This window comes from Miscanthus floridulus, chromosome 1 (assembly GCF_019320115.1).
Source record: "Miscanthus floridulus cultivar M001 chromosome 1, ASM1932011v1, whole genome shotgun sequence".
Classification (NCBI taxonomy): Eukaryota; Viridiplantae; Streptophyta; class Magnoliopsida; order Poales; family Poaceae; genus Miscanthus; species Miscanthus floridulus.
The window spans coordinates 172,096,161-172,237,373 of NC_089580.1; the positions used below are offsets into that span (position 1 = coordinate 172,096,161).

General features: G+C 50.1%; 8 protein-coding genes across 11 annotated transcripts; 6 read left to right on the forward strand and 2 right to left on the reverse strand.

Moving 5' to 3' along the window:
• The first annotated feature begins 45,398 nt into the window (after positions 1 to 45,398).
• LOC136502305 (disease resistance protein RPS2-like) lies at positions 45,399 to 50,218 on the forward strand. The gene is made up of 2 exons (XM_066497758.1): positions 45,399 to 46,535; positions 48,149 to 50,218. Exons 1-2 carry the CDS (start codon positions 45,516 to 45,518, stop codon positions 49,868 to 49,870), a joined length of 2,742 nt encoding a protein of 913 aa, XP_066353855.1. The 5' UTR covers positions 45,399 to 45,515; the 3' UTR covers positions 49,871 to 50,218.
• Positions 50,219 to 53,236: 3,018 nt separating this feature from the next.
• On the forward strand, positions 53,237 to 65,803 carry LOC136502315 (probable mitochondrial import inner membrane translocase subunit TIM21). The gene is made up of 8 exons (XM_066497767.1): positions 53,237 to 53,418; positions 53,897 to 53,915; positions 54,829 to 54,980; positions 62,087 to 62,265; positions 63,133 to 63,181; positions 63,257 to 63,376; positions 63,873 to 64,083; positions 65,415 to 65,803. Exons 1-7 carry the CDS (start codon positions 53,308 to 53,310, stop codon positions 64,035 to 64,037), a joined length of 795 nt encoding a protein of 264 aa, XP_066353864.1. The 5' UTR covers positions 53,237 to 53,307; the 3' UTR covers positions 64,038 to 64,083; positions 65,415 to 65,803.
• A 5,126-nt stretch (positions 65,804 to 70,929) lies between these two features.
• LOC136548262 (uncharacterized) lies at positions 70,930 to 74,743 on the forward strand. Its single transcript, XM_066539861.1, has 2 exons — positions 70,930 to 72,324; positions 74,618 to 74,743. Exon 1 carries the CDS (start codon positions 71,190 to 71,192, stop codon positions 72,198 to 72,200), a length of 1,011 nt encoding a protein of 336 aa, XP_066395958.1. The 5' UTR covers positions 70,930 to 71,189; the 3' UTR covers positions 72,201 to 72,324; positions 74,618 to 74,743.
• An 87-nt stretch (positions 74,744 to 74,830) lies between these two features.
• On the forward strand, positions 74,831 to 75,751 carry LOC136548272 (ubiquitin-fold modifier-conjugating enzyme 1). The gene is made up of 2 exons (XM_066539869.1): positions 74,831 to 75,163; positions 75,280 to 75,751. The coding sequence occupies exons 1-2, from the start codon at positions 74,831 to 74,833 to the stop codon at positions 75,493 to 75,495; spliced, it is 549 nt and encodes a 182-aa protein (XP_066395966.1). The 3' UTR covers positions 75,496 to 75,751.
• A 3,240-nt stretch (positions 75,752 to 78,991) lies between these two features.
• LOC136467168 (uncharacterized) lies at positions 78,992 to 99,809 on the reverse strand. Its single transcript, XM_066465759.1, has 2 exons — positions 99,375 to 99,809; positions 78,992 to 79,687 (listed from the first exon to the last, which is right to left on the reverse strand). The coding sequence occupies exons 1-2, from the start codon at positions 99,807 to 99,809 to the stop codon at positions 78,992 to 78,994; spliced, it is 1,131 nt and encodes a 376-aa protein (XP_066321856.1).
• Positions 99,810 to 99,992: 183 nt separating this feature from the next.
• On the forward strand, positions 99,993 to 105,695 carry LOC136548282 (protein MOS2-like). Of its 4 annotated transcripts, XR_010781797.1 has the most exons (4): positions 100,062 to 101,514; positions 103,405 to 103,899; positions 104,880 to 105,041; positions 105,431 to 105,691. XR_010781797.1 is itself a non-coding variant. In XM_066539878.1 (1 exon), the coding sequence occupies exon 1, from the start codon at positions 100,149 to 100,151 to the stop codon at positions 101,460 to 101,462; it is 1,314 nt and encodes a 437-aa protein (XP_066395975.1). In that variant the 5' UTR covers positions 99,993 to 100,148; the 3' UTR covers positions 101,463 to 101,765. The 4 variants fall into 4 exon arrangements, 1 of the variants encoding a protein (XP_066395975.1); XR_010781796.1 differs by having other exon boundaries at positions 104,880 to 105,695; XR_010781798.1 differs by lacking the exon at positions 103,405 to 103,899 and having other exon boundaries at positions 104,880 to 105,693.
• A 4,318-nt stretch (positions 105,696 to 110,013) lies between these two features.
• Positions 110,014 to 111,919, reverse strand: LOC136502325 (serine/threonine-protein kinase WAG1-like). The gene has a single exon (XM_066497776.1). It carries the CDS (start codon positions 111,876 to 111,878, stop codon positions 110,289 to 110,291), a length of 1,590 nt encoding a protein of 529 aa, XP_066353873.1. The 5' UTR covers positions 111,879 to 111,919; the 3' UTR covers positions 110,014 to 110,288.
• Positions 111,920 to 134,222: 22,303 nt separating this feature from the next.
• LOC136502338 (phosphomevalonate kinase, peroxisomal-like) lies at positions 134,223 to 139,334 on the forward strand. The gene is made up of 10 exons (XM_066497777.1): positions 134,223 to 134,454; positions 134,552 to 134,702; positions 134,794 to 134,891; positions 135,022 to 135,134; positions 135,259 to 135,311; positions 136,436 to 136,831; positions 136,932 to 137,033; positions 137,739 to 137,966; positions 138,215 to 138,337; positions 138,517 to 139,334. Exons 1-10 carry the CDS (start codon positions 134,447 to 134,449, stop codon positions 138,781 to 138,783), a joined length of 1,539 nt encoding a protein of 512 aa, XP_066353874.1. The 5' UTR covers positions 134,223 to 134,446; the 3' UTR covers positions 138,784 to 139,334.
• The last annotated feature ends 1,879 nt before the right edge of the window (positions 139,335 to 141,213 follow it).

The following is a 141,213-nucleotide window of genomic DNA, read 5'->3' on the forward strand; positions in this document are numbered from 1 at the left end:
TTATCCTAGTTCGGGCCCTCGATCTTCGATCAAGTAATAGCCCTACGTCTAGTCAGCGTTAGTCTTTGTGTTGGATTGATTATAAAGTGTTGTGTTGTACAATTGTTCTCTTCACTCCTGATCTAAGGAGCCCTGCCCTCCTTTATATAGTCAGGAGGCCAGAGTCCTAATCGGTTCACAATGAGAGTTCCTAGTAGGATTATAGGGTAATACTGCTACTAAGATTACAGGGGAAGAATCGTAATTAGACTAGGTCTTCTCCCTTCCTTGTGGGGTATCCCGTGGGTCCCGCACCGACAAGTACCTTTTTGGTAAAGTCTCCACCGTCAAAGTCCCAAACCCTCCAACTTGATCTCGCTGCATGCTTATGCCCCGTGGCCGACGAAGTACGCAACCTTGATATAGATATTTTACACTCTCTAAAAAAAGACATATTATACAGTAGAGACACTATTTGGCATGGTTTTTATTAGAAAATTAATAACTATAGTAGATAGCCCCTTTGGAATGGAGGAAAAACATAGGAATTTTGAAAGATCCAAATCCTTCGAAAAATTCCTATGAAGCCCTTTGGAACAAAGGAATGGTTCCCAACATTTTCTTTGAAATTCCTATGGATTGGGTCATTCTTGGAACAAAAGAAAACATAGGAATTGTAACACCCAAAATTTTTACCACAAATTAGCAATTAATTCTTAGCCTTTATTATATTTTCTAAGTATTTTTAACTTAGGCCAAATAATAAATATTGGTTAAATAAAATAAACTATAAGGTTTAGAAACATGTTTGTTGCATTCATGCCGAAGCATATTGTTTTTTTTTGTTGAGTGTAGGGCTAGTTGATTTGAAGTTTGCATTCAAAACTTATTTGAAATTGGCTTAAAAATGAAAATGGAGAAAATAGAATTTGATAAACATTTGATTTGAAAAAAAAATAAGAAAGCCACCTTCTGGCCCAACCCAGCCAGCCCAGCCTTCTTCCCCCTCCTCCTCCCACAGCCTGCTTTGCCTGGCGCGGCCCACCCGGTGGCTGCCCCGCGCTGACGCGCTGACGCACCCCGCGCGGCCCAGTTTGCCACCCGCGCGCACGCTGTCAACACGGCCGGCCTTCACCGCTGAGCCAGCCCACCAGCGCAGCCAGCTCGGCAGCGGCCCGCCTTGGCTTCATCCGTGAGCGCCTTGCCCTTCTCTCTCTCTCTTGCTGCGCATCTGGACCCACTCGTCAGCCGCGTCGTCCACCTTCCTTCCCCGGCGCTCCCCTTCTTTCTATTGCCCGGCCATGGCGCGTCACCGATGGAAAGCCACCGGCGCCGTTTGGAAGGTGCCGAGCCCCTCCCTGCTTCCCTTCCTTTCTTGCCGCAGCTGCCCGCCTATAAAGGCCGAGCCTCCCCTCAGCCCTTCTCCATCTTTGCTCGCTACCGAGAGCTACCGCCGCCGGTGAGAACCCCCCCCCCTTCCGAGCGCGAACGCCGACGCCAAGGCCACCCGAAGCACCGCCGGATCTTCTCGCGCTCGTAGGTACTCCCCATTTCGCGTTTTGGCATTGTTTTGCCCGGCTGCACCCTCACCTGCGCGCCTCTTCTCTATCTAGCTGGTGGCCGCCGTCGACGACCAGCCTCGGAGCCTTCCCGGACGCCGCGTTCCCCTCCAGGCGACTCACGGTGAGCCCCTCCACCTTCCCGTGCCCTCAGATCTCGCTTTGGCGCCCTAGGAAGCCGTAGCCTAAGGTCCGGGCGCACCGGCCATGGCGCCGCCGGCCTCTCTTTCTTCCCCGGCGAGCCACCGCCCGGATTTCGCCCTGCGTCGTTGGATCTAGCGTGGATGGCCAGGATTAGGTACCGGTTGGGTTTAAGTGGTTGGTCCACCGTAGACTCGTGGACCCAGCGCACCGTGCCGCGTCAGCGCGCCCACGCCCGCATGGTGCACCGCGCCCAATGAACAGCCGCCGCGTGTCGATGAGTCAGCAGCCGGGTCAGCCATCGGGTCAAACCCCAGTCAACCGAGCGCGTTTTGCAGAAAAGCCCCCGCTTTTAAGTAATCAACCCGCGGTCCAGTCCAGTTCAAACTAATTTTTATTTAGTCCTGTTTTTATTCATTCAAGTCCCTAAAGTTTCTAGAAATAGTAAGCCCGGTCCAGATTTCATTTAAATTCAGATTTTTAATTATTTTAATTCGAAAATAGGTTAGTTTATTTACAGAATTGCCATTACATCTTATTTCATGCATAACTTTCATGTTTTAAGTCTGATTTGAGTGATTCTTTCGCTCATGTGTTCGTAGAAATGCGTAGAACAGATCTGTAGGCTTTTCAACATATGTTTTCACTATTTGGTGTACTGTTCTAATAGAGTTCTATCTTGTATGCATGTAATGATTGGAATGATGCTTGATTGATGATTGGATCACGGTTAGAGGGTGAGCCATTCGAGGTGACTGAGGACCCCCAGCAGGATCAGCAGTATTCCTAGGACAACTTTGAGGAAGGCAAGTGTACCAAAGGCCCCTTGTTACCTATGAACTACTACCACTTACATTCATGCATGAGTTTAATTTGAATTGCCTTTAAGGACTTTACCTAGATGATTCATTGTACCACATATCCTTGATACCTAGGTTTATTGGGTAGGCATTTTGGATAGATGCTGCAGCACTTAACATGGAGTAATTGTTAAACATATTTAAAGACTATATGCAATGTGATAAAATGGAACTTTTTAGCAATAGATAGGGGGCTAGAGTACAGGGTTGAGTACTCTAGTGCCTCTCCATAAGGACTTTATCCTGAAGCGGCAACCCAGGAGGGACCGTACAACCCCGAGTGTCAAATGGCTCTGACTTTAACTTATTATCTAGTTTGTACTAGCTCATCTGTAGCTCCAGTAAGGGGTAAGAGGGTATCTTTCCTTTTTTTGTTAGGGTGTGCACCGTGCTGCGATGCCCACGTGTGCCATTCCTTTGTAGCTACGATTTGTTAGTGCAACTAGCTAAGGGTTTCATAGTGAAACTCTGCCACACTTCCTAGGAAGAGGTGTAGTGGGTCTCGCAAACCCCGGCATTGGGAATCATGGCTCGGTGGGTAAAGATGTATAATTTCTACAGAAATAATTGACCTGTTATAACAGCCGTGCTCACGGATACGAGCGGTCTAGATCCTTTGAGATTAGTGGTTACTATGGATGATGGATGGTTGGGAATTGAGACAAAGCTGGATGATACTTTAATACCACTTGGGAATTGGGACTGTTCATTAAAGTAGTAATTCAGGTTGCTAAAAAAATTGATCAACTAAAATTGCGAATCATAGTCAAACAGTGTCAAGCCTATTTGAGCCTCATAGATCCCTTTGTTATACTTGCTAAGCATGGTGAGCTTACACTTGCTTTACATCCAATGAAAATCCTAGATGGGTAACAGATAATGGATATGAAGAGTTTCCGGAGGATGTCCAGGACTACTAGGAAGATGTTCACCAGTTGGAGTCCCTGTGGCAGTTGGGCTAGTTTTTCCGCTGTGTTTGTAATAATATTGCCTTCGAGCAAACTTTGTATTTAACTTTATGATGAGATATGCGATGTAATAAGCATTTTACTTTGATACTACTGCAATTTGTGATATATGTGTGTGTTTGAACATCCTAGGCGCACATATATGAGTACTTGGTTTTGCTTTGCAAAATTGGGTGCGATAAATTGGTATCAGAGCTATAACTAACTATAGGACAAACAACCTAGATAGAAATGGACGTTTTTAGGATTTCATTATCTTTATTTTACTACTTTTACTTTGCTATAAAATTTTTGCTTATATCCTGTTCTTTATCTGTTGCCAAAATTATTTTGTTCTAATACTCAACCTTTTCATTCTTGTAGATGGCCCGCACCAAGCAGACCCCGCGCAAGAGGACCATTCTGATGCCCACTAGGAGGACTAGGTTCACTTTGGGCAAGCATGTCCTGGCACACCTTGTGGAGGCTGTAAGGAACCAAGAGGAGGAACCGCCTGTGGAGGTACCCATGGGGGAACCTCTAGAGGACTTGTTGGAGGATCCGATGGATGAAGAAACAGAGGAGGGACCCATGTTCGAGGGACCCATTGAGATAGAGGAGTCTGAGGAAGATCCCGAGGAAGTACAGGAATAAGGTGGCCAGGAGGGAGTAGGTGACCCCGATGATGGAGATGGTTCTGACGATTCTGATGCTGATGGAGGTGATGATGGTAATGGTGGAGACGGTGGAGATGGTGGAGACGATGGAGACGGTGGAGACGATGGGGATGATGACAATGATGATGATCACAATGCACCGTTGGCTCAGGGATGGACTGCGGAGATCCACTACGACTTGGAGGGTGATGGCTACTACCACCCTAGGCTTCTCGCACTTGTGCATCGCTACCACCTTGGAGGCATTGTTCAGTACAGGACGGAGCATTGGACCCACCCCGACTACACCGGCTTCTGGGAGACAGAAGTGTACATCCGAGAGGGGACTCGGGTGCGCTACATCCACCGCGCCACCACTGCACGGCTCACACGTGCGTCCGTCATCAGGGATGCAGCTCGACAGGCATTGATGGTCAACCGTGACCGTCACTTCGACGACATCGCCTGGGAGGATGACCGCTATCTTCCCCGCCGTCGAAGCGGATAGTCTACGTGCAACATCGCTACACCACTTGGAGAGGCGAACCTAAGGCTGAGGCCTACCCTGTTGTGCTTGGCTAAGACCCACACTGACTTGGATCAGGCCCTGGATGAGCTCGATGTCATGGGGAGGGCCTACATGTAGCTGGCTCGTGAGAACGCTACACTGAAGCAGCAGCTAGGAGGTACAGATGTGGAAGATTCAGGAGTACCCGCTCAGTCACCCCCGAGGACCAGAGGAGAGTCTGGAGACCCCAGCACCAGCACCACAATCGACCCATACCCATAGGAGAGTCTTAAAAATATGTAATAAGCACGCGTAGCTACGCGAGAGAGTATTTAGTTTCTTTCTTTTAATGGTTGGACAAGTGTTAGTTGCATGGTTGGATGTTTATCATTATGAATAATGTTTGATTTGGATCTTTGATATGATTGTGATGACTTGTGGGCATGTCCACGGTCATTTAGTTAAGGTTAAGGTTTAGGGATATTATGAATAAATAGTTGGGTTTCGTTTTATCATGCTGTCCATTCTGTATCTTTCGGAATAGTCTGTCTTTATCGGTTCATATCTCGTAATCTAGATACTCAAAGGTCATGAAATTTTTATGGAGATAAGTAGACTTCAACATCTTTCTTTTGGCTCTGGAATCACCTCAATAGCTATTATAAATTGTGAGATACAACTGTTGTAAGTCGAGGTTTCTGTGCTGTCAGGATTCTGGAACAGTACTTCTTATCATCTGAATTTGACTAAGTAAACGTTGGAATCTGAAAAAGTGTTCTAAACGAAAGTTGTAGAGAATTTCATAAGCTTTCCAGAAAGGTATGCTACGCAATCATATGATAAACAGAGACTGAGATATGCTCGTTTTACAGCACTACTGCTATCCAATTCGCTGGAAAAATTCAGAACAAATATCTTCTTGCATACCCTACATATATCTCTTGTCTACACCTACTCTTGTTACACCAATATCTTGTAAGAGTTATATGCTTGGACATATGAGACTTATATGATGCCTCTACAGATGGTGAACACCAGGAGGAACAACCAGGGAGGCGAGGAACCGCCACCACCACCCCCAGTCTCCATGGAGCAGCTGATAATGATGCAGACCCAGTTGCTTCAGCAGATGGCCCAGAACATGCAGAACATGGGGCAAGGGAATGGAAATGCACCCCCTTATGTCAGGGATAAGAGGAGAGAGTTTCTGAAAGGACACCCACCTGTATTCAAGCACTCTGCCGATCCACTCCAAGCTGATGATTGGCTACGTGCCATTGAGAGGCAACTGGAGATTGCCCAATGTGATGATAGGGAGAAAGTTTTATATGCTTCTGGACAGTTGCAGGGAGCTGCACAGGATTGGTCGGACTCATTCTGCTTCGGCCGCACCGAAGCTAATCCCATCACTTGGGCTAAGTTTCGCAGTGCCTTTCGCACTCATCACGTGCCTGCAGGACTGATGAAGCTGAAGAAGGAGTTCTTGGCTCTCAAGCAGGGGGGCATGACTATTGCTGAATATCGTGACAAGTTTATACAATTGTCACGGTATGCACCTACTGAGGTAGACGAGGATGGAAAGAGGCAGGAGCTATTTATGGAGGGCTTGAATGATGGTCTCCAGTACCAGCTATTGTCCCATACCTTTGCTAACTTCCAGCAGCTGGTGGACAAAGCTTTAGTGATTGAGAACAAGCGCCGCCAGATGGAGGACAAGAAGAGAAAATTTCAAGGACAGCAATCTAGGAGCAACTCTCGCTTCCGTACCAACCCTCAACAAACTCAACCTCAGCAGCGCTATCAAGGTCAGACAGGTCTCAACCGCAACCAGCAGCAGCAGCGTGCACAGCAGCAGCAACAACAGTACAAGGCACCAGCTCAGCGCCAGCAGTAACCCAACAATGTACCAGTGAGGAATAATGCCCCAATGCTCCGCAGAGGAATGGCGCACCAAAAGCGCCAAATGCAGTTAATGACAACAAGTGCTTCAATTGTGGAGAGCCGGGACATTACTCTAATAGATGCCCCAAGAAGACTAACTCACAGCAGAGCTACGTTCGGGGAAAGGTGAACCATGTTACTGCTGAAACAGCTCAGGAGGCACCGGATGTGGTGATCGGTACGTTTCCGGTCAACTCAAACTCAGCTACAGTACTTTTTGATTCTGGTGCTTCGCATTCCTTCATAACATATACATTCATAAAGAAACATGGTATTCCAATAAGTGTTATGAAGAAACACATGTTAGTAAGCTCACCTGGTGGGGTAATGAAAGCAGAGTGGATATGCTTAGCTGCTAGTCTCAGCATAAGGGGGGTAGAATTTCAAGCAAATCTTGTAGTCATAAATTCCACCGGTATCGATGTCATCTTGGGTATGGATTGGCTAAGGTTGCAGAAAGCAGTTATTAATTGTGGTAATAGCTCGGTGAATCTTATCACTTCAACTGGAGAAGAAGTGGTGTTTGTGACAACTCAGTCTGCTATAGAAATCTGTCGGGTTAATCAGTTGGAGGGCACAACCTTAGAAGATATAAGGATAGCAAATGAGTACCTAGATGTCTTTCCCGAGGAATTGCCAGGTATGCCACCTGACCGAGACATCGAGTTTATAATTGAACTTTTACCTGGAACTGCACCCATAGCTAAGAGACCCTATAGAATGGGAGTGAATGAATTAGCAGAACTTAAGAAACAACTAAGGGAATTGCTAGATAAGGGTTATGTTCAACCTAGTTCATCACCATGGGGTGCACCAGTACTGTTTGTAGAAAAGAAGGATGGTACACAAAGGATGTGCATAGACTACAGGTCACTTAATGAGGTCACAATTAAGAATAAGTACCCATTGCCTAGAATTGATGACCTATTTGACCAATTGAAAGGGGCTTGTGTGTTTTCCAAGATTGATCTTCGATCTGGATACCATCAGTTGAGGATAAGGCATACTGACATCCCCAAGACTGCCTTTGTGACCCACTATGGACTGTATGAGTTCACAGTCATGTCTTTTGGTCTAACTAATGCACCTACCTACTTCATGTATTTGATGAAGTATTCATGGAGTACCTTGATAAGTTTGTCGTCGTGTTCATTGATGACATACTAGTGTATTCTAAGAATGAAGAAGAACATGAAGGACATTTGAGATTGGTGTTGCAAAAGCTTAGAGAACATCAACTTTATGCCAAGTTCAGCAAATGTGAAATCTGGTTAAAAGAAGTATCTTTCCTTAGTCACATAATCTCTAATGGAGGAGTAGTAGTAGATCCCAAGAAGGTTAGAGATGTGTTGAGTTGGAAGCCACCTAAAGATGTTAGTGAGATTCGGAGTTTTCTAAGTATGGCTGGGTATTATAGGAGGTTCATCGAGGGATTCTCTAAGTTAGCCAAGCCCATGACTGCATTGTTGGAGAAGAATGCCAAATTTGTATGGACTAAACAATGCCAGGACAGTTTTGAGGAGTTGAAGAAGAGACTGACTTCTGCTCCAGTGCTCATCTTACCTGATCTCACCAAAAGTTTCTCTATCTATTGTGATGCCTCATGGCAAGGTCTAGGAGGTGTTCTTATGCAAGAAGGCAGAGTTGTTGCCTACGCATCTAGACAGCTGAGAAAACATGAGCTAAATTATCCAACTCATGATCTAGAATTGGCAGTTGTGGTGCATGCTCTTAAGATTTGGAGGCACTACTTGATTGGTCATAAGTGCGAGATTTACACGAACCATAAGAGTCTGAAGTATATATTCACGTAGTTAGATCTGAATCTGAGGCAGCGTAGATGGCTCGAGTTAATCAAGGATTATGATTTGGATATCCACTATCACCCGGGAAAGGCTAATGTTGTAGCAGATGCCTTGAGTAGAAGGAGTTATGTGAACATGGCCTATACAACTCAACTACCTGAAGAGTTGTGTGAGGAGTTCAAATACTTGAATTTGGGTATTGTGGCCAACACCATGGAGTTAGAGGTAGAATCTACTCTGGAACAAGAGATTCGTAAAGGATAGTTGGGTGATGAGAGGATCAAGGATATTGCAGAGCGTATAGTGATTGGTAAAGCCCCAGGATTCCATATGGATGATCAAGGGATAGTATGGTTCGGTAAAAGGATTTGTGTGCCAGAAGTAAAATCTATTAGGGAGTCTATCTTGAGGGAAGCTCATGACTCAGCCTATTCCATACACCCAGGAAGTACTAAAATGTATCATGATCTCAAAGAGAGGTACTGGTGGTATGTGACATGTGCCAAAGAGTGAAAGCAGAACATCAGAGGCTAGCAGGTTTACTACAGCCTATGAAGATACCCAAGTGGAAATGGGAAGAAGTTGGAATAGACTTTATAGTTGGATTACCCCATACACAGAGAGGATTTGACTCTATCTGGGTGATTGTTGACCGATTGACAAAAGTGGCCCATTTCATTCTGGTAAAGGTAACTTATTCGAGTGCAAAGTTAGCGGAGTTATATATGGAAAGGATTGTATGTTTACATGGTGTACCAAAGAAGATTGTTTCGGATAGGGGTACACAGTTCACATCACATTTTTGGCAGAAATTGCATGAGTCAATGGATACGAAGTTGAACTTCAGCTCAGCTTACCATCCTCAAACAGATGGATAGACCGAAAGGACAAATCAGATCTTAGAGGATATGCTAAGAGCTTGTGCTCTACAGTATGGGACATGTTGGGATAGGAGTTTACCTTATGCCGAATTCTCCTGCAATAATAGCTACCAAAAGAGTCTTAAAATGGCACCGTTTGAGGCATTGTATGGCAAGAAGTGCAGAACACCATTGTTTTGGAATCAAACAGGGGAAAGCCAAGTCTTTGGACCAGATGTTTTGCAACTGGCAGAAAAACAAGTGCAAACAATAAGGCAAAACCTAAAGGTTGCACAGTCCCGATAGAAAAGCTATGTGGACACAAGGAGAAGAGATTTGGCATTTGAAATTGGTGATTTTGTCTATCTCAAAGTTTCACCTATGAAAGGAGTAAAGAGATTCCATACCAAGGGAAAGTTGTCACCCAGGTATGTGGGACCATTCAAGGTCATCAACAGGAGAGGAGAAGTTGCTTACCAGTTAGAGTTACCGGAGCAGCTCTCAGGTGTTCATAATGTTTTCCATGTGTCACAACTTAAGAAATGTTTGAGAGTACCTGAGGAACAACTACCCTTGGAAGAACTGGATATCCGAGGGGATCTATCATACAAAGAATATCCAGTAAGAATCCTAGAAACAGTGGAGAGAATCACAAGGAGCAAAATAATAAGAATGTGCAAGGTTCAGTGGAACAGACACTCAGTGGATGAGGCAACGTGGGAAAGAGAGGAAGATCTGAGAACTGACTATCCCAATCTCTTTGAACCATCCGAATCTCGAGGACGAGATTCATCCTAAGGGGGGTAGGTTTGTAACACCCAAAATTTTTACCACAAATTAGCAATTAATTCTTAGCCTTTATTACATTTTCTAAGTATTTTTAACTTAGGCCAAATAATAAATATTGGTCAAATAAAATAAACTATAAGGTTTAGAAACATGTTTGTTGCATTCATGCGGAAGCATATTGTTTTTTTTGGTTGAGTGTAGGGCTAGTTGATTTGAAGTTTGCATTCAAAACTTATTTGAAATTGGCTTAAAATGAAAATGGAGAAAATAGAATTTGATAAACATTTGATTTGAAAAAAAAAATAAGAAAGCCACCTTCTGGCCCAACCCAGCCAGCCCGGCCTTCTTCCCCCTCCTCCTCCCGCGGCCTGCTTTGCCTAGCGCGGCCCACCCAGCGGCTGCCCCGCGCTGACACGCTGACGCACCCCGCGTGGCCTAGTTTGCCACCCGCACGTGCGCTGTCAACACGGCCGGCCTTCACCGCTGAGCCAGCCCACCAGCGCAGCCAGCTCTGTAGCGGCCCGCCTTGGCTTCATCCGCGAGCGCCTTGCCCTTCTCTCTCTCTCGCTGCGCGTCTGGACCCACTCGTCAGTCGCGTCGTCCACCTTCCTTCCCCGGCGCTCCCCTTCCTTCTATTGCCTGGCCATGGCGCGTCACTGATGGAAAGCCACCGGCGCCGTTTGGAAGGTGCCGAGCCCCTCCCTGCTTCCCTTCCTTTCTTGCCGCAGCCGCCCGCCTATAAAGGCCGAGCCTCCCCTCAGCCCTTCTCCATCTTTGCCCGCTACCGAGAGCTACCGCCGTCGGTGAGAACCCCCCCTTCCGAGCGCGAACGCCGACGCCAAGGCCACCCGAAGCACCGTCGGATCTTCCCGCGCCCGTAGGTACTCCCCATTTCGCGTTTTGGCGTTGTTTTGCCCGGCTGCACCCTCACCCACGTGCCTCTTCTCTCTCTAGCTCATGGCCGCCGTCGACGACCAGCCTCGGAGCCTTCCCAGACGCCGTGTTCCCCTCCAGCCGACTCACGGTGAGCCCCTCCAACTTCCCGTGCCCTCAGATCTCGCTTTGGCGCCCTAGGAAGCCATAGCCCAAGGTCCGGGCGCACCGGCCATGGCGCCGCCAGCCTCTTTTTCTTCCCCGGCGAGCCACCGCCCGGATTTCGCCCTGTGCCGTTGGATCTAGCGTGGATGGCCAGGATTAGGTACCGGTTGGGTTCAAGTGGCCGGTCCACCGTAGACTCGTGGACCCGGCGCACCGTGCCGCGTCAGCGCGCCCACGCCCGCATGGTGCACCGCGCCTAATGAATAGCCGCCGCGTGTCGATGAGTCAGCAGCCGGGTCAGCCGTCGGGTCAAACCCCAGTCAACTGAGCGCGTTTTGCAGAAAAGCCCCCGCTTTTTCCAGTAATCAACCCGCGGTCCAGTCCAGTTCAAACTAATTTTTATTTAGTCTTGTTTTTATTCATTCAAGTCCCTGAAGTTTCTAGAAATAGTAAGCCCGGTCCAGATTTCATTTAAATTCAGATTTTTAATTATTTTTATTCGAAAATAGGTTAGTTTATTTACAGAATTGCCATTACATCTTATTTCATGCATAACTTTCACGTTTTAAGTCCGATTTGAGTGATTCTTTCGCTCATATGTTCGTAGAAATGCATAGAACAGATCTATAAGCTTTTCAACATATGTTTTCACTATTTGGTGTACTGTTCTAATAGAGTTCTATCTTGTATGCATGTAATGATTGGAATGATGCTTGATTGATGATTGGATCACGGTTAGAGGGTGAGTCATTCGAGGTGACTGAGGACCCCCAGCAGGATCAGCAGTATTCCCAGGACAACTTTGAGGAAGGCAAGTGTACCAAAGGCCCCTTGTTACCTATGAACTACTACCACTTACATTCATGCATGAGTTTAATTTGAATTGCCTTTAAGGACTTTACCTAGATGATTCATTGTACCACATATCCTTGATACCTGGGTTTATTGGGTAGGCATTTTGGATAGATGCTGCAGCGCTTAATATGAAGTAATTGTTAAACATATTTAAAGACTATATGCAATGTGATAAAATGAAACTTTTTAGCAACAGATAGGGGGCTAGAGTACGGGGTTGAGTACTCTAGTGCCTCTCCATAAGGACTTTATCCTAAAGCGGCAACCCAGGAGGGACCGTACAACCCCGAGTGTCAAATGGCTTTGACTTTAACCTATTATCTAGTTTGTACTATCTCATATGTAGCTCCAGTAAGGGGTAAGAGGGTATCTTTCCTTTTTCTATTAGGGTGTGCACCATGCTGCGATGCCCATGTGTGCCATTCCTTTGTAGCTATGATTTGTTAGTGCAACTAGCTAAGGGTTTCATAGTGAAACTCTGCCACACTTCCTAGGAAGAGGTGTAGTGGGTCTCGCGAACCCCGGCATTGGGAATCACGGCTCGGTGGGTAAAGATGTACAATTTCTGCAGAAATAATTGACCTGTTATAACAGCCGTGCTCACGGATACGAGCGGTCTGGATCCTTCGAGATTAGTGGTTACTGTAGATGATGGATGGTTGGGAATTGAGACAAAGCTGGATGATACTTTAATACCACTTGGGAATTGGGACTGTTCATTAAAGTAGTAATTCAGGTTGCTAAAAAAATTGATCAACTAAAATTGCGAACCGCAGTCAAACAGTGTCAAGCCTATTTGAGCCTCATAGATCCCTTTGTTATACTTGCTAAGCATGGTGAGCTTACACTTGCTTTACATCCAATGAATATCCCGGATGGGTAACAGATAATGGATATGAAGAGTTTTCGGAGGATGTCCAGGACTACTAGGAAGACGTTCACCAGTTGGAGTCCTTGTGGCAGTTGGGCTAGTTTTTCCGCTGTGTTTGTAATAATATTGCCTTCGAGCAAACTTTGTATTGAACTTTATGATGAGATATGTGATGTAATAAGTACTTTACTTTGATACTACTGCAATTTGTGATATATGTGTGTGTTTGGACATCCTGGGCGCACATATATGAGTACTTGGTTTTGCTTTGCAAAATTGGGTGCGACAAATTTTAGAGGATTTCAACCATATAGGAAAGTTTCCTATACATCTCTTTGGAACAATGGATTGGACCCTATGAAGGAAACATATGAATTTTGGAGGAAAACTAACACGAGGTTGGACCTCATAGAAACTTTCCTCTGTATCTATCTCTCTTTTGGTTCCTGTATTTTTGCCATATTCCATTCAAAGGCTATATTTAAAAATTTGTTGCATTTATTGATTCATGTAGGATTGAAAGTTTCATTACACTCTAAAAATCCTGTGTTTTTCCTATTCCTGTGCTTAGATAATCTTATGTTCCAAAGGGGGCTAATTTTTTTTGTTGAGGAATCTAAATATTAGCTATAACCTTATGGTTTTGTTTTCTATGCTTTTCCTACATTGCTTCGAAAAGGCATCTTCATAAACTTTCCTCTATTCTGAAACATGTACTCCCTCCGTTCCAAATGACAAGTCACTTTGACTTTTTTAGTACATCTATTTTGTTGCATCTAGATATAGTCTAGATACATAGCAAAATGGATATACCAAAAAAGTCAAAACGACTTATAATTTAGAACGGATGGAGTAGGATTTAAAGTGTTAGGGCATTTCATTCCTATATTTTTCTTATTCCTTTGTTTTGTAAATCCTTTTTTTCCAGAGGGTAGTAATTGCATTGGCTGTCCTCGGTATATGCTCTACATTAACCCTCAGCGGCCAGTTGACCGTTCAATAAGTTATATGTCTCGTTATAATGTACAAACATACTCCATGCTAATTTCTTGAAGTATATGAAATGTATGGCACATGCAATGACTCCCCTTGAATCTTTTGAAGGACCGCTTGCTAGGAATATGCAAAGTCGATCGGCTGAAAAACATTTTATTTCCACAAGGCTAAGCATTAAGAGCATAGAATGAAAAGTCAGACAAGAGATTGAACCGGTCGATCTATTGGTTCACTGGTCTAACCAATGTTTACCGGTTGAACTAATGGTTTGTCATTTACTAATATTAGATTTTTTTCTCATGACCTTTATTATGGAAAGTATATGTATAATAAAACATGTCCAAGGGACCATGATGCCCTAAGAGGTGTGGGGGGGATGGGTTTGAATTAGGGTCATTTAAAAACTACAACCAATTTTGTGCACATAAAAACCTACACAATTTTCTAGATGTGCATTACATTTTATATGTGTTTGCTACCTCTACCACACAAAGCTTTACACTCTACGCTCTAAATCCTTATCAACTAGCTTTAGGTGATTCAAAAACAAAACATGAAGAAAGAAGAACAAATATTAACACATTTAAGCTCAACATCAATCTAATGAATTTATAAGATCATGAACGTTTTATATATACGATATGATGACTTTGTGACTTTTATGTTTCCGGACCAAGTATATTGGATTTGTTTCGTTTAAAGATTCATAAGTCCAGCGAGAACAGTAGAAATATCAAGCAAGGAAGCACTTTTGTGGGGTTGTCCTCTGGAAGAACCAGGGGTCTTAAAAAAGGTGTATTCCCTCCATATGAAATTACTTGTCTTTTTTTTACATTTCTATGTATGATCATTGACTCCTGTAATCCATGTAGTTTAACAATATGTGAATTTCATACTATGAAAGTATATTTCTCATGATGTGTCTAAGAAACATAGGTTCTATGAATCTATAAACCATACACATTTATAGAAATTGATAGTTAGAAATACAAAAGTTAGACTTTAGATAAAGCTAGAATGAAAGCTGATAACTAATATGAAACATGAGGGGTATATGGTAACGTTTTGTGTTAGGTCATCAATTTTCTCATGTATCTTTTGTATTATTCCAACTAATTCAATAAGTGGCTACTACAAAGAATTGGGTTTCTCTTTAACACAAAAGTTACGAACAACCCATCTAGATCATGGCGTTGTTAGGCAACCAGAAATGCCCAAGTGTGAAGCGGTGGTTTCGCTAGATTTGTTTCCTGCCTCTCCTCTATGCTAGCAATTTTTTTGTTAATAAACCATTTTTAGTGCAACAAGTTAAAATGAGTTTATATTTAAGTTATTCTTTGCCCATAAAAAATAGAATTTTTCAAAGCATATTTTGATTTTTATATTTTTATATAAAAAAATAGGTGGGAATTAGAATCTAACCTAACAGCCAAACTGTTTTATAAAGTGATTTTTATTCATCTCCCATAAGTTTTGGGAGAGAACATAGATCCAAAATTTTTATATGAGAATTTAAATCTCTACCAAACACGTGCTACATATAAGTTGTGAATCAGGTCTTAGCCCTATGCCCACGCTACTCCTGTTCCTGTCAAAGTGTATGTAGAACGGAGAAAGGAACTTTAATGCCCCCTTCGTCCATGTAGAGGTAGACTGCAACATATGTTGAAGTGCAATTCAGTAGGTAAACTCATTTGCAATTCAATATCTCAATGTTGTCCAAGCAAAGTATTTTGTTGGTACTGCTGTCCACCCAAAAGTGCTGATAAAATATCGCTATTGTTATATTCCTTTAATTATTGAATATTTTTGCCATTTTCATGTTCTGCAATTTGAGATTGACATACTTGCAGCCTGTTCGGCAGGTGTCGGTGTTTTGGACCTGCGGGTCCTCAACCAACTAATAAAAATATGTTGCGTGCCCCTAATCCCAGATGGTGATGCAAAGAGACACAAGGTTTATTCTGGTTTGGGCAATGGGTGCCCTACGTCCAGTCTGAGAGATCGATCTTGTATTCCTTGCACCGAAATGCTCATAGTAGGGGGTTATAAGCAGGGTGAGAGAGGGAGCTAGTCCCAGGTCTCTGCGTGGAGCGGCGTGGATTGCTTGAGATGTTGATCTCAGGCGGCGGAGAAGTGCGCGTGTTACAGAGTGTTGAGTGTGTGTTCATCTACCTCGTGAACCTGTCCGCCCCCCTGAAACAGCCCCAAATCCCTCCCTTTTAAAGTTGAAGGGGGGACAGGGGTGATACAGGTGTTAACTAAGCGGCGTCGTGCAAGCAGGGGTGGCATGTCCAAGCCCTGTAGCCTATTACTATGATAGCATGGTTGATGGAGACGTCTCGCCCTTGAGTGCTGAAGCAACGTGTCGGTAACAGCCGATCTTGTGCGGCGTGGGAGCTCCAGTGATGGATGGACGCAGGGCCTAGCGAGTGACGTGCTGGCTGCTGTGCGTTGACTGTGTGAGAAGCTGAGGCCCAGCTGGTGTCAAGGCCGAGCTGTCGTAGGAGGCTTGGCAGGCACGAATCCTGAGGTTGCTGAGCCCCCAAAGTAGACTACCGAGGCGTGGTGGGAACAGTTGGTTCTATACACTGATTCTGAGGCTATAGTAACCTGGACTTGACTCCCCATGCCGTGTTGTTTCCGGAGCAAGGGTTAGGTCGCACAGTGCAGTACAGGCTCCGGTCGTGGGCACAGTATCGAGCACAGTGGTCGGTAACCCCTATCCAGTCCTGGACAACGTGGCATCGATGTGACCGGTGTCCAGTCGGCCATGCCGCTACGTCGAACCGTTGTTCAGCTGATATCGTGGGAATAGTCAAACGCGCCGGTTGGACATGATGTCTTGTCTGAGAAGTTGATCGAGGCGGAGGCGACGGGGTTGTTTTGCCAAGCTGGCCTTGAGCGAGGCAGAGAATCAGCGTCTCGTCCGAGTCTGTACGCGTGGGGCCTCAGGCGAGACAGAGAATTGGTTCCTCGGTCGAGGCCCTCCGAGCGAGGCCTCGAGCGGGACGGAAAACTGGTAGGCCATCCGAGGCCTCTCGTGCGAGGCCTCTGGCGAGGCGGAGAGTCGGTGGCTTCGGACACGGCTGGGGTTTGGCCAATAGTTGTCCCTCGGCTTTGACTTTGACAGGGTCTAAGTGATTTTTTTTATTATTGCTTAGGGGACCCCTTCTCGTGGTACCTGATAGTAGCCCCCGAGCCTCAGGGAGAGTGTAAGAGCTCTCTTTGAGGTTTTGTCGAGACTCAACTCGCAGCAGCTCCTGGCGAGATAGTGTTCCATACTCGAGGCCTCGGTGGGTGCGCGCGAGCACACCCACCAGGTGTAGCCCCCGAGGCCCTAGAGGAGTAGATTCATTCCTCCAGGGGCTTTTCTCGTGTTGTGAGAGGGGTTTTATTATGTTTGCCGGGCCCATGAGTGCGAGTTTGGGTCGCTGAGCCTCGGTAAGGTTGCAAGAAGAGCCCCCTAGCCTCTGCATGGAGCGAGAGGGCCGTCAGAGGTTCCCCTAGCTTTTTGTGCGGCCCTCACGTATCCTTTTCATATGGAAGGAGGGGTGGGGGTGCCATGCTACCCTCAGTGGGCATGAGCAATGACACCCTCGGTGAGCTGTTATTGGGTAAGTCCGAGTGGAGGCCCAAGCCCCGTTCGCTAGGGGTCGGCTAGCAGTCCAGAGATGCACTCCAAGAGTACCAGAGGGTTTCTCTAGTGGGTGCCAGGGCCGTTCGCTGGGCCCTGGTGGCTCGGTGCCTCCCTATGGTGGGATCCCATTCAGAGACCTCCCTGTCGATCTTGGACACGACTTAGGGCGTCCCAAGTGTTTCGTTTGCTTGGGTCTCAGCCCCGTATGGGCTCACCCATAACCGTCCCTGACTTTGTTGCCCTGGGGTGGCTATCAAAACCCTTAGGGGCCCAGCCTTCGAACCCCTGGACCATAGTGGGCTTGGTGCCTAGTTCCTTCATGTGAAAGGAATCAGGTGGGGGATATTCCCTCCCCCCATCAGTTCAACAACGGCAGGCGCGCCTTTTGAGGTGATTTTCTCAAGGAGGCGGAACAGAGCCTGCCACTACCGTGGTCGGACGTGACGTCATGTCAGCGGCGCCAACTGTTCACATGATTAATGAGGGAAAGGTGGGTACATGGGTGGTAAAATTGGATCTGGATTAACTGTGCCGGATCTGGGGGAAACTTCCCCGATTTCATCGCCCATCCATTTCACCTTCTTCTAGCATAAATACACAACGAGCCTCGCCCCTCCCCTCTTTACCTTGCCTGCGTTAGCCTTTGCCGCCCTTGAGCCGTTGCTAGAGCGGAGAGCACCAGGAAGAAGAAGAGAGATGGGCGAGGCAGAGAGAGTGAGAGACTCACTGCCGCAGTCAAATTCTCCACCGCACTCATGGCCGGCAATGTTGTTGTCATCAAGGCGGACCCTTGGGGTCCATCCGACATATCTGTGGAGATGCTCTAGTCGCTCGTCGATGACTGTCTTCTCCATCCGGTTACCGACTCCAACAGGTCAGAGTGGATTGCTCCATCGGGTGAGCCAGAGCCGAGGCCCCACGACGGCTACATCGCGAGCTTCGTGTCTTTTCACGAGCGCGGCCTCGACCTTCCAGCAGACCGGTTTCATATGGGCGCTCCTATTGGGTACCTTAGAATGGGGTACGCCAAGCGAAACATCAAATGGGTCGCTAAAGTCCCATTTAAAAAAAAATAATAAAAGCTAGAAGGTAAGTCGTGGGACCCTCACCCGCCACGACCGAGCCCACTGGGTCCTCCCCCTCCCCGCCTCGAGCCTCGAGCAGGAGGTCTCGGCACCCTGACACAAACTCTGCCTCGTGCAAGGCTCCCCAGGGAAGGCCTCGGCAGGGAACGCCGTCTCCACCTCACCCGAGGCTCTCCACGGAAGGCCTCGACAGGAGGCGCGTTCTCCGTATCGTGCGAGGCCTCTTGCCCGAGGCCTCGGCAAGGGGCTGGATCTCTGTCTTGCGCGAGGCCTCATTCTCCGTGTCGCTCGAGGCCGGCTCGTCCGTGGTTCGTTGCCCCCGCCTCGGCCGACCCTCCCGACAGCGTGTCACGTCTCATTAATGCTTCAACCACTCCCGCAATCTCAATCGGACGGTGGCTCAACGCTACAGGATGGCCGACGCGACCCGTGGTCGCATCAGCGCCATACCGGCCGGGACAGGGCATGGCGGGGATTACTGGCCACTGTGTCCTATCACTATGTCCATGATCAGCGCCATACCAGCTGGGACAGGGTACGACGGGGATTACCAGCCACTATGTCCAAACGCTGTACCCATGATCGGCTGCCCGCTCAAGGCCTCGGCACTATACACTAGGGCCTCGGTGATCTTGGGGTTCGTGCCTGCCGAGACCCCCCCCACTGCACCTCACGCACAGTCCGTCCATAGTGGCTTGCACGTTTGCCGCCGCGTCCACTCCGAGGCATTCCCGGGGCTTCCACGATGCACAGGATCTGATGGGACGACCACGTCGCCCTAGTACTCCAAGGATAGACCACACCGACGACCATGCCACCATAGGAACAGGCCACAGGGCTCGGACGTGCCACCCCTATTGGCACGATGTCGCATAGTAATACATGTACGGTCCTTGTCCTCCCTTCAACTATAAAAGGAGAGGACTTGGGCCACTTAGAGGGGGAGAACATCTGGTAACACATACACACGCACGCATTCCAGCCTCTTGAGAGCAACGTCTCAGACGGCCCACACGACACCTTGCCGAGACCTAGGACTAGTTCCCTCTCTCCCTTAGCTTGTAACCCCCTACTACGAGCACTTCGGTGCAAGGAATACAAGTCCGATCTCTCAGACTGGACGTAGGGCACCGATTGCTTGAACTAGTATAAATCTTGTGTCTCTTTGCATCACCATCCAGGATCGGGAGCACGCAGAACAAATTCACTAGTCGGTTGAGGACCCCCCTGGTCTGAAACACCGATAGTTGGCGTGCCTAGTAGGGGTCCTGCGTGTCAGTTTCGTCATCCTTGCAGGTTCCGGATGGCAGACCCCGTACGACCATTGCATCTCGGCACCGTGGTTTGGTTCGGGAGCCTAGAGTTCATGTCTCTAGGGCATGAGTACGACATGGTACTTCTCGCTCCTCGAGCCCCACCGTCCGACGATGAAGTTATGCACCGGTAGCCTAGGCGCAGGCGGCGCCTGGGCGGCCACTCTCGCCACGCTCGCCAGGCACGACGCGAGCAAGGCCACCCCGATGCTACGCGAACCCGGGGCGGCACGCCACTCCCCACTGATATCCTACGACCAGCTGTTGGTACGGGGTCCCTGGCTAGGGACCTGTCTGGCCTGAGCTTGGACAAAGGAAAATCATCGGTGGCTCGCGGCGATGCCCAGTCGTCACGCTTCACTCCACCACTCCCTAAAGAAGCAACCCTGGCGGAGCAGAATCTGGCGATGGCACCATCCCCATACCCCTTTGTGTTGAGAAATGCCGCCGCTTCTTATGCCTACGCATACGCTGCCACTCACGAGGATCCCTCAGAGCGCTGCCAGCGCTTTGGTCTCGACCTAAGCACCCACGCCGACTCCTCGGATGAGGACGAGGCATGGCCCGGAGTGGATTTCTCTGGGCTCCACGACTCTGGGGCTTTGCGCCAGTTCTTGGCCGCAAGCGACTACTGCTTTGGTTACTCCGACTCTGACGACGAAGGCACTTACGATCCCACTCGTGAGTGTTTCCACGTCGGGCTCAAGATGCCAAGGGTAGGCGAAGAGGACGAGGCGGTAGGTAGCCGCTCCCCGCTTTGCCCAGGGGCGGGCGCCGCCACGCCCCCACGCATCGCCCTACCGGCCGCACGAAATGAGAACATCGCTCTTGCATGACCTCAGCGTCCAGACCTAGAGCAGCTCCGTGAGCTCCAGGCCTAGGTCGAACAAGACCAACTCCTTCTACAGCAGCTTCGAGACTCTCTCGAACAAGAGCAGCGAGGCCGCAGCGAAGGTGGGGGAGCCCGACGGAGGGCCCATGATGTGCATCACCGCATCCATGACGACGAAGGGAGTGAGCAACCCCCAGTCTTCAATCGCGCTAGCTAGAACGTCGCGGCTGCGGCAATGCTGGTCCGTGCAATGCCCGAGCCTTCTACCACAGAGGGGCGGCGGGTCCACGGCGAGCTCCACGATCTCCTAGAGACCGCCACGGTTCAGCAGGCCGAGAGTTCCGCCTCCCGACAGCACGGGGGCACCTCGAACCTTCTCACGGCACTGCCTCGGCAAGATAGGGAAGCCCCGGCTCGTCCCAAGCCCGACCGAGCGCCAATAGCCCATAGGACCCCCACGCTTCTGGACCGCCTCGGCAATCGACATGAGGTGCAGGGAGATCACGAGGTAGTCAGCAGACGACGATGCCATGACAACGAGGGGCCCGCTCGGGGCTACCACCCACACTGAGGCAGTCGCTATGATAGCGGGGAGGACCGCAGTCCTTCCCCTGAACCGCTAGGCCCTCGGGTCTTCAGCAGGGCCATCCGCACTGCTCCTTTCCCCGCCTGATTTCGGCATCTGGCCAATCTCGCAAGGTACAGTGGCGAGACCAACCTGGAGCTCTGGCTTGCCGATTACCGCCTGGCCTGCCAGCTGGGTGGTGCGGACGATGACCTGCTCATCATCCGCAATCTCCCCTTGCTCCTGTCGGACTCGGCGCGAGCCTGGCTCGAGCACCTTCCTCCCTCGCAAATCCACGACTGGCGTGACTTGGTTAGGATCTTCGTCGGGAACTTCCAGGGCACATACGTGTGCCCTGGGAACTCCTGGGACCTTAAGAACTATCGCCAGAAGCCGGATGAGTCTCTCCGAGACTTCATCCAGCGCTTCTCCAAACATTGCACCGAGTTGCCCAGCGTCGTCGATTCAGAGATCGTCCAAGCTTTCCTCTCTGGCACCACTTGTCGGGACTTGGTCCGAGAGTTAGGCCGGAATGTGCCACGCTCTGCTGCCGTGGTTCTCGACATCGCCACCAGCTTCACCTCGGGTGAAGAGGCTATCGGAGCCATCTTCCCCGACACCGACACCAAGGGTAAGCGGAGGGACAAGACCCCGAGGCCTCAGCCTCCCACCTCCCTAAGAGAAAGAAAAAGGGGCGCCTAGGGAAGCAGGAGGTCCTAGAGGCTGATCTGGTTGTAGCCATGGAATGCAAGAACCCCCGAGGCTTTAAAGGCCCCAGGCCCTTCAACGACATGCTCAAGAAACCCTGCCCTTACCACCAGGGCCCGGTCAAGCATGCTCTCGAGGATTGCACCATGCTGCGGCGTTACTATGCCAAGCTCAGGCTCCCCGATGATGATGCCAAGTAGAAGGGCACCGGCGGCCGGGACGAAGACAAGGACAATGGGTTCCCTGAGGTACACAATGCCTTCATGATCTTCGGTGGGCCCTCGGCCTGCCTTACGGCGCGGCAGCGCAAGAGGGAACACCGAGAGGTCTTCTCGGTCAAGGTGGCCACCCCCTAGTACCTCGACTGGTCTCGAGAGGCGATCACCTTCGATCGAGATGACCACCCTGACCATGTTTCAAATCCAGGGCAATACCCACTGGTCGTCGACCCAATCATTGGCAACACCTGACTCTCCAAAGTATTGATGGATGGAGGCAGCAGCCTCAACATCCTCTACGCCAACACTTTGGAGCTCTTAGAGATCGACCGATTGAGGCTCTGAGGCGACGTCGCACCCTTCCATGGCATCATGCTAGGGAAGCACACGTGACCCCTCGGACGCATTGACCTTCCTGTCTGCTTCGGCACCCCCTCCAACTATCGCAAGGAAGTCCTCACCTTCGAGGTCGTTAGGTTCGGGGGAGCCTACCACGCCATTCTGGGGCGGCCGTGCTACGCCAAGTTCATGGCAGTGCCCAACTATACCTACCTCAAGCTCAAGATGCCAGGCCCTAGTGGTGTCATCATGATTGAGTCCACGTACGAACATGCATACGACTGTGATGTCGAGTGCATCGAGTACGCCGAGGCTCTTATGGAGGCCGAGACCCTCATCACCCACCTCGACCAACTCAGTGGCGAGGTACCTAACTCCAAGCGTCGCGCGGGGGCATTCGAGCCCGTGGAGACCATCAAACTCATCCCGGTCGACCCCGCCTGCCCCGATGACCGAGCACTAAGGATCAGCGCCTCCCTCGACATCAAATAGGAAGCCGTGCTCATCCACTTTCTCTGCGCAAACACTGACATATTCGCATGGAGTCCCTCAGACATGCCGGGCATACCAAGGGAGGTCACCGAGCATGCCCTAGACATCCAGGCCAGATCAAGACCCGCGAGACAATGCCTGCGCCGCTTCGATGAGGAAAAGCGTAGGGCCATCGGTGAGGAGATACAGAAACTCTTGGTGGCTGGGTTCATCAAGGAAGTGTCCCACCCAGAGTGGTTGGCTAACCCCGTGTTGGTCAAGAAGAAAAATGGGAAATGGAGAATATGTGTAGACTACACCGGTTTGAACAAAGCCTATCCAAAGGTCCCCTTCCCATTACCTCGAATCGATCAAATTGTTGACTCCACCGCAGGGTGCAAGACCCTATCTTTCCTCAATGCGTATTCTGGTTACCATCAGATCAAGATGAAAGAGTCCGACCAGCTCGCGACTTCTTTCATCACACCATTCGGCATGTACTGCTATGTCACGATGCCCTTTGGCCTCAGAAACATAGGTGCCATGTACCAACGATGCATGACCCAGGTCTTTGGCGACAACATTGGGCGGACCGTCGAGGCCTACGTAGACGACATCGTGGTCAAGACCAAGAAGGCCGAGGGCCTCGTCGACGACTTAAGGATAACCTTCAAATGCCTTAGGGAGAAGGGCATCAAGCTCAACCCTGAAAAGTGTGTGTTCGGGGTCCCCCGAGGCATGCTCTTGGGATTCATAGTCTCGGAATGCGGCATTGAAGCCAACCCAGAGAAGGTCTCAGCCATAACCAGCATGGGACCAATTAGAGACCTCAAGGGAGTGCAAAGGGTCATGAGATGCCTTGCGGCCCTAAGCCGCTTCATCTCACACCTCGGTGAAAAAGGCTTGCCTCTGTATCGACTCTTGAGAAAGTTCAAGCGTTTTTCTTGGACCCCTGAGGCCGAGGAAGCCCTCGATAGACTCAAGAGTCTGCTCACCAATCCTCCCATCCTGATACCCCCGGCCGTGGATGAGGCCCTCTTACTTTATGTCACCACAACGACCCAAGTGGTCAGCGTCGCCGTAGTGGTAGAGAGGCGGGAAGAAGGGCATACTCTGCCCACTCAACGACCTATTTATTTCATCAGCGAGGTGCTCTCTGAGACCAAAGCACGCTACCCCCACATCCAGAAGCTGGTCTATGCCGTGGTCCTGGCCCGGCGCAAACTGCGCCACTACTTCGAGTCACACCCAGTGACTGTGGTATCATCCTTCCCCTTGGGCGAGATAGTTCATAACCGAGAGGCCTCAGGCAGGATAGCCAAGTGGACTGTCGAGCTTATGGGGGAAACCTTGACCTTTGCATCTCGAAAAGCGATCAAGTCTCAGGTCTTGGCTGATTTTGTGGCTGAATGGACAGATACCCAACTGCCACCTGCTCAAATTCAGACGGAGTGCTGGACCCTGTACTTCGATGGATCCCTGATGAAGACCGGGGCAGGCATGGGCCTGCTCTTCATTTTGCCCCTCGGAGTACACATGCGCTACATGGTGCGGCTTCACTTCGCCGCCTCCAACAATGTGGCCAAATATGAGGCCCTCATCAATGGCTTGCAAGTCGCCATCGAGCTTGGGGCACGGCGCCTCGACATCCGAGGCGACTCGTGGCTCATCATAGATCAAGTGATGAAGGAGTCAAACTGCCTCGACCCCAAAATGGAGGCTTACTGCAAGGTGGTACGACACCTAGAAGACAAGTTTGACGGTCTCGAACTAAATCACGTCACGCAAAAGTACAACGAGGCCGCCGTCGAGCTGGCAAAGATGGCCTCGGCACGAGCCCCGGTCCCCCTGAACGTCTTCGCCAGAGACCTCCACAAACCTTCCATCGGTTGCATCTCGACAATAGAGGAGGGCCCACCTATGGAACCCATAGCAAAGCTCGACGCCCCCTCTGCTGCCGAGACCCCCTCGACCGAGCCCGAGGTCATGCAAGTCAATGCCGAGCCTCTGTAGACTGATCAGGACGTGGATTGGTGAGTCCCGTTCCTCGATTGGCTTGATCGGGGGGAGCTTCCTGACGACAGAACCAAAGCGCGACGGCTCGCGCACCGAGCCAAAACCTACGCCCTCTACAATGATGAATTGTATAGGCGAAGTCCCTCAGGTGTCCTCCAACATTATATCAGTACCGAGGCGGGCCAGGCCCTGCTTTGGGACTTACATGCACGCGCCTACGGGCACCATGCAGTGCCTCGGACGCTCGTAGGGAACGCTTTTTGCCAAGGGTTCTATTGGCCGACGGCGGTCGCTGACGCTACCAAGCTAGTACGCTCCTGCGAAGGATGGCAGTACTATGCTCGGCAGACGCATCTCCCGACCCTGGCCCTGCAAACCATCCCCATCACATGGCCGTTCGTCGTGTGGGGGCTCGACATGGTCGGGCCTCTGCAAAAGGCCCCCGGGGGCTACACCCATCTACTGGTATCAATCGACAAGTTCTCCAAATGGATCGAGGCTCGTCCGATCAGTCGAATCAAATCCGAGTAGGCGGTGCTGTTCTTCACTGACATTATCCATAGGTTTGGTGTCCCCAACACCATCATCACCGACAACAGGATGCAGTTCACCGACAAAAAGTTCCTGACGTTTTGTGATGACCACCACATCCATGTGGCATGGTCGGCCGTAGGACACCCAAGGACCAACGGCCAAGTAGAGCGTGCCAACGGCATGATCCTACAAGGCCTCAAGCCAAGGATTCACAACCGGTTGAAAAAGTTTGGCAAGAAATGGCTCGCCGAACTCCCATCGGTCATCTGGAGCCTAAGGAACACTCCAAGCCGAGCCACGGGATTCACGCCTTTCTTCCTAGTCTACGGGGCCGAGGCCATCCTCCCCACCGACCTAGAATATGGTTCCCCAAGGCTGCAAGCCTATAACGAACAAAGCAACCGCACCACCTGAGAGAACGCCCTCGATCAGCTGGAGGAAGCCCGAGACGTCGCGCTACTACACTCGGCCAAGTATCAGCAGAGCCTGCGGCGCTATCAGGCCCGATGCGTCCGAGGCCGAGACCTGAAGGTAGGCGACCTGGTGTTGAGGCTAGCATAGAGCAACAAGGGTCGCCACAAGCTGACCCCGCCATGGGAAGGACCGTACATCATCGCCCAAGTACTGAAGCCCGGGACCTACAAGCTAGCCAACGAAAAGGGCGAAATCTTCACCAACGCTTGGAACATAGAACAGCTATGTCGCTTTTATCCCTAAATTTCCAAGCATTGTATATGTCGTTTCTCGAAATACAATTAGAAAGCGTTCTTTAGTTGGTCTTATTTTTCGAGAAAGTCCCCGAGCCCACCGTAGGTCTCGGCAGTACAATAAACACGACAAGGGAGACTCGGCTCTACCTCAGTAGAACCAAGCCTCCCTCAGGGGCTAGATGGGGGACTCCCCCAAGGTCCCACACACCATTCTTTAGTTGCTTTTCACAAAAATTCCTACGCCAAGACTCTAGCAGGCTCTGACGAATCATTTGTAAAGACTCCTCGGACTAAGGTCCGTTTCCTAAGCAAGAGGCCAGTAGAGTTGCAAGACGGCCTATGCCCCCGGGCTATAGCATTCCCTCACTACCTCTCGTTCAAGGAACGACTTAGGCCCCAAAGGGGCGCTTCATAAACGAAATCTGATCAGAAGCAACAGAGGGGAAAGGCTCGGAAACATGAGAAAAACAACTAAGAAACACAAATACTTCAGAAATAAAGGCCTCGACGGCCACAAATGTTATGATACAAAAATAACACATATTCTATCTTTACATAGCCCTCGGGGCCCAGGTCAAGGCTCAGGGCCTTCAGCACTGGCAGATGGTAGGGGGGGACCACCTCCTCTTCGAAGAGCGTCGCCAGCGCCGCGCTAGGGCCTTCCGCCGCCTCCATCAGCATCGCAACCGCCGCGTCGGCCTCCTCGTCATCATCAGGCAGAACATAGCCATCACTGATGGCCAGGAGGTCGACGCTAAGGTAGTGAGAGGAGATGACGGCCATCGCCCGCTTGACACCCATGTGCAGCACCCCTCGGAGCCGCTCGCGCATCTGGCTGCTCAGCGCAATCAAGCGGCTCCCAAGGGAGCTGCCTGACTGAACCCCCTCGACCTCCAAGGCCTCGCAGGTGGAAAGGGCGGCACGTTTCAGCGCCTCGTGCTCCTTGATCTCGGTATCGAGCACTGTCTACACCGTGCTGGAAGCCTCAGCGGCCCGGGTGAACTCCGCCTCTGACTCTGCACCGCGGAAAATGTAATGAGGTCGAGCCAGAGAAAAAACAACCTAAGTTAGGGATGGAAGCCCACGGAGCTCACCCTTGGCCTTTAGCTCCCAGCGTCGGGTCTCGGCCTGACAGGCCTCGGCTTTCTCCTTCAACCGTTGGGCCTCGACTCGAGAGGCCTCGGTCGCCCTGGAAGCTTCACTCCCCAGCTCTACGTCATACAAGGAAGTTAGGGAGCGAACATAAGGAGAAGGAAATAAAACAAAGGAACTGGAACTCACCCTTGACCGCCCCCTCAAAACCATAGCCTCAATTTGCAAGGCCTCAACTGCAGCAAGAGCCTCGTTCAGAGCGCCTTTGGTTAGCCGGTGCGCACTCTCCTCTGCCCCCAGCTACCCGGCAAGGGCCTTGCCCGAGGCCGTCGCTTCTTCGGCCCGGGATCTGAAGGCATCCCGATCGCTGACAGTGCGGGTAAGCTCCTCCTCCAGCTCCTTGATTCGTGCCACCAAGGGGGCGAGCTGCATCTGGGCGGTGGCCGCCTTGACCTTCGCGTCGGCACAGCGAAGGCGGAGGTCCTCCACCTCTGTGCTTCGTGCCAACAGAAGCTCGTTAGCATCGGCAAGAAGGCCCCTCTGCCGCTGAAGCTGGTCCCAGATTCCCCTCTCCCGCCAGAGGAAGACCGACTTCCCGAGAGACCGGGTCTCGAGCTCCTGAGGAGGCAGAGCAGAGGTCGTCGATTGCGACAAAACTAAGAAAAGAACAACATCACGCGAGAAAGGAAAACACGAACCTGGGCGACTCCGGGCAGTTCGTCGGCCACCACGGACAGCGCTGTCCATAGCGACCACTCCGCCAGCTCACGGTACTGCTCGAAGGTACTCCAGCGCCCACCCTCGGTTGTGTCTTCGAGGGCGAACAGAGGCTCCCCCTCAGGGTCATCCCGGCTCCGCCACAGTACCCACAGGTGATCCCACCCGTGGGGCTCAGGTCGCACCCGCACGAGGGCCGAGCTTCCCTCGCCCAAGAGCGGCGCCGGCTGCTCCACGGCATCGGTCTCCTTGGCGTCGACCACCTCCCACGCCTGGGAAGTATCGTCGGAGGAGATCGGATAGACCTCCGTCTCCCGGGCACTCTCCCGCAACATCGGTGGGCCCTGAGCCAAGGGCACGGCCAAGGCCTCCGCCGCCTGCATCTCTGCCTCCTGCACAGATGGCCTTGCCGCCATCACGATGGCCGTGGTGACCTTGGGGGCTCCGGCCTCTGCAATCACGGCCTCGGCGGTCTCGGGGGCTTCGACCTCCGCCATTGTGGCCTCGGCAGACGCAGAAACACCGACCACGGACACTGCGGTCTCGGCGGTCATAGGCGCCGGGGCCTCCATTACCTCAACCTCGTAGCCCCCGGGAGCCTCGGCAACAAAGGGCACGATGGCCCATCCGACCATGTAGGGGCCACCTCGGCAACCCCTCCTTGGGCGGCCGGTTCCTTTGGGTCGACCCACACCGACGCCGCACCACGTTGGATGGCGGCTTGTGCCTCCGCCACCCAGTGGGCGGAGGAGCCGAGGCTCGCCTTAAGCGCCTTGAGGGGCGCCAAGGGGAGGTCATCCGTAGGCCGCTTCCGACTAAAGAAAATTAACCTACAGGGTCAGCGTGAGACCAAAAAAGCGAATAGAAGACACTACGACCCTGCCAAAAATACACTTACTTAGAGCGGGGCGGCCCCCGCTTCGCCACAGCAAACCTCATCCGCAACGGCGGAGGCGGTGGTAGTGGCATCGCATCCGTACCCATCAGCGCCGGTCGGTCCTCAGTGGACCCCGGTGCCCCTTCGGTCCTCTACGGGGGTGGTGGCGTTGCCTCCACCACCACCTGCTCCACCACAGCCACCGAGCCTACCGGGCTGACGGCGCGTTTGCCTAATGCCCGTGCCTCGGGCGTATCGGCCTCGGTCCCGGAGCGGGCAACCGCCAGCCCCGAGTCCGCTTCTCCTCCCCTTCCCGGGGGTGCTGGGCTGCTTGCCGATGCCCCGGGCGCCACCTCCACAACATCAGGAAGGTGGTCCAGGGGACCTCGCCCTCCCTCGCCCTTGTCGTTCCCATCCGAGGCCTCCGTCGACAATGACGTCAACGGGGATTCCTCCAACGGGAGACCATCCTTTCGTTGCTGACGGCGGCGCTTATCCAATGCCTCGCGTGCAAGGATGTGCTTCGTGCGCTTCGCCGCCTTAGCGTCCTTTCGCTTCTTCTGCGCATCGGCGTGAGCACGGTTGATCGCCCGCTGCCCCGCGTCCTTGGGAACGGGCGGCGGGGAGGAGCGCATGTCCCTCATCCTATGAAGGAACGACAAATGCGCATAAGGAAACAAGGGATAAAGGGAGATTGAGGAGGCTCAGAGGCCACAGCGGCACTCGACTTACCAGCGAAAGGAACCCCCGCGACGGTTGCATCGCAAAGGGGGTCAGGTTGCCGCCCCTCAACTTCGCATCTACCGTCTCCCCCACCCGATGGAGAATTTCCTCGTCGGAGAGGGCGGAGGAAGACATCTGGGTGCCTTCAACGGGCTCACCCAGCCTCATCTCGAACAGCCGCCGCCGCCGAGCCATTAGCGGCAGCACCCTCCAGCGGTGGAAGGCGACCACGACCACAGTGACCATGAGGCCATGGCTCCACAGCCTCGCCAGCCCTTCCAGGAGCGGCTCTAGCTTGGGCTAGTCGACCTTCGGGATGCCCCACTTCCATTTCTCTGGGCAACTCCCCACAATCCGCCCAGTATAAGGGGGAAGTCCTCTGTCGTCATTGCGGAGGTAAAACCAACTCGTGTACCACCGGAGGTTGGAGGACGCGAGTTGGGCTGGGATGTAGAGGTGCAGGCGGTCCTGACACACTTGGAGAGTGCAGCCTTCGGCCCTCGATGCCTTCCTCTTACCCGACGTGCCCGTCGGCTTGGTAGTATGCCCCGCCCGAAACAGGTGGAGCCACAAATCCCAATGGGGAGCGATCCCCAAATACCCCTCATAGACGGCAACAAAGATAGCCGCCTGAGCAATGGAGTTGGGATTAAAATTGTGGAGCTCCACGCCATAGTAGTGCAGGAGCGCCCGCATGAACTGGTCCGCCGGGACGCCGAGGCCGCGCTCGTGGAAGGAGACGAAGCTCACGACGTAGCCATCATGGGGCCTCAGCTCCGACTCGCCGTACGGAGCAATCCACTCTAGCCTACCAGGGTCTGTCACCGGGCGGAGGAGTCCACCGTCGACAAGCGACTGGAGCATCTCCTCGGTGATGCCCGATGGATCCCAAGGGTCCGCCTCGACAACGACGACATTCCCGGCCATGGGTGTGATGGAGGAATCGGGCGCGGCGGTGAGTTTTTCTCTCTCCCTCCCACGCTCTCGTTTTTTCCTTGCTTTCTCCCTAGACTCGCTCTTCTCTCCTCTTCTTCCCGGCACCTGCTGCTCTGGTGACGGCTCGACGGAGGCGGTACTAATGCAGACAAGGTAAGACGAGGAGGGGCGAGATTCCTCGGGTATTTATGCAGGGAGGAGGCGAAACGAACGGGCGAAGAAATCAGGGAGGTTTTCCCCCGTCCGGCACGGTTAACCACGAGCCGATTTCGGCGGCCCACGCGCCCACGTCTCCCGCATTAAATGCGAGGATAGTTACATCCCATCCATCACGTCACGCTCGGCCACTATGGCAGCAGGCATCATTTTGCCTCCCCATGAAACCACCTCAAAAGGCGCGCCACCCGTGGCTGAGCCAATAGGGAAGATATTTCCCATGGCCTGTTCCTTTCATAGGAAGGAACTGGGCTCTGAGCCTATTACGATCTAGGGGTTCGAAGGCTGGACCCCAAAGGGTTTCGACAGCTGCCCCAGGATAACAGAGTTAGGGGCGACTGCGGGCGAGCCTATATGGGGCCGAGACCCTAGTGAGCGACATGCTTGGGACGCCTAAAGTCGTGTCCGAGACCGACAGGAAAGTATCCAAATGGGATCCCACCGTAGGGAGGCACCGAGCCACCGAGGCCCAACGAATAGCCTCGGCACCCACTAGAGAAATCCTCTAGTACTCTTGGAGTGTGTCTCTGGACCGCTAGTCGTCCCCTAATGAACGGGGTTCGGGCCTCCACTCGGACTACCCGATAACAGCTCACCGGAAGTGCCACCACTCGTACCCATCGAGGGTAGCGAGGCACATTCCACCCCTCCTTCCGAGCGAAAAGAAAGCGCGAGGGTCGCATAAAAAGTCAGGGGAACCCCCAACGGTGTTCTCGCCCTATGCAGAGGCTAGGGGGCTCCTCCTGCAAATATGCTGAGACCCCACGACCCGGGCTCATGCCCAAAGGGGCCTCGGCAAACAAACCCTCACGCGCAAGGGGCGTATAAAAAGTCAGGAGAATTCCCGACGGCCCTCTCATGCAGAGGCTAGGGGCTCTTCCTGCAACCTTGCCGAGACCAGAATGGGCTCGGCAAACTAACCCTCCGTCCGAACAGAAAAGACATGTGAAGATCAGATGAAAGGGCCAGAACACCCAAGACAAAGACAAACAGTCCAAAACCGTGCTAGAGGTTTCGCTACAAACACAATAAAAGGGCACCGAGCCCGTTACGGTCTAGGGGTTCGAAGGTTGGGCCTCCAAAAGGTTTCGATAGCTGCCCCAGGGCAACAGAGTCAGGGACGACATTGGGGCGAGCCTACGAATGGCCCAGGCCCGAGCAAATGGTCGCTCGGGGCATCCTAAGTCGTGTCTGAGACCGGCGGGGAAGTATCCGAATGGGATCCCACCGTAGGGAGGCACCGAGCCATCGAGGCCCGCGAAAGGCCTTGGCACCCACTAGAGAAACCCCCTAGTACTCTTGGAGTGCGTCTCTGGACCACTAGCCATCCCCCAGCGAACGGGGCTCGAGCCTCCACTCGGACTACCCGCTAACAGCTCATCGGAAGTGTCCACGCTCGTGCCCATCGAGGGTAGCCTGGCACATTCCACCCCTCCTTCCGAGCAAAAGGAAGCGTGAGGACCATACCCAAAGTCAAGGGACCCCTGACGAACCTCTCGCTCCATGTGGAGGCTAGAGGGCTTCTTCCTGCAGCCTCGCCGAGACCCCCGCAACCCGAACTTGCGCTTGGGGGCTCGGCAAATGCAATAAGAACTACTCGTTCAGATGCAAAAATGAAGAAAGCCCCTGGAGGAGTAACTCCACTCCTCCGAGGCCTCGAGGGCTACACCCGGCGGGTACGCTCACGCGCACCCACCGGAACCTCAAAAAACAAACCCCAATTCCTACGGGGCAGGTATAAACCAAGCCTCGGCAAACCCTCAGGGGGAGTGCATGCACTCCCCCCGAGGGTCGGGGGCTACTATCGGGTACCTTAGAATGGGGTACCCCAAGCGAAACATCAAATGGGTCGCTAAAGTCCCATTTAAAAAAAATAATAAAAGCTAGAAGGTAAGTCGTGGGACCCTCACCCACCATGACCGAGCCCAGTCCTCCCCCTCCCCGCCTCAAGCCTCGAGCAGGAGGTCTTGGCACCCTGACGCAAACTCTGCCTCATGCGAGGCTCCCTAGGGAAGGCCTCGGCAGGGAACGCCGTCTCCACCTCGCCGAAGGCTCTCCACGGAAGGCCTCGGCAGGAGGCGCGTTCTCCGTATCGCGTGAGGCCTCTCGCCCAAGGCCTCAGCAAGGGGCCGGATCTCCGTCTCGCGCGAGGCCTCATTCTCCGTGTCGCTCGAGGCCAGCTCGTCCGCGGTCCATCGCCCCCTGCCTCGGCCGACCCTCCCGACAGCGTGTCATGTCTCATTAATGCTTCAACCACTCCCGCAATCTCAGCCGGACGGTGGCTCAACGCCATAGGATGGCCGACGCGACCCGAGGTCACATCAGCACCATATCGGCTAGGACAGGGCACGGTAGGGATTACTGGCCACTATGTCCTACCACTATGTCCACGATCAGCGCCATACCAGCTAGGATAGGGTACGACGGGGATTACCGGCCACTGTGTCCAAACGCTGTACCCATGATCGGCCGCCCGCTCAAGGCCTTGGCACTATACACCAGGGCCTTGGCGATCTTGGGGTTCGTGCCTACCGAGACCCCCCCACCGTAGTACAAGCCTCGGCACCAACCAAGTCACGGCCTCGCGCACAGTCTGTCCACAGTGGCTTGCACGTTCACCGCCGCGTCCACTCCGAGGCATTTCCGGGGCTTCCACGATGCACAAGATCTGATGGGACGACCACGCCACCCTAGTACTCCAAGGATGGACCACACCGATGACCACGCCACCATAGGAACAAGCCACTGGGCTTGGACGTGCCACCCCTATTGGCACGACGTCGTATAGTAATACATGTACGGTCCTTGTCCTCCCTTCAACTATAAAAGGAGAGGACTTGGGCCACTTAGAGGGGGAGAACATCTGGTAACACATACACACGCACGCATTCCAGCCGCTTGAGAGCAACGTCTCAGATGGCCCACATGACACCTTGCCGAGACCTAGGACTAGTTCCCTCTCTCCCTTAGCTTGTAACCCCCTACTACGAGCACTTCGGTGCAAGGAATACAAGTCCGATCTCTCAGACTAGACGTAGGGCACCGATTGCCTGAACCAGTATAAATCTTGTGTCTCTTTGCATCACCATCCGGGATCAGGAGCATGCAGAACAAATTCACTAGTCGGTTGAGGACCCCCCCAGTCTGAAACACCGATAGCTCCTGCACTACTATGGCGTGGAGCTCTACAACTTCAACCCCAATTCCATCACACAGGCGGCCATCTTAGTCGCCGTCTACAAGGGGTATCTGGGGATTGCTCCCCATTGGGAGTTGTGGCTCCACCTCTTCTGGGCAGGGCAAACCACCAAGCCAATGGGTACGTCGGGCATGAGGAAGGCAGTGAGGGCCGGCGGCTACACTCTCCAAGTGCGCTAGGACCATCAACACCTTTACATCTCGCCCTAGCTCGCGTCAACCAATCACCGCTGGTACACCAGGTGGTTCTACCTTCGCAACGATGACAGCAGACTCCCCCCCTACACTAGGCAAATCATGGAGAGCTGTCCGGAGAAGTGGAAGTATGGCGTCCCGAGGGAAGATCAGCCCAAGCTGTAGCCGCTCCTAGAGGGGCTAGAGAGGCTATGGGGCCGTGGCCTTACTATGGCTGTGGTCGTGGCCACCTTCCATCGCTGGAGGGTGCTGCCACTGATGGCTTAGTGGCGGCGCCTATTCGAGATGAGGCCGGATGAGCCGATCGAGGGCATCCAGATGTCTGCCTCCACCCTCTCCGACGAGGAAATTCTTTGCCAGGTGAGGGAGATGGTGGAGGTGAAGCTGAGGAGCAATGGCCTAACCCCCTTCATGATGCGCCCGTCACGAGGGTTCCTCTCGCTGGTAAGTCACGCGTCGCTGTAGCCCCCGAGGCCTCCCCATTTCTCACCGTTTCTTGTTTTCTTATCCGTGTTCACCATTCCTACAGGGGTTGAGGGACGTGTGAGACTCCCCGCCACCCGTTCCTAAGGACGCATGGTGGCGGGTGGCCAACCAGGCGCACGTCGAGGCGTAGAAGAGGTGGAAGGACACCGAGGTGGCGAAGCGTACGAGGAAGATCCTTGCGCGTGAGGAACTAGAGAAGCACCGCCGGCAGCAGAGGCAGGATGGTCTCCTAGTGGAGGCATCCCTATCGTCTTCACTATTGGAGGACTCTTTGGATGGGGACAATGAGAGTGAGAGGGGGCAGGGTCCCCTAGACCATCTCCTTGACATCAGGGAGATGGCGCCCGGGGCGTCGACAAGCGGCCCGGCGCTCCTAGGAGGAGGAGGAGATGCCTTGGGGCCGGTGATCGCCCGCCCTAGGGTTATGGCCGACACACCTGAGGCATGGGTGTTGGGAAAGCACGCCATCAGCCCAGTGGACTCGACGGTAGTGGTGGAGCAGGTGGTGGCGGGGGCGACGCAACTGCCCCCACAGAGGACCGAGGGGGCGCTGGGGTCCGTCGAGGACCAGCCGACGCCGATGGATACAGAGGCCGTGCCTCGGCTGACATCGGTGGATACAGAGGCTATGCCTCTGCCGCCGCCACGACCTTCGTAGAGGAGGGTCGACGTGCCAAAGCGGCTGCAGCCCCGCTCGAGGTAAGCGTATTTTCGGTAGAGTTGCAGCATTTTCCGTTCGTTCTTCGGTCTCATGCTGACTCTGTAAGTATTTTGTCTTCAGCTGTAAGCGTCCTACGGAGGTGCCCACCTTGGCGCCACTTAAGGCGCTCAAGGTGAGCCCTAGCTCCATCGCCCACTAGGTGGTAGAGGTGCAAGCCGCCATACAACGTGGCGCAGCGTTGGCGAGGGCCAACCTGAAGGAGCCGGTCACCCAAGGAGGGGTTGCCGAGGCGACCCTGACACAGATGGGGGAGAGAACGCCTCTGCCCCACGAGGCTGAGGCTCGTGAGTCAGATGGGGCCAAGGCGCCCACCATTGTCAAGGCCACCGAAGTCGAGGCCCCTTGGGCCTTCGAGGCCGAGGCGACGGAGGCCGAGGTGCCCAGGACCACCGAGGCCGTAGCGGCAGGGGCCGGAACCCCCGAGACTACCAAGGCCACGATGGTGGAGGCCAGGGCCCCTGGGACCACCAAGGCCACGATGGCGGAGGCCAGAGCCCTAGGGTCACCGAGGCCATCATGATCATGGCGAAGCCGTCAGCCTAGGAAGTGGAGATGAAGGCGGCGGAGGCCTCGGTGGTGCCCCTGGTCCAAGGCCTGCCGCTGTCATGGGAGAGCACCCAGGAGGCGGAGGTCTATCCGATCTCCTCCAATGATACTTCCTGGGCGTAGAAGGTGGTCGACGCTGAGGTGGCTGGCACCATGGAATAGTCAACTTTGACCCTGGGTGAGGGAAGCTTGGCCCTTGTGCGGGTATGACCCAAGTCCCACGGGTGGGATCACCCGTGTGTCCTGTGGTAGAGTCGAGACGACCCTGAGGGGGAGCCTCTATTCGCCCTTGAGGACGCGGCCGAGGGTGGGCGCTGGGACACCTTCGAGTAATACCGTTAGCTGGCGGAGCGGTCACTATGGACGGTGTTGTCTGTGGTGGCTGATGATCTGCCTTGGATCGCCCAGGTTCGCACCTTCTTTTCTTATGTGGTGTTGTCTTTTCCCATGTTTTCTCATAGTAAATGACCCCTGTTTTGCGTATCTAGGAGCTCGAGACCCGGTCCCTTAGGAAGTTAGTGTTCCTCCGATGGGAGAGGGGCATCTAGGACCAGCTCCAGCGGTAGAAGGACCTGCTCGCTTGCACCAATGAGCTTCAGTTGGTGTGGAGCGCAGAGGTGGAGGACCTCCACCTATGTAGTACCGATATGGAGGCTATGGCGGTGGTGGCCCAGGAGCAGGTCGCCCCCTTGGCGGCACGGGTCAAGGAGTTGGAGGAGGAGCTGACCCGCATGGCCGGTGATCGGGACACCTTCAGGTCCTGGGCTGGAGAAGCCATGGCCTCTGTCAAGGCCCTTGCTAGACAGCTAGGGACGGAGTAAGGTGCGCACCAGCTGACGAAAGGGGCCTTGGATGAGGCCCTCAAGGTGGCTGAGGCTTCTCGGACTGAGGCTGTGGTCTGGAGGGGAAAGGCTAAGGGTGAGTCATATTCCCCTTGTTTTATTTATTTTCTTGTGTTTGGCCCTTAACTCCTTGGTGTGATACAGAGCTGGAGGGAGAGGCTTCTAGGGCGGCCAAGGCTTCCTGGGTCGAGGTCTAGCGCCTAAAGGAGAAGGCCGAGGCTTCTCAGGTTGAGGCCCAGTGTTGGAAGGAGAAAGCCGAGGCCTCCTAGGTCGAGGCCTGACGCTGGGAGCAGAAGGCTAAGGGTGAGTCCCATAGGCTTCCACCCCTATTTGGCTTGTTTTCCTTTGCGCTCAACCCCATTCCATTGCTTTTGGCGCAGAGCTGGAGAAGGAGGTCACCTAGGCAGCCGAGGCCTATGCCATGGTGTAGGCAGTGCTTGAAATCGAGATCAGGGAGCACAATGTGCTGAAGAGCACCACCCGTACCGCTTATGAGGCCCTAGAAGTCGAGGGGGTCCAGTCAGGAAGTTCCCTCAGGATCCGCCTGATTGTGTTGATCGGCCAAGTGCGCGAGCGACTCCGAGGGGCGCTGCATACGGGCGTTAAGCGCGCCCTAGCCGTCAACGCCTCACACTACATCGGCGTCGACCTCAAGGCCATCAGCAATGGCTACGTCCTGCCTGATGATGACGGAGAGGCCAACAAGGAGGTAGCGAAGCAGATGGATGCGGCAGAGGGCCCTGGCACGGTGCTAGCCAAGCTGTTCGAAGAGGAGGTGGTCCCTCCTACGCCGTCCGCCGATGCTGGAGACCCTAAGGCTTGACCTGGGCCCAAGAGGCCATGTAATTAGATTAGGGATTATGTTACCCTATCATAACACTGATGGCCATCGAGGCCTTTTTAAAGTAATCGTGCGCCTATGCTTTTTTAATTGTTTTTCGTTGTATTTTCGAGCCTCTGCCCCCTATCTTGTTTTTGAACAAATTTCTTGCAAAAAACTTCCTCGGGGCCTAAGCTGTCCCTCGGGCAAAAGGTGGTGAGGGAGTGCTGTAGCCTAGAGGCGTAGGCCGTCTCATGACTCAGCCAGCCTTCTAGCCTTGAGATAGTCTTTTGGTCCTTGGATTTTTTCATAATTGACTTGTCAGAGCATGCTAGAGAGTTCGGCGTAGGATTTTTTTCGAAAAAGCAACCAAAAAATGGTGCGTGGGACTTAGGGGGGAGTCCCCCCTTCTTTTTTGAGAAAGCGACTAAAAATGGTGCGTGGGACTTAGGGGGGGGAGTCCCCCCTTCTAGCCCCTGAGGGAGGCTCGGTTCTGTGGAGGCAGAGCTGAGCCTTCCTTATGGTGAGGCTCGTGATGGGCTCGATGGGTTTCTCAAAAAATTAGAACAACTAAAGAATGCTTCTTAATTGTATTCCGAGAAACAATGTATACAATGCTTAGAAATTCTAAGGGTAGAAACAACGTTGTTGTTCTATGTTCCAAGCATTGTTGAGGATTTTGCCCTTCTCGTTGGCTAGCTTGTAGGTCCCAGGCTTTAGCACTTGGGCAACGATGTATGGTCCTTCCCATGGTAGGGTCAGCTTGTGGTGGCCCTTGTTGCTTTGCCTCAGCCTCAGCACTAGGTCACCCACCTTCAGGTCTTGGCTATGAACGCACCGGACTTGATAGCGCCATAGAGCTTGCTAGTATTTGGCCAAATGTAGCAACACAATGTCTCAGGCTTCCTCCAGTTGGTTGAGGGTGTCCTTGCGGGTAGTGCGGTTGCTCTGCTCGTTGTAGGCTCGAAGCCTTGGGGAATCATACTCCAAGTCAGTGGGGAGGATAGCCTCGGCCTCATAGACTAGGAAGAACGGTATAAATCCTGTGGCTTGGCTCGGGGTATTCCTCAGGCTCTAGATGACTGACGGGAGTTCAACAAGCCATTTCATGCCAAACTTCTTCAACCGATTGTATATTCTTGCCTTGGGGCCTTGTAGGATCATGCCATTAGCACGTTCTACTTGGCCATTTGTCCTAGGGTGTCCTACGGCTGACCAGGCCACACGGATATGGTGGTCATCGTAGAATGTCAGGAACTTGTGGCTGGTGAATTGCGTCCCGTTGTCGGTGATGATGGTGTTTGGAACCCTGAACCTATAGATGATATCAGTGAAGAACAACACCACTTGCTCGGATTTGATTTGATTGATCGGACAAGCCTCGATCCACTTGGAGAACTTATCGATTGCCACCAACAGATGGGTGTAGCCCCCGGGGGCTTTTTGTAGAGGCCCAACCATGTCCAGCCCCCACACGGTGAAGGGCCTTGTAATGGGGATGGTTTGGAGGGCTTAGGCCTCGACGGTTCGCCTGATGTGCTCGCCAAAGACCTGGGTCATGCACCACTGGTATGTGGCCCCTACATTTCTGAGGCCAAATGGCATAGTCACGTAGCAGTACATGCCGAATGGTGTGATAAAAGAAGTCGCGAGCTGGTCAGACTCTTTCATTTTAATTTGATGGTAACCGGAATACGCATCAAGGAAAGATAGGGTTTCGCATCCCACAGTGGAGTCAATGATTTGGTCGATCCGAGGTAATGGGAAAGGGACTTTTGGATAGGCTTTATTCAAACCGGTGTAGTCTACACATATCCTCCACTTCCCATTTTTCTTTTTGACTAACACAGGGTTAACTAACCACTCTGGATGGGATACTTCCTTAATGAATCCAGCTACCAAGAGCTTCTGTACCTTCTCACCAATGGCTCTGCGCTTTTCCTCACTAAATTGGCGCAGGTGCTGCTTTATCGGCTTGGAGCCAGCCCAGATGTCTAAGGCATGCTTGGTGACCTCCCTCGGTATGCCCGGCATGTCCGAGGGACTCCATGCGAACATATCGACATTCGCGTGGAGAAAGTCAACGAGCACGGCTTCCTATTTGATGTCGAGGGTGGCACTGATCCTCAGCGCCCGCTCGTCGGGGCAGGTGGGGTTGACCGGGACGAGTTTGATGGCCTCCGTGGGTTCAAAAGTCCCGGCGTGACGCTTGGAGTTGGGCACCTCACTGCCGAGTTGGTCGAGGTTGATGATGAGGGTCTCGGCTTCTGTGATGGCCTTGGCGTGCTCGATGCACTTGACGTCACAGTCGTATGCATGCTTGTACGTGCACTCGATAGTGATAACGCCATTGGGGCCCGGCACCTTGAGCTTGAGGTACGTGTAGTTGGGGACTGCTATGAACTTGGCGTAACACGGCCGCCCTAGGATGGTGTGGTAAGTTCCCTTGAACCCAACCACTTTGAAGGTGAGGACCTCCTTGTGCTAGTTGGAGGGAGTACCGAAGCAGACGGGCAGGTCGATGCGCCCGAGGGGCCACGTGCGTTTCTCCGGCACAATGCTGTGGAAAGGTGCGGCGCCGCTCCGGAGCTGCGACTGGTCAAGCTCTAGGAGCTCTAGGGTGTTGGCGTAGAGGATGTTGAGGCCACTGCCTTCGTCCATCAATACCTTAGTGAGTTGGGTGTTGCCGATGATGGGGTCGACGACAAGTGGGTACTGCCCGGGGTTCAGGACGTAATCGGGATGGTCGCCTCGGTCAAAGGTGATTGCCTCTTGAGACTAGTTGAGGTACTGGGGAGCAGCCACCTTCACCGAGAAGACTTCTCGACATTCCCTCTTCCGCTGTCGCACCGTGAGGCATACCGAAGGCCCACCGAAGATCATGAAAGCATTGTGCACTTTGGGGAATCCGTCGTCCTTGTCGCCGATGCCCCTCTTCCTGGTATCGTTGGTGGGGAGCCCAAGCCTAGCGTAGTAACGCCAGAGCATGGTGCACTCTTCGAGGGCATGCTTCACTGGGCCCTGGTGGTAAGGGCATGGTTTCTTGAGCATGTCGTCGAAGAGCCCAAGGCCTTTGGGGCCTTGGGGGTTCTTGCGCTCCGTGGCCATGACTAGGCCAGCCTCGAGGACTTCCTGCTTCCCCTGGCAACCCTTTTTCTTTTTCTTGGGGAGGTGGGGAGCCGAGGCCCCGGGGGCCTCATCCCTCCACTTCCCCTTGGCGACGGTGTCGGGGAAGATGGCCCTAACGGCCTCTTTGCCTGAGGCGAAGTTGGTGGCGATGTCGAGGAGTGCAGCCGCCGAGGTTGGTATGTTTCGGCCCAATTCTCGGACCAGGTCTCGGCATATGGTGCCAGAAAGGAAAGCCTAGACAATTTTCGAGTCGCCAACGCTTGGCAACTCGGTGCACTTCTTGGAGAAGCACCGGATAAAGTCTTGGAGAGACTCATCCAGCACCTAGCGATAACTCTTGAGGTCCCAGGAGTTCCCAGGGCGCATGTATGTGCCCTAAAAATTCCCAATGAAGACCCTCACCAAGTCGTGCCAGTCATGGATCTATGAGGGAGGGAGATGTTCAAGCTAGGCTCGCGCTGAGTCTGACAAGAACAACGGGAGATTGCGGATGATGAGCAGGTCATCATCCGCACCGCCTAGCTGACAGGCCAGGCGGTAATTAGCCAGCCAAAGTTCAGGGTTGGTCTTGTCGCTGTACTTCGTGAGGTTGGCCGGTTGCCAAAACCTGGCCAGGAATTGGGCAACGTGGATAGCTCTGCTAAAAACTCGAGGGCCAGGTGGTTCAGGAGAAGGACTACGGTCCTCCTCACAGTCGTAGCGGCCGCCCTGGTGCGGATGGTAGCCCCAGGCGGGTCCCTCACTATCGTGGTGCCATCGTCGGCCGACCACCTCGTGGTTGCCTTGCACCTCGCGTCGGTTGTCGAGGCGGTTGCGGACCAAGGGGACCCTGTTGGTTGTCGATACCTGAGCGGGCTCAGGATGGACTGAGGCCCCCCTATCCTGCCGAGGCAGTGCCGTGGGAAGTTTTGAAGCACCCCCGTGCCGTCTAGAGGCGGAACTCTTGGCCTGCTGCACCGCAGCGGTCTCAAGGAGATCCCAGAGCTCGCCGCGGACCCATCGCCCCTCCATAGTAGAGGGCTCAGGCATCGTTCGGACTAGCATTGCCGCGGCCACGATGTTCTAGCTAGCGTGATTGAAGATTGGGGGTTGCTCACCCCCTTCGTCGTTGTTGATGCGGTGATGGACGTCGTGGGCCCTCCGCCGGGCTCCTCCGCCATCGCCGCAACCCTACTGCTTCTGCTCGAGAGTGTCTCAAAGCTGTTGCAGAAGGAGTCGATCTTGTTCGACCTTGGCCTGAAGCTCACGAAGCTGCTCCATGTCCGGGCATCGAAGTTGTCCGAGGGCAAGGTTCTCATTCCGCGCTGCTGGTGGGACAATGCGTGAGGGTGTGGCATCACCCGCTCCTTGGCGAAGCGAGGTATGGTTGCCTGCCCCCTCGTCCTCATCGCCCGTGCTTGGCATCCCGAGTCCGACGTGGAAGCACTCACGAGTGGGATCATAAGTGCCTTCGTCATCAGAGTCGGAGTAGCCAAAGCAATAGTCGCTCGTGGCTAGGAAGCGACGCATGGCTTCAGGGTCGCGAAGTCTAGAGAAGTCCACTCTGGCCCACGCCTCGTCCTCTTCCGAGGACTCAGCGTGGGAGTGAGTCAAAGTCGTGGTGCCAAAATCGAGGACGAAGCGTTGGTGGCGTCCTGAGGGCTCTGTGTGAGTAGAAGCGTAAGCGGAAGCATAGGTGGCGGTGGCATTTCTCAACCCGAAGGGATACGGGGATGGTGCCATCGCCGAGCCTTGCTCCACCGAAGTTGACTCCTTAGGACGTGGCGGGGCAGAGCTCGATGCATAGGTGGCGGCGGCATTTCTCAACCCAAAGGGATACGGGGATGGTGCCATCGCCGAGCCTTGCTCCACCGAAGTTGACTCCTCAGGATGTGGCGGGGCAGAGCTCGATGCCGAGGCGTCGTCGTGCGCCACCAGCATCTTTCCCCTGTCCAGGCTCAGGCTAGATAGGTCCCCAACCAGGGACCTTGTGCCAATAGCTGGGGGTGGGATACCGGTGGAGAGCGGCATGTCGCCCTGAGTTGACGTGGTGTCAGGGTGGCCCCGCTCGCGTCGTGCCTAGCGAGCACGACGAGAGCGGCCACCCGGGTGCCGCCTGCGCCTAGGCTGCGGGTGCGTGACGTCGTCATCGGTCGGTGGGGCTCGGGGTGTGAGAAGTACCATATCGTACTCACATCCTAAAGATATGAACTCTAGGCTCCTGAACCAGATCACCGTGCCGAGACACAGTGGTCATACGGGATCTGCCATCCGGAACTTGTTAGGCAGATGAAGCTGACACGCAGAGCCCCTACCTGGCGCGCCAACTGTCGGTGTTTTGGACCTATGGGTCCTCAACCAACTAGTAAAAACGTGCTATGTGCCCCTAATCCCGGATGGTGATGCAAAGAGATACAAGGTTTATTCTGGTTCGAGCAACGGGTGCCCTACGTCTAGTCTGAGAGATCGATCTTGTATTCCTTGCACCGAAATGCTCGTAGTAGGGGGTTACAAGCAGGGTGAGAGAGGGAGCTAGTCCTAGGTCTCTGCGTGGAGCGGCGTAGATTGCTTGAGATGTTGATCTCAGGCGGCGGAGAAGTGCGCGTGTTACAGAGTGTTGAGTGTGTGTTCGTCTACCTCGTGAACCTGTCCACCCCCCTGAAATGGCCCCAAATCCCTCTCTTTTAAAGTTGAAGGGGGGACATGGGTGATACATGTGTTAACTAAGCGGCGTCGTGCAAACAGGGGCGGTATGTCCAAGCCCTGTAGCCTATTAATATGACAGCATGGTTGATGGAGACATCTCGCCCTTGAGTGTTGGAGCAACGCGCCGGTCACAGCCGATCTTGTGCGGCGTGGGAGCTCCAGTGATGGATGGACGCAGGGCCTGGCGAGCGACGTGCTGGCTGCTGTGCGTTGACTGCGTGAGAAGCCGAGGCCCAGCTGGTGCCGAGGCTGAGCCGTCGTAGGGGGCTCGGCAGGCACGGATCCCGAGGTTGCCGAGCCCCCGGAGTAGACTGCCGAGGCGTGGCGGGAGCAGTTGGTTCTGTACACTGATTCCGAGGCTATAGTAACCTGGACTTGACTCCCCACGCCGCGTTGTTTCCGGAGCAGGGGTTAGGTAGCACAGTGCAGTACAGGCGCCGTTCGTGGGCACAATACCAAGCACAGTGGTCGGTAACCCCTGTCCAGTCCTGGACGGCGTGGCGTCGATGTGACCGGTGTCCAGTCAGCCATGCCGCTGCGTCGAACCATCGTTCGGCTGATATCGCGGGAGCGGTCGAACGCGCCGGTCGGACATGATGTCTTGTCCGAGAAGTTGGTCGAGGCGGAGGCGACGGGGTTGTTTTGCCGAGCCGGCCTTGAGCGAGGCGGAGAATCGGCGTCTCGTCCGAGTCTGTACGCGCGGGGCCTCGGGCGAGACGGAGGATTGGTTCCTCGGCCGAGGCCCTCCGAGCGAGGCCTCGAGCGAGACGGAAAACTGGTAGGCCGTCCGAGGCCTCTCGTGCGAGGCCTCTGACGAGGCGGAGAGTCGGTGGCTTCGGACACGGCTGGGGTTCGGCCAATAGTTATCCCTCGGCTTTGACTTTGACAGGGTATAAGCGATTTTTTCGATTGTTGCTTAGGGGACCCTTTCTCGTGGTACCCGACAGCAGGCCATAAACGATCGTATACGATCGTTGATTATAAACTGAAATAGTATTTTTTTCTCGTACCAAACCAGCCAAACCAACCAGCAGTAAATAATCCGCGATCCAGCCCAGCCAGCCGAACATGCTGTTGGTCAGTTGGGCTTAAGTTCTTAACATTCGCAAGCACACTTGTGGTTACTTTAAAGTTTATAATCGCACACATTCTACTTTTCTAAAAAAAAAACATTCTAAATTGTACCGTGTTAGTTGGGAAGGAGCAATGGGATCAATTCGTCTTGTTCGAATCTCTGTCCAAAAAAACTTCTATTATCTTATTTAAGACCTAAATTTAAAATCTTTTCTATTTGTCAATTGTAACCCTTTTATTTTTCTTTCTTATTTTATACTTCCCTTACTTTAGAGTGGTGACGGTGCTAAGTCACAGAGAAAAGACCATCTCACTCTTGTTTTTTTCCCGGTCGTGACGATTTCTCTATTTTAAATTTCATTGCAAATTCTAGGCTAACAGTTGCTGTTATCTGGCTTCTCATGGCGCGTGCCCTGGAGAACCTAGCAGATGTGAGAACCAGTGGTTTATCGGCTATCGCACACAGTTTGGGACTTGGACGTGCCCTGGATGTTCGAAAGTCGAAACAGTAATTCGCGCCTCCGTCTGCCTTCACCGCAGTAGTGAGGGCAGAGCCCCACACCACAGGAGCTGAGCAAGCGAGCATCGCGCGTCCATGGCGTGAATGAATGCAGCCGGTGGAGCTGCCGAACGGCATGGCCACTCATGGTCATGGGCTCATGGCCAGCCTGCCAGTTTGGAGGATGGATCTCCAACCCCGAGCTCCTCCTCACCCCGCTGCCTCCATTCCTGTGCCGGTCGCCCACACCACAGGTCACGCTCTTGCTGTCCGGCAGGCGTCTGGCTTCGACCAACCGATTCCGCTCACCATTCACTGCACCATTAACTCCCCTCTCACCGCCCCACCTACTCACCCCGTCCTCTTAAACCCAGCCGCGCCTCAGTGGCTATCGCGCACACGCATATGCCGCCGTTGTCTCCCTAGCAGTCTAGCACCACCGTGCCTTCAACGTACGGGAGATCGAAGAGCACCGCCGAGCGATCTTGGGCTGGTTGCAGGTCGATCAGATCGGCGGAGATCGATGGAGCTGCAGCTCGCGGCCGTGCTCGCCTCGCTCGCCCTCGGCGGCGCGGTGCTGGTGCTGTTCTTCGGCAAGTGGTGGCAGCCGCTGGCCGGCACCGACCGGCGCGTCAAGGAGCTGGCCGACGCGGTGGAGGCCCTGCTGCGGCAGCGGTCCGAGGTGCTGGGCCACGACCCGGCGCCGTCGTCGGATCCCGTGCGCGCGTGGCTGCGGCGCGTGCAGGAGGCGCAGGACGAGTTGGCGTCCATCAAGGCGCGGCACGACGGCGGGCAGCTGTACGTGGTCCGCCTGGTGCAGTACCTCTTCCTCCCCACGGGTCCGATCGCGGGGCTGGCCGAGAAGCAGATCAAGGCGGTGTGGGCGCTCCGGGAGCAGGGCGCCGCGATCCTCGACGCCGCGCTGGCCACGCCGCAGGCGCCGCCGCCTCTGCTCTGCGACCCCGAGGAGCTGGTGGACCTCCCCGCGGAGGCGGGGCCCGCGAGGGCCTACCTCAACGAGGCGCTCCGCTTCCTCGGCGACTGCGACGCCGCGCTCGGCGTCTGGGGCGCAGGCGGCGTGGGCAAGACCACGGTGCTCAAGCTGGTGTGCGAGGTGTGCGGCCGTGTCGCGCGCTTCGACCACGTCCTGCTCGTCGCGGCCTCCAGGGACTGCACGGTGGCCAAGCTCCAGAGGGAGGTCGTGTCCGTGCTCGGCCTGCGCGACGCGCCCACGGAGCAGGCGCAGGCCGCCGGGATCCTGAGCTTCCTGAGGGACAAGAGCTTCCTCCTGCTGCTGGACGGCGTGTGGGAACGCCTGGACCTGGAGAGGGTCGGCATCCCGCAGCCCCTCGGCATGGCCAACGGCAAGGTGAGGAAGATCATAGTGGCGTCGAGGAGCGAGGCGCTGTGCGCTGACATGGGCTGCCGCAACAAGATCAAGATGGAGTGCTTGAACGAGGAGGATGCGTGGAGCCTGTTTCAAGCTAATGTTGGCGGCGACACCATCCATGGACACACTCAAATTCCTGCACTTGCTAGACAGGTAACCAGCTTATCTGTTCAGATAATGTTTTTGCTACGGTATTTATTATCACTCCATCTATAATATTCCCCCCATTTGAATTTCAATGTATCCCGTAATACAAAACCATAATAACAACAAAGCACATTTTTACATGGTCTTATAACATCCATTTTGTTTTATCTTATAACATACGTTTTGTTTCACAAAAGACTATTTGGATGATCTAAGACTAGTTACTAGTTAGGCTACATATTGGTTTAGTAGTACTATTTAATAATAAAGCAATTATTGGCCAAAAGTTTGCCCTTCCAAATGCAATATCTATCTTGGATCTGTTTGGATGACCTAAGACTAGTTACTAATTGGACTAAAAATTAGCTCAAATTAACATTAGCCAGTTGGCTAGCAACTAGTTAAAGACTATAAAATTAACTCATCTATTAGCCTTCCTGCATAGATGCCCTAGAGCTAATTTTAGTTAATTTTTAGCTAACTAATAATTAGCCATATATCCAATTTTTTCAGTCCCCTCTAGCCTACTAGTACTTATTACGAGTATTTATTTTCCAGTTACAGTTGTATGGATTTTTTAATTATGAAAGGGCCGTTGTATGCCTATTTGTGGGTCTAGGGGCTGTTTGATCCGGTTACTAAAATTTATGAGGTGTGTCGAGAGGATGTTGCATAGAATGTTCGGATACTAATAAAAAAATAAATTACATAATCCGTCAGTACTCCACGAGATGAATTTTTTAAGCCTAACTAATCCGTCATTAGCATATGTTTACTGTATCAAAACATTGTCAAATCATGGACTAATTAGACTCAAAATATTTGTCTCGCAAATTAGTCGTAAACTATGTAATTAGTTTCGTAATTAATATATATTTAATACTCTATGCATGTGTCCAAATATTCGATGGGACAACAACTAAAATTTAGGAGGGGCAACCAAGTTGATGTTGATCCAAGAACATCTACTTTTTGACTGATCTAAGGCCCTGTTTAGATCCCACCCAAAATCCAAAATTTTTCAAGATTCCCCGTCACATCAAATCTTGCGGCACATGCATGGAGCATTAAATGTAGGTACAAAGAATAACTAATTGCACAGTTTGTCTGTAATTGGCGAGACGAATCTTTTAAGCCTAAATAGTCTATAATTGGATATTTTTTGTCAAATACAAACGAAAATGCTACAGTAGCCAAAAGCCAAAAATTCCGCATCTAAACGGGTCCTGAGATGGATGACATTGATCCAAGGGCCTTGGATAATTATTGGGAAAAAAGTTCAGACGTTACCCAAGGGCGACCTAATTATTTTATAATGTCCATTCTTGTTTTATAAACAGATGAGTTCTTAAATCATTTCCCCCGCAAAATATCATGTCTTGTCACTAATTGTGTTGGCGTGTGCTAGAACGTCAGTATTGGCAAACGGCAACGCTTAATGTCAGTGTATGGCCCATTTTTCAGTCTTTAAATGTGTTCGTATTTCTTGGCAGAAATATCAAGATAATATTGGATTTTTAATTACAAATGTTTCATATTTTCATTTGACATAAGTATCTGAATTTCCAGTTACAAACATATCTGATTTCTTCAGGCTAACTTGTTTTGCCATCAAACAGGTCGCCGCCGAATGCAAGTGCTTGCCTTTGGCCCTCGTCACCGTCGGCCGCGCCATGTCAAATAAGCGCACACCAGAGGAGTGGTCCAACGCACTCGACACCCTCAAGGCGTCGCTGCCCTCCGGCACGCCCCGCTTGGACAAGAGCACGCACGCGCTAGTGAAGTTCTGCTACGACAATCTGGAGAGCGACATGGTGAGGGAATGCTTCCTGACCTGCGCGCTATGGCCGGAGGACCACAGCATCTTCAAGGAGGAGCTCGTGCAGAGCTGGATCGGACTCGGCCTGCTCCCCGGTCTCGGCGACATCGAAGAGGCCCACAGGTTCGGGCTCTCCGTGATCGCGATCCTGAAGGACGCGCGCCTGCTGGAGCCGGGGCACAACCACCGCTACAACATGTTCCCGTCAGACACTCACGTCAGGCTGCACGACGTTGTGCGCGACGTGGCGCTCCGGTTCGCTCCCGGCAAGTGGCTTGTCCGCGCAGGCGCCGGGCTCAGGGAGCCCCCGCGCGAGGAGGCGCTGTGGCGCGGCGCGCAGCGCGTGTCCCTGATGCACAACACCATCGAGGACGCCCTGGCGAAGGTGGCCAGTGCCCTCGCGGACACGCAGCCGTCGTCGCTGATGCTCCAGTTCAACAAGGCCCTGCCGAAGAGGATGCTCCAGGCGATCCAGCATTTCACCAAGCTCACGTACCTGGACCTCGAGGACACCGGCATTGAGGACGCCTTCCCCATGGAGATCTGCTGCTTGGTCAACCTGAAGTACCTCAACCTATCCAAGAACAAGATCCTGTCACTGCCGATGGAGCTGGGCAACCTGGGTCAGCTCGAGTACTTCTACCTGCGCGATAACTACTACATCCAGATCACGATACCAACGGGGCTGATCTCGCGGCTTGGGAAGCTGCAGGTGCTGGAGCTGTTCACCGCGAGCATCGTCTCCGTCGCGGACAACTACGTCGCGCCAGTCATTGACGACCTCGAGAGCAGCGGCGCGCGCATGGCGTCGCTCAGCATCTGGCTCGACAACACCCGCGACGTGGAGCGCCTCGCGCGGCTAGCGCCGGGCGTGCGCGCCCGGTCGCTCCAGCTGCGCAAGCTAGAAGGGGAGCGCGCCATTCCGCTGCTGTCCGCGGAGCACGCGCCGGAGCTTGGCGGCATGCAGGAGAGCCTGCGGGAGCTGGCGGTGTACTCGTCCGACGTCGAGGAGATCACAGCCGACGCGCACATGCCCAGGCTGGAGATCATCAAGTTTGGGTTCCTCACGAAGCTGAGCGTCATGGCGTGGTCCCATGCCGCCGGGTCCAACCTCCGCGATGTCGGCATGGGCGCGTGCCACAGCCTAACGCACGCGACGTGGGTGCAGCACCTCCCCTGCCTAGAGTCGCTGAACCTCAGCGGGTGCAACGGGCTAACGAGGCTGCTGGGTGGCGCGGAGGACGGCGGCAGTGCCACGGAAGAGGTGGTCGTGTTCCCGCGGCTGAGGGTGCTGGCCCTACTGGGGCTGCCGAAGCTGGAGGCCATCCGAGCCGAGGGGGAGTGCGCGTTCCCGGAGCTGCGGCGCCTACAGACGAGGGGGTGCCCACGGCTGAAGAGGATTCCGATGCGCCCGGCGCGCGGGCAGCAGGGTACCGTGCGGATCGAGTGCGACAAGCACTGGTGGAACGCGCTACAGTGGGCGGGCGAGGACGCCAAGGCCTGCTTCGTCCCCGTGGTCTGAGTCACTTCACTTGTAGTAGGCGGACGTAGCTGCAATTTTGGCGCCAGTTGATATGTTTGACGACCACTGGGTTGCACCAAGGTTCAAGGCAAGATGAGCGATGAAATCGGCAGTATCTCTCGAACAGCAATAAGACGGTTTATTTTTGGATTTTTTCTAAGAACAATCCAGACTTTGGCTTAATTCCCGCTATGTTGTGAGCTGGTGACTTGGTTTTAGTTTAATAACTCCAAGTGGAGATGGGACTCTTTTGATCTCAGAGGCTAACAAGTACTAGTACTAGCCAAAAATTAGCTTTAGTCTACCCAAATAGAAGAAGGGCTAATGCATGAACTAATTTTCAGTTAACCTATTGGCTACCTGTTACTCCTTTTATTTTAAATCATAAGTCGTTTTGCCTTTTTTACATACGCATAATTTTTTGTCATGTATCTAAACATAGCATATGTATAGTAAAAGTCAAAGCCAAAACGACTTATAGTTTGAAACAGAGTAGCTCATTAGCCAATAACTGGCTTATAATTTGAAGCGGAGAGTAGTTCATTAGCCAACAACTAGCTAACAAAGACCAATAGTTCATTGCTAGACATTTATGCACATTTTAGTCTAGGATCCAAATATATATGGGGCTAATATTCATACGCTAATCCAAAATGGCCCTATATACCACCTATATATTTTAAGGCTTTAAACAGAGGCTTCATATTAATTCTCGTGAGACGCCTTAGGAAAAGAATAAATCCTAAAAAATCTATTTAATTTCCTAATGGTGAATGTGAACATTTTTACCAGATGTCTAATTATCATAATCAAAATAGCCATTAATTTATTTTTTTCCTAAAAAATATTCACATTCGCCAGTGCAAAAAAAAAAATGCATAAATTAACCTCTCAACTTGCATAAAAATACACACCTGTAAAAAAATTTAAATAATCCCTAAATTTGCATCTAAATCACACGATTGTTAAAGATAATACAAACCAATCATTGTGTTAGCTTTTAAAACTATCCATATTTTTCGTTCATGAAAGATGATATAAAATATATAAATTCTGATATTTACTATCCTAAAAAATAACTTAAAATATCCCTCAAATCTAAATCTAATTACCAACATAAAGTACATAAAATCTAAACTATTCCTCATAGGCTAGACGCAGTAGAATAAAGAGTTAGGCGAATGAGCCGATGGCTCAGTGGTGGGAGTTGCTCACTAGAGCCCCACGGTCTGGGTTGGAGTCCTGCTTGACGCAGGTCGCACCAGGGGTTTTCCCTATTTTCTTTGCAGCCTCAAGCATGGATATTCCATAATGTTCAAGGTGCCACGCCCGTCACACTTGGAGTCTGATGATATTCGAGCACCTCTCGACCTCGTGTGTGTCTTTAGGTATAGAAGTAGTAGGCTTAGCTTGTGTTCAACGTGTGTGCGTGCGCGAGTGCCGCTTGTGGTGTGAATTTATACGTAAGTTCAGATACTACAACTTGTACTTGAAGTATCTAAGGCATTAAAAAAATACCGTGGTCAGAATTTGGTCGTTTTAATTCCCTATCAAAACTTGAACCATGCGTTTATATGTACTAATTGTCCACGCTTCATTAACACTCAAGTAATAGTGAGGATTGGCTACAAGTAGAATATTACAAAAATCACATTCAATTTTTTTAATAGCAAAGCGCCTATTTTTTAAATAAAGGAATAAATATCTGATTTCATACCTTATGACCAAGAGAATCAAACTACCTATTATATTAAATAAAAATAAAAATAAATGTGTCTAACTCAAACTTAATTTAAACATTAAATCGGCTATAAAAAGAATTGCATAGCGGTTGTTATAATTTTAGAGACTGTCTCCCCCAACCATATATCCTCTTAGAACGTAATTTGAGAACCAGTGCCCAGTTCAACATTTTTCTATAAATTCATCCAAAATGAGAATCACCGACCCTTATTATGAACTAACTAATTATTAAAACACACATATAATCTACTACTCCCTCCTTATTCTTTTTAGGGCTCATCATCAATAGCCAAAAATCCGTGGATACTCCCAGCTAGTGGCCGCGAATCGAAATCCTTTCAGTAACAACGATCGTGAGATGTTTTTATTTTGGATATACGATGAAAGATCTGTGCAATTAGTTTTATAATTAGTCCATGTTTAATCTTCCTAGTTAGCATCTAAACGTCCGATGTGACACAGACTAAACCTTAGCCTCTGGATCGAACACCCCCTAAGGGCAATTACATTGCTACACGCCAGCGGTCTCATACTCCTCATGCAGTGCCACGTAGGATTTTTTCTTATGTGGAGGAAAGAGATAAGGGGAGAGAAAGAGGTTGTTGTTTCACGAAATAATCATCTCATGAGCTAAACTTTAGGACTACGAGACAACTTACACACCATTGTACAAGTAGTTATTATCATGCAACTCACAAATATTTTATTATTATATCCACAAATTAAGGAAGGAAAGAAAACAATCTCTCACTTATCTTATGCTGTCCTAGCTATCAAACCACGGAAAAAAGAATTGATCTTGCTGGATTGAAGTGAAGTACTTGCTTATGTCATTCACCTAGACTTTTCAAGATATACTTTCCATTGATTTCAGGCCCCGTCTTGCTTATTGTTTCAGTGAGATAGGAGCACTACTTGCTTTGTCTTTTATGGCATTGCTTGAGGCTCATAGAATATTCTTTCGGCATGCAAACAATCAAGTATAGTAGGTCAAGCCTGCTAGCATATAGGAGACTGACTTATAGGATAATTTATTGTAGTCTCTCAAGTCGTCTTATAATTATGTGGCACTGTATGAGATTAACTATAAGACAATATCAATGTACTTATTTTAAGATCTTGTTTGATACGTATGTATTTATCTCAATCCACATATGTTAAAATGAATTAGAGTGGAATTAAGCTAAGTTTCATTAAGCTAAGTTTCATTTCATTTAAATCCGTGTTTATCGTCCTCAAGTTTGCTAACCTAATGGCGTAGCCGACCGAGACGAGTTTTGGAGGTGCAAAAAGCAAAAACTCCAACCCACCCCGTCGCCGCGGAGCATCAGGGCCATGTTTAGTTACTCCAAAACTCCCAACTTTGATACTATGCAAAAAGAAGATTCCTCGTCACATCAAACTTGCGGTACATACATGGAGTACTAAATGTAGATGCAATCAAAAACTAATTGTACAGTTTGGTTGAACTTTACGAGACGAATCTTTTGAGCCTAATTAGTCAATGTTTGATAATAATTCACAAATACAAACGAAAGTGCTACAGTATTCGCCGTCACATCAAACACTGTATAAACGCCAACTTTGCCACGAACTAAACGAGGCCCAGAATAAAGCCGAGAAGCCATCCAAGCCGTTCTCTTTCTCCTCTCCGCTTCCTCAACCCCTCCCCCAAGTATACGAGTCACGCCCCCATGGCCTCCCGGGTCACGAGGCTGCTCCTGCACCGCCGCCTCGCCACCGCAGTGGAGGCCTCCGCTCGCCACGCGCCGCAGGCTCCCTGCGCCGGCACCGCTGTCTCCAAGGTAATCCAGCAGCAGCGATGGAGGAAAACCCTAAACCCCTCTAAACCTCCCCTCAGGGTGTTCGACAGAATGCCCGTGCCGATCTCTGCGTTGCCTCTTCCGGCGTTGCTGTCTGTGATTGTGATATGGTGTCAGGTTAGGTTCCTGAAGGGACTGAACTGGTGCTCTGTGTTTCCACTGAAGCAACAGTTGTTGTGCGGGGTGGTGCTTACTAGCTACTAGTGCTAGGGATCATTGAACTTCTATTATTCTGTAATGCCAGCCTATTCTGCTAGTCATGTCATAAGCAATGCATGTGCTGGTGCTCTATCTGTATGAAACACAATGCAATCGTGTTTCTGATCTCTGATTGCATAGATCTTTTTGGGCTTTCGGAAGTTCTTCACATTGTAATTTCCTTATAGCATTTTCTTCTTGTTTGGAAATATATACTTGGAAGTCTGTTTTTCCTTAACGCTTCCTTGTCTCTTAACTACAGGATGTTGCTAAGGCTGAAGGTCAACTCCCACCTCTGAATTAAAGCTCTGTGTTTGATTGGCCAAGTTGCTGCTATTAAATATTTTGTTTTGTTATTATTCCTGTTATTGTTGCATTGGTGAAACTGGGCTTGTTTTGCAGTGCTGGATGGATACTGCATAACAATTTAAACATTATGTATGCTTATCTAGTTTTTAGTTTAGCTGCTTTAAGTATATGTTGACATTGCAAATCAGAGTAAAGTGTTCGGTGGCTTCCATATGAGCTCCTAGGTCAACTTAGAATCTTTTAGCCTGTATAATCAGAATAAAGCTGGCAAATCTGTACCTGTTGTCATAATATTCATGCTCTATTTCTCAATCTTACCGCAACAGATACTTCAAAGAGCCCTTCTATACTGCCATACTGATTTAGTAAACCTTCCATGATAATGTACTGCCATTGCAACACTGCATCTATTATGACTGGATGTGATACTTTGCATACATTGGATGCATTTGAATGAACTTGCCAAAGGTAAAACAAAACTCTAGGTTGAATTATTCAGAACTGGAGAGTCAAAAGGTGTTGATAAAACCTTTCAGTAGTGAATTAGTGATAATTTGATACATGATTATGATAATTCTGTGTGTAACCCTCCTCATTATGATCCAGTCGATGCAAACTGCTCAGTTTTTTCAATTCATAAAATTGATTCCAATCTGTCTTTAAGGTTGTTCTACTTGTGTTCCATGTTATGAGTATGCATGGCTATGATTACAAAGAATGGTTTCTCAGCTATCTAGTCTCATCATAATTTCATTGATTTCCAAGCACTCGAAAAATATCTTTTGTGTGCATTTTTGCTCGATCTGGACCGATATTCTTCCGCACTACTTTTTCCACGTTAGGATTTGTTAATGCTGACATAGTTTTCTTTGGGAAAACATCCAGCTTCGTCTTTGAAAAATTCAAGGTGGTACGTGACTAGGCCAAACACTTCAGGTCCTTTGACTACCCGTTATGAGTGCTGCAAAGTATTTCCTTGTTCCGTAAGGCCATGTGCATCTTACTCTACACAAGCTTCAGACCAGAAGGCAAAACAGGTTTGTATTTCAGTTCTGCTTGCTGATTTAAATTGTTCAATGTAATGCGTTTATATACTCTTCCCGTCCCAAAATGGATCAACATCTAGAATTGTCCTAACTCCTAAGTCGAACTTTCTTAAGATTGACTGAATTCATAGAAAAGAACACCAATATTTATGATGCAAAATTAGTATTATTAGATACACAATGAAATATATTTTCATAGTGTACTTATTTGGCGTCATAAATGTTGTTATTGTTTTCTATAAAGTTAGTCAAACTTAAATAGTTTGACTTGGTACAACTCTAGAAGTTGATTTATTTTGGGACGGATGGAGTATGTTCCTACTTGCCTCTGATCCTTTGCTGCATAAATTTGAATTAATATTATCCATCTTGTGATATGCTGCTATGGTGGTTGTAATTGATGGGATAAGTCTGTGGTCATTGTGGGGCTGCAGCAGTCTTTGTGGGGCTGCAATAGCATGGTGGTCTTGCTGCCCAGCACCCTTGACTGGAGGACAGCAGGGACTGGAGGACAACAACATCTTGACTGGACAACATCTTGACTGGACAGCATCTTAGACAGCATCTTAGGACAGCATCTTAGAGGCATCTTAGGACAACATCTTAGAGGACAGCATATTAGCATCTTAGACTAGCATCTTGGCATATGCTTGGCTGGCTAGCAGCCTATAAATATGTATCCCCAAGTCCTCAGGTTGGTATGGCATTTGGAAATAAACCAGAAAATTGCCCCAACTCCTAGTGTCATCCTTTCTCGATGAGAGTAAGAATTCTGCTACTACCAAGAGTAAGAATTCAGCGATTAACAATTGGTATCGGAGCCGTATTATCCTGTAGCCTGAGCATCTCTTGCTCATCTTCTCTCCCAGCCCCACAACAGCCCCAGCTGTTGGCAGCAGCAGCTCCTCCGGCCGCTCCTGTTCACTCCTCTCCCTCTGCGCAGACGAGTCTGAAGTAGCCCTCTCCCCACGCAGCAGCCCCCCGGTAGCGCGTCATGTCCGCAGGGCAGTCTCAGCGCTCGGTCGCCTCGAGCACGCGGCGTCGGCAGGAGGCCGAACTTGCCGCGGCAGAGGAACGTGAGCGAGCGGCGGCAGAGACCGCCACGGCGGCGGCAAGGGCGTCGAGGCTGGCAGCGGCGGAGTTGGCACTAGCCAGAGCGGAGGCGGAAGCAGCGGCGGCGGCGGATGCAGAGCGTGCGGCGGCAACGGAGGTCGAGGCTCTGCGCGGCAGCATCGGCAGCTCCATTTCCGCTGACGGCACCGCCGATGCAGACCTTGAGCTGCTAGAGAGGGAGGCAGCGTGAGCGCGGGCGGCGCAGTGGGCAGCCGCGCACGCCCACGAGCGTGGCGGCAGCCCAGACAGGCGCGGACGCGCTGGCGGCGCTCCTAGAGAAGGCGCGCATGGCGGTGGCGCTCCTAGGGCAGCCGCGCACGCCCACGAGCGTGGCGGCAGCCCAGACAGGCGCGGACGCGCTGGCGGCGCTCCTGGAAGAGGCGCGCACGGCGGTGGCGCTCCTGGAGGAGCCGCGCACGCCCACGAGCGCGGCGGCAGCCCAGACAGGCGCAGACGCGCCGGCGGCGCTCCTGGAGGAGGCGCGCACGGCGACGGTGGCGGACGGGTCGATGGAGAGCGCGGCCTTCACAGGCAGCGTGGCTCTCTCTCCCCGGATCGGTACCGTGGTTACCACGGGCTCCAGGCTGTCGTCAGGGACGTCGGCCCCGGCGGTGGGTGGCCTACCCTCTCACCAAGACCAACTACGTCGAGTGGGCTGCGGTGATGAGGGTAAAGCTCCAGGTGTGGCACATGTGGGAGGCAGTCCGGTACGACGACGTCGACTACGACCTAGATCGACGGGCGCTGGATGCCCTCATCGCTGCAGTCCCGCCCGAGATGCAGTTCTCGCTTACCAACAAGCGGACTGCCAAGGAGGCTTGGGACGCCATCGCTGCGGCACGCATCGGCAGCGACCGCGCCCGCAAGTCCACACTGCAGGCACTTCGCAAGGAGTGGGAGAACCTGGCCTTCATGACTTCGCTCTCCATCTCAACACTCTGTTGCAGAAGATGGTGCAGTTCGGCGATGACACCTACGGCGAGGAGAGAGCTGTCGAAAAGCTCTTCGCTGCGTCCCCGAGAAGTACAAGCAGATGGTTCGCTCGATCGAGTCTCTGCTGGATCTCTCCACGATGTCGATCGAGGAGGCGATAGGTCGCCTCAAGGTCGTCGACAGCGATGAGCCACAGCCCCTCTCGGGGCCCATCACCACTGGTGGGAAGCTCCTTCTCACTCGGGAGCCGTGGCTTGCCAGCCAAGGTGACCGGAAGGGGGAGCCTTCTTCCGCGACAGGCGGCCGCAAGCGTGGCAAGCTGCGCAAGGCGCGTAGAGACACCTAGGCTGGGGTGCGAGGACGTGCCGAGGGTGATGCCCGCGGAGGCGCCCAGGGCAGCGCCGTCGGCAGGCACAGCCGGCACGAGACGATGCTTGCCGCAACTGCGGCTAGCTTGGCCATTGGGCCAAGGACTGTCGACAGCCACGACGCGGTCACGCCCACGTCGCACAGGCGGAGGAGGAAGAGCCGGCTCTGTTCATGGCACATGCAAGCATCGAGCTACCTCCAGCGGCACCGGCCGCAGCGGCTCTCCTCCACCTTGACGAGCCAAAAGCACACGCCCTCCTCGGCGATGGCTTCGGCAACGACAAGACTGACGGGTGGTGCCTCGACACCGGCGCCACCCATCACATGATCGGTCGACGGGAGTTCTTCACCGAGCTTGACTCTAGCGTCCGAGGCTCTGTCAAGTTTGGGGATGCCTCCGGCGTGGAGATCAAGGGCGCTGGCTCCGTCATCTTCATCACTGTGTCTGGTGAGCACAGGCTGCTCACCGGAGTCTACTACATCCCCGCGTTGAGGAACTCCATCATCAGCTTGGGACAGGGCGGTGGACGACGGCTCGGCTCCGACGTACGACGACTTCACTGTCGAGTACGTCCACTTCGAGGGAGCTGGGGGAGTAGGCAGCTCTTCTTCAACGAGCGCGTCTACCCCAGTCCTCGAGCATCCACCGACTCCGGCGCCTGCTACTCTGACAGCATCACGCTCTCCAGCCAGGACCTCGGCTGCGATGAGTCCTTCGCCGACTCCACCACAGCCGGCACCGCCACGCACTCCAGCACCGACAGGCACCTCTCCGGGCACGTCTACTTCAACACCAGCTCGTGTCGAGCACAGCCCGGTTGAGCTCGCTACTCGGCTCTCTCACGACGAGGAGCGCATCGACGCGTACCACGACGGCGAGCCGTTGCGGTACCGTACGATGGAGAACCTTCTCGGCGACCAGCCGGTGCCGGGACCGATGCCTCACGACCTGCAGGCGCAGTTGCACCTTGCGTGTGACGACGGCGAGCCTCGGTCGTTTGTAGAGGCCGAGAAACACGCGGCATGGCGCGCCGCGATGCAGTTGGAGATGGATGCGGTTGAGAACAACCGCTCCTGGGAGCTTGCTGACCTTCCTCGTGGTCACCGCGCGATCACCCTTAAGTGGGTGTACAAGCTGAAGAGGGATGAAGCCGGCGCCATCGTCAAGCACAAGGCTCGCTTGGTGGCACGATGTTTCGTGCAGCAGGAGGGGGTCGACTTCGACAACGCCTTCGCTCCCATGGCACGGATGGAGTCCGTGCGACTCCTCCTTGCGCTAGCTGCCCAGGAGGGCTAGCGTGTTCATCACATGGACGTCAAGTCGGCGTTCCTTAACGGCGACTTGAAGGAGGAGGTCTACGTGCACCAGCCGCCGGGATTTGCGATCTCCGGCAAGGAGGGCAAGGTGCTCCGCCTGCGCAAGGCCCTCTATGGCTTGCGACAGGCACCGAGGGCGTGGAATGCCAAGCTGGATTCCACGCTAAAGGGGATGGGCTTCGAGCAAAGCCCGCACAAGGCGGCCATCTATCGACGGGGCAGTGGAGGAAATGCTCTGCTGGTGGGTGTCTACGTCGACGACTTGGTGATCACCGGCACAAAGGATGCGGAGGTGGCGGCATTTAAGGAAGAGATGAAGGCCACCTTCCAGATGAGTGACCTGGGGCCTCTCTCCTTCTACCTGGGAATCGAGGTGCACCAGGATGACTCCGGGATTACGCTTCGACAGACCGCCTACGCCAAACGCGTCGTTGAGCTAGCTGGGCTCACCGACCGCAACCCAGCTCTCACTCCGATGGAAGAGAGGCTGAAGCTGAGCCGCGACAGTACGACGGAGGAGGTGGACGCTACGCAGTACCGGCGTCTTGTGGGGAGCCTTCGCTACCTCGCCCACACACGGCCGGACTTGGCATTCTCCGTCGGCTACGTTAGTCGGTTCATGTAGCGACCGACGACGGAGCACCAGCAGGCTGTGAAGAGGATCATCCGCTATGTTGCGGGGACTCTCGACCACGGCCTCTACTACCCTAGGTGCCCTGGGGCGGCACACTTCGTCGGGTACAGCGATAGCGACCACGCCGGCGACATCGACACCAGCAAGAGCACGAGCGGGATCCTCTTCTTCCTCGGCAAGTGTCTCGTGAGCTGGCAGTCGGTCAAGCAGCAGGTGGTGGCCCTGTCCAGCTGCGAGGCCGAGTACATAGCGGCCTCCACCGCTTCGACTCAGGCGCTCTGGTTCGCTCGACTGCTTGGTGATCTCCTCGGCAGAGACACTAGAGCGGTGGAGCTCAGGGTGGACAACAAGTCCGCTCTGGCCCTGGCAAAGAACCCCGTCTTCCATGAACGCATCAAGCACATCCGGGTGAGGTACCACTTTATCCGAGGCTGTTTGGAGGAAGGGAGCATTAAGGCGAGCTACATCAACACCAAGGACCAGCTTGCGGACCTGCTCACCAAGCCCCTTGGGAGGATCAAGTTCTTTGAGCTCTGCTCCAGGACCGGGATGGTTTAACTTTCCCACAAGACGACGCACAAGACTTAGGGGGAGAATGATGGGATAAGTCTCTGTGGTCTTTGTGGGGCTGCAGCAGGTTTTGTGGGGCTGCAACAGCATGGTGGTCTTGCTGCCCAGCATCCTTGACTGGAGGACAGCAGGGACTGGAGGACAACAGCATCTTGACTGGACATCATCTTAGGACAGCATATTAGAGGCATCTTAGGACAACATATTAGCATCTTAGACTAGCATCTTGGCATATGCTCGGCTGGCTAGCAGCCTATAAATATGTATCCCCAACCCCTCAGGTTGGCATGACATTGAGAAATAAACTAGAAAATTGTCCCAACTCCTAGTGTCATCCTCTCTCGATGAGAGTAAGAATTCTCCTACTACCAAGAGTGAGAATTCAGCGACTAACAAATTGGACTTTGGATTTCCCAAATCCAATCCCACATGTACTTGTGATCATGCATCATTTGAATTACTGAACACCTGTGGATTATACATAAATTAGCTCGAACGTGAGGTTACCAGGAACATACAAGGGGATATCCCTTGGTGTATGTTGTTCGCTGATAATGTAGTGTTAATGGACGAAAGCCAGGCGGGAGTAAATAGGAAACTAGAGTTATGGCGGCAGACCCTTGAGTTTAAAGGTTTTAGATTGAACAGAACTAAAATCGAATACATGAGATGCGACTTTGACGGAGTTGTACAGGAGGAGGGAGATGTGAGTTTGGAAGGTCAAGTAGTGCCTAAGAAGGATACCTTTCGGTATCTGGGATCGATGCTACAGAGGGATGGAGATATTGATGCGGACGTTAGCCATAGAATCAAAGCAGGGTGGATCAAGTGGCGACAAGCTTCTGGCATTCTCTGTGACAAGAGGGTACCACAAAAGCTAAAAGACAAGTTCTATAGAACGGCGATTAGACCGGCTATGTTGTATGGAGCAGAATGTTGGCCTACAAAGATTCGACATGTTCAACAACTAAGTGTTGCAGAAATGCATACGTTGTGATGGATTTGCGGTCACACAGAATGGACCGAGTTCGGAACGATGATATACGTGATCGCCTAGAGGTAGCACCAATTGAAGAAAAGCTTGTCCAACATCGGTTGAGGTGGTTTGACCATGTCCAAAGGAGACTCCAGAGGCGCCAGTGCATTGTGGAGTCCGAAACCAAGCTAATAATATGAGGAGAGGTAGAGGAAGACCGAAATTGACATTGGGGGAGGCAATAAAAAGAGATTTGAAAGCTTGGGATATACCTAGAGATCTATGTTTGAATAGGAGTACTTGGAAAGCAGCTATTGAAGTGCCTGAACTATGACTTGGGGCTCTTGGTGGGTTTCAACTCTAGCCTACCCCAACTTGCTTGGGACTGAAAGGCTATGTTGTTGTTGTTGTTGTTGTGCTTTCTACATTGGATTACTATGCCTAAAACCTTGAATGGCAACAGCTTGACCGCATATATTGGCTTATTTATATGCATTAGCCCCTGTAATGTGGTTTTGGACAACCAAAATTTCATCAAAAATGATTATTAAGAGCTATTCCAAATTTGTGATCCTGCATATGTTGAAAAGTTTATGTTTCACCAGTTACATTACTACAGATGTAGAGGTAGTTGCTTTCGCAAAAAAAGGATGTAGAGGTAGTTGCTAGACACTGTTTTGTGATGGTCTGCTTCAAAGATTTTTGTCTTATGGATCCATAATCTCAGTGGTCCCATATGAGCAAACCCAATTATGCCAATCATTTAGCCAAAGCCAGCAGTACTTGTAGTGTTGCAGTTACAGTGCTATTTTCTACAAGGCATCTCTGTCATATGTGAGAAAGCGCTCTGATGGAAAAGACTCAAAGTTTCAGCGTGTGTTTACTGTGTTCCAGTTTTCCATTCACAGCATTCTGCTGGAGAAGACTTCGAGTTTTGTTTATTGTTATACTGCTTGACAGTTTTAATCACCTAAGACACCAACAGTCAGATTTTTGGGGTCTTTTAGTCATTTAGTTCTTGATAGAACTTGTATACCGTAGCTAACTGATATTACTGGTTTCATTAGTCAAACAAATGTTTGTTAATTATATTGCAAGCAGAATACGTCTTATAGCTATAATGCTGTTGCACATTTTTATGGTTTTTTTTGGTTACTTGTAAGGAACTGTCCTCTTTGTTCGCAGGAAGGGAAAGACTTGTCAACCACAGAACATCCCTTTGATGATATTACCTACAATATACCTGAGAAGCCAGTGACATTTACTGAAGGCGCCTCTTATAGTCTTGTAATACTTGCTGGACTCGGAATTGCAGGGGTGGCTGGATATGCTGTGTTCAAAGAGCTTATATTTGAGCCAAAAGAGTAAGTCCCTTGCATTTGTTATTTGGCTTCTGTTTGAACTTTGCAGAATGATAAGTGATACAACTATGACTAATTGTATTTTGATATTACAAATGTGTTAATAAATAGTAATTATTACCATATTCTTTTAAGTTCTACAAAATTTCCTTGTCAGAATTTCGCGGTGGTTCTTTAATGATATGATACACATCTCCTGTGTATTTGAGAAAAAAGAATTTCGTAGTGGTCATTCTTCAGATCGTAACACTAATCCCATCTTTATGTGCACTGTACAAATTAACAGTCAATATGATGTGTAATGTGGAACTTCTTTTTGCCCTTTTTACTAGTTTATATATACATCTTCTTAATCTGGATGCATCATTGTCTAAGGCACATGTGTCTATGCTTTTCATTTCCTTGGTTCATAGAGTGGCATTTTGTGCAGTATAGGAATAGGAAGCTTTATTATCTGCAACTTTGCGTCACACTTATAGGTTGGTGTGCTACCTGATATGAACAAACTTTTGCTATCTTGAAAAATGAAGATGAGACCAAATACCATAGATCTTTCTGTTTTTGTTCCGTTGTCACAAGCCCTATTCTGGTGCATACTGCATTTTTATCCTATAACCTGTAAGAATGTTGATTCACTACCGAAAGTACTATGCATTGCATTATGTTAAAGCTGAACAACAACAACAAAGCCCTTTACTCCAAGTAAGTTGGGGGTAGGCTAAAGTTGAAACTCAACATAATAATTTGGTGTTTGGTGCTTTTGTCTGGCATATTGATTGCCCATATGCCTGTTTTATAAATAAATAAATAATATTTTTGAAGCTGAAGGAAGATTAGCTAACGCTTGTGCATTGTATAACCACCCAACAGGTACAAGATATTTGGGAAAGCTCTAGCAAGAATTCAGAGTGATAGCCAGGTTTTCGTTGATCATGTTATTTTCCTGTAGATAGTTGTACTTTCCCTCTCTTACTAGTTTTATATATTTTGTCAGGTCACGTCAAGGATTGGCCACCCTATTACTGGATATGGCCAGGAAACTAGAAATCGTGCAGCTCGGCAAAGAATTCCAAATAAGATTTGGACAGATGAGGATGGCGTTGAACATGTGGAGGTAGAACACATTCTTGTCTCTTCTGTTGTGTCTTCTTCCATTCTTCTGTTTTCTTGCACCTAAACCCTAACCCCTAAACCCTAAACCTTAGGTCTACTGTAGCATAGTCAATAAGAAAGTGGCAACTTTACCTGTTACAGTTATGCTCTCTCTTCTGCAACATTGTTGGGAAACTGCTCTCTGAGAGTTCATTAGTCCCTTAGCAGCATACAGCAATGAGCCAATTATTCTCCTTAAACAACAGCAAGCAGCATGGGAAGAGCTTAATTGTGAATCATAACATAGGGGGAGGTACTAAGATGAGAATTATTTGCCTTCATTGCTAATATCAATCCTGAGAGCAGTATCAACACCAGAGAAGATCCTGTTTACATTTTTTGTTGTGCTCGTAGATATTGTTTTTGCTAAATTGGAAAGGAAGCACTAAGGTTGCATTGATGTTAAGTCATATTGTTCATATAGCTATTTTTACGCTGTTCACATGCATTTTTTTCAGGTGAACTTTCTCATCCGTGGGCCACATGGAGCTGGAAAAGTGTATTCAGAGATGTTCAAAGATAATTCTGATCGGACATGGAAGTTCACGTACCTCGTTGTTGATATCGTGTCACCACCACATGCAAAAACACAACTGATGTTAGAATCTTACTTACCAGCATAAGGATGCAAGAAACAAAAGCAGTTAGCAGTGCCATAGCATCTCGAAGGTTCCTCTCCCACATATATATTATATCTATTTCACTTCACATTTGTACCATCCTTGATGTTTACTTTATTTTGTGTTTTGTATTGTCATTTGGTCATAAAAGTTTCGAATTTTGATATTTCCTGAAATAATAGACATCAAACAGTAGGATGAAATATGCTTTTAGTGATTTCTGGAACTAGTAATGCTACACCTACAAAAAGTTGTACAGAAGAGCTACCTAGCATGCTAACTTGAACAGCAGCAAGCCAGCAACCTCAAAGTTACCGGTGTGGTTACATGGAATCTTTTGATTGCTAATTTCAAATTAGCAAGTAAGGTTGTTATCATCCATGCTTATATGTAATACAATTTTTGTGTACACTTTTTTTATAGGTTTAGTGGTACTCTCCCTGTACTAGAGATGTTACCTACCTTGTTTAGCTGAGGGCCATATCAATCCATGCATTGAAGCATTTTTCTTTATAGTAGTTTGTTCAAATCCTCACATATGGATATGTCAGTCCAATTTCCTTTAAATGTTTGTCAGTTTGTATGGATATGGATATTTGTTCAGTAGTCTGATGATAGGAGTAAGTGTGTTTGCATTCAATAAAGGATTTTCTTCTGAATGTCAGTAGTTTGTATTTTGATTAACTTTGAATATTCCTAATTTTTTTAAGCCACAAGTTTGTAGCTTTTGAACCTTGCTACATTTCTTTCAAGTCGAAAGTTCCTAACCATACATGTGAAGTTGAGTTAGTTACATTGGTGGTCTTGAAAATTGTATGCAGTACCATCTAGGTCCATAATAAACTCTAAAAATGCACGTGTGGATCCCAACTTGTCGAGTGTGCCATTGGAGGTCCAAATCACCCTAATAAGCGAGCAATCATGTATGTGGTACATTAAGTGGAGCCGGGGCTGTTTAGCAGCGCTCCTTGGAGCAGTTTTTTTTTGTGAGAATCACTTCTCCATTTAGCTAGGAGCTAAAAAACCCGCCCATCATTACTCTCTATTCAAACCCCACCAAAACACTCCATAATCACTTCCCACCTGCTGCTCACCAGTGCTTAGGATCATGTCCCCTTCATGCCACATTACATGTTGCCATACCACATAGTCAACTTTATGCTAATTAGGGAACTCTGGACCTCAAGTGGCACACTTAGCAAGTTTAGGGCCTAGATGAACCACATGGAAAGTTTAAGGACTGCCGGTGCACTTCAACTCCGTGAAGTCATTTCCACCGTCCAAGTTCCAGTTGGCTACCTATGATTGTTGTTTTTACCATTATTTATATACAACCATTAGATTTATTGTCAATCTTTACTTGGTTTTTTGTTTGTTTAGATTTTGGCACAAATGGGAAGATCCGATAGAAGTGGCTAAACTGGAGATTTATAAACTATAAGTCTAGGCAAGATTGGGAAATTTAGGAACAAGATTTTCATAATGTACTGCGATCAAACCAGTTTTGTGGAGTAATAAACGGTTCTTACATTGCTAGAAGGCGAAGTGGTTTCAGACAGTTCATATCTGGAAATATTTCAATGTTTCTTTTAGTAATGGGGAAAAGCCCTGCATGCCTGGATGAGGGCATTTTTTATTAGTTCTCATGAGTACCTTGTATCGTCCAAATACGTGGCCTAATCCAGTAAGTCATCTTTGTAAAATCATAGCAACTCTTATTGTAACTGGATTTGGTTTCGAATTAATTCATTTTGAAATGCTCGTCTTAAGGGCTAAGGCATGGATATAATCTTGGCTGTTAGGAACATCTCTCTCTCTTTCTGGAGAACAGTTTCTTTAACTGCCCTACCATTGGCCTCTAATGTGCTGTTGTAACTTTACTGAGCAAAAGGTACCCTAGCCCAGGGAGACTTTCTGGATGCCCGTCAACCTTTGAATGACCACATCTATTGTTCTGCCCCATCGATCAGTCCACTTTTTTACCAGGTTGATACTCCATCCTAAATTTCTTAAATTATATAGGTTGTTTTGATGTTTCTGGATACGTACCGTTTATTATGCATTTAGGTATCTAGTCAAGCTTTGAGTTTGATTAATTTTAAATAAAAGAGTACTACGATCTAAGACCCCGAAAGGTATAGTATGAAAATATATTTCATGTTCTAACTATACTTATTCTATGTCATATAAATATTAGTGTCCTTTTCTATAGAATTTGGTCAAACTTAAAAATAATTGAATTAGGACAACTTCAGAAGTTTTATCCTCGGCGGAGGGTTGTCTAGTTATAGGACCTAAAATTCACACTTTCTGTTTCTTTCATCCCATCAATCATCCGCACTGTGAACACGAATCCATCTACAGATTCCCCCTGCAGACTTTATTGATACAGGTCGATGCGGATCCATAGGCTCAGTCATTTCAACCTTTTCATCGTGCATGGTCCGGCAACTATTCTATGGCTGCACACATTCCACAAGTCATCAACCAAGTGAAATATCCTACAATCCATCCTGCCTTGTCTCCATATTCCATTCATCCTCCCTTGTCTCCATATCCCTATTCCCTCCTACCCATCAACGCCTTTCGCTGTCACGCATCTACCTGCTCCGGGCTCCAGCCTTTCCTTTGCCGACTTCGTCTGCGACATCAGCATGCCTGATTGGAGCAAAGCTATAACGAATAGTCGTGTCCGCTTGACTTATAAGTCGTGTTTTTTCGTTAATAAATAATATTTTTCTTTTGTAATAAATCAAGTGAACAGGGCAATTATGAGTAGACTTACCTGCTCCCACAACAGATTGGTCGAGTGGTGGATGTATCTTTTAGTGCTCAATTCTTTGGCTACTCGTTGCCTGCGGCCGCGTCGTGTCGTCAGAGTTCCCGGCTTAGCTTTGCTCCAAACATTTCATTTCACGTCCATGACGGGAGAAAGGCTTGCTATCTTGGGAATGCCCGGTTTGTTTTAAGTTTAGTATATACAAGACCTGTGTATGAATAGCATAATAAATGGTCAACTTTTTTTAAGAGTTAATAGGGCCAAGCCCCTGTCTTACACTATCAAGATCAGAACGTTATTATAGCATTCGGATGGGTTACATCCATCAGTCCCGTTTAAAGCAAACTGGAAATAGCAATGAAGGAGCCAGAACAAAAAACACTTCCATCTCACAAGATAAACCTAGCGTAGTTATATCAAGCCATTTGCCAGAGAGTCAAGTCCCTTCCAAAAAAAAACAAGCTTCCTGACGGCAGAGCCTTGGCTTCATGCGGTAAAGTATTGGACCTCCAGTTTATTGCATTCATGTACAACACTTGTTCTTGGATATCATCACATGATTCTCATCGGTCGTTGCTAGCCTTCGTAAAATCCAAAAGCCTGGAGTTGAACTCCTGAACATGGCTTGGTGGACATAGGATCGACCAACTTTGGATCATAGCAGCAACCTTCAGCAAGAGGGATTTCATATCCTTCCAAGAAGCCTCCTGGAAGCATAAACTATTTCTCAGTTCCCAGAGGCTCCATAGGGCAGAAGCAGAAAAAAACATTGCAAACTAGTATGAACTTCATTTTACTTCAGCTCCACGGGTTCTATAAAAAATAACAGAGTTAAGTTCCACAGGTGTCCAGCTACAACACAATCGAAAAACAAATGATGAACCGGCTCCTTTTCACAACAAAACAAACAAGACACGTCCTCTACTTTTCTTCTTATACTTAAATTATCTCTAGCTAAAAGATTATTTTCAGAGAATAACCCCAGGAAAAAAAATAGACTCTACGAGGTACTTTCTCTTTCCAAAGAGCAGGAACGTGTATAGGAGTCATCCCCTAAATTTATGATTCTATACTGATATTGAGAAGAATACAAACTGCTAGAACTAAATTGCCAAATAAGGGCATCTTCCTCTTCAGGAAAACATATAGTCCAAGCTAACTAGGCGACCTCTAGGCTCTAACCATAAATTCATAAGCCTAGCATCTATCTTCTAAAAGTGCATTTGAGGTTGGTGCCATTACACAACTCTCAGATTTCTCATTCACCAGGATGTAAACCTCTTAATATTGAATGTCTAGGATGGAAGGACCAAGCTAGTTATCCTCCCAGAATTTAACCTTATGACCATTACCAATTTTCCATCTGTGACCTAGTTTAGCTGCAGAAGCAGCCCAGATAATACCCTTAAAGAATTGAGAGGCACCAATAGTGAAACTATAGAAAATGTTACGACAACATGTATTTATACTTTTTTTTCTCAAATACGCAAAAAAATTACATATCATTGTAATTAAGAAGAAGAATTCAACCATACAAACGACGCATTACTAACGAGTATCCTAGGAGGTCGTACAGTCATAGGCTGGACCGTCCTAGCAAACAGATTCAAGCTTCGATATTACATAAATGGTTTACAACCGAGCTAAGAGCAGCACTACCACCTACGAAGTCGGGCGTCTCCGCTGCTAGCTCTTTCCAAAGTTCAGAGCCATCCAGATAGTACCTTTTAATCCAGGATCCTAGTAAGCATATATTCAAATCTCTCAAATTTGGAATACATAAGACCTCCATACTCTTTTAGCATATTTATTACGCTTTCCCAATTAGCTAAATGATACCAATATAGCATCTCCAAGAGTACTCTATTTTCCTTCCTAATCCTTGGTTTTTGGCAAGATGAGAAAAAATCCCTCTCCTAGCAACTTCTAATCCTTCCTTCTAAAATTTACGCACTTAGGGAAATACTCCCCGGTTGCCCGTAACTTTGCGCGGAGTCAAGGTCGCGCGGATACACGCGTATTCATCGGTCAATTAAAGGTGGAAGGGCGGAAAAAGAATAGATAGTATGAAAGGGTTCCAGATACAAATGTACAAGAGAGAGAGAAAAATATAAAATTGGTTAAAATAATTTAAAAATAGCATAGGATTCCTGATGTAAAATTATCTTTAATATTTTAGGAGTGAATTATTGGAAGCTATCGGAGATTGCCTTCTTTTTTTTCTTCCAATATATTTTTAGGAGTTGAAAAACATAGACTTTTTTGAGAGAAAAATTTAGGATACTCTTGGAGATACTCCTGTATCACCCCAAAGGCAATTACCTAAGTCAGAGTGGATTAACTGGATAGCCAAATATCTACTTTATTCGGTGCTCGAACCAAAACGATAAGATCCCGTTCGTCCAATCATACAATTTACAATCTACACCAAAGGGAGCGACTCCATGTATACCCTCTGAATCACTCCAAATTCCAATTCTGCTTGCAGTTCACTGTCGAAGCCGGTATTTTCTGATACCACCTCTTTGACCTGTGAAGGGTGTACGTATCTTGGAACCGGACGTGTTGATGTGTGCGATTAATTTGAAATAAGTGCCTGTCACTGATATATGATGCGAGCAGACTTGGACCAACAAGTCGTGAACTAGAAGCAGCTGATATTATGTGGCTGATGCTTGATTCCGAAATATTTTTGGTTTAGTGGTCCGATGTACGTGAGTACCATGTTTCAGTCATTTTCAAAGACAAGGTCCTATTGTTTGACTTGGCAGAGGCCGGAACACTGCCCCTTCCATCCAAATTTACAGTTGCTTCAAGTTTGCTGAAATCATGTTATGTCCTGCAGAATGTCTGGATAAATATCTCTCGATATCCACTACAGCTGCCATGGATTTCGTCAATTAGAAAAAAACAACTGCCATGAAATTGCAGCTCCCGATTTCCAGCGAATCTTCGTCCATCTCCTCATGTGGCACATCCGCACATGTGTTGACAAGAAGATGAATAGGAAGATGACAGAACAAAACAGCAAAGCTCGTTCATGGCAACAATAAACAAGTGACGCTACCTCAACAGATGATGCATGCCCTCATATCCATTTGACATGTATATGACATATCAAATGTGGCAGTTGGATCATCTGTGTAAGCGATGAGAATATCATAAGAACCACCCCAGAAGATCCAGAGCTGCTTGGATTATAAAAAGATCAGAGGCCCCGTTGTGCTGCAGAAACATCCGGTCACCATCTCAGAGACAGACATGCGGTGCACAAGCGTCAAACTGGCGACATGTTCGTTTGGGCTTGTTTGAGTTATAAGCCGTACTTTTTAGCCAACGAACGGTATTTTTCTCTCACACTAAATCAGTCAACAGTACTTTCAGCCATAGCTTATCAGCCAAACAAACCCAAACGAACAGGGCGTGGGATACCAATATACCATGTCACAGTGGCACCCACAGCCACAGCACCACTTCCTTGTTGCTCCAGGATCATGGCCTACCTGGCTTTGCGCCAATTACCAGAATAATTTGCCGAGCATAATTTGCTCCAGGATCCTCAATTCCTCATGCCGAATAAAAGATCGAGTATCCTGTTTGTTGCATTGGAATCCAAATGATAGCACCATCATGCCTCTGCCAGTCTAAACCGTTTTGGAAACTGAAGAACTACAGGTTACGTACATAAATGCAAGACTAGCTTATCAGCTAGTAGTTGCTAATCATGCAGGTCAGGTCTAATCATGCACTGGTGAACAAAGTGTTGAATTGGCCATTTGGTCTCTATATCCTCACCAAATACCCCAACAAACCTCTCTGAGAAAATGCAACCCCACAACAAACTTTAACTAACGCCTAGGTGCATGTAAACTAATGCTCTCCCCTCCTCTGTTTGTTTTCCTGGCTGGCGTACCAATGCATGTCACAAAGAAACAAAGTCAAACAAATACCTCAGCTTCCATCCCCTCCCCAACCCAACCACCATGACAGCAAACCATGAACTCCAATATGCCCAAAACACCCCTAACCGCCCCCGCCCCCCCCCCCCCCCCCCCCCCCAGTCTTTGATTAGTACACAATGTTTGAAAACTTCACGTTAAAGGGCATGCTTGGCAAGTTCCTTCAATGTTGCCAGTTAAACCTTCCCTATCCAGTTCCAAACTTTGCAACCCCCTCCCTCCTCCTACAAGCAATAGCAGCAGCACACCAGCCTCCAAGAAGAGGAACGAAGAGGAGTTGCCTCCGAAAGCAAGCCATCACTGGCTACCAAATGCAGGCATGCATATAGCGAACAGGACAAGAAGAAGCAGAGGAGGAAGAAGAACAAGTAGGAGCAGACCTGAAGGACACCAAGAAACCGGTAGCTTGCTGCCACCATGTCCTATGATCAGATGCTCTCGCCGCTTTTCAGTGCCGGGCGATCGGCGTGGAGAGCGGCTCAGCACGGCGGCGTCGGCGGCGGCGACGACGCAGTGACGAGGCAGATACTCAAGTGCACGAGGTGGCAGCTCGAGGAGACCACCGACTTCGTCACCTGCCCCTACCACTACTACTGCGACAGCTCCTACCCGGGCGACTACTCCGCCGCCGTCGGCGTCCTCGTCGCCGCCTTCGCCGCGTACTGCTTCCTCTCTACTCTCGCGTTCACCGTCCTCGACCTCGTCCGGGGCAACGGAAGTAGCGCGCCGGCGGCCGGCGTCAGGGGCATCAAGAGGAAGTACCTGCTCCCCTCAGGCCCGTTCCTGCTCCCCCTGGTGCTGCTCGCGCTCGCCAGGGGGCAACGGGTCAACGCCGTGTTCCCGCTCGCGCAGCTCGGCCCGGCATTGCTCCTGCTGCTCCAGGCCTCGGCGCTGGCGTTCCGGAACGAGGCCGATGGCGACATCCGGTACGCGGTGCTGGAGGCGTCCACGGTGTCCGGCGTGCTGCACGCGAGCCTGTACCTGGACGCCGTCGTGCTGCCGTACTACACGGGGCTGGAGGCGCTCCGGTGGTCTCGCTTCTCCGGGGAGTGCGCGTCGTGCCTGTGCCGGATGGAGCCCCTGGTCGTGGGCGGCACGGCGGTGCAGTACCGGGGTCTGTCCAAGACGGCGCTGGCGATCATCTTCGCGCTGTGCTCGCGGATGGTGTGCTGCATCTACGGCGAGGAGCGGCTCAGCGCGTGGACGCGGTCCGCGCTGGAAGCCGTGGGCTGGGTGTTCGTGGCCGCCGACGCGGTGTACCTCGTCGGTTGGGTCGCCGCGGAGGGCGGCGGCGTCGGTGTGGCGGCCTACAGCCTGGTCGCCGGGCTGGTGTTCCTGAGCGTCTTCGGCAAGGTGTACCGGTTCTTGGCGTGGGTGGAGGCGAGGCAATCGCAGTGGAAATCCAGCCTCTGCCATAGCACCGTTTGAATTGATGATGATGATACTCGTCAGAGCTAATTCTCGCAGAAAAAATCTGTAAAAAGAAAGAAAGGGATCGTTGCTTAGTTCATCTTCTTCTTCCTGTACAATCTACACGATGGTAAAAAAAAAGGTGGGATTTTTTTTGTTCATGTTATTAGCTTAATTTGACTGAAGCCATTCAGATTTTTGTTGATGAAACTTCAGAGCTTGTTCCTTGCCCTTTTCTTTCGGCGTTTTAAATATGATTTTGATGACTCGTTCCTAATCCCTCTGACCAGAGTGCACATTCTGATCCTGATCCAGTTAGGCTTTGAATCAGACAACTGTACTATAGTTACCTCGAGTTTCTTAATTCTCATGATTATATGAAGCTTTGCACTATGCTATAGTTTCAGCGATCGGTAGCTGGAGATGGTTGGTATCAAAGTTAGGAAAAGTGGATGGGACAAGCCAGCGGCAATAATGTGATGGTTCAGGATTAACTCTCGCAGAAAATCTGTAAAAAGAAAGAAAGAAAGAAATTGTTGCTTAGTTCTTCTTTTGCTAGCTGTGCAATCTACACATAATGGTGAAAAGGTGCAGTTTTTTTTGGTCAATGTTTAACTAGCCCAATTTTTCTGAAGCCATTCAGTTTTTTTTTTCCTGATGAAACTTAATTCAGAGCCTCTTCTTTACCAGTTTTCTTTTGAAAATTTTAACATGTTTTTAATGGCACCTTCCTAATCCTGCGGACGACAATGTACACGCTGTGATTTTCGGTTCTGAATCAGACAACCGTACAGTAGTTAGTTTGAGTTTCTTAATTATCATGGTTATACGGAGCCACGGTAGGAGTTTCATCTGTTGGTTAGCTGGAGATTGTTGGTATCGGAATTCAGAAAAAGTGAATGGGACAAACCAGCAGCAGGAATGTGGTGGTTCAGGACATGTGTTAGGATCAAGCAATGACCTAACCCCTGGCGGCTCCATGAAGCCAGTTCTTGGAGCTTCCTCTCTGACAGTTTCTCTATTCTGGTCTCCCAGTCTCATCAGTTTGTGCTGCAGCGGTTGGACATGGCCTGTTCGCTTGAATTTATCAGCCGACTTAGAATCTACAGTATTTTTCTCTCGCAACAAAAACAGCTTCAGGCCGGCTTTCTTCGAAGATACGGAAGCACCGTAGCAGCATCAGCATTTTTTTTTGAAAGAGCAGCATCAGCATGTGTGAAAATTCATATAATTAGTTTAGAAACTCACAATAATATAGTATGTACTAGGCACATATCCATTGGCCCCACACGACCATTCTTCATTCCCATGAAGCAAAAGCGCTTGACATTGTCATTTATTTTATTTTTTTGAGACGCAAAAGTGTTTGACTTGGCTCGGGCATGAGCATGATAACTGACCAGGCATCTTTGTTGACTAGTAGATTTCTCTCATTCCCCGTGCAAATCTGCAATGTCTGAAGGAAAAAGTCAGTTGCAAAAACCTAGCCTTTCCCCTCCCTGAGAAATCAGACTCCAGTCCTTCCTTCCTGCCGAGAGCCTCGAATGATTAGGTAGTCTGCTGGCGAGGCCGGCAGCAAAACTGGAAGGGGTCATCGTCAGAGTGGTTGCTGGCCGATAAGTCGGCTGAAGCTGTTTTGTTATGAGAAAAAAAATACTATAGATTCTAGCTAATAAGCTGGCTGGATAGCAGCATCCGGTTCAAGCGTGTAGGACGGCTCATGTGTGCTACATGCTTGTCTGCCTGCCAACACTCGCTGGATTTCATCAGCTAGCGGTAGCGCCATGTGGATCTAAAGTGATGTGTGTTTTAGTGTAACTCAAGGCGCCTAATCCTCACTGTCAATCAAAGGAGAAAAAAAAGGGGGGAAAAAGATTCCATGGTTTTGCATGTGTCCAAAGGGGGTTTTCGGTGATTGGTTTTAATCACCGGAAAAGGGCTCCATTGATGGCGAGTGAGGTGTGACAATTTGATAGCTACTGTTTCGGTTGCTGGTGCCGTGTCCTTTCCATGAACTTTGATGGTTTATGAGCTAGGGACTCTACGCTATCATGATCTCGTGGTGTGGGTTCAGAGGCGATGTACAGTACAGAAAATAATGATCTATAGTTTCTCATGAATACGAGCATTTTTACGGAGTTGCGATGAAGCTAGAGAGTAGTCCACTCGGGTTTTTACGGAGTGGTGCTACAGATGAACGTATTACTTGCTTTTGGCGACACTTAACCTTCCTTGGATAAACGTAAAGCAAGAGGAGGTAAAAGAACGTTAGCACGTATCTATCACTTTGATTCTGTCCTAATTTTTTAATAACTTTTCTGACTTGATGAGTGCACGCCAACGCCAACGCCATAGCCTGTAGCCCTGTAGCAGTTAGGCCTTTTAATCCTACTCTTTATTACTGATTGCGTGCACATGACTTTGAGCCCGAGCAGATCGCACATTCGTCTACGGCCGTACTGCGGGCCCGTCCGCCAGAAAAAAGAAGCCCGAAAGAACTCATCACTTCAGATGGGCCGGCCCAGGTAGTGGCCTCAACCGGTTTGCCTGCACTAGTAGACGCGTCACATACACGCAGCGGTCCCCACGCAGCGCACCTTCTCTTCTCCGCCGCATCGCCGCCGAACCCGAACAGCAGCGTCGGATCGATGGAGGGCTGGGACAAGGGGACCAAGAGCACGGTGGGCGAGATCCCGCTGCTGTCGACGCGCGCGGGCCCGCGGGACGGCGAGGCGTGGCGGCAGCGGCTCAAGGAGGAGTACCGCGCGCTCATCGCCTACACATCGGTGAACAAGGCCAAGGACAACGACTGGTTCCGCATCGCCGCCGCCAACCCGGAGGGCACCCGCTGGGAGGGAACCTGCTGGTACGTCCACAACCTCCGCCGCTATGAGTTCCCGCTCCAGTTCGACATCCCCGTCGCCTACCCCCAGGTCGCCCCCGAGATCGAGCTCCCCACCCTCGACGGCAAGACCCACAAGGTAAGCTAATCTACCGACTGATTACTGCGATGCTGTCTGTATGCTTGCTTAATTTGCTGGGATTTGACCGAGGGTTCATGACTTGCGCTGTGATGGATGGCTGCTGGCTCGCGCAGATGTACCGTGGTGGGAAGATCTGCCTCACCGTGCACTTCAAGCCGCTGTGGGCCAAGAACTGCCCGAGGTTCGGTATCGCGCACGCGCTGTGCCTCGGCCTCGCGCCGTGGCTCGCGGCGGAGGTCCCGATTCTGGTCGACTCGGGCATGGTGAAGCACAAGGATGACGAGGCCGCTCCGGCTGAGGCATCTGCCTCTGCTGCTCCTCCTTCCTAGTTGCAACTTGCAACAGCTAAGGGGGATATCGGAAATCAAGTCGGCGGTGATTGGTGAACCGCCAAATAAAGAGAAATACTTGCGAATCTAAACATCATGTGAAACATGTTCCATACCTGCTGATTGCTGACTGTGTGTACTAGTTTCCCATCCAACTTTCTGAATTGTGTTGCAGGTTTTTATGGTACATCCTGACTGATACCATCTGAGGAAACAGAATTGCGTAATAAAACTAGTGCAGATATTCTGATTGGTCGGTTCGAATGTGTTCATCAATTACAGGTTTTTATTCATTTTGGCATAGAAAATTCTGTTTTTGGTTTGTCACAATGCTTGGTTGCCTTTGAGATTTGCACTGTATCATGCTGAAATTTTATACCAGAACTGTTCTCAAGACCAATTCTGGTTCATGCAAGTGACTTTGGATGTTTGAGGCTGTTCAAGTCATATGGATATGATTGAGTTGGAATGGTGAAGCACAAGGAAGTCATATGGATATAATTGAGTTGGAATGGTGAAGCACAAGGAGGCCAAGTGGCCTCAATCATATCTGGCCCCGCTGATGTTTCATAGTTACAACGGGATTTGGTTGTTGTCCAGTCAATTAATGGATTAAAAATCCACCTCAGATCATCAGTTGTGGTTTTGGCTGTGGTCTAACAAGAGCAATACTTTAATGTCTAAAGTTTTCCATATCTGCTGGTTACATGAATATGATTTGGTACGCGTTAATGTACTATGTTTGTGCACAAGCTTTTGCATTGCAAAACTAAGTTATTATATACATGGATAATACCTGAGGTGTAGTTGAGTTGGTTTGTTGATTTAAGAAGATTTTGGGCAATCTCGTTGTATTATTGTATTCTTTTAAAGTTTGAGCGCAGGTGTCTCTTAATTTAAGAAGGTTTTGTGCAGCCTTCTTTTATTAATGCACTCTTTTTTAGTTTGAGTGTAGCTGTCTGTGGTGCAGAACTGCCTTTGAGATTTGGACAGAATTATGCTGAATATTTCTACGAGTGCTATTTTGAACCTAGCTCTAGCTTATGGCATTATTTTCTCTACTTTCTCATAAGTTCTAAATTGTTTTTTTAGAATATTAATTAGAATTGACCTGACGGTGCTTGGATGCATCACCTTGGTCAGGGAATAGACTTGGGTGTTTAGGGCAGTTGCTATAAAAATCATAGATATCTGTGCTTAGTGATTTTTCCCCCCGAAGGACTGATATTTTTTCTCATTCGCTGTTATTGACTTACAGCCTGTTCGGGAGGCCGTAAACGATTGTGGATTATTTACTGTCGGCTGGTTTGGTGTGAGAGAAAAACACTGTTTCCAGACTGGAAATTTACGATCGTTTACGAGTAAGCGAACAGGCTGTCTCTTCATACAGTTCATTTAGCGATACAGTTTTCCCATGGCAAACATGGACATTTTGTATAGTAGGCCAAACGTTCTGCATGGTCTGAGTTCGCTGGTTATAAATCATCAAATAAAGGAACAATGGGCAAAAACTTGTTTTGCTGTACGCATACATGTTGATAGCTCATGCCCAAAATTGCTAGCTTATTGGACAAGCGTTCCATGATAACTCAGATATGGATATATGATATGCTCATTAGCTTGAATGCTTGATCCTTCACTGGCCACGTACACGTAATCGAAGCGAGCTAGTATTTCGCTTGGGTGTGCTAGCAAATAGCCACTGGGGCCTGGCTCTGGCTGGCTGGATGGCTGGGTGTGGAGAAGAGACGGGGAGCGTCAATGTTCGTGCTTGATCTGTAATGAGCCCGTTCGTATTTGGACATGTGCACAATCGCACCTCAGGGCTCGCCGTACTTGCAAAATAGAGGCTCGTGACTTGAGGTTGTCACCATCACTCATTAGGTCTCGGCTTAGCTCCCAGACTAGGGCCTCGTTTAGATTGAAAAAAAAAATAACTTGATGAATAGTACCACTTTCGTCTTATTTGGTAAATATTGTCCAATCATAGATCAACTAGGCTCAAAAGATTCATCTCGTGATTTCCAAATAAACTGTGTAATTAGTTATTTTTTTTACCTACATTTAATACTCCATGCAAGCGGCTAAAAATTGATGTGATGAAGAGAGAGTGAAAAAACTTGAAATTTGGATGGCATCTAAACAAGGCCTAGCATGAAAATAGCCACCACTGGCACACACAATTAACGACCTGCACATTGGCATAACTGATGTCAGTTGAGTACTTGAGGCGTTGAGAAAAAAACACAAACGGTGTGCAAAATTGAATATCTCTCCTGAGATTAAATACAGCGCATGGCAAAATTTTCACCAGACTCTTCTTGGCCAGTGTGAAGTTTTGAATTGGACGCTGCAATAACTATAGATCTTAAAAGAAAAGTACTCACGAGGTGCCCTCCAGACTCAAAATGCAAACCCCACTGAATTTTACCAAAAGCAGATCTGGTGATTCAAAAATATTCAATTCAATCAACACAAATAAAGTAATGAGATTGATAGTATCATATTTGATGACAATGACAAAGATCCTGGTAAAATTACAATATCCAATGACTTTAATAAAATTTTATCTTCACCTTATATATTTTTTTAACCCCACCTTATATATTTTTTAACCCCAAGAAATTAGCGTTGAATTGTGGGGCCCTCAAAAAGGAGAATCCACTCCAAAAATTAGCGTATACTATATTCTTTAGTAAAAGGTGAAAGAATAGTTCGCTTTGTGCTCAGAGCGCAGATGCGTGCTTTCACGTGGTAGGCCTGGCCCTCCTTATATGCATCTCCTTTAAACCGCAACCGTACTAGACCATCAAGGTGGTACTAATGACCCCGAACTTCTGGTACTAATAATGACCCCGAACTTTGACGTTTCAACATGAATTGGGCCAGGCCCATTACTGACATTCCCATGTGTATATCTCTGTTTCATCTCACATAAGATTAGCAAGAGTTGCTAAAAAAAAATCAAGATTAGCAAGATATGGATGGCACAAATGTACAATGCTACATCCTTGATGTCTAAATTGTGCACGATGAAAAATCCATAATTGGAGTAGCGATCTTGCATTTAACATGCACATGAGAAAGAAATAGTTGGGACAAACATCCCGCGATGCCATAGACGGACTGAAGAATCCAGTCCAACATGGAAGCCGGAACCGGAAGCAGAGCATAATAGTTCGTCACACAATCAACTTGTCATCGGAAGTTTACATACGATGTGGTTTGAAACTTTGAATTCAATTAAAGATCTTTTGTCTATACACATACACCCTACCTTCATCTGCAGCCTGCAGTCATTACAAGTAAATTGTATCTACTTCTCTATTACAAAAATCTAGTGACTACTAGGCTCAAAAAAAAAAAATCTAGTGACTACTTATCGCAATTCATGGTGGTCAACAGCTACCTCTTCCTCTCCAAAATTTCCTAGCACAGACCACAAAGAAAACATTCAATTTTCCAAAGAAAGAAAAGAAAATATTCAGTATCTGAGCTACTCCAAAGCGCCGGTGAATTCTGCCATCTGGTCATATCCAACACGTATCACACCCTTCGTTTCCACATCCTCCACCAAACCAACCTCCTCCTCGGCGTTCCTCACGACCAGGCGCCCACGCACGCCCCTGTGTTCCCCGTAGAGCACGAGCACCAGGCCATTCGTCTGCGGCGGCACCGTCTCAAGCATATCCTGCTCCACGCCCTGCACGAGCCTCAAACCAACATCCATCACGACGTCGCACGTCGTCGGCGTGTGTTCCCCGTAGAGCACGAGCACCAAGCCGTTCGTCCGCGGCAGCACCGTCTCAAGCATATCCTGCTCCACGCCCTGCACGAGCCTCAAACCATCATCCATCACGACGTCGCACGTCGTCGGCGACACCACGTCGACAACCTTCCCCTTCGTCAAGTACAAGTCGTTTGCCCAGCTTCTCGCTGGCAACCCGGACCCTGATGTGGCTCTGTAGCCACCGCACCTTGCTGCTGCCCCGGCCGTCTCTCGGCTCCTCCCAAGCTTCCGTTCTATACCTTTTTCCACCACAAGGCCTCTTGCGCCGGGCAACGCGATCCTCCTCCTGGCAAACCTCCTGTGTTCTAGACCTTTTTCCACCAGACCACCTGCAATCCTTGTCGGGCTCAAAGGGATTATAGCCAAGCCCGTGTCTTGCGCCACAATTGTGATTGATGTGGTCTATCACTCAATGACACAAGGTTTATACTCGTTCAGACAACGTGCTCTACGTTCAGTTTGAGTCGGATCGGTGACTTTATTCCTGAGCCCAGGATGCTCGAAGTTTGCAGTGATGTTACAAACTGAGAGGTAATAAGATAGGGATACAAGAGGTCCGGTCGAACTCTGGACCGAATGGGCCGAGAGAGACGGGAGCTCCTACGTGCGCTAAGTATTTGAGTGTGTGCTCTGATGAAATCGTTCGTGAATCGATCAATCGGTGGTCGAATCGTCCGTCTTTTGGAGAGAGCGTATCTCCTTTTATAGATGAAGTAGACAGCTTTACAAAAGAGAGAGTGAGAGAAAGAGAGTGCGTGTTTCCTAGTCTTGTTGCCCACGGCGTCGGGTAGAAGGTGGTTTGTCGGCGCCTACAACACTATTGATGTCCGGATGCATAGTGGTAGGCTCTATCGTCTTCTTCTGGTATGGCAGATGTCGGCGTCTATCATACCTGTAGGATAAATGTCAGACGCCCACAACATTGTTCATGTTCTGACATGTCAGGAAGGTTACGGTGCATCCCCCTGACACGACCTGAACAGCACTGTCATGCAAGGTGTGTAGGGTACGGTCCTTCATATTGCGGTTTGATAGGAGCGCCCTTCCTTACTTGCTCTGTCCAGTTTCCTGGGTCTTCACTGAGCGAACGTCCCCGGTCGGTCGTTCTCCAGTCGGCTCCGGCTTCCCTGGTCGGAGAAGAGCTGTAAGCAGAGGCTCGGTGTACTCCCGGTCGAAGAAGCGAGTCAGAGTCGGAGGCGAGCAGCCGTCCCTTCTCGACCAGGCCTTTCGGTCGGAGAGGCGGGCCAGAGTCAGGAAGCGACGGAAGCGAGCGCCGGAAGTCGGAGGCGAGCGTCGTCCCTTCTCGGCCAAGCCTTCCGGTCGGAGAGGCGGGCTGGAGTCGGAATCGAGCGCTGTCCTCTCCTTTGCCAGGCCTTCCGGTCGGAGAGGCGGGCCAGAGTCAGAAGCGAGCCAGGATCGCCCTTCTGGACTGTCGTTAGGTTTTTTGGGCCAACCCAGGAGTTGTGCGTCATTCGCAACAGTCGTCTGCTTGGACCGAGCTTTTGCTGGGAAGCAGGTCCATGAGGAACCCCGGGTTTATGAACCCGACAGGAGCCCCCTGAGCCCCCGGGTGATTCAGGTAGAATCGTCTGGAGGATTTTTGTCTTGACGACGAGCACACCCGCGGGTGTAGCCCCCGAGCCCCCGGGCGATTCGGATAGAATTGCTGGGTGTTTTTTCGTCTTGGTAGGGGGGGAATTCTTTGTTTTGACAGTGGGTGCGCGCGAGTGCACCCATGGGTGTAGCCCCCGAGCCCTAGGACGATTTGAGTAGAATCATCTAGGGGGGTTTCGTCTTGGCAGCGAGGGAATTCTTTATTTTGACAGGGGGTGCGCGCGAGCGCACCCGTGGGTGTAGCCCCCGAGCCCCGGGGCGATTCGGGTAGAATCGTCTGGGGGGGGTTTTCGTCTTGGCAGTGGGGGAATTCTTTGTTTTGACAGTGGATGCGCGCGAGCACACCCGCGAGGTGTAGCCCCCTAGCCTACATCCGACTGGTGAGTCGGTTGGAGGCTGAGCAACTCGGTACTCTTTTTTCTGGGGCCACAGACTGTCATTTGGGGTTTTCGCCCGTGTTTGTCCCGCCCACGACCTGCGCGGTTGGTTGATTTCCCGAGTCAGTGTCGGGCGACCTGAGCCCTCGAGCCCCATTGGGTTTTGGCAGGGGTTGGTCTAGTTCCGTGCGTTACCCCATCCACGGTCTTCGCAACCGGAGGGGCTGAGCTAACGTTGCTTGCCTCGATGGCTTGAGCGACGCGCTCGGTGTGTTCGCTATTGGGCATGTTCGAGTGGAATCCGGGTCCGTCGTTCGTGACGGGGTCGGCATAGCCCTCATGTGGCATTCCACTGCTCCTTAACCTGTGTCTCGACAGATGCCTGGGTCGTTCCAGAGACTGACCTAGGTGGTCCGCTAGCCTCCCATCGATGGAGATTTTATGGGCATGGCTCGAGGTTAGGATCGAACGAGAAGGTTGAGATGACCTTGTCTGCTTCGGAGCAGACTGGGCAAGTGCCGCTAGGGCTCATCTGCATTTTCTCCCCTGGCTCTGTTTGACACGAGGTGACCTCGAGCCCTTCATGGGCCAGCCTTCGAACCCTGGTCGGTCGTTGCTCATGTTGAATGAGGCAACTACCGTTTTGTGATGCAACACGAAGCGTTGTGATACATTAGTAGCATATGCGATGCTTTGGATGTATAAGATGAATGAATGATTATGTGAATGAATGTGTGAATGCATGTATGAGAATGGATGAATGAATGACCATGCATCAGAAAAAAATAAAGTAAGGAATTGGTAGAGTTACCCTGATGACCCGAGTGATAGGTTTGAGGAGTTTTTATCGGATATGTCCGAATGGGATCCGCGCTCGTCTAGGGCGTCCCTCTGCTCCTTACCTATCCCTTAGCATTAGCCTGAGCCGTCCGATCGACTTATGATTGACTTAGGAAATCCGTTGGTCTTTCCTTGGTGGAGATCCTGTTGTTGGGCCCTTCCAAGTCTTGCCTAGGAAGGCGGAGGGCCGCCTGCGCACAGTTGTGCCTTGTTTCTTACACCCGACGTGTAGTAGTGATGGGCCATGCCTAGGCCATCTCTCGTCTAACCAGGCGCCATCTCGTCGGGCAGGGCGCATCCCATCGCATTCCATCTGCATTAAATAGGGGAAGGGAGAGGGTTTTTCACCCCAATCCATCGTCTTTCCCCAACTGTTGTGCCTCCTCCTTAAATAGGGGATGGGAGATGGCTTTCGTCCCGTTCCTTTGCCTATTCCCCATCTACCGCCTCTCCTCCTTCTTCCTTCTCGTCGAGAGCATTTGTGTGCCTTGGCGGTTCCTAGGAGAAAAATGGGAGAGCGAGGGAGAGGAAAAACTCACAGATCCATTCATAAATCTGAAGCGCAATGTTGAGCTAGAGGTCATCTTGTGTGAGCGAGTCGGTGTTGGCCGCCTTCGCCAAGAAGGGGGTGCTGCCGCCGAAGGAGGTGGCGCATTGGAGGGCTCCTACAGGGGAGGATTTCCCATGTCCTTGGGCCGGTGAGGTCATCTCCTTCCTCGCCTTCCATGAGAGTGGGTTAGGATACCCCATGCACTCATTCTTGCGCGGGCTCCTCAATGAGTGGGGTCTAGAGCTGCAGTATATCAATTCGACTGGGGTGCTGCACGTTTCTTGATTCATCACCGTGTGCGAGGTCTTCCTCGAGATGGAGCCACACGTGGACTTCTTCTGGTGAATCTTCACTAGACAAGCTTTGTCGGAGGGGAAGTCGGCCAGGACCGCGTCGGTTGGTGGCTTTGCCCTATAGAAGAAGCCAAGCTCATCGGGCTCATACCCCGTGTACACCCTCTACGACTCCAATCGAGGGTGGACATGGGGAATGGTTCTACATCAAGAACCTAGAGGAGGCCCTATTCCCGCCATTCACCAGTAGGTGGTCGGAGAGGTGGGAGCGCAGGTCATGGGGGCCCGCCAGTCGACAAAACAAGCTAGAGGTAATTAGGGCTGAGCTCTAGAAGCTAGTGTAGCAGGGCCTTGACAGGCTATGGGTGTTCCACACCTTCTTTTGTCGTCGGGTTGCCCCACTAGCAGAGAGGATGCGGCCAATGTGGATGTACACCGGCCCAACAAACCCCGACCGTGCGTCGTCGGAGGAGTTGGCGAAGGACGAAGTCTAGAGCCGACTCAACCGAGTGCTGCAGCTGAGGGCCAAAGCGATCCTCGAAGGGAAGCCCAGACCTCTTCATGCTTTGAAACTATCCAACCTGGTACGTTCTTCTCTCCTTATTTCATGTCTCTTTCGATCCTGCTCTCATGTAATCTTGACTTTGAGTCATCCATTTCTTAGGGACTCGAATGTTACAAGTCCTGGCCGCATCTTTCGAAGGGGCCAGAGGGCATGGCTCAGCAAGCCATCCTGATGGAGGCGGTGGATGCCAAGAAGAAGAAGAGAGCTGAGAAGGCTTGGAGGAAGAATGAAACAGAGATGGAGATTGCCCGGTGGGTCTGGGCAGGCGAAAGTAGGAGCGATGTGGAGGCGGAGCTCGAGTCAGGACCCCACAGAGGTGGGGGGCGACATAAGCTCTTTCGAGGATGGTGGAGGCCAGAGCGTTGTGAGCCTACGACCACGTCTGCTAGCGGTGGGTGGGAGACAGAGAGGCATGGCGATGTTCTCGCGCCAAGGAAGCAGGCCACGAGCTCAGACATCATCGGCGAGCGAAAGGCGAAGCGGACGTGGTCGTCGCGCCCTTTGGAGACGTCGCCATCCTTGTCCCCACCTGCTCTGGGCACGGTAGGGCAGGGCAGGTGGTTGGAGGAGTGGGCTCACACCCGCGCATCATTAGGGCCGGCGCCGATGTGTGACCCACAACGAGGGAATGCCTCGTCAGCTGCTCCGGTTGGCGTGCCTCAAACCGGTGGTCGCAGCGATGTGTGGGCCGAGCGGGAGCCGGCTGGGTCGACTCCCCCCTTGGTCGAAGTGAGGGGATGTAGCTCGCGACCTACGAGTGTCCCTCATCCAGCGGGACCATTGCCAGTGGGTCGAGGCTTCAGAGCCCTGCCGCTTGCGTCCCGGTATGTATTCTTTGTTTCTTTTCTCGATCTCAAAATTGAGTTTTTGGAGTGCGACTGACCTGTATTTTTTTACAGTGGCTAGATACTGCTAGGTTGAGCATCGCCCCACCTCCCATGCAGGAGGAGTGGATGCCCACTTTGCAGCGTGTCGCAATGAGCGGCGGCGAGAGTAGGATGGCGGTGGTGCGTCCTTCCCCTCTAGGGGTGGTGCCTTCTCGGCCGGTCGCAAGTATGGTGACAGCGGCAACAGAGGTGATGGCAGCGATCTCGGCATCGACGATGGAGGCTAGGTCGGAGGTGACCCTCGCGATCCCTCCCGCACCAGTAGTGGCTAAGACTGAGGAGACCGAGCTCCCTGCCTTGCATGGTAGAGGAACACACGGCTCGCCCTCCTAGTTAGAGCTGTCGGAGTCGAGAGGTGATGCGGCCAGGCTAGAGGCAGAGCATCTGGTGGCAGGCCGCAGGGTTGAGGAGGCGGAGATCCCTTGCCTCAATGAAGTAGGCACCAGGGTGGAGCCACCGGCCATTAGGAGCTGGCGGTGGTCCGGCCGGAGGCCGAGCCTTCTAGCGGGTTAAGGGCGACCACTGACCTGGTATGGCCCTACCCTAGTGACTTGAGGAAGGTGCGGTTCATCCATCGGGATGAGCAGGAGGTGCAGCTCTAGGACATTCTTGGAGGGAGAGGACTCTCCATGTAGCCCAATCTCGCTCAAACCAGCGTGAAGCTTGAGGAGGCCTTGGAGCGGGTCAAGTCCGTCCAGCAGGCGATTACAGTCAACCTACCCCGCATCATGGAGGTAAGTCTCCTGTGTTTGTCCTTGACTCCTTGGTCTTTCACCGGTTGTCTCAGCACGCCTGCTTCCTTCTTTACAGGGCTTGGAAGAGATATCGAGCCGCAAGTCCTGTTTTCTTTGAGATGAGCATGCTTGGATGGAGCAGGAGGCCGCGGCATCATGGTAGGTCACCAAGCTCGAGCACCAGCTAGAGTTCGCCCGGGCGATGAAACTGCTCGTGGTGGAGTGGGCATCCGCTGTTGAGCGGGGACTTGACACGGTGCAGGTCTGCCAGGTGGAGACTGAGGCGGTGCTCCAGAAGTCCTTGTCAAAGATTGAGGCGGCGCTCTAGAGTTCCCTAGAGGCCCTAGAGTCAGAGTGAAAGGCCCTATCGGAGGTTGACCAGGAAGTGCTCACGCTCCGGGGGCGAGTGCTTGGAATGGAGGAGGCAAACGCTTGGCTGCACGAGTAGGTGACTCGGTAGGAGCAGGGACTCTCCATCCTCGAGAGCACCCCCCTTAGTATGCACCTATTCTGCTTTTGATGTCTTGATTTTTTTTCCTTTAGCCTGCTTCTGAGCTTGTCATCCTTCTTCTAGAGTTGGGCGAAAAGGTTGGTTCTCTAGAGTAGGACCTGGAGACGACCAAGGTAATGATCGGTCAAAGCGTGGAGGCACTAGCCAAGTCCCTTGATGAGCGATGTGCTCTCAAGGGGGAGCTTGACCAGCTCCATAATGTTGCCCAGGTTGTCGTCTTGGAGGTGTTCAGGTCGGCGCCAAGCACCAGCACGCCCACCATCCGACTAGCGGAGGTCCTAGATGAGGTTCGGGCCCTCATCTCTGATGGGATGTTCTATGGAATGTTGGGGGTGCTGACTTCGGTGGTGATGCACCACCCGGACCTAGACTTCACTGCTATCTATAGTGGGTATGCCGATGGCTAGAGCCCGGAGGCCATCCATGCGCTTAGGGAAAGCTTGCTGCCACACGCATAGTTAGTGGCCAAGCAAGTCTCCGTGCAGTGAGTGATGGATGCCCACCGTGCAAACATGACTGAAAGCACACACCAAGAGGATGTTACCTAGCCTATGGATAGAGTGGAGCCCAGGTCAGAAGTGAATGTTGCCCCGCCTCCAAGCGAACCGAGTGCCGCCCTGTTGGAGGGCGAGCGACCCTTGTCTTCATCAGTGCGCCATCAACCGACACTGCTGGGCAGCCGCAATAGGAATTTAGAGTAGAAGAACTTTAACATATGTAAAGGATAAGTTTGTGGGGGAGCCCCCTATGTAAACATTTTTGTGTATCCATGAATACAACAACTTTGTTTTTGTGACGAATCACTTCGTTCGGGGGAGCTTGTCTTGTCCGTTCCTTGTTTTTACCCTAGCATAGCTCTATTTTTTTCTTTCTTTTTCACACCTACCCGTTCGTCCCATAAGCTACAACCTTAAGAGCCTAGGCATGGCCCATGAGGCTCAGCTGCTCGTAACCATAGGTAATGGTGGGGTGCGATCGGTCAGAAAGTTTAAAGCAAAGTCACATAAGATAATTAAAGGAACAGACTACCCATTTGTTCGGAAAACAAAGCATTTACCATATGATAGTAAAAAAGAAAGGTGGTATCGCACCTTCGTGGGGCCCCCGAGTGACCTGGGCCAAAAGTGTTTGGGCCAGGGTGCTTTGTAGGAGCAAACGTTGAATGAAAGAAAATAGTAAGATCGAATTTTAAAGGAAGAAACGACGTAACTATTCAAAGTTCCAAGTATTTGTGAGAACATCACCGTTGTCGTCCTTCAGTCAATAGGCGCTCGGTCGCATCACTTCGGTCACTATGTAGGGTCCTTCCCAAGGCAAAGAGAGTTTGTGATTCTCCTTGGTTGATTGGATCCTTTGAAGCATGAGGTCTTCAACCTCAAGGATCCTTCCTCTGATTTTTCTCTCATGGTAGCTATGAAGAGTCTGCTAGTAGTGAGCAGAGCAGATGATGGTCATGTCACGGGCATCCTCGAGTAGGTCGACTGTGTCTTGTTGAGCCTCCGTGGCTTGGTCGTGGTCGAAGGCCTTCACTCTTAGGGCACCATGGTCGAGGTCTAAGGGCAGCACTGCTTTAGCTTCGTAGGCTAGGAAGAAGGATGTGAACCCTATGGATTAGTTCAGGGTCATTCTTAGGCTCTAGAGGATCGCGGGGAGCTCTGCAACTCATTGCTTGGTGTACTTGTTCAGTCGGTCGAAGATGCATGGCTTAAGTCCTTGGAGGACCATGCCATTGGCACGCTCGACCTGACCGTTAGTACGTGGATGTCCAACCAAGGCCTAGTCAATCCTGATGCCGTATCCATCACTAAAGTCCAAGAACTTCTTCCCGGTGAAGTTAGTTCCATGGTCAGTTATGATACAGTTAGAAACATCGAACCGGTAGACGATGTCGAGAAAGAACTTGACTACCTCCTCCGAGCGGATGTTGGTGATGGGCTTGGCCTCAATCCACTTGGTCAAATTGTTGACCGCTATGAGTAGGTGAGTGAAGCCACCTAGGCCCTTCTTGAGGGGTCCTACCATGTCGAGGCTCTCGACCACGAATGGTTAGGTGATGGGAATGGTTTGGAGCTCCTATAACGACAAATGGGTTTGTCGAGCGTAGAACTAGCATCCTTCACACCTATGGATGACCTCCTCTGTATCTCATAGTGTGGTGGGCTAGTAAAAACCTTAGCGAAAGGCTTTTCCAACCAGCGACCTCGGGGCCACGTGATGTCCACAAATTCTAGCATGGACCTCGAGAAGGAGTTGATTGCCTTGCTTGGTAGGGTCACACTTCATGAGTACTCCCGATGAACTCTATTTGTAGAGTTTGTTTTTGATCACAATAAATGTCTTGGTGTATTGAGCGATCTGTCGTGCTTTAGTCCTTTTGGGTGGGAGAACCTCCTCAAGGAGGTAGGCGAGTAGCGGCGCTCGCTAATCGGTTTGACCGAGCGCCACCACAACGATGTCGGTGGACGATGTCGTCACGGAGGCACTAGGGTTAGGCCCATCGAGCGCCGGGTCGGCATCAGGGTATGTCTAGATTGGTCCTTCCAAGATGTAGGTAGAAGGTTCATGAAGGTCATTGATGAAGACCCTGTCCGGAGACAGAACCCGCCTGACAGCCAATTTTGTGAGAAAATCGGCGGCTTCATTGTCCTTTCGGGGGACATGGTGTAGCTCGATCCTCTAGAATTTGTCCTCGAGCTTGCGCACCTCCTGGTAGTATGCTACCATGAGGGGGCTTTTACAAGAGAACTCCTTGATGACCTGGTCGACGACTAGCTCCGAGTCACCATGGACGTCGAGCCGCATAGCGCCAAGCTCGATGGTGATGCATAGTCTGTTGATGAGGGCCTCGTATTCCATGGCATTGTTTGAGGCCAAAAAGTGGAGGTGGATTGCGTAGCAGAGCCTACTCCTGTCCAGGGAGATTAGAACCACTCTAGCCCCTGAGCCGGACTCCATTATAGACTTGTCGAAGTACATCATACAATACTTATGGGTGATGTCCGGGGTTGAGAGCTGGACCTCTTTCCATTCGGTGACAAAATCCATGAGAGCCTGAGACTTAATAGCGGTACGGGGGATATACCTGATGTTGTGGCCCATTAGCTCGAGTGCTCACTTGGAGATTCATCTTGCGACATCGTAGTTGCGGATGATGTCTCAGAGCGGGTGTGAAGTGACGACCAAGACTTCGTGGTCGGTGAAGTAGTGCAGGAGCTTTTGGGTCGCCATTAGCATGGCATATAGTAGTTTTTGCACCTAGGGTACTGAACCTTGGGGTCAGTGAGTACCTCCTCGATGAAGTATATGGGCCGATGTACCTTAAGGTGGTGCCCTGGCTCCTCCCTTTCGATGACTAGGGTGGCGCTCACCACGTGGTTGCTTGCCGCGATGTAGAGGAGGAGGGGTTCTCCCTGTTCGAGAGCGACAAGGATTGGGGCCAATGTTAGTGACATTTTGAGATTTTCTAAAGCCTATTGTGCTTCCTCAGTCCAGGCCATGGTGTCCGTCTTTTTAAGGAGCTTGTAGAGGGGCATTCCCCGCTCATCGAGCCGAGAGTTGAATTAGCTCAGGGTGGCCAAACAACCGGTGAGCCTCTGTACGCCCTTAACATTGCATATAGTATAGGGCCCACGTTGGAGATGGCTATGATTTTTTTGGGGTTAGCCTTGATGTCACGTTCGGACACGATGTATCTGAGCAGCTTCCCCTTCGGAACCCCAAAAACACACTTTTCAAGATTTAGTTTGATGTTGAACCTTTAGAGGTTCGTGAACGTCACGACCAAGTTTGCGATTAGGTCGCAAGCTTGAGCCGTTTTGACCACTATGTCATCAACATAGACGGTGATTGTTGGTTTTGGCCGCTTGACTTAATTAGGCTGATCGAGCGGGTCGATTTGATCGGCGAAGCATTGCTACATGCACCATTGATAGGTGGCACCAGTGTTCTTCATACCGAAAGGCATGGTTACGTAGCAGTATGAACCATACGGGGTGATGAACAAAGTCGCGAGCTAGATGGACTCTTTCATCGTGATCTAGTGATAGCCTAAGTAGGCATCCAGAAAGGAGAGGATTTCATATCTAGAGGTGGAGTCAACTATCTGGTCCATGCGTGGTAAAGGAAAATGGTCCTTCGGACATGCCTTGTTGAGGCTAGTATAATCAACGCACATTCTCTATTTCTCGGTCTTCTTTTTAACAAGGATAGGATTGCGTAGGCCAGTCGGAGTGGTATACCTCTCTAATGAATCCGGCTGCCAGGAGTTTGGTGACCTCCTCGCCTATAGCCCTACGCCTCTCATGGTCAAAGCAATGTAGATGTTGCTTGGCGGGCTTCGAGCCCGGGACGAGGCGTAGTGCGTGCTCTTTGACCTCCTCGCCTATAGCCCTACGCCTATAGCGTCAGTGCGCGCCGTGGGACTCGACAAGGCAGTTAGTCTTAGGGATCAGACGAGGTAGAGCTCATGGATCGTGGCATCGGTGCGCGCCATGGGATTGGTCGAGTCCAAGCTTGCGGGTCCTAGTGTCGGTGCGCGCCGTGGGACCGTGCGAGACAGTTAGTCTTAGGGATCAAATGAGGCAGCAAGGCGATGCTCGTGGATCCTGGCATCGATGCAGCCCACATAGCCGAGGCAGTTAGTTAGTTAGTTCAGGGATCGGGCGAGGTGGCAAGGTGATGCTCATGGATCCTGGTGTCGATGCAGCCTGCGCAGCCGAGGTAGTTTAGTTGGTTAGTTTAGGGATCGAGCGAGGCGGCAAGGTGGTGCTCGCGGATCCTGATGGGGCAAGTTCGGGGTCGTAGACCCAGGCATTTTATGTCTTGAGCCCCCAAGCCCCGTTGGGCTTTAGTAGGGGTCGGTTTGAGTTGTGTGCGTTACCCTATCCTTGGTTCCTCACAACTAGAGGGGCTGAGTTTTATCGCTTGTCCCGATCGCTCGGGCTTGAGTGATGCACTCGGTGAGTTCGCTAACGGGTATGATTGAGTGGAATACGGGTCCGTCGTTCATGATGGGGTCGGCATAGCCCTCTTGTGACATTCCACTATTCCTTTACTGGCAACCCGATAGATGTTTGGGTCGTTCTAGAGACCGACCTGGGTGGCCTAACAACCTCCCCTCGATGGAGATTCTATGGGTTTGGCAAGAGGTTTAGGATCAAACAAGAAGGTTGAGATGACCCTGTCTGCCAGACTAGGCAAGTTCCGTACAGGGCTCATCTGCATTTTTCTCCCCTAGCTCTGTTGTTGCTCATGTCGAATGAGGCAACTACCGCTTCATGACGCAACATAGAGCGTTGCGATGCATTTCGCTGCATGTGCGATGCTTAGTTCCCGAGCATATGGAATGAATGCGTGTATAGATGTATGAAATGATTATAAAGAAATAGAGGGGGTTTGGTAGTGTTACCTTGATGACTCGAGTGATGGGGTTTGGAGAGCTCCAGTCGAAAATGTCTGATCAAGACCCATGCTTGTCGTTTGTGACGAAGTCGGCATGGCCTACATGGGGCGTCCCTTCGCTCCCTACCTATCTCTCGATGTGTTTTTCTAAGCCGTTCGATAGACTTTTAGGGAACCCGATGGTCCCTCCCGGCAGAGATCCTGTTTTGGATTTTTCCAAGTCCCGCCTGGGGAACCGGAGGGCCGCCTACGTGCGGTGGCGCTTGGTTCTCATGCCCGGCGTGTGGTAGTGGCTAGTGTGCAGTAGTGGTGGGCCATACCCAGGGCATGTCCCATCTAATTAGGAGCCATTCCGTCGGGCAGGGCATGTCTCATTGGTCAGGGCGCGTCTCATATGCATTAAATGGGAAAGAGAGAGGTTTTTTTGTTCCGCCGTTTTGCCTTGCCCGATCGGCGCGCCCTCCACTACTGTTGTACCCTTTTCCTTAAGTAGGAGGAGGAGAAGGTTTTTGCTCCGTTCTTTCGCCTATTCCTCATCTGTCGCCCCCTTTTCTCTTTCTTCTCACCGAGAGTGTTTCTTAAGAGCCGCGACAGTTTCTAGGAAAGAAAGGGGAGAGAGCGAGGGAGAAAAAAGAAACTCACAAATCCTTTTGCGATCTCGGAGTGAAACGTCGAACTGGAGGTCATCCACCATGAGGGAGTCAGTGTTGAAGGCCTTTGTCATAAAGGGGTTCCTGCCATCGAAGGAGGTGGCGCACTAGAGGGCTCCCAGGAGGGAGGAGTTCCCGCAACCTTGGCCTGACAAGGTGGTGTCCTTTCTCACCTTCCATGAGCGTGGGTTAAGATACCCCACGCACTGGTTCCTGCACGGGCTCCTCAATGAGTGGGGTCTAGAGCTACAGCACCTTAATCCAACGGGGGTGTTGCACATCGGCAGCTTTATCACTATCTACGAGGCTTTCCTCGGGATGCATCCGCATGTGGACTTCTTCTGGTAGCTATTCTCTAGGAGAGCCTTGACGATGGGGAATCTGGCTGAGATCGCGCTGGTGGGAGGTTTTGCCCTGTAGAGGAAGCTGAGCGCGGGAGTCTCGTATTCCACGTACATCCCATGCGACTCCAACCGGGGTGGCATGGGGAGTGGTTTTACACCAGAAATCCGGCGGAGGCGCCGTTCCTAGCGTTCACCGGTGGAAGGCCGGAGAAGCAGGATAGTTGGTCATGGGGTTGTGCCCATAAAGAGAAGAAGAAGGTGGAGGTCATCGAAGAGGAGCTCTAGAAGATCATACTGTGTGGTCTTGATAGGGTGCGGGTGTTCCACACCCTCTATCGCCATTGGGTTACGCCGTTGGCGGAGAGGACACGGCCGATGTGGATGTACAGCGGTCTGTTGGACCTGGACCGTGCATCGCCTGAGGAGCTATCGGACGATGAGGTCTGGAGTCGCCTTGGCCGGGTGCTGGAGCTAAAGCCCAAATAGAGGGTCGAAGGGAAGCTCGCACCTTTCAACTCCGTGATCGTGTCCAGACTGGTATGCTCCCTTTTATTTTGTTCATGCTTCTTCCTCTGCTTTTCCTTTTTTTTATTTTAGGCCACCCATTCCGTAGGGGCTTGGAGTTTACAAGTCCCAGCCACACCTTCCCAAGGGACCGAAGGGCGTGGCCTGGCTGGTCGCCTAGAAGGAGGCGGTGGATGCCAGAAGGAAGAAGAGAACCAGGGAGGTTTGGCGGAAGCAAGAGAAGGAGCAGAAGATTGCTCAACGCGTGAAGGTCGGGGAACGTAGGAGCGACGTTGAGTCGAAGCTCGCGTTAGAGGTTCCCATGGATGTGGATGACATGATTTTCTCTAAGGAGGAGGAGAGTTGGTAGGTCATTGTGACCTTGGCGGAGCGTCGTTACTCTGTGGCGACGTTCGCTGGTGATGAGCAGGAGGCAGAGCGGCGCATGGTGGTTCCCACACCGAGGAAGCGTGCGGCGAGCGCAGACACCGTTGGTGAACGGGAGGCAAAGCGGATGCAATCACTGCGCCCCTTAGTGGCATCGCTGGTCCCATCGCCACCTACCACGGACACGGCCAAGCAAGCCGGGCGGTCCGAGGAGCGGACTGGCACTTGTGTGTCGCCGGGACCGGTGCCAACGCGTGACTCATAGTCGGAGGAAGCCCCGCCTTCCGCGGACATGGTCGAGCAAGCCGAGCGGTCTGAGGAGCAGATTGGCACCTATACGTCACGCAACTCGTAGCTAGAGGAAGCCCCACCCACTACTCCGGTTGGGAAGTCCAGAGCCGAGGGTCGTGTTGACCTGCAGGCCAGGCAGGAGTTAGTTGGGGTGACTCCACCCCAGATGAAGTGAGGGGGTGCAGGTCGTAGCCCGAGAGCGGTCCTTGTCCTATAGGCCCATCATTGTCGGGTCTTGCCATCAGAGTCGTATCGTTCACCTCCTGGTACATTTTCCTTTATTTCTTTTCGATCTTTTGCTATTGAGTCTTTTTTGGAGTTTGACTTACCTACCCTTTTTGTCAGTGGCCGGGCGATGAGCATCGCCCCAACTCCCATGCAGGAGGCTTGGAGGCCCACCCTACAGCGTGTCGCGGCGAGCGGTGGGGGGAACCGAGCGGTGGCGGCGAGTCCTTCCCTTCTGAGGGTGGTGCCCCCCGGGTCGGCTGCTGGTACGGTGGCAGCAGTGGTGATCTAGGTGCTGATGGCGGAGGTCATGTCGGAGGTAACTCTCATGGCTCCTCCTCTACTAGCCATGGCGGAAGAGGAGAGGGAGACCGAGCTTCCTGCCTCATCGGACGGGGAGCTGCACGGCTCATCCTTGCGGTTGGAGCCAAAAGCGCCAGAGTGAGACGTGGCCAGGACAGAGTTAGAATGCCCGACGGCGGCCCGCGCACCTGAGGTGGTGGATATCCCATCTGACGACGATGCAGAAGTCGTGGCTGAGCTGCTGGCGTGGTTGCGGGAGCTAGCGGTGGTTCGGTCCAAGGTGGGTCCCTTTGGTGGGCTGCCGGAGGGTGACCTGGAGTGGCCCTACCCCAAGGACCCGACAAAGGTGCGGTTCGTCCTTAAGGATTTGCAAGAGGGTCAGCTTTGGTACATCCTTAGGGAGCAAGGACATGCCGCTGTGTCCGAACTTGTCAACCTATCCACGAAGCTTGGAGACATCTAGGAGCGGGTTAAGTCTGCTCAGCAGTTAGTCGAGGTCGACCTACAGCTTGCCATGGAGGTGAGTTTCTTGTACTTGTCCTTGACCTCTTAATCTTTTGTTGGTTGCCTTAGCATGCTTGTTTTTTATAGAGTCTGAAGGGGATGTCGTCCCGTAAGTCCTGCTTCCTCCGAATGGAGCATGCTCGAATGGCTAAGCTTGAGCGTCAGCTAGAGTTCGCTCGCCGTGAGTCCTAGGACCGAGCAGCCAAGGCAACCATGGCACAGGCAGAGGGGCAGTGTAGCAGAGCGGGCGATCGCCGTTGAGTGGGGGCTTGAGGCGACAAAGGCCCATCAGGCAGAGATCGAGGCAGAGTTGCGGACATCCCTGGCGGACACCAAGGTGGTGCTCTAGAAATCCCTAGAGACCCTTGAGTTAGAGCAGAGCGCCTTGGCGTCAGAGCGGAATGCCGTAGAGTTAGCGCAAAAAGCCCTAGAGTCAGAGCAGAAGGCTCGGTCGAAGGTAGACTGAGAAGTGCTCGCGCTTTGGGGCCGGGTGATGGGGAAGGAGGAGGCGAGCGCCCGGCTACATGAGCAGGTGGCCCGGCAGACAGAGGAATTCTGCACCCTTGAGAACTTTCACGTCGGTACATACCTTTTCTGTTTTTCGTCGTGTTGGTTTTTTTCCTTCACCCTGTTTCTAAGCTTGTCGCCCTTCTTTCAGAGCTAGGCGGAAGGGTGAAGACGCTGGAGTGGGACCTAGAGACGATCAAGGCGACTTTTAGCCAGAATGCAGAGGAGCTGGCCAAGTCCCATGAAGAGTGACTGGCTCTCGAGGGTGAACTTGACCAGATCTGCAACGTTGCCTAGCTCACATCGGTACATACCTTTTTTGTTTTTCGTCGTGTTGGTTTTTTCCTTCAGCCTGTTTCTAAACTTGTCGCCCTTCTTTCAGAGCTAGGCGGAAGGGTAAAGACGCTGGAGCGAGACCTAGAGATGATCAAGGTGACTTTTAGCCAGAATGCAGAGGAGCTGGCCAAGTCCCATGAAGAGTGACTGGCTCTCGAGGGCGAACTTGACCAGATCCGCAACGTTGCCTAGCTCATCGTCTTGGAGGTCTTTGGGCCAGCACCAAGTACTAGCGTGCCCGCCATCTAGCTGACAGAGGTCCTGGATGCGGTCTGGGATCTTATCACGAGCGGGCTGTTTTGTGGAGCGTTGAGGGTGTTGACTTCGGTGGTGACGCATCATCCGAACCTGGACTTCGCTACAATCTGCAGTGGGTATGCTGATGGCTTAAGCACGGAGGACATCCAATCGATCGAGGAGAGCTTACTGCCGCACGCAAGGTTGGTGGTAGAGCAAGTTTCTGCTCAGTGGGTGATGGATGTCCACTGAGAAGACATGGCCAGAAGCATGCGTGGGGAGGATGTTGCCCAGCCTATGGATGGCACGGAGCCTAGGTCAGAGGTGGACATCACCTCGGCTTCGACTGAGCCGAATGTCGTGCCGCCGGGGAGTGAGCAGCCCACGCCTTTATTGGTCACACCGACAGCAGATGTCGCCGAGCCGACCCAATAACTTGTAAAATATAAGTAGTTTAGTGAACATAAAAAGTTTAAGTTTGTGGGGGAGCCCCCGTGTAAACGTTCCTGTGTGCTTAATGACTACAGTTGGTTTCGTTTTCTGTGATAGAGTCACTCCGTTCAGGGAAGGTTTCGTTTTCTATGATGGAGTCACTCCGTTCGGGGAAGCTTGTTCCCTTTTGTTCCTTAGTTTTCCCTTAGCATAATTTTTTTTATTCTTTCTTTCTCGTACCTACCCGTTTGTCCTGTAGGCTGCAACCTTGGGAGCCCAGGGCGTGGCCCGTGAGGCTCAGCTGCTCGTAACCGTAGGAAAAGGCGGGGTGCGACTGGTCAGAATATTTTAAAGCAAAGCTACGTAAGGCAAATTAAAGGAACGAACTCCCCTTTTGATCGGGTAGGAAGGAATTTCACCATATGATAGTAAACAAAATAGAGAGGTAATAGTGTCCCCTAGTGGAGCCCCCAAGCACCCTGGGTCAAAAAGTGTTCGGGTCGAGGTGCTTTTATAGGAGCATACATTAAGTAAATAATGGTAGGACTGAAACTTAGGGGAAGAAAAACAACATAGCTGTTCCAAGCGTTCAGAGAGAATATCGTTGTTGTTGTCCTTTAGTCGGTAGGCGTTCGATTGGATCACTTCAATCTTTAGTCCTTTGGATCCTTGCCTGCTATGTCCCCTTTCTCAGTCGCTGCTTCTTTGCCTTTTTCTTCCTTTGGCCTGCCGACCTGTCGTAGAAGGCGCTTGAGGAGCTGGTAGTCCTTGTAGAGGTGTTTGACGGGGTAGTCGTGATTGGTGCATGGGCTCTCCATGAGCTCATGGAAATGGCCCGGAGGGTTCTGTTGGGGCTACGTGCCCACATGATCAGCCGAGGCGACCAACATGGAGTTGGCCGGTCAGCGGCAATCCTTTCTGTTCTCTTTTCCCCTCTGCGTGGAGGGTCCCTCGTCCTGATCTTGGCGCTTGGCCTTACCTTTGCCCTAGCCTCCATTGGAGCGTGGTGGGAGCAGCACTTGCTGGAGGTGTTGGACAAAGGTCCATGGTCCCGGGCTATCAGGGCTAGGATCCCGGTCGCTGCTGCGTGTGTCTTGGTTCGGTCCGAGCTACGCGTATACAGGCGGTCGGTGTGGAGTGGTCGTCAAGTCAAGACGAGGTGCCAATGCAACCTCCTATGTCGTGCTCGGTGGTTGTAGTGGTGATCGGGTGGAGCGACCCATCTGTTGCGTCCCCATTCCCCTGGTGGGGAGCGAGGCCACGTGTCGGCATCGCGATACGGAACTCTCCGCTTGTTGAATGGTGGTAGTCTCCACTAGTGCCCGGAGGTTTTGGTGGATCGTCTGTTCATGAAGGTCATTCGGCTCGGACAGGCCGTGCAGAAGCATTGCCGCGGCGGCGATGTTCTGATTGGCGAGAGCAAACTGTGGGGGATCATCCCCCCTATCCATGGTGTTGTGCTAGACCCGACGGGCGTGACCCCGGGTCCTGCTCGCCGGTCTATGCGCATGGGGCGCAGTGTGGTGTGCCGAGCGTGCTGGCGCAGTCGGTGGTTGGTGCAGCCACTATTGTCGTGGTTCCTCGTTGTGCTCGCGTGCGAGCTCGAGGGTCTCCGCATGAGGATCCAGAGGGGTGTGAGTTTACAAGGAATGCGTTGCTGCCGGTGGTGGTCCTAGAGCATCCACCATAGCGCACTCTCGGGACGGACGGTGGCTAGGTGCCACATCGCCGATGCTAGAGCCGTCACTCTCAACATCGTCATCCATGAGGTCAAGGAAACAGATGGGGGCGTAGCTCGCCATCTCCATGAATTCAGATGTGAGAGGGGGTGACGTCGGCATCCTTTGGAGCCCCCGGGCGTACGCGTCTGCGGGAGACGCGAGGCCATAGGGGAACCGGTTGTATGGCGGTCGTGTCAGGGACAACAGGGTCCCTCTGGGTAATTAGCGGAAGATAGAGAATAGTAAGTAAATAACAATATGTACATTACTCACAGCGGGGTTTGAGTAGAGAGTTTACTCGAAATGAAGCGCGGATGCCACATCCTCGAAGTCGTGCGTCCCGAAGTCAATGGAGGGCGCCCCTCTGACGGGTGTCGAAATGAGTGCTTCCTCACGGAGGTGTAGTACGCCGAGCCGGTCGGCGACGAAGTCCAGGCTTTTGAGGAGGAAGGACTGGGATGGCTTGAAGACAGGTGGAACTACATCCCAATATGTGAGAGCATGGGAAACTCCAGTGAGCCGAAGTGAATCGAATCGCCAGAGCCCGCCACGGTGAGGGTGGCAGAAAAGTGGGCCATCCGATGACCAAAAAGTGTTGAACGTACCGCGTCTTCTCCACGGACGGCGCCAACTGTCGGTGCAGAAAGTGACCAACAAGTAAATATTTATAGTTTTATTATACGTTGTGATCGGAGGTGGCCTAGCACTCAATGACATAAGGTTTATACTGGTTCAGGCAACATGCCCTACGTCCAGTTTGAGTCGGTCGATGACTTTATTCCTGAGCCTAGGTGCTCGAAGTTTACAGTAGGGTTACAAATGAGAAGGAGAAAGATGGGGTGCACGAGAGGTCCGGTCGGCTCCGGTCGGAAGGGCCGAGAGCGATAGGAGCTCCTCTGAGCTAAGTGTTCAAGCGTGTGCTTGAGGTCCGAACCTGACGGTTCTATGGTTGTGAGCTAGTGAACTTGATTGATCTGGATTAACTTGTATGAACTTGAATCAACTTAGTCTCTTCGGGCAGAGCGCATCCCATTTTCTAGATGAAGGGGACGACCTTATAAGTGAGAGGAGAGAGAGTTCGTATGTTTTTAAGTCTTGTTGCCCACGCCGGCGGGTACAGGAGGATGGTAGGTGCCCACAACACTGTTGGATGTCGGTTGTATGTGGGAGGTTACGTCGTCTTGTTTTGGGTATGGCAGATGTCAGCACCTGCATATACTGTTGATGCCCAGAGACATGTGAGGAGTCTCACCATGTTCACTTATTACGGTAAATCCCAGCGCCCGCAACACTGTCGATGCCTAAAGGCATGTGGGGGGCCTTACCGTATGGGAGTTAACGGCGCCCACAATACTATAGAGGAAAATGTCGGCACCTACAATACTGTTTGTGTCAGGGTGGTTATATAGTACTGTTCCTGTAGGTGACAGGATACGTTCCCTGGTATCATGGTTTGACTTGAGCGTCTTGCTTTGCTTTCTCCGTTCGTTCCCTGGTCCCTTCCGGGCGGGCGTCCCCGGTCGGTTGGTCCCAGTCAGCTTTTGTTGCGACAGTCGGAGAAAAGTAGTGAGCAGGATCTTTGTATACCCCGGTCAGAGACGTGGGGTCTGAGTCGGAGGTAGTGCTTTGCCAGACCTTCCGGTCGGAGAGACTGTTCGGAGGCGCTGGAGACCGAAGTGAGCGCTCTGGTCGGAGAGGTGGGCCGGAGTCGACAAGCGGGCGCTGTTCCTCCTCGACCTGACCTTCCGGTCGGTGACTGGACCGCCCTCCTGGCCTGTTGTTTTAGACACTTGGGTCGGTCTATGAGTTGCGCGTTGTCTGCTTGGGCCGAGCCTTTGCGGGAAAGTCGGTCCGCGAGGGACCCTAGGTTTATGAACCCGACAGATTGCGACGCCAAATCCCTCCACAGGCATGTCACTGAACTCATCCGTGCCACGGTCGGAAGCATCGGCCGCGTCGAGGCGGGTGAGGCCGTAATGGGTGCTGGAGGAGGGGTCGGCAGTGGCGGTGGAGGTGGCGCTGTCGACGGCGAAGGCGGCGAGGCCGGCGGCGGCGGCGCAAGGGGCAGCGAGGAGTGGGGATGGCTTGCGACGGCCGAAAATGCCCAAGTTGGGGAGCGGCGCAATGACGACCGGCGCCACCGCGGGGGTTAGGCCTTGGGATGGGTCAAACTCGGCGACATACTGCCGGGCAGGCTCTGGCGCTGGCGCGGAGCTGGGGGCATCGTCGATGGCAGCAAAGAGGGAGGAGGTCTTGTGAGGCCGGCGCTTGCACACGATGGAGATCGACAGCTTCTTCTTCTCCTCGCCCATTGCGTCCGCGGCAGAGCAAGCAGCGATGATCTGATCTGGACCTGGTGCCAAATGGACGCTCGAGGCCGTGGATTTATACACCCGTGGGCTCGAATTGGTGTCGGAGTCGGACACGGCGTAGGTCAGGGCCCGAATCGTTCTCTCCTCTGATGGGGCCGGCCCAAATCGTCGACTCACACGGGCACCGCCTCCGACTCGGCCACGACACACGAGTCCACGAACGACTTATCAAACCGCCAGACGGCCCCGACTCAGGCCTCAAACACCACGCGCTTCCAGCTTCCTCCACCAAAAACTCGCATTTTTCCTGGATCGCTCGCCGCCGCCGCCGCCGCCGCGATGGAAAAGGAGAAGAAGCTCTCGTTCTCCATCTCCTCCTCGAAGCAGCGGCCGCCCAAGCCTCCTCCACGCCCTGCGGCCGCCGCGTACGACGATGACGCTGACCTCCGTTCCCCGCCCGCTCCGGCCCAGCAGTATGTTACAGAGTTCGATCCGTCCCAAACCCTAGCTGCCTCCGCCGCGGCGCGCGCCGTCATCGCGCCGCTCCCCAACTCCGGTAACTTCCTCACCCACCGCCCCCGCAAACCGTCCTCGCTCCCCACCCCTGAGGAGGAGGCCGCCCTCGCCGCGGAATCCGGTGGCGGGGGCCCCGCCTTCGTCCTCGACACCTCGACCGCCCCCGACGACCCGTCATCGAAAATCGGCTACGGCCTCACTCGCCGCAACGGCCCCACCGACGCTACTGCTGCTGCTGCCAAGGAATCGGAGAAGGCGCCACCACCGCCACCGCCTTCGGCCACTGCTGATGCTGCCGCCGCCGGCAACCTCATGCTGCAGCGGTACAAGGAGGATATGGACGTTCTTCCGGAGCACCGTGGCATGGACGAGTTCAATGAGGTACCCGTGGAGGGATTCGGCGCGGCGCTCCTTGCTGGATACGGCTGGACGGAAGGTAAGGGCATTGGTAGGAACAATAAGACAGGGGATACCAAAGTTGTTGAATACGACCGCCGCGCTGGCACACAGGGGTTAGGCTACAACCCCTCTGAAGCAGACCCTCGGAAGACTCGTTCTGGCGACTGGATTGTTGGCGAGAAGAAGGCGTCAGAGAACGGGAGTGCGAAGAGGAGAGATCGAGACAGTAGAAATAGGATGGAAGAGAGGGATTCTAGTGCTCGGAAGAAGAGATCTAGTGAGCAAAGGTCTGAGAAAGAGGGCTGTGAAAAGGTGAGGAATGGCCGGGGTAGCGGAGAAGGCACAAGTAATGCAAGCGATACTCGTAGCAATGTACGGTGGTTGCAGAGCCATATCAGGGTTCGGATTGTTAGTCAGAAACTAAGCAAGAGGCTGTACTTGATGAAGGGTAAGGTTGTCGATGTGGTGGGGCCTACAACATGTGACATCATGATGGATGATGGGTCAGAGTTGGTGCAGGGGGTGGAGCAGGATATGCTCGAAACTGTACTTCCACGGACGAACGGGCGGGTGCTTGTGCTTTATGGGAAGCACAAGGGTTTATATGGGCACCTGGTAGAGAAGAATTCCGAAGAAGAGAACGGATTGGTGGAGGATGCAGATACAAAGGATATTGTACGTGTTAGATATGACCAGATGGCAGAATACACTGGTGATCCAGAGTTGCTTGGCTACTGATTAATTTCTTTTTGAGGAGGATATGCTTACCAGGAGCCTTCTGCTATGCTAGGTAATATATTTTACTTCTTTACAGACTGTCAGGAATTGCTTGGATGTAAAACCTTGAACAAACTGTCGGGTTGCTATGCATTTCTTACTTGTCTGTGTAAGCTTGCTACTTATTTGTCAGCCCTCGACTTATTGATCATCTAGGAGTGATCACTTGTATTGGAGTGGGGCTCTTTGGATAAATAGTGGAATGTTTCTGAGTGTAACTGATTGTTTCTTTGTCAGTGAAAGAAACTGTAGTTTTGTGTTCTACTAACTTCAGTGCGGACCTATGTTATTTCGTTCTCAGTTCCTTGCTTCCTTTCTACTTACTTGAGGAGGTCTTCTTTGAATGACTTCGTGGAATCCTTTGCCATCTTGTTTTTCTGAATTTGGTTTATTGTCCTGCGACTATCATTATCAATAACTAAATATGTTCACTGAAATGTATCAAAACCATGCATCTACATTAATTTATGCTCACATCAGAAAAATAGTGATTTCATTCATTATATCTTGAACTTGTGTGGAGAGTAAAGGAGGTAAACAACCTAATGTGGAAAATGGTTTGACCTTTAATTCTCGTATTATTTGCCAAACTGTTGATATAAATTTGGCGTCTATATTTGATAACTTCATCATTAATTTTGGTGATCTATTTTTAATACTGTGAAACTCCCTACTTGATCATCATTATAGATATTAGCTGTGTGGCATCTTCATTTTGATTGTGTTTTCACTCAATATTCTGTCTCGGGGCTAAATTCTAGGGCTAGTAGAATCAAGGTACTTTGCAGGAATATGATGTGAGATATCACATATTTGGTGGGCTTTTAGGATGGGTTCTGTTTGAAACGGTTGAAGACAAAGCACTGTTGGAATATCTACAAAAATAAGATCAGAACTATGGTGTTCCAATTCTGCATATGTCTGTAAAGTTCAGGGGGAGTGACGTTTGTAGGGGTTATTGCAAATAGAATGCATACATCACCTTTTGTGAAGAGAAGGTTCCACTAATGTAAAAATCGAGTGGGAAGGTTCTTGATAATCTCTATAGTGCTCCTAAAATTCTAGATACTCCTATACAAAACTTGTATAGATATGTTGTTGATCTTGTTATATGAACTAAGGGCATGTTTAGTTCCGAAAATTTTTGGCTTTTGGTTACTGTAGCACTTTCGTTTGTATTTGGCAAAAATTGTCCAATTATGGACTATTTAGGCTTAAAAGATTCGTCTCACGATTTCTCGACTAACTGTGTAATTAGTTTTTTTTTTCGTCTATATTTAGTACTTCATGCATGTGCCGCAAGATTCGATGTGACGGTTACTATGCAAAAATTTTTGGCTTTTGGGTGGAACTAAACGGGGCCTAAGTGTCTGGGATGCTAGGAACATTATCATCTGATCCACAAAGACAGCAACCTGTGCCAATTAGGTGAGAGCTTAGCACACAGGCCTCATGCAACCAGTAGCTAGGAAGTGTTGTTCCTATGGGTGTGCCGACATGGTAATAAAATAGAAATTTTTTGGTTTCATCTGTGCATGCATGGTATATTGCAACACTTAACTTTTATTGCCATGACCATGACATATGCTGCTGTTAGCTTTGCATATAACATTTGTTGGGACCTCTGATTCCATTTCATCACACCTATGTGTGCAGTCTTTACTCACACTCCACCTTCCTTTTTTCCTCAAACACACAGGAGACTGTGTCTTTGTGTTATGTTAGATATATAGAAAAAGAAACGGACCGGTCCCTTGCAGTGCCCCAAGTGGCAAGCGACACACAAAACACAAGCATAAACATCAAAAAACGACTCCACTCAACACTTCGCTCTGGCCAGAGCTACCATAATTTCTTGCCATCCGCCATAATCCAAAACTGCCTCATCATATATTTCTTGCAGGACTGAAGCAATACTGGGAGCAACTCCGCTGAACAAGCAACCATTGCAGTGCTTCCAGCGCCACCATGCCCCAAGTGTGATCAAAGAATTCAAACTTTTGCACCTAATGCTTGCTGCTGGTGACACCGTACTGCGAAGACCTCATCATGAGTATCAAGTGCAAGGTGATGCTTGTTGACTTAGTGGTCAGTGCAGTAGCTGAAACCATAGTTCTGCAAAAACACAAGAACAAAGCAAAAGGATATGTTGGATCGCTTCCTTATCACAGAAGGGACAGCACAGCAAGCCTCCATGTGCTTGTTAATTCACAGTCCAAACGATTAAGAATGACGGGCCAATGGAAGAATTTGCTTATTTGCAACGCCATGATGTAAAGAATGGGAGATGACACTATGGCAGATTTGGTAGAGATCTGACCAGAGGGATGTCTCGAAATATGCTGATATGCCTCATCTGGATTGAGCATAAAATCCTGAAGGCAATCCCAAATCTGAGGTACTGGATCAAACCACCCTTGATGTCCCCAACCCATCTTTGATCCTGCAGAGCTTGTAAAGACTGTTATTGAGGCTGCTCTCCTGGGCACAAAATCCTAACTCAACCCTGCTTGTTGCCTCCTTGAACACCTTTTTGTAACTTTGAGCACAATTAGCCCAGCTTTACTCGTCGTGCCAAACATCCAATGCCCACTTTGCCATTTTTGGGTATTCCATCGATTGCTTAGTACTTATATACTGTATTTCCTCCATTCTGCAATGTTTGTCCATAGCACACCATGTGCCGTAACCAAGGAAGTTCTATTTCCAAGAAAAAAATGAAGGTGGAATGACCATCTACACCTCTAATAAATAACATGGTACAACTACTCCTCTTCAAAGCATTTAATCAAGGGTGGAGAGTGGAAGCCTAGCAATAACTTACACACTTGATATCCTCAATGGACAAAAATTGTGGAATGTATTTTCCTGAGGCCTTGGACAAACATTGTAGAATTGATAGAGTAGCTTCTAGTCATTTTTCCAAGTAATCTGGGTGAGTTATTGCAAAAGAAAATGTAACTATCTCCTATATTTAGTGAGGCCATTCTGCTTATTCCTGTAACACATCATTTGTAGTTCTTGTGCTGCTAGTAGAATCTAACCAGATGCATTAGCCATTAGCTTCTATTTCAGTCCTCTATGACTAAGAAACTTTTTCTGTCTTTGCTATGTACTTGTACCGTGAATTAATATTTAGGTATATGTTTTACATTGTAATGTTATCAATATTTCCCTGTTTATTGGATTGGATTGTGGTGGTTCAGTAATTAATGTCTGTATATATGTTTTTTTATCCGTTTTTATTATTTTTAAAATCGAATGCATACCTCTAATGAATTTTTAATTATTAGACTGTAAGCTTAGAAAAGTGTCTATTGGACCCTAAATATGTGGTTTCTCATCACTCACTGACCATTGGACCTTAATGTTTGGCAGCTATTTACAACTCAGTGACACCTTTTGCCATCCTGACATGCTTGATTTGTGCTCTCTGGACTAAGCAGTATCAACTGATTTGTCACTTTGTGCCTTCTTCATCCAGTTTGTCTTATTGCGGAGTAGCGGATTTTTGTCCAAACCATATCAATTCCCCACAAAGTAAGAATATGACTAAAATTTCACATGAACAATGGAAGCATCCTCTACGTTTACTTGTCACTTATGACATGATCTCTATTGTTTAGAATCTATGGGAATGAGAAGCTGCTTTGTAAGCATAATTCAAAATCGAAGACTATTAAATATTTTTCTAATTACATTATTACTGTCAAAATTGTAACTTATCTTCTAATTAGTAGCTGTTTTACATTCTGTATATGCTCCCCACCCCTTTTTCCCTGTATATATGAACATAGGTTTTCTGAATGTAGTTGGGGTGTTATACAGCTGAAGGCCTAAAGGGAAATAAGATGCATTTCTATTACTGAATTTAAATCACATCATATGTAAACTTCCTATGACAAGCTTCCAAATGACATTTGGCACAGGTGTTTGTGTTAACCTATAATCGAGTGGTGGATTGTTTTTGTTTGTGAAATGTGATGGTCTGCTTCGATCTGGAAATTTCAACCGTCCAGGGTTCGTCCAGATTTTTCATCCCAACCAGTTATGTGGATCTCTCGATTTGAATTAGCAGATTTGCTTTCTTCCTGTTTCATATTAGCGAGTATATGTAATATATGTAATAATTCGCAGAACTGAAACATTGCTGTTCTAGCTCTTGTGCAGTATTCTGATATCAAGTTAGCATTCCATACCCACCTGCTAACCAAGATGATCACTTATAATTGAATGTTGCATTAGAATCTCGGCCAAAAAATTTCGAGGTGTTAAATGCAAACGGATACTATTTGTACATGGTCCGTAATTCTGTATGTACTGGCGGGGCTTATATATACAAATATAATGAAACCTGATATCAGTCGCCCGGAATACTGTAGCAACTAGCAAAGAGCTGCTGCTGCTGCTGCAGCCAGCGCAGCCGATTGGCATACAGCTGGGCAGTCTGGGCTCAATGCAATGGCCGAGTGCATGTTACTCTGCTACTATGGAAACAAAATAATAATTGCTCGCTGATGTATAGTTAAATGTGCATGCCCTTCCTCAGTGACTGGTGACTGCTCAGTCTGATGGGATCCACTTGTGCCCATAGGCCATAGCCTGTTCTTCCTCGAGCGCGTCTTTCATTCCAAAGCTGTAGAAATGAGAAACCAGAGCGATGGAGAATACATTTTAGCATACAGATCGTGCTGGCCGTCGGGCCCGTATTGTGCCCGCGCCTGGTCGTCAATCTTCACCCTTCAGGCCTTCTTGACACGAGCTGAATCATGCCCCCTCCTCGGCGTTGCACCGCACCTGGTTGTCACAAAGTTAATCCTGCTACCCAAGGAGAAGATAATCTAATTCGTGAGAGTCCTGCTTGTTTGGTTAGGCGCGCCGCGCGCACACATGCATGGCGTTGAGAGCGACGGACAGATGTCAACTTCAGTTATACCTGGCGCCGCAGCATAATTCCTATGGTTGCGGCTTGCTAGCTAATCATGTTTCCCCAGCTCGCTCAACGAACTTGCTGTACTACAGTTGAGGCTCATAATATTGGTGGTCGGTCAGTAGCTGCCAATTAGTCCCAACTTTCAACTCGCACCTTTTTTTTGCTGTTGCGAGATGACCAATTAATCTGGTTGTTAGTGACACAAGGAAACAAGGAACAGAAATAAGGTCGTACGTATAGCTGCAGTTACAGAACAATTGCTACGCTACAAAGTACTGGTACTCATAATTCCAGCAGGTGGCTGAATTTTACACCCATCTCATCAGGCCCTCCTAAATCACAGATGATCAGGGGCAGACGTACCTGTTTCAACGTGCAAAATCGTTCATGCTCACCAAAGGAAGGCAGGCAGGCAGGGATGGACAAGCTCAGCTAGCATGCATGCTCCCGGCCGATCCAAGTCTACCGATCTGAATAAATTACGCGTAACGAACTCGTAAACGATCGTAAATTTCCAGCCGGGAACAATATTTTTCTCTCACACCAAACCAGCCAGCATTTACGGCCTCCCGAACAGGCTAGAACATCCATCCAACTAACCCACACAGCCACGCAGGTAGCACGTCCTGGTGCTGTCCTGCGCCAAGACAAGGCCCGATATGTTTATGTCAAGTTGGCGCAGTCCCATGAGAAATGATTAGATGAATGTCAAATTAGGGGGGGAATCTCGTCTCGGATCACCGTGTCAAATTAGATGCATGCATGCTTAATGGCAGATTGGCAATGGCAGTGGCGCTTTGCTTGCAGGTAGCAGCGCATCCCAGAGGGATAGTCGGATAGACAGAATAGAATATAGAATTGGCTGCATTAAGTCATATGCTGCTTATGATCATAATGCTCACTGAATTATTAGTAGATCGTGATGCTCCCTCGTGCTTAACGGTACAGAATTTGTTAACCAGTTCCTTCTTTTACTTTATTTTTTTTTTCTCTCATCAGCTGCTGTGGACGGCTCTCTAAATTGCTGCGATCAGCTCTATTCTAATATATATCCCGATCGAATATAATACAGCTGGGGTATGCTATGCTATGAAAGTCCATGTGTGAGCAGCAGACCATGCCATTGCCAGTTGCCAGAGAACTAACCCAAAGACTATTTTCTCTCTGTATACGCACACCTACAACGTCCTCTCTGTTGTCATCATCATCTCCCGTCCTTGTCAAAACTACTTTGTTACCGCGGGTGAGTCGTTAAGGTTTTCTGCATGTATACATTTTTTTTATGATGAATCAACAAGGTACGCTATGTGTCTATACGTTAGCAAGCAAAGCATCAGGATCGAGATTGAAGGTATAAAGCCCGGCCTGCATTGGTCCAAAAGGCGACGGAATGTGGTGCCGGTAAAGACGACATTCCGGGTTGAGAAGAAAAGGCGGAGGCACGAACGAAGAGAAGGAAAGGAAATACGTAATTTTCAGGCAACGAGGACGGAGGGAGGGTCATTCATATTCATATTATCATATATATATATATATATGATTAGCACGCTACGACGTCGTGGGGATGGCTTGATGAGAATAGTACCACCACTAGAGCTGGGAGGGCTCGCGACTCGTGAGCATGTGACGCGTCGCCGGCCGTGTCTCGTGCCGATGGATCCAGTGTCCGAAGCAAGCAGAAGCAGCGAGCCGGCCGGCGGTTGAATCTGCCCCACTCGATTATTGCGTGCGTCGTGGGGTACTGCACTGCACGCGGCCGGGCACAGTTCGCGCGCAGCTCGTGACTGCAGCCTGCAGCCTTGGGGGGGAGTTACGGTTCATCCTTCCGACGGTTCATGGCGTGCAGCATGCATGCACCTGGATTTCGACAGTCCCAATCTGCGCCTCCGCGCGACCGTGAGTAGAGAATCCACGATTCAGTACCTGTATTTTAGGAAACCGATGGGCAGAAATTGTCCGAACTGTACTTCTGACGAGAGCGTGATTTGTTTGTTACTCCTACTACGTCCTACCGAGAGTTTCTGACAATAGGTGAGCATCTAAAACCGATGAGTTTTTTGTTTTTCTACGGTACTGTACGTTCAGATTCCAACTTCACCCCCATTGTTTTGTTTACATCCGTGCGACAACCGATGTTCTTTGAACGTGTTCAACTGTCGTCTGACACTTGGTGGTTGTCAATTCGGGGAGGGCCGACTCCGGCCCAACACTGCTCCCCATCTCCGATACAACAGACATCGGCCCAACACTACTCTCCTACAACATGCTAGGACGATCCATGCACGCATCATTTCGCAACGATTGTGAATTTGGCAGCAACCTCTCAAAGCCTCAGATTCTCTCGAGTCTGGACGCCGGCGTATCATATAATGTGATTGGAGTGAACTGGTGCGCGCAGCGCACATTCCTTCACTGACTCGCATGCACGCATGAATTTGAGGCCGCGCGTGCTTCGCTCCGCTCAGGCGACTGAGACGAAAAGTGAGCCAGCATCAGGCGAAGACAAAGGTAGAAGATAGGTACGGCCGGGCGCTGCATGCATTCCGTCCGTCCGTTGCATAGAAGCGAGCAAAAGTGCACAAAGGCAGAATTGCCCCCCTCTTTTCGAGCTTTTTCCTTGTAATATCCGCATGCTCCCGCTGGCATGGCAATGGCATCCCTCTCAGTCTTGGCAAGCCACTTTTCGCATGTTTGTTATTCGCATCGCGTCCCGCCGAACTCCCGCGCCAGCGTCGCCGAATCGACCACTGTGCGCCGGCCGATGCCGCTGGGACCTCGCGGCGGGTGCGGTGCCGTGGCGGCGTGGCGCCCCGCAGGCGCTGCGATTCGTGCGCCTCCGCCGGCGCGGGACGCGTACCATGCATGCGCCGCCTCCCCTCGCTCGCTAGTCGCTACAGCACTCGCCAGATCGCAGCGCCAGCGCGACCGAACGGCATGTAGCGTGAGCTGCAGAAATCGTGTCGTGGTTTCTTCTCTCTGGATCGATCGGACATGCATGCTGAGATATTACTGCCGTCGCCAGTGATTTGATTTGGGCATCGCGCAGCAGGAGATACCGATCGGCGATGGGGCTCAGATTGAGGAATTGAAGTGGTTTTGTGTGCTTTTGGATTGAAATTTGTAGGTTTCTGGCGCTGGTGGGCCGCCGTTCCATACCGAGCCGTCGAGGCGCGCGGCCGCCAAGTGACGTGACGACGCCCTCGTTTTAATTTCCGTCCTTGGAAGCGACGGACACCTGGATCTGGACGATAAGCTAGCAGCTAGAGAGAGTACTAGCAGTCTGCTATAGCTCCTTATCCTGAAATTACTAGACAGATTTGTGTAAAAAAAGTATTTACACGGGTCTGAAAATCAAGCTCCGAGTTTGTTTTCTTAGCACTAATTACGGCGATCTGTTCAAAACATTTGCATCGTTTTACCCCGGGCAAAAGGAGTTTGTGACGGATATGCCAGAGGAACTTGACGTTGACATGTAGGAGTAGTAACTTGTGACAAGTCAGTCAGCCAAATTATCAGAACTGAATCTCCACTTTGGTTTCCAGTTCCCACATCAGCACGGCACGCATATGTAACATAAAAGAAGGAGAGCTAAACTTTTTTACTGCCAAACAAGGGATGAAGTTTCTCCATGCCTGAACATGGCCCAAACCTTGTCAACTGATCAACTCAGTGACATATACATCGCCTCGCTATTTGTACAGCTCGATCAAATCCACGATCCACACCACTGACTCTATACATGTACTGCTAGTAGACTAACAAATTAAGTAACCTAAGGCCGGGCACAAAACGAAACCCCAGCAACCCCCGAAAAATCACACCAAACTAGCAACAAAAGGACACTTCGTTTTCATTCATTTTACTTTGTTGGTCGTCTTGATCTTGTTGGATCCGCTCTCCTGGCTCCAACTCATGAGCTTGCGGAAAACCCCTTGCCTTTCCTCGCAGTTGGATCTCCTCCCGAAGCTGCTGCTCTTCCGCTTCTTGCTGCTGCAGTTGCTGCTCATGCTGCTCCAGCTCCCGAGCTTGGCCGCCTTCCTGTCACCGCCCGCGGGGGGGGCGGCGTCCTTGTCCGGCACCACCGGTGGCGCCACGCACCGTATGAGCGCCCAGTCCACGCCGGCGAAGAACGGGTGGCGCTTGATCTCGGCGGCGCCGCGCGTGGCGCCCATGCGGCGGCGCGGGTCACGCTCGAGCAGCCGCCCGACGAGGTCCCGCAGCTGGGAGGCATCGGCGGCCACGCCGTCGAGCTGAGGGTAGGCCACCTGCTTGGAGAGGATGTTCTTGAGTGTGACCTCCTTGGTGTGGCCCTTGAAGGGCGTGCGGCCGTAGACGAGCTCGTAGAGGAAGACGCCGAAGGCCCACCAGTCGACGCCGTTGCCGTGGCCGCTCCCGCTCACGAGCTCCGGCGCGAGGTACTCGTGTGTGCCCACGCAGTCCTTGGAGCTCGCCGCCGTCGGCTCGGCCACGAACTCGAACCGCTCCTTGGCGTCGATCTCCTCTTCGTCGTCGTCGCCGCCATTGCGGGGGCCAGAGAAGCATGATGGAAGAAGCAGGGTGTTGATCCTCCTGCGGCGGCTCTGCTTCCGCACCTGCCGGCGGCGGACGGCGGGCTCCACGGACGCCGGGAGCGCGAGGTCGAAGTCGGAGAGCACGACGTGGCCGTCGCCCCGGAGGAGGACGTTCTCGGGCTTGAGGTCGCGGTACACGAAGCCGAGCGCGTGGAGGTACTCGATCGCGAGCAGCACCTCCGCGGCGTAGAACCTGGCGGCGGCGACGGGCAGGCGGGCGCCCGGGCGGCGGCGGAGCACCGCGTGCAGGTCCCCCCCGGAGCAGTAGTCCATGAGGAAGCAGGCGTAGCGCCCCGCGTCAAGGCGCGCGTAGAGCGTGGGCACGAAGGGGTGGTCGAGCGAGGAGAGGACGCGCGACTCGGCGAGCACGTGGGAGACGCGGGACGGGTCGTCGTCGCGGAGGTCGACGACCTTGAGCGCGAAGAGCGGGGACGACGGCGGGGAACTCTTGAGGCGGCAGAGGAAGACGCGCGCGAGGTGGCCGTGGCCGAGCTCGCGGACGAGGTGGAGGTGCGCGAGGCGGAGCACGCCGTCGGGCGTGGCGGCGCGCGCCGCGGCGAGGTGCGCCCAGTGCGGGGACGCGGAGGAGGAGTGCGGGCGCGGGGAGAGCGACGTGGAGGAGGAGAAGGACGGCAGCGACAGCGAGCTCCGCGCGCTGAAGGTGGTGGCGGTGGTGAAGGACGAGGTGGAGGCGGAGGCGGTGGAGGTGAAGGACAGGTCCAGCGCGCCGGCGCCGGCGTTCGCGAGCGCGGGAGGGAAGTGCGGGGAGAGGGCGGCGTCGGAGGAGAGCGGGGAGAAGGGCGCGGGCGCGGGGTCGTGGTGGTGGTGGGCGACGTCCATTGGCGGCAGCGGCGGCGCTAGTTCCATGTGCATGCAAAGTGAGACGGGCGGGGAAGAGGGGAATGAACGGACGGACGAATGCGAGTCGAGTGGAGTCTGCGCGGGGCGGGGTGCTTATAAAGGCCGGCGTCGGTGAGAAGGACGGGAGCGGAGCCGCGTGGGCCGTGCCGCCTGCCGCCTGCCGCAGAGACGGGTCCGCAACGGTCTCGAGATGCCCATGGTGTTCTGCAGTTCACCGTCTCTGTTACAGGGGACGGACGCGGTTTATTTCCATTTACGTGCGCTTAAAATCTTGGTGCAGAGAACTTCTCGTTTTCGGCAGATGTTTTTTTAGATTGCGATTTTCAGATGCTTGAACGCTTTTTTTTTATATTCCTGATGCTTGAATGCTTGATGGTCTAAGAGTTGGATACTTGCAGTGTCCAAAGTATCCGAGCAGAGCCCGAAAGCAGCTACCAGGGTGGCAGGGTCGGCACAGGCACGTTCTCTTTTGTTTTGGCCGATGAGCCGATCGAACCAGGTTCCCTGGAGAGATCGATCGGCACGTCAGACATTTTGACCGTTGAACCACACAGCATTCTAGATCGGCGTCGGCTGTTACTGTTATTACCCTCGGTCGGTCCTCAGATTCGACCACAGTTCTGCCATGAGCATACCACAGGAACTCTTGTCCGGCCACTTTTCCGGACCACACTGCACCTCGGTCGACCGCCCGGTCTTCACGCTAGTACGTACATCCGTCCAGCGGCCCGAGAACTGAAGTCGTACGATGTACAGTCATGCAAACTGCCTACTACTAGTAGTAGCTGCCTAGCTATAGCTCCTCCAAGCTTTGAAGATAATGTAAGGACGCTGTCGATGTTAGCCTATCACGGGGTATCTGGGGCAGTATGTTTGGGCTTCGGCGTATGCCGAACTCGATGGTTTACGCAAGAGACAGCCGATTTATCCTGGTTCAGGTCCTCGATCGTAGATCGAGTAATAACCTTACGTCCAGTCGGCCTTAGCCTTTGCGTCAGATTGATTATGATCTGTTCTGTCGGTTATGTGTGTCTGTCCCTTTGACAGGAGCATTGCCCTCCTTTATATAGTCAGGAGGCCAGAGTCCTAGTCGATTTACAATGAGATTTCTTAGTAGGATTACTTGATAGTTCTACTACTAAGATTTACATGGGAAGAATCCTAGTTGAACTAGATCTTCTCTCTCTCTTGCGGGGTATCCTGTGGGTCCCGTATCGACAAGCCCCCGAGCACTTCATGGTTGAGCTCTAAAAGTCTCGCTCTGCCCCTTCAAGTCTTGTTGAGTAGGAATAAGATGTCATCCGAGTACTTTCTGGAGTGAAATCTTGTAGCGCTTCTTAGGATCTTTGAGTGGTGAGTGCTTTTCTGAAGAAAAAATACATCCATCTGGTTGTAGCCCCCGAGCCTCTTGTTATTTGGAACAAGAAGCTGGAGAATCTTGTCTTGAAGTTGTTCCGATTGTTCGTTGAAGTTTTATCAAAAAGAACTCGAATATGGCTCGTTCCGGGTTCTTTTTGTCGTAATGTCTTGAAATGGTCTGTGTTGAGGAAGTCTTTTGGTGACGTGCGCTTTTTCGAAGAAAAAATGCACTCACTGAGTGTAGCCCCTGAGCCTCTTGCTATTTGGATCAAAAAGTTGGAGAGTCTTGATCCTTTATGTTGTTTGAAAATTTGTGTTCTGAAGTAGTCCCCAAGACTTGGATTAAACCATCGTCCGAGTAGTCTCGCGGCATCCTTCCGAAGCGGCCTTTTAGTCTTGGATTAAACCATCATCCGAGTAGTTTTGCGGCATGTAGCCTCCGAGCTTATGTTCGGGTTCCTTTTTGGTGAAATTGCACTCACTGAGTATACGAGCCTCGTGATTTTGGGTTTATCCCGCAGCTCCGCGCTTTCTCTGAGTTTTTCTCTTTAGAAAAGAAGTCGGATGAAGAGTCTTGATGTATCATCGTCGTTGTAGTCTTGAGTTTCTTGTATTCTTGATCCTTTGTCTTTGGTTTCGAGCCTCCGGAAGTAGTTGAAATGAAAACCGGGTTCCCTAGCTTAGTGTTGATTAGGCTATGGTGCTGGTCGAGCCTCCGAGCGTATATCCATGTTGTTTTGTTCAGGAAGAAATCGGATGCGATGTCCTGGCGTATTCTTTGATGGTCTGCTGTTGCCAGATATAGTTGTATGGTGGTGGTTGAGTGTAAATGCCTTTTGTTCACGGGTTGTACTGTGCTGGTATATTCTTCCGAATATGCCCATCTTCGAGTACTGCTTCCTCTCGCCTGAGTCATCTATTATTGAGTTCTATCTTTTCACTGTGTCCTTTGTTAGGCTTATTTCGTTGGTACTCCTAGTCCATGTGCGCCGATCCTTTGGTCTATAAATACTGTCCCGGAGTGCTTGTTTTCGTTCATTGGATATTCTGTTGAAACCTTGGTGGTCATGAACATGATAGTTTGTGAAGTAGAGCAGCCCCCGGGCTTGTTTTGTAGTTCCTGTGTGTTCTATCGTAGCTGGAGGAAGTCTTGTGATAGGGATTAGAGGTAGGCTAATTCCGCGACAGCATTGTGCCAGGATATACGTGGTGGTAGTTGGAGGAAGTCTTGTGATGTGGGCTTCGTTCCTTCATCCGGCAGTTCTGGGTTGATTCTCGTCGCCTGTCTTGAGACCGTCCGGTGCAGATCAACACCATATCCAGCATCACATCGGTCTTGGGTAGACAGATGTCTGCCAGCCTTCTATGCTCCACGTTGCCCTACCGTGCTGTTGATTTCTGCCTTGGATGCACTGCGTCCGTCCTTTGAAGAAAACAGTGTAACTGATGGCGGTTTGTCCTTCCGAGTAGCAATTTGGGACACGTAGTCATTCTAGAGCCTAGTCGTGTCCATGTTCCTCTTTGCTACTTTGCTTTTCGTGGTGCCGAGTTCGTTGGGTCTTGTAAGATTTGTAATCTTCTATTTTTGAAGTCGCTTGTAATGTAACGAATCTTGTCTTCTGAGTTGTCTTTGACTTTTCTGTTATGATCCCTGTCGTTCGTGAGACTACCGAGTTCTTTCTTACATAACCGGGTTCTTTTGTTCCTCGTGAGGTAGCCCTTTCTTTCTTCTTTCTTTCTTCTTGGTTTGACGGGTTGTTCTTGTATCAATCTGATAACCCTGCCGTGGCGTTGGACGGATAAGTCTGAAATCTGCCCGTTGGTTCATACCGTTGTGAGGATTCGTGCCCTCCATCATTTTAGCTGCGTCGGTAAATGGACCGTTGCGTTCCCACATTATGTTTTAACGGGCTTTGTGGGCCATTTGTATCACTGAAAAATCTATTTAAAGACCTTTTATCTTCCTTTCCCTTGTCGTCCAGCTCTTGCCTTTAAACCCTAGCTCTCAGAAATCCGCCGCCGTCATTGTCGCCATCACCCGAGCACCATCATTCTAGCTTCATCTTCCTTAGTGCCTTTTTTGCTTCCGCCAGTTCATGGGAAAGAAGAAAACCGCAAGCAAGTCTCAGGCGACCTTCGTGGATGAGGAGTCATCCCTGTCTTTGATTGAAAACCAGGAGTTCGTGGCCATGAGGGTAGCTCAGAAGGTTTGGCCGGCTCCAACAACAAATGAAGACCAGCTGTGCGAGCTCGTTAGCGACGGCTTAATCTAAAGCAAAGTCATCGCTGAATGGAGAGTTTCGGGCGAGCATCGGGTTCCGGCTCTGGGTCCTGGTGAGATTGTCCTTTTTATTTCCTTTGTCCGCGCTGGACTTTGTCTTCCTGCTTCCGCCTTCCTTCATTAGTTTCTTGGTTATTTCAGGGTTAGTCTAAACCATCTAACCCCCAATGCCGTTCTCCATCTTTCTGTTTTTGTTCACCTTTGTGAAGCCTTCCTTAGGATCCCTCCTTCTCTATCTCTTTTTCGCTTTTTCTTTCATCTAAAACCTCAACCCCGCCGTGAAGAAACCAGCGCCCTCGGCGGTTGCAGGATTCAATTTCGCCAGGGTCTCAAAATTAAGTTTTTTGATTATGACCTGGTTGATTCTGTCAAAGATTGGCGTGGCGAGTGGTTCTACGCTGCCAATTTGATCCCTTCTCTTGTCGTTCACTCTGGATCTGGTCCTGTGGTGAATGACCGATGGGACAAGAAGCTTGAGTCACCTGCTGAGATTCAAGCGATCCAGCCACTCCTTGATAGGATTAGCATGCTGAAACAGCAGGGTTTGACCGGTTTTGGTATTGTTTCAAGCTTCCTTCGTCGCCGGGTTCAGCCTTTGAAAGAGCGGGAGCATCTCGGCTTTGAGTATTCTAGGGCCGAGGATCCTTCACGCATGGTCCCAGCTCTTGAGCTGACCGGTGAGGAGGTACTCGAGCGCCTCCAGAAGATGCTGAAAGGAGTGAGCGTCATTCCTCCTGCCGTCTCTGAGTTCTCAGCCATCAACCCGCCCCCAGCTGTGAGTTGTCTATCTTTTTGTTTGAGTTCTTTATGTACTCTTGCTGCATCCGTTCTTGCTTAGCTTTTCCTTGTCTCGGTGTCTTATCTTTTTTCGTAGGAGCTTGGGCGGAACTTTGTCGATCTGATGCCCCCTGATGTTCTCCCTGCCGTGGCGGAGACTGGGGATCGTCTAGCTGGTACTTCTGTAATTAGTAAGTCTCAAACCTTTACAGCCCTTCCTGGGGTTTCTCTCAGATTTGTTGATGTATATGAAGAATATGTTCCTCGTTGTCGATATGGGACCCATGGGGTTTCGTACGGAGAAAAGAGAAGAAGACCTAGTCCAACTAGGATTCCCTACATGTAATCCTACTAGAACTAGTTACACATAATCCTACTAGGATCTCTACTTTGTAACCGATTAGGACTCCCGTCTCTCTTGAACTATATAAAGGAGGGCAGGGGTCCCTAGATCGGCAGATAAGAGACACAGGAGCGACAGACATAACCACAACATACCTCGCAACACAACAAATAGCGCAGGGCGCAATATACTATCCACCCCACACTGGACGTAGGGCGCCGTGATTTTCCGGCGTGCCGAACCAGTATAAATCGTTGTCTCCCTGCGTTTACCATCGAGTTCCTGCAAACGCCGATACCCCTTCGAACAAATCACTGCCCCGAGTACTCCCGTGGCGGGTTGCTGGTGGTAAAACATCGACAGCTGGCGCACCAGGTAGGGGACCTCGGCGCTTTGCGTTCGAGAGCTCAGTGGACCTCAAAATCAAGATTCGCCACGGCTATCATTGGCATCATTCGACAACTCGCTGAAGCGCATGTTCTCGGCGACGTCCTCGTACATCCAATCGATCGTTCAGGCTACCACTGGGAAGGTGCGCGTACACTAACAGCAACCCAACGTCTCGAGGCATAGTACAAGCAGCTGGGCGGTACACGGAGCCACTGGAGGACAAGTGCAAGCCGAACTAGAATCAGCTTCGGTCTGATCACGGTGCCAAGTCCGAATAGAATTAATTTACTCAACTCCAGGATGATTCAACTCCATCACGGATAACCTATCTAGAATAGGACACAGAGCAAGACGACATCAGGCAGATTCATAAGAGAAAATATGGGATGACGTATACATCAGCAAAGCTACAAAGATTCCGTACACAAACTAATACAATGTTTAGAAGCAAGCACGTATAAGTCCTAGGGCCAATTCTATCCAAGCCGAGTACTGTATCAAGCAAAATGTCCTGGCATCGGATACAAATTCTACTATGACAGACAAGACGATATCCATCTGCTCAAAGTACATGCAAAGGATGCTACAAGGATGACACAAGCAACAAGCTAGCCAAAAGCAATCAGCGTATTAATATTTGGTTTTTTCATATACGCGTATATATGCAAATATACATGGAGAAGGCACATTGACAACTCAACCGGAACGGATCCGGTCAAGAACTAGATGACAAGAACTCACCACGATGTCCAACCACTTCAAGATGCAAATAAAGAAGGTGTACATACACGTGCATACATAACAAGCCATCCAGTCAAATCAGAACCAAGCCAGAAGCTAACAAGATGTCCAAGACCACAAGCAAATTGCATCGCTGCATCAAGATCCACCGGGTTGTTCGGCTACATGCACACGACGACAACTCGGCTCCTTCAAGAATCTACCAGGGAGCAACTTACCTCACCATGCAAGCCAAGATGACGAAGCAAAGCAAGGCCAATGGCAATGTATACGTGTATATATTCATGCACGAACAGATGTCTACGACTGCCTCAAAAAAAAGGGAGGGGGTCAACAAGAAGGCTCACGTCAAGCTGGAAGGGTGCACCGCCCCCACGCCGTCAGCGCCGATCACAACAACAACTCGATGACTCTACCGTGTGACGCTTGATGGACTACTCCCACTACTCGGACTCAACCGAGTACTCGACAACGGCTTCCTGATACTCGGCAGTGACTTCAGAGTACACGCGACGGGTTCTGAGTTGTTCCGAGTACTCAACCTACCGCGATCGCTTGTTGTAAAAAAAACCGTGATCGCTCAGCCGGTTTACTTCATCAGCAAAGTACTCGACAGAACTGTTCGACTACTTCAAGCTGTTCGACTACATCCGGCGACAAGAGAGCTATCAAATCTCCTTCCAACTACTTGGCTGCACGCCGCGCCGAATGCAACGCAAACAACTCGGCTGCGGTGATGGACAACTCTGCCATGAACCAAGCTAAGTAACGCTTTAATTTTTTACATTTCGGATATTATTCGTATGCCTCTGTGGCCATATCATCTTTCCCTAACGGCTGTTAGTTTCCTCGGATAGTAAGCCTTAATTCGTGAAGCTTGTTTTCTCGAATGGATGGTCACGTCAAATGAACCTCTGAACCATATGGATGGTCACGTCAAAGAACCTCTGAACCATACGGGTGGTCACGTCAATGGACCTCTGAACCAAACGCGAGATTCAAGTGCTTAAACATAACAGGCTACTACCCAGGAAATTAATCGACCTAGCAAGGGAAGACACAAAAAATCATCATGCGAGCAAACATAGTGCTCAACATACAAAAAAATCATCATGCGAGCAAACATAGCGCTCTAGGTCTTCTCGTAACGGTCGCCGAATTCCTCAGGTAGAACACGCCTTAATCCGTGAAGCTTGTCTACTCACATGGACGGTCACGAACCGAGTACCAGGCTCACATGGTCACGTCATGAACCTCTGAACCATACGCCAGAGATTTAAGTGCTTAAACGTAACAGGACACTACCTGAGGAATTTGCATGGCCTAGCAAGAGCAAGACGCAAAAAGTTTATATGCATTTCATAATGCCGGGGCCCGCTCCTGATTGATTATTCAGATATGGGACATGCTCTCCACTTCATATCTGGAATGTCATTTACAACATATTTTTATGTTTAACATGCAGGGGAGCTACATCGGTACCATGAGATTAGGAAAACACGCTCCTGAGAGCTAGTCCAGAAACAACCCGGATTGATCAGAAAACAACCCGGATGAGGTACATACAAATTCAAAAAGAACCTGGACGAAGCGCAAACAACCCCGAAGAGGTGCTGCAAGTACCAAGACAAATTCAGAAAGAACCCGGATTGATCAGAAAACAACCTGGATGAGGTACATATAAGTTCAGAAAGAACCTGGACGAAGCGCAAACAACCCCGAAGAGGTGCTGCAAGTACCAAGACAAATTCAGAAAGAATCCGGATTGATCAGAAAACAACCCGGATGAGGTACATACAAATTTAGAAAGAACCTGGATAAAGCGCAAACAACCCCGAAGAGGTGCTGCAAGTACCAAGACAAATTCAGAAAGAACCTGGATTGATCAGAAAACAACCCGGATGAGGTACATACAAGTTCAGAAAGAACCTGGACGAAGCGCAAATAACCTCGAAGAGGTGCTGCAAGTACCAAGACAAATTCAGAAAGAACCCGGATTGATCAGAAAATAACCCGGATGAGGTACATACAAGTTCAGAAAGAACCTGGACGAAGCGCAAACAACCCCGAAGAGGTGCTGCAAGTACCAAGACAAATTCAGAAAGAACCCGGATTGATCAGAAAATAACCCGGATGAGGTACATACAAGTTCAGAAAGGACCTGGACAAAGTGCAAACAACCCAGAAGAGGTGCGGCAAGAACCAAGACAAGATCAGAAAGAACCCGGATGAATCAAAAACAACCTGGAAGAACATTTCAGAAAGAACCCGGATTGATAAAAAAACAACCCGGATGAGGTACATACAAATTTAGAAAGAATCTGGACGAAGTGCAAACAACCTGGAAGAGGGACATCAAGAACCAGAGAAGTCTAGAAACGACCTCATTGAATAAAAAACAACTCGGAAGAGCATCACGGCTTAGTCAAAAAACTAAGCTCGGGGGCTCGACATTCGCTTCAACTATGCTCGGGGGCTCGAATTCAAGGATGAAAGACCAAGAATACAAGTACTCAAGACTACAACAAAGACAACACATCAAGACCCTTCATCCGATTTCTATTCTAAAGAAAAGTACTCGGAGAAGGCTCGGGAGCTGCGGGATACATAACTCCAAATTTTTTTTTGAAGACAAGAATCTGGACCCTCCAACTTTTGCAAGCAAAAGCAAGAGGCTCGGGGGCTACACTCAGTGAGTGCAATTTTTACGAAAAATTGCACCCATCGAAAAAGAACTCGGAGCAACCAAGAAGACTAAAGGGACCCTCTGGCTTCTTGTCCCAACAAGCAAGAGGCTCGGAGGCTACACTCACTGAGTGCACTTTTATCCAAAAGTGCACATCAGCCGAAGAAAAGACAAAGAAGACCATCTCAAGGTTTCACTTCAAGAAGAACCTCGAACGGATTTACAACAACTCAACGAAGACCAAGAAGAACAAGAAGGCTTCCGAAGCTCATCCATGAGATGCTCGGGGGCTTGTCGATATGGGACCCATGGGGTTTCGCACGGAGAAGAGAGAAGAAGACCTAGTCCAACTAGGATTCCCTACATGTAATCCTACTAGAACTAGTTACACATAATCCTACTAGGATCTCTACTTTGTAACCGATTAGGACTCCCGTCTCTCTTGGACTATATAAAGGAGGGCAGGGGTCCCTAGATCGGTAGATAAGAGACACAGGAGCGACAGACATAACCACAACATACCTCGCAACACAACAAATAGCGCAGGGCGCAATATACTATCCACCCCACACTAGACGTAGGGCGCCGTGATTTTCTGGCGTGCTGAACCAGTATAAATCGTTGTCTCCCTGCGTTTACCATCGAGTTCCTGCAAACGCCGATACCCCTCCAAACAAATCACCGCCCCGGGTACTCCCATGGTGGGTTGCCGGTGGTAAAACATCGACACTCGTCTAGTCCCTCGCGGTCCTCGCAGTGTCCCGAAGAGGGGGCGAATGGACGGGTCTTCATCTAGCTTGCCTGTCTCCAAGAGGCCTCGCAAACCAAGTACTCCCTCAGGTACTCCAGTTGTTGTTAGCATGCTCTTAGATGAGCACATTTAATACTCTTTGTTCTTTTATTTTCATGTTTCTCTCTTGAACCAAGTACTTTTCATCTCCTTTTCAGTAGGTGCTCTGGTTTCGTTGGCTGAGGAAGAAGAGGATGATGAAGTCCCCCTCATCATGCGACGGTGAGTTGTTTTTCATATTCTTGTTGCATTGAATTTCTCCTCTTTGTTTTGAATTTTAGTCTTGAACTTTTTGAAGTAATCGGAGGTCGGGTGTGAGTTCTTCCGAGGCTCCCGCGCCGACTTCTTCTGAAGCTCTGGTGTCGAGTTCTTTGGTTTCCTCTGTCCCGAGCTGTACCGCTCCTCCGGTGCAGAGTTCTTCCACGGCTCCAGCCCCGGCTTCTTCCGCAGCTCCGTTGTCGGCTGTCCCGCTCCCGTCACCGGGTGGCGGGGACGTCTTCGCCGTCGTGGTTCCCCCTGCGAGGCTTTCTCTTGGCTTCGCAAAGAAAAAAGTAGTCGGGTGAGTAGATTCTAGTTTTATCTTTTTGGCTTTTATCTTCCTTCCTCTGGTTTTTATTGGTGCTTCCTTTTATCACTTGTCTGTCTTCTTTAGTAGTTTAAAGAAAGGTAACCCCTTTTTGCCGAGTCTTGATATGAAACGGTTGAGGGCCGCCATGCATCTTGTTAGTTTCTGCACCTCTTTGACACTTCTAGGTGGGCCCATTTCTGTTATAGCTCGAATTTGCTTGGTGCTGGCTTCGATCCCGCGCTGACTGACCAAAAATCCGAGTAGTTGTCCTGAGGGAACTCCAAATACATATTTATTTGGGTTCAATTTCCATCTCCATTTCTTCAAGTTTTCGAAGATTTGCTTTAAATCTTCAATTAGAGTGTCGGGGTTCTTTGTTTTCACCACCACATCGTCCACATATGCCTCCACATTTTCACCAATTTGATTCCCAAGGCAAGTCTGGATAGCTCTTTGGTACGTGGTGCCAGCGTTCTTTAGTCCAAACGACATGGTCTTGTAGTAGTAGGCATCAAACGGGGTGATGAAAGATGTCTTGCTCTGGTCTTCTTCTTTTAGTGCGATCTGGTGATATCCTGAATAGCAATTGAGAAAAGATAATAGCGCAGATCCTACTGTCGAGTCAACTATCTGGTCAATGCGTGGTAGCCCAAACGGATCTTTTGGGCAATGTTTGTTGAGATCTGTGTAATTGACGCACATACGCCACTCGTCCGTGTTTTTCTTCTGTACAAGGACCGGGTTTGCTAGCCAATCTGGATGAAGGATCTCCTTGATGAATCCGGCTGCCATCAGTTTTGTTATTTCCTTTTTAATTGCTGCCTTCTTATTGGGTGAGAATCGTCGTAGCCGTTGTTTTACAGGTTTGGAGCTTTTGTTAACATCAATTCTGTGCTCAACCAACTCCCTTGGGACTCCTGGCATGTCGGCTGGCTTCCAAGCGAAGATATCTTTGTTGTCCCGAAGAAAGTTGATGAGCGCGAGTTCCTATTTTGCCGAGAGGTGAGCACTGATAGTTGCTGTCTTGGAGGTATCACCTGTGCCTAAGTCGATTTGCTTGACGTCGGCTTCTTTTGGTGGTGCGATGATGCTGGGCTTTTTAGCCGGTATTTCTAATTCTTCTTGGCTTGTTTCTGCAGTGACTGCGGCTATTTCTTTTCTTCTATTGTCGGCTTGCGCTTTAGCTGCAATTTGGATCGCCTGAACGTCGCAGTCAAAAGCGCGCTTTAAATCGCTTCGAAGAGAAAGGATACCGTTGGGTCCTGGCATCTTAAGCAGTAAGTACGGATAATGTGGTATTGCCATGAATTTGGCCAGTGCTGGATGTCCGAGGATTGCATGATATGATGAATCGAAGTCGGCGACTTCAAATTTGATAAACTCTGTTCGGTAGTTTGAAGGAGTTCCAAAGGTAACAGGTAAAGTAATTTGTCCGAGTGGCATGGCTGCTTTGCCGGGTACTATTCCGTAAAAAGGTGTGCTTGTTGGCGTAATCATCCCGGCGAGTTGTAGTCCTATTTTCCTTAGAGTTTCTGAAAAGATGATGTTAAGTCCAGCTCCTCCATCGATTAGTACTTTGGTAACGGTCATACCAGCAATAGTCGGATCTAGAACCAGTGGAAAATGGCCTACGTTTCCCACGCTAGTCCATTGGTCTTCTCTGGTAAATTGGATAGGATACTGCGACCAATTGAGGTATCTTGATGTAGCCGGTTCTGCTGTCATAATGGTCCGCAGTGCTAGTTTTTCTTGATGTTTGCTTCTGTAATCCGGAGCCCCTGAGAAAATCACTGCTACCGTTCTCCTGAGTTTTTGGAATCCTTTGTCCTCGTGGTTGTCTTCTTCTCTTTTCTGATTGTCCTCTTTGATGTTTTCCTTACTATCTTTTCTTGTGTATCGATCATTGAAAGTGTAGCAATTTCCGATGGTGTGCCTCCCACTAGGGTGCAATGGGCAACGTATGTTTTCAATGTCATCATATCTTCTAGGTTTGGGAAACTTCTTTGATTTGTCGGCCATTGCCACAGTATTGTCTGGTCTACGTTTTCTTTCTTGATGTCTGCTATTTCAGTGATTTTGCTTGTCCGGGTTGTCTTGGTTGCTTCTGTCCGGGAACCTCTCTCGTGTTTTTTCTTCTACAGTAATCATCTTTTCTACTGTACGTCTAAATTCTTCATTGTTTCTTGGATTTTCTTTGCAGAAGTCTTGAAATTGCCATCTAGCCATGATTCCGTGAGAGAAAGCTTCAATTACTTCTCGTTCGGTTATGTCATGCATTTGAGCTCGTAGTTCACCGAATCATCGATAGTAGTTTCTAAGACTCTCACCTCCCTTTTGCTTGAGTCCTTTTAGTTCTGCATGAGTGATTGGGTGTGTAATGATTCCTGCGAAATTCTCACAAAAAGCTCTTTACAAATCCTCCCAATTTCTGATAGATCCTGAATTTAGTTTATCGAACCATTGGAGGGGCATAGCCTCTAGTGCCATGGGGAAGAAAAGGGTTTTGATATCGTCATCTCCTCCAGCTAGTTCAATTGATTGTGAATATATTCTGAGCTATTGCTTTGGTTCAGTTTTGCCATCATACTTGGAGTGATTAGACGGTTTGAATTTGTGAGGTAATCGCACCAATGCGAGCTTGTTCGCGAAGCAGGGGAACCTGTCGTGTGCCTTGGTTTCTTTGAATTTAGATTCGGCGCCTTCCTCTGGCCAACTGTTGTTTTGATGGGAACAATCTTGCGAGGTTGTCTGGGTAGATACCCTGCTCCTAGTCTTCCTTAGTTGTTCAAATCGGTGGCCTTGGTTATGTTCCTTCCTACTTCCTCCGTCATGGCTTCCACCCGGCCCAAGTCTTTCGAAAGCGGATTTCCTTTGATTTTGATCTTCTTGCCGGTGGGTTGTTGATCTGGCGGGTAGTCTTGATCGAGCTTTCTCTTCATGCGTTCTCGGGATTATCGATCGGAGCACGTCCTGGAGCTGTTCATACTTCTCACCAGGATGCGAAGTTGCTCCGAGTTCTTCTAATGCTTCTTGAATCTTATCATAAGGCGTGTTCACCGTGCGTCTTCCTTCGACTTCTCGTTGCGATTTTCTTTTGTCGTACTCAGCCAATTCTGACTCGTATCTGATCCAAGCTTCCCTGCGTTGCCTAGCACGGTGTTGGCGCCTTTGCTTCAACTTGTTTTTTCTTTCTCTAGCTTGTCTCTGACTATCTGTTTCTCCGTCGTAGCCCAGGGCAAAGGGTGATATGTTGGATTCTGATTCATCTGATGATCTGACATCGGGTGCTTCCGGGGGATTTAATGGTGACCGCAGTCGTCGAACCATGAGCACTTCTCGTGCATGAGTCGTTCTGTTATTGGCGTTAGTTTTCATGCTGTCGGAGTCGCTGATAACTTTAGTGGATGCCTCGGTGTCATAGATCGAGTCTCCTTCTTGGTAAGGTAAAATAGCTGTTGTTGTTGTGCCGACTAGTTGGGTTCCGCTACCCTCAGGAACGGAATCCGGCCAGTGGATGATACAGTTCTGCGATGTTATCGTTAGCACGAGATCCTCCTGAGCTCCTGTCAGTGGTATCCCGAATCTTGGATTGAAAAATCTTTCGACCTGTCCCTGATAGGATTTTGTCATGTTGTCGAGCCCAAATGAAAAAGAACTCGACTTCTTAGAGAATTCTGGGGGTAATCCGAGTTGTTTTGGGTTGTGTTCTGGAATTTTGTCAAAAAAGAACTCGGTTTCTTGAAAGCACTCGGATAAAATTTCGCCTTGGAGCTTGAATTCGAATCGGATACGAGTGGTCGTGAAATCCGATTTGACTCGGATACTATGAGCTGCGCGAATCTTCTGGTGAGCTGATCCGTTGCAATTGTTGAAATAGAAACTTCGTTTTGATGATCTAGATCTTCGAGGAGATGGCTTTGAAGCTTGCCGTTGTTGTCTGCCTCGCAGATCCATGAGCCGAAGATGAAAGTTGATCCCGTCGGGAAAATTATGTTGTCGAGGTCCATCGAGATCTCGGAAGCAAAGTCACCGAAAGCCCCTACCTGGCGCGCCAGCTGTCGATGTTTTACCACCGATAGCCTGCCACGGGGGTATCCGGGGCAGTATGTTCGGGCTTCGGCGTATGCCGAACTCGATGGTTTACACAAGAGACAGCCGATTTATCTTGGTTTAGGCCCTCAATCGTAGATCGAGTAATAACCTTACGTCCAGTCGGCCTTAGCCTTTGCGTCAGATTGATTATGATCTGTTCTGTCGGTTATGTGTGTCTATCCCTTTGACAGGAGCATTGCCCTCCTTTATATAGTCAGGAGGCCAGAGTCCTAGTCGGTTTACAATGAGATTTCCTAGTAGGATTACTTGATAGTTCTACTACTAAGATTTACATGGGAAGAATCTTAGTTGAACTAGATCTTCTCTCTCTTGCGGGGTATCCTGTGGGTCCCGTATCGACAGACGCGTTTAGTTTAGCAAAGTTTACGTCCACAAATTTTGCATAGTGTATGATTCTTCACTGTAGTATTTCGTTTGTATTTGTGAATTATTGTCCAAACATTGACTAATTAGGTTCAAAAGATTCGTCTCGCAAAGTTAAAGCAAACTGTGTAATTAATTTTTAATTTCGTCTACATTTAGTACTCCATGCATATACAGCAAGTTTGATGTGACGGAAAATCTTCTTTTTACATAGTGCACTTTTAAAGAACTAAACAAGCGCTGAGAGCCAAATGCTGACGGCTGGCCGGGCTTGTTCGTACCCGCGGCGCGGCCGATCTGCGTACATCAACTGTTGCTCATTCGCTGCTGAACTAATAGCTACCGGAGCCAATAACTAAATTTTAGTCGCCCATATTTGGTTCCAGTGACTAAAAGTAACTATAGACTATTAAAGTAGTTCAACAAAAATCAAATTATCTCTAATAAATGCCCAAATCAGAGTGGAGGATCAGCAATAATAAGAAGCAATCCTTGTCCACTGGATACTTTAACCCATTTTTAGCTCTTGGGTGATTAATATGACTAAATTATTTTAGTTCTTTTTAGTCAATTTATTTGGCCGTTTAGTAGCTAAAGTTGCTAAAATTTAAAATTTTAGCGGGGTAACCAAACATGCCCTAAACATGAGGACGATGGGACGAGGCGACGCCGACGGCCGATCCGTGATCTGACTCGCGGAGGAGTACGTAGCTTTCTACGGGTTTAGGTTCCACTTTGTTATGATTCCCGAATAGAGTCTCCGATGACAGATCGAGATCATCAGTCGCACGCATGATTGACATGTTGCATATTGTTCGCAGTTCGCACACGAGCCCGGGGCCCGGCCGCGACCGTGGGATCGGCATCATCGCCGGCATCGACATATGATCGATCACCTAGCTGCTAGCGAGTACTCTAGCTCCATCCGTCTTTCGAGGCTTCAAGTGGGATCGGTCGACGTCCCAAGGAGGCAAGGATTGAAGCTTCCAAGCCGCGCCGAATGAAGATCCTATCAGATATCGACTGTAGCCTCCATTCCATCTTTAATTTAATAAATCTCAGTTCACTATGTCCACAGTTCAGGTCAATCCCATTGGTAGCCTCTTTATTAATCCTAACTCGGCGTTTTTTTTTTTTGCTTTGTACACTACTATACTATCTCAGAGGGCATTTTCAGACAAAGCAAAAATGATTGAGGCCATTTGGAACACGTGGCCCCACTACTAACCCCGGTTAGCTTGTTAGATTAACTAATGACAGTTACCACCTGCTCCAAAATACGGCCTATGCATTTGTATGCGAGGATCTCGTATTATAAGTTTACAACTACTCTACGCACCAGTACTTTGGCAGATTTAATCTGCAGTATAATGGTAATGCCCGCGTACGTGTGCCACACTCTGCGGCAATATCGTCGTTCATTCCTACCTCCGAGTCTGAGGTCAACTTCCAGTACGTACGTGGAATATATACGGTGGCGCAGCATAATGCAGATGCACCGAGTTAGGTTAGGCGACATGCATGTATATATGGGCATATGGCTCGTTTGTTCACTGTGGCTTAGGTGCGTGTCAGCGTGTCAAGAACAATCTAATTCTTTTTCCAACAGAACAAACACATGCAATGCGCCTAATGCCAGGCTTGAGGAATAATAGTAGGTAAAAGCCCCAATTCCCGGTCGTAATTCTAGTGCTGAATGATGCCCCCGTCTACCAAACGCGACACCTTTTCAATTGGCTGATGAATGAACTTGTTCGCTTGTCCTCTCCCCCTCCAACTTTTACATCTGCCTAGCTTTAAGTCAGGAGTAGTAAACAACTCTGGGACGGAAATTATTGTGCGACACCAGAGCTCATCATCCAACCAACCCGTCCAATTAGCTCTTACGGGTCTATTTGAGCGCAGGATTTATAGGAACTGGCGATAAACTTTACGTGAATCACATGAATTCCACCTAAAAATGTAGGACTCAAGGGGGAAAAAATAATCTCGTATTTTAAAGGGCTTGCGCCTCCGCCGACATCCGGGAAGAGCGCGTCTAGTGCTTCGACGTTGGACGCATTTAGCCCAACGTCGAAGAGCCCCTCGTAGGCCTTCCGTCCTGACACGTTTGGCGTAGATAGGCACATTGCCAAGCTCATACACCGCATGACTAGAACCTCACCTCGTTTGGAAACAGACACCCAAAAGAGGCTTGGTACCGCCAGCCACTTGCTTCACAAAGAGAGCATCGGCTTAGCAGGCGACGATTGCTTGGGAGGCTGACGAATTAGGAGGAAGTCAATCTTCAGCACTCGTTTGGTGAAGCTCTTGAGGTGGCGTGCGGTGGAGTTGTCGTTGTCCTCGGCCGAATGACCATCTCGTGACGGCGTGCTGAGCTGGTCAGCATTCGCCGTGGGCTCGGCCGGACCCATGCCTGATGGATACCCCGCCCCGTCCTCCATAGATGCTTCAGCCCCTGAGGGGGCGGTCCGCGCCACCGTGACCTGTGCCTGCCCCTGTTCAAGCGACAATGGAGGTGAGTCTGTTGCCAATTGAGCGGGATGCGAGGGAGCGGCACACATAATTAGAGAAGCGCTAGGGTAGTTGTCATGCTGGGTTAACACATGCAACCTTACGTAAAGGCCGCTGGAGCACACGCCGACGGCCGCAAAAAAAAATAATAGCAAGCATCAATTTTTTTTGTGATTGCACAGTATAGCGTAGACACTCACAATGTACGCACACACGTAAACCCTACACCTATGAGCATCTTCGAAAATAGAGTCGGCAAATCCTCGAGATTAACAAAGTTACCGCAGGCACCTCGACGAAAACATCGTCTACCATTAAAAGAACAACGCCGTTAAATCCTGCAAAATAAGTCACCGTAGTCACCTCTGCGGACGTCGTCTGCCATTGAAAGCACATCACCGGCGCATCCACGGAGAATGGAACCCAGGCTATGTTACTGCAGCTCTCGTAACCGCTGAGCTTTCGCCATGCATCAAATTAACCCAAATAATTTCTTCCGCGTTGCAAACCGGCCCTAATAAGTTACGCTCGGACATGGAATGATGCCTCTGACGCTGGCAATGCATGGGATCTCCGGCGCCGTCCACCCTCGAGATTCTGTGATCGCCCACCCCTGCAGCTTGCATGAGGCGCATATTCACATATCAGCCGGCCTCGCGCGCGCGCAGCTCGCTCCCCCATTTTCTGTTGGGTTTCAATGGCAAGATTCCTCATTTTTATTCCGCTTCCGCATGCGAGGCGGTGAAAGAAAACCTGCGCAAGTACAGCATCCGGGGCGGCCGCCACATGCTACGGATTTCGCCTCGCGCAAATGATTGAAGCGCGAGCTTTTGCATATGCCCGGGCCGTTCGATACCAAAATCAGCAGAAGCTTTGCGGCCGGCTCCATCCACACGCACGATCCACCTGCGTGCATTTTGTAATCGCAGCGCCTTGTGCTCAAGTTGCGGGCGGGACGCTAATGTAGTAATGTTTGATCGTCCGCGTCTGCCTGGCCGCTTAGCTGAAAAACACCAAGAACCAAGCGAGAAACGCCAAAAAGGCAGCGTGGAAGCCTGTGGTTCTGCAGGATTTCAGGCGAGCGCTATCTCAAATGGATTGCGTATTGGCACTATTCTTTTGTTCTCTAATTAAGGTGGTTCAGCTAGCTTGCACCTGGATATTGCAGCAACACTTGTTAACCACAGGCAATCTCAGACTGGCCGCTACTGTTACAGATGATGAGCATCCAGCCAAGTTGGCGTCAAGTGACTAACTGATGATTATACTCTGTGAAAATACTGTAGATCTTCAAAGTGAGATCTTAGCTGGGGCCTGGGGGAGATTGCTAGGCAGCACCCAGCGGCTCACTGTCCTATATACCGGCCAGCGGCAAGTTGCGACCGACCAAACAGGTTTTCCACAGCCACACATTAGCCACATCGCGATCTCCGATCTTGCCACACCGCGTGCAACAGCTAGCGAAGCCAATTGACCACTACTACATACTGTATGCTGCTGCTGATCGATCTGGTTGTTTCTCCTTCTCTGTGCAATCGTCACGTGTAACCTGCACCTTAATTTCTGCTCAATAATGCGGGGTTACCAATACACACCAACTGGCCTGCGTGCGGATCGACCGCCCTGCTGTCTATTGCAGTAACGTTAACATATAGGAGTACTACTAACATGGACTTTGGAAGCCGTATAGAATCATTTCAGCCGTACAATCGTCACGTGTACGTGCGTGCTACGTACTGCTACCGGTAAAACCGAACCTGTAGTGTGATTGTGTGAAAGAAAGAAAGATGCCGGTACATGTGGATGATGCAAGAGCTGAGGTTAAAAAAAACGCAAGAGCAGTGGCTCTCGCACGGATGCAGGTCTTGTAGTCGTTGCTGGTTCCAAAGGAGGTTAGTTGAAAACAAGAACAAGGTCACACACTCACAAAGTCACACCCACACATGTAAGGATGACTTTGCCTGTGTCGATCGGCGCATCCGCGCGCGCGTGCAGGATGTTGGGGTTGGCGAATCCGTGTTGGGCATCGCGGATCCCTGTGCAGAGATGAAGCGTCCACCGGTCACTCATCAGGCTGGCTGCTTGATCCTTCCGAGCTCCGTTTCCACGCACAAGTCAGCGCACAAGCATAGCTATAGCCAGCCAGCCAGCCAGCTTGCGGTAAGGTAAGCAGTACGTGTACTAGCGCTAGCTGCCCCGGGATCTGATCGATCTCCTCTCGTAAACATACAAGCCGGTACGTGTGCTACTATGTACTGCAGCAGTGCAGCGTCGATAGATGATACGTACACACGCGGGCGCGCCGGAGGCTTTAGCCCTTTAGCTTGTCGGTGAAGTATACGCGTCCGCGAATGAGCAAGAGACGTTTCAAATCAGCCTCAGCTGGCTTATCAGCATTAGAAACAATCAGCTGAGAATAGCTAAGAGGATTGACGTGTTGGCGCTACCTGCAGCTCCCTCTCCGATCCCTGCTCAGGTGCTCAGGGAAATCGTGTTGTACTAGTCCTGATCCGAAGCGTCTGTAGACGCACGCAAGCCTGCCGGCCAGGGCCAGCTAGCTGCTGCGGAAGACTGAAGTAGTATAGCTCGACGATAGATCACTCATTCGTACACCAGACTGCCACACACACATGCATTGCCGCGTACGTGGTGCTATCTATATGAATGCGACGCGACGCGGCGACGTATGCGTACGTCTCCGGCAAGGCGCGGCGCGGCGCGGGCCGACTACGACGACGTCGTGTAGCGCACGTATTCGATCTCTAGTCCAGCGCCCCTCGTCGTGCGCGTGTGCGTGTGCATGCATGTTGTAGTAGCTAACTAGCTGATGAGCCGGGGATGTATCGTACGAGCACGTTGACCGACCGGCCGCGTCGACACCGAAGCGAGCGCCCATGCACGCCTGTCCGCCGCGCGGCGCCGCGCGCGGCCGGCCGGCGACCGCGGCGCGTCTCTACAGGCGTGTGCCTGCCTCCACTCCCCCGCCCCGGCCGCAGCTGCATGCGCTACAGCAATGAACATGTGATTGGCCGGCCGGCCGGCTAGCAACATGAACGTTGCGTCTTCTCTCGCGCACGTTTTCAATCTCATCGGAACAAAGTTGAAGCCAGATCGATCGAATAAAGCAGCACCGCGCACTACGAGCCGGCCTGAGCTCGATCGATCGGTACGCCACCGTACCTGCAATACGATCCTCCGATTAAATCGAAGGCTTACAAGCTGATCCTTCACGCAGTTAAGTGGATTTGGTTAACAAAGCCGGCATTCACGCGGCACCAATGCAACAGCTGCTGCTGATCGATCAACCGTGTCTAGGATTTGCTAGTAGTAACCTAGTACAGTGATAAATTAAGATCATGCAGTATCATTGCTCATCATGTCAGGCACACACACTACTCGCAAATCCCAGCAGAGGTTCCATCATGGCTTCATGTGACTTTCCTCAAGGAGAAAAACGACAGTGGACTCGAGTGGCAACGGGCAGGCATTCCCTGCAGGCTGCAGCAGAGCCGGCCGGCCCAGCCCATGTTTTATATATTTACAGTTGTGGTGCAGCGCACACTTTTGTTTTGCCCTTTAGAATCGAACAACGAGCGCTCTTTTCATTTGCTGCTTCGTCTAGCGGCAACAAAAGCGGGCATTTGAAAAAGGGTTAGTTCAAGGGATCCTTTAACACTTTCGCAAACTTTGATGAGACGACGAAAGCTTGCGAGCGTTCATCATTCCTAGTCTTCTCGTCCCGCCAGGCCGCGCCAACTGTTCGATCGTCTATTTCTCAGCCCAACAGATCAATCATTGTCGAGCTAGGTTCATGAACCTCGCTCCGGCGCCATGCCCCGGTCTTGGGGTCTTCCTTATGTCCATACCAGCAATATATATGCATTCTCTGCTTGGATCTTTCCATTTTGGAAAGAAAATGATAATAACACAGTAATATTACTAGTACATAATCTGCATGAAGCTTCTTCTTAGAAAATAAAACTGCCTGAAGATCAAGAAAAAACTAAATTTTGAATGTCAATGGTAGAATCCCAAGAACTCAACCTCTAATTACTGAATATTGGGTTGCACTAAAATGCCTAGTCGAAAGAAAAAAGATAGGCAATTCGCATGGAAAATAATTCGCACTTAACATGCGTTCTAAAATAATTACAAAATAAGTACGTTTTTGGTTGAGCATTGAAGGCCTTTACTTTATTCCACTACTGGGAAGTCTTTTAGTAACTGCGGGGTTAATTCAGCAGTTCAATTGCAATGTCGGAATCAGGACTTTTAATTGTTTTTTTAGTAAACGGGATACTTCCGGCGGCCTCTAAAGCCGCACACAGCCAAGAACTTTAATTGTTGATTGACTCTGAATTAAGAAAAGCACTGATGAACGAATTTGTTAGAGCGATAATTCAACTGGGAACAAAGCCACATTGTCTCACATGCCAATGCCATGGCCCTCTTATTTTACTCCACCAGCCCCCACATTCCGACCAAAAAAAAATGACAACGTCCCCCAATCATCATATGACTTATATGTGTGCCTCCCCTCCCTCTAAGGATCAGGTGACCGGTGGTTCAGCCAATATACAAGGAGAGGGCGTAAGCAGGAAAGCCACTTGTACATTTATTATATATACTATATTTTCTTTTCATTCAGAGAGTTGGCTGATCGATCCATCAGCTAGGTAGAACAGATGCCTTGCTCTCCTGCTGCCTGCTGGAGGTTGCAGCTTATAAATCATAATGCAGCTGGATGGATGGATGGATCCATGGATCGATCGTCGGGTCCCCTTCAGGCTCGAGAGGCCATGGACCACAACGTGTCCCTGTCGGAGGAGCCAAAGCCCAGAGCGAGCGAGCGAGCGCGAGATCCCCTGCTTGAGACGCCCCCATTGACCGAGCTTTGTTTAATGGATCAGTGGCCAGGGAGCTTGATTTGCAGCTAACGATCGATCTGACCACGCATGAGATGGTTGATGGTACCATGGTGTGAACTCAGCAGAAGGGAAGGGCGAGCCAGTTGCCCAATTGGATGGTGGCATGCAGGAAGGGCCGCCTCTGCTGGTGGTTCGCGTGCAGGGAGATTGTGAGATTCCTCTAACTAACTGCATCAACCAGGCGTAATGTACCTACTCCAGGCAGTTGTTTGCTTTGGATGTCATCTGTCTCTATTAGGGCTCCTCAGTGTCAGGCAGCCTATCTGCCTGTCATGGAACACTTCAGAGCAGAGGGAGACAGTCACAAACACACTAGCGGAAGTCCAGCCCAAGCCAACTCTTACGGCCCGTATCATTCTCTTTTTTTTTTTTTTTTTTTTTGAGGAATGGCCAGTATCATTCTCTTCCAAAGGAAACCGACGCGCTAGTCGCTTTCAGCCCAAGGCTAGTGTCTCGCGACTCGACGAAAGTGAGGCCTGGTCCAGTTGAACGGCCACCTGGGCCGTCAGACTCGCGTCGCGGCGCCCCCATGGCCACATCGCCGACTTCTCCTCGGTTCCTCCGCACCCGTACGCTTCCCCCAGCGCCCAGCCGTCGCCGAGATCGCGATAGCGTTCCCCAGCCGGCTGCCGCGCTGTTCGACCCGTCCTCCCTCCATCCACTCCCACGAAGCTTCCAGCAGAGGTGACCGCCAGATCGAGTCTTGGCCGCCGAGGAGTCGAAGGCCATGGAAGTGTGAGTACTCGCTAGCACCGTCATTTCACTGTCCCGCTCCCCCGCTAAGTTCCGCATCTATCTATCTCTGGGCTCCGATCTGACCGCGTCGTCGCAGGGTGGCGTCGGCGCCGGGGAAGGTGCTCATCGCGGGAGGATACCTCGTGCTGGAGCGCCCCAACGCCGGCCTAGTCCTCAGCACCACCGCCCGCTTCTACGCCGTCGTCCGCCCCCTCCGCGACAGCCTCCCCGCCGACTCCTGGGCCTGGGTGAGCGCTCGTCAACTGCCATCCCTCTAGTCTCAGAAGCTACAGCGTGTTGCTCTTGCTCCTCACCCTGTGTGCCCTGTACCGATGCTAGGCGTGGACGGATGTCAAAGTGACTTCCCCTCAGCTCTCCCGGGAGGCCACGTACAAGCTGTCCCTAACGAAATCGACGCTGCAATTGACGTCTGCGAGGCAAGTTGCTCATCGTTCTTGATGGTTGCAAATTTGCAATCTCGTGGTGAAGTGCTCTTGTTTTGTTATATTATCTCTGAAACTCGAGTCTGGTGGTAATGTCACTGACAGCGTTACTGTTGTATTTCAGGGAATCTACAAACCCTTTTGTGGAGCAGGCCATACAATTCTCCGTAGCAGCTGCTAAAGCGACCATTATTGATAAGGAGAGGAAGGATGTAGTTCATAAGTTGCTGTTGCAAGGTTGAAAAGCTTCTTTTAGTTATTTTTGCTGCTCTTAATCACCCCCATCAGGTTACATGCTTGATGTATACTACTCGAGCATATCCTTTTTTTTTTGGTAATATGTCTCAACTTCTTGTTGCAGGTCTGAACATTACAGTTCTTGGTTGCAATGATTTCTATTCTTATAGAAAGCAGGTGAACCTTCTTAATTGTATAAGCATACTCATTACTCATGTGTATTTTAGCTTCTTGCAGAGCTCTACTACACCCAAAAACCCAATCCCAATGGTAAAGAAAAGAGAGATTTGATGTTAACATGACCCTTGTAGCTCCTTCTTTTTTAAAATTTGAACCATCACTTACAAAATAAATGAACTACCCAATCTTGAACATAATTTTCTAATATCTACAAATTCTACTAAAACAATAAAACAGTTACCAGAGTTTAATTTGAAACTTAAAGTGTGAATTCTTTTGTACTGTGCTTTGCTTCTCTATTCCCACGATGATGATCATACCTTTTGTGATAAAAGTATTAGTTTTGTTAAAGACCAAAATTAGCATAGTGCACTTCTTACTACAAAGGACGAAATCAGAAGCAAAACTCAAAGCTAATGTGTTGGTATATATATTTATATATGACATATGATGTGCATGTATGTAATGCTTGCTTTCTATTTCTTATAAAGTTTGTGTAGTTGAAGATTATTATTTTCCTTTATGCTCTATGCATTCATGACAGCGTTTCTTATGTAAAACTTAAGGTTCAATGAACTTTGAATGGATAGCCAACTGTAAAATTTTGAATAGATGACTGACTGCCAGATGGCAATGTAAAACATTTAAGATGGCGTTTGGATCAGCGAAATGTAACGTAATTACATTACGGAGGGGATGGGATGATGATACAGCTGTTTGGTTCAACTCGGTCCGTTATGGAGTACCCCGCAATCAGATACGGACCCGTTCACGGCCGATACCGCCCATCCTCAAGCTTTATCGCATTACGCAGCAGTTGCCGTTATCAGTTTCCATTACTTTTTTGCAACCGACATATCACGGGAATCAAAGATCCCCTTGCTGCTCCCCGCGTGATCTGTTTTCCTTACCATTTACGTTTCCATCCATGGAAACAAACGCCTTCTAAAAGTTATTCTACTTGCATTATTTAATAAACTGCAACATGTGAAACTGCTTTCTCTTTACATACTAAATATCTTATAAACCATATAAAATTTCCTTGTTTGACCTAGTTCATGTTTACAACTAGAGCTCACCCAGAAAATACTATATCTTATTGGTTTCCATTGTTTCTTAAGATTGAAGCACGTGGTCTTCCTCTTACTCCGGAGGTATTGCTTTTATTGCCTCCATTCTCTTCAATTACATTTAACTCAGAGGATGCTAATGGAACAACGACTGGAGAGAAATGTAAACCTGAAGTAGCCAAAACTGGACTTGGGTCATCAGCTGCCATGACCACATCAGTTGTTGCAGCTGTTCTTCACTATCTTGGTGCCGTTAACCTTTCATGTCCGGGACAATCTTCCGGTGATAATGCTACTGGACAAGGTCTTGACTTGGTTCACGCTATTGCCCAAAGTGCACATTGTATAGCACAAGGGAAAATTGGAAGTGGTTTTGATGTTAGTGCTGCTGTCTATGGGAGTCAACGCTATGTAAGGTTTTCTCCAGAAATACTCTCCTCGGCTCAGGTAAGAAACCTCAGTGGCAGATAACGTGCACCTCATCAACTTTTTCAGTGTAATCTCACTACATTTGAAGAGCTGGTAACTATGACTGCAATATTTACAGGCTACAGGTGGGACTTCCTTGCCAGATGTAGTATCAGATATTGTTACGCAAAGGTGGGATCATGAGAATAAACAGTTTTCATTACCTCCTCTGATGACCCTTGTAAGTCACCAAGCCTCATGGTCAATGGCCGGTTTTTCCAAAATGGCAATCAAATCATTTTACTGGTTTTCACCAGCCACCATAACTACTGGTCTGCTATGCTGCTACTAGTGGTATAGGATTTACAGTTTCTTTACTAGATACTGCAATGCTATGATGCTTATAGGCTATAGCCATTAGGCCATGTCTTATGCTCATAGTGGCAGCAAGTGCGATGAGACTGCTGTTATAACCTCATGTCATATCTATCTCACACGCATACCATGCTAATATTGATGTCATCCAGATTTGAAAAGTGATAAGTTGTAGAATGGCTGGTCCCATTTTATTTTCATCATCACCAGATACTTCTCTCGTTTCATGTTAAGTCTATCACAGCCTTGCCTTCTCTTAAAAATATCCTTGCAAAGTTGTATCTTTATTAATATTTCTTCACTTGATATATATTATAAGACTTGTGTGGCTCACATTGCAAAACAGCACAAGGTTAAAAAGAAATGTTGCCTTGGCCTTGCACAGTGGACATCTTAGCCAAAAGTACAAAGCATAGCATAAAAAAATTGCATTTCTGTTCACAAGACAGTATGAATAGGAAGGGGCAAGGGGCGCGCGCGTGGGGGTGGGGGTGGGGTGGGGTGGAGGGTTGAGGATTTGTGTCAATGTCAACAGTATTTTTATTTTCTACATATGTTTGTTTTTTGCTAGCTCCTTGGGGAACCTGGAACCGGAGGATCATCTACTCCATCAATGGTTGGATCTGTGAAACGGTGGCAGAAGTCTGACCCTGAGAAATCCAAAGATACATGGAGTAAACTGGCCATTGCCAATTCAGCGCTGGAGAACCAACTGAGAATCTTAAAAGGACTTTCTGAAAATCACTGGGAGGCATATGAGTCTGTAGTGCGGTCCTGTAGTCATCTCACGTATGGGAAGGTAACTACATAATTATGTTATATACTTATATCTATTATATTACACTATCCAATTTCCGCAAAGAACTTAGCATTTGTTTGGAGTAATAGATTGATGAATAAGGAAAAGGCTGTGTTAGGATAAACCATAATATTTTGGTTTTTAGTTTTTGGTTGACTGGGAGCTTGTACTCCCATTTTTAATCACCAACTGAAAGTAATCTTTTATTATTCTTTTAAATGAATTCTCTGTTTCTTTGTTCTCTGCAGTGGACAGAGGTGGCTACTAACCAAGATCAAGAATTAATTGTTAGATCATTGTTGGCTGCAAGGGATGCTTCCCTTGAGATAAGGCTTCACATGCGAGAGATGGGTATAGCAGCCGGTGTTCCAGTAAGGCCCCCTTTACAAAACTGCAAGTATTGTAGTATAGCATGTTCAAAGAAGTATATTCAGTATGATGTTTGGCATAGTCACAGCAATATGGATCACTAATGTATGAAATTGTAGATATATATTAGGGTCAATATTATTAGTCAAGCTTGTTTGTCATCTTTGCCCTAATTTTGTAGATTGAGCCAGATTCACAAACACAGCTACTAGATGACACTATGAATATGGAGGGTGTTTTACTGGATGGAGTTCCCGGAGCTGGTGGCTTCGATGCAGTATACTCAGTGACTTTGGGGGATGCAAATAATGCTGTAGCAAATGCTTGGAGCTCAGTTGGCGTTCTGCCACTTCTTGTTCGAGAAGACTGCCATGGTGTTTCTTTGGAAGATGCTGACCCAAGAACAAGGGAGGTGTCAGCAGCTGTATCGTCCATTCAGATTAATTGATTCCACTGTTAATAGTTCTATTTGTGTATCTATGGTGTACCATTATTTATTCTCTTGTTCTTTTATAAGTACCAAATTGTGTCGAATGCTAGGAGGTACGAGGTTAAAATAAGTGCTGCACTTGCAGCAAGATAGCACGTTATTTACAAGACTGTTCATGAGTGTAGAAAATAAGGAATTCTAGGGGTTTCCACGGAATTAGTGACTTGTAACGATGGAATATACGTGAGGAACTGTAAGCTATTCAACAAACACATACTGCAAACCTTGCATTTGCTACCGTTTTGCATGGTTTGTATGATAATTCAGTATGTGTTAGTGTTTGAAAGGAGGTGTGGTTTATATGATGATGGTGTTTGATATTTGACCTTATCCTATGATAGGTCGTGCTTTGGCTTCCGGGTGAAGAAACAGAGGGGGTATAACTGTGGAATGAAGAAACGACCAGAGTCCAAAGGCTTTTCTATCATTTTGATTTTTGAGGTCGTGGATTCCGGAAGTGGTCACTGCCCAGCTGGGTGGTATGTTGCCTAGCGTGCCTATGCTTTCCTCCTGCCGGTGATACTATTCGCCAATCAATCAATTTGCAGTTTGTTTGCTCGGTTGTAAACGATCGTGGATTATAAGCTAGAACAATATGTTTTTTACATATTAAATCAGCCAGCAATAATAATCCACGATCGAAACGAACAGGATTGTTTCAGTCGAAACGAACAGGCTGTCGATTTGTTCGTAAGATAGGCAAGGTATTCCTCAATTTGGCACCTCTTACATAAATCAAAGGAAACTAATTGCCTTCACTGAAGACTATGAGCAGCTCCAGGGTGTCACTTTTACAACTTTCTTGACCTTTGATTTGCACTCTATATGCTGAGGCTGAAAGTGCGTGTCCTGAACTGCTAGTAGAACCCTTTCACCCTCTCATATGGTACACCTACACCGATTTTTGCTACGAGCCTACGACTACGTTGACACTAACAGCATCTTCGTGCTCTGGTCTGCACATCTCCGCCTTCTAGACTCAGTCTCTATCACGTCAAATATTTGATACATATATAGAGTTTTAAATATAGACTAAAAAATAATTAATTATACAGATTATGACTAATTTACGAGATGAATTTTTTAAGCCTAATTAGTCTATGATTTGACAGTGTGGTGCTATAATAACCTCATGTGCTAATGCCGGATTAATTAGGCTTAATAAATTCATCTCGCGGGTTACTGAGGACTTATGCAATTTGTTTTATTATTACTATTCGAACACTCCATGTGACACCCCTATGTGACACCCCTAAACTTTTTCCCCCTGGATTTAACTCTTTTTTTATCCATAGGGCTAAAGTTTATCCCACCTCTTTTAGTCACCTTTTAGCCCTCATAGATCCAAACAAGAGGGCTAAAAGTGGGGAGCTAAACTTTAGCCCAACCATTTTCCATTAGCCCCTCCAAAGTGGGCTAAAGAGAGCTAAAAGTGGCCCCCCAGTACCAAAAGACGCATATTACCCACACATATCCCTTTGCATGGTTGTTCATGAGTATTAATTAGGGGCAAAAGGTCATGGTAGGTACATGGCTAATCTTTAGCCCCTAGATCCAAACAGTCCTGTGGGCTAAACTTTAGCCTTTACCCCCTTCATTCTAAGGGATAATCTTTAGCCCTAGATTAAACTTTAGCCCATGGATCAAATAGGGCCTTAAACAAGGCCTTAGCTTTCGCCACTTATGTAGTAATTGTTACTGATCATGTTTAGTTTGAGGTTGTTCGGCTAGTACTAAAGTCAGCTGAAACTGATTTGTTGTGAGAGAAAAATACCATAGATTCTAGCTGATAAGCCGGCTGTTAAGTTTAAGAAAAAAAAACCTTTTAAGGTCAAATCCTATTTTAAGTGACAAGATCATGTTTTATTGTTAAACGTCAGCTCAGCATTAATTATCTGCACACGGTGGGTATCTGAAACTGCATCAAAACGGTTCAGCATGTATATGTGCTTGTTCTTATCCTAGCTTGGATAGGGCTCGCTTTGAGCTTTGGGTGAGGAAATGCGGAAGATCAACGGCAAGATACTTTTTCTAGTTTGACCTATCGAAGAGGCTAGCTTGTTTGTAGGCTATAATTCTATAATATTTGGCTTTGGCTTTTTGGAAACGCTGAAGGTCACGGAATGCCAGGTATTATCCAATCACCAATCAATGGAAATTTGTTTGTAAAATAAGTGTGACTTTTGTTACTAGTGACTCTTTTTGCATAAATCAGTGGTCCAGACTCCAGACGAATCAGCGTTCTAAACGGCACTACGTCTATTCTCAAAAACCATATTCGGGCATATCAAAAGATGCATAGTTCTGTGAAATTCTAAGGTAATTTTGTGATACTTTTTAAGGAAAAGTGGTGATGCGGAACCATAGTTGGAATGAGCCAATGAGGGG

What these genes read in the sequence shown, in the direction of transcription:
- LOC136467168 (XM_066465759.1), bottom strand. Translation starts at nt 99,809, where the DNA reads ATGGGCGAGGAGAAGAAGAAGCTGTCGATCTCCATCGTGTGCAAGCGC. An exon ending in TTGGCGTCGCAATCTGTCGG is followed by an intron (nt 79,688 to 99,374) that starts GTTCATAAACCT and finishes ATTGAGTGATAG; the next exon opens with ACCACATCAATCACAATTGT.
- LOC136548272 (XM_066539869.1), top strand. Translation starts at nt 74,831, where the DNA reads ATGGAGGGCTGGGACAAGGGGACCAAGAGCACGGTGGGCGAGATCCCG. An exon ending in TCGACGGCAAGACCCACAAG is followed by an intron (nt 75,164 to 75,279) that starts GTAAGCTAATCT and finishes TGGCTCGCGCAG; the next exon opens with ATGTACCGTGGTGGGAAGAT.
- LOC136548262 (XM_066539861.1), top strand. Translation starts at nt 71,190, where the DNA reads ATGTCCTATGATCAGATGCTCTCGCCGCTTTTCAGTGCCGGGCGATCG.
- LOC136502325 (XM_066497776.1), bottom strand. Translation starts at nt 111,878, where the DNA reads ATGCACATGGAACTAGCGCCGCCGCTGCCGCCAATGGACGTCGCCCAC.
- LOC136502305 (XM_066497758.1), top strand. Translation starts at nt 45,516, where the DNA reads ATGGAGCTGCAGCTCGCGGCCGTGCTCGCCTCGCTCGCCCTCGGCGGC. An exon ending in TTCCTGCACTTGCTAGACAG is followed by an intron (nt 46,536 to 48,148) that starts GTAACCAGCTTA and finishes GCCATCAAACAG; the next exon opens with GTCGCCGCCGAATGCAAGTG.
- LOC136502338 (XM_066497777.1), top strand. An exon ending in CCGCCGACTCCTGGGCCTGG is followed by an intron (nt 134,703 to 134,793) that starts GTGAGCGCTCGT and finishes TACCGATGCTAG; the next exon opens with GCGTGGACGGATGTCAAAGT. An exon ending in TCATAAGTTGCTGTTGCAAG is followed by an intron (nt 135,135 to 135,258) that starts GTTGAAAAGCTT and finishes TTCTTGTTGCAG; the next exon opens with GTCTGAACATTACAGTTCTT.
- LOC136548282 (XM_066539878.1), top strand. Translation starts at nt 100,149, where the DNA reads ATGGAAAAGGAGAAGAAGCTCTCGTTCTCCATCTCCTCCTCGAAGCAG.
- LOC136502315 (XM_066497767.1), top strand. Translation starts at nt 53,308, where the DNA reads ATGGCCTCCCGGGTCACGAGGCTGCTCCTGCACCGCCGCCTCGCCACC. An exon ending in CAGACCAGAAGGCAAAACAG is followed by an intron (nt 54,981 to 62,086) that starts GTTTGTATTTCA and finishes CTTTGTTCGCAG; the next exon opens with GAAGGGAAAGACTTGTCAAC. An exon ending in ATGGCGTTGAACATGTGGAG is followed by an intron (nt 63,377 to 63,872) that starts GTAGAACACATT and finishes CATTTTTTTCAG; the next exon opens with GTGAACTTTCTCATCCGTGG.